Source organism: Semicossyphus pulcher, unplaced genomic scaffold (genome assembly GCF_022749685.1).
Source record: "Semicossyphus pulcher isolate SPU_LCO1_2020_fin unplaced genomic scaffold, fSemPul1.0.p SCAF_16, whole genome shotgun sequence".
Classification (NCBI taxonomy): Eukaryota; Metazoa; Chordata; class Actinopteri; order Labriformes; family Labridae; genus Semicossyphus; species Semicossyphus pulcher.
Window position 1 is genome coordinate 27,801,559 of NW_027211670.1, and position 144,179 is coordinate 27,945,737.

Genomic DNA, 144,179 nt, shown 5'->3' on the forward strand with positions numbered 1-144,179 from the left:
TTTCATCTTCATTTAACTGATTTCATCGTTAACTGATTTCATCGTTAATTGATTTCATCGTTAACTGATTTCATCTTCATTCTTCATTTAACTGATTTCATCGTTAACTGATTTCATCTTCATTTAACTGATTTCATCGTTAACTGATTTCATCGTTAACTGATTTCATCGTTAACTGATTTCATCTTCATTTAACTGATTTCATCGTTAACTGATTTCATCTTCATTCTTCATTTAACTGATTTCATCTTTAACTGATTTCATCGTTAACTGATTTCATCTTCATTTAACTGATTTCATCGTTAATTGATTTCATCGTTAACTGATTTCATCGTTAACTGATTTCATCTTCATTTAACTGATTTCATCGTTAACTGATTTCATCGTTAACTGATTTCATCTTTAACTGATTTCATCTTCATTTAACTGATTTCATCGTTAACTGATTTCATCGTTAACTGATTTCATCTTCATTTAACTGATTTCATTGTTAACTGATTTCATCGTTAACTGATTTCATCGTTAACTGATTTCATCGTTAACTGATTTCATCGTTAACTGATTTCATCTTCATTTAACTGATTTCATTTTCATTCTTCATTTAACTGATTTCATCGTTAACTGATTTCATCTTCATTTAACTGATTTCATCGTTAACTGATTTCATCGTTAACTGATTTCATCGTTAACTGATTTCATCTTTAACTGATTTCATCGTTAACTGATTTCATCTTCATTTAACTGATTTCATCGTTAACTGATTTCATCTTCATTTAATTGATTTCATCGTTAACTGATTTCATCATTAACTGATTTCATCGTTAACTGATTTCATCTTCATTTAACTGATTTCATCGTTAACTGATTTCATCGTTAACTGATTTCATCTTCATTTAACTGATTTCATTTTCATTCTTCATTTAACTGATTTCATCGTTAACTGATTTCATCTTCATTTAATTGATTTCATCGTTAACTGATTTCATCGTTAACTGATTTCATCTTCATTTAACTGATTTCATCGTTAACTGATTTCATCGTTAACTGATTTCATCTTCATTTAACTGATTTCATCGTTAACTGATTTCATCGTTAATTGATTTCATCGTTAACTGATTTCATTTTCATTCTTCATTTAACTGATTTCATCGTTAACTGATTTCATCGTTAACTGATTTCATCTTCATTTAACTGATTTCATCGTTAACTGATTTCATCGTTAACTGATTTCATCTTCATTTAACTGATTTCATCGTTAACTGATTTCATCGTTAACTGATTTCATCTTCATTTAACTGATTTCATCGTTAACTGATTTCATCGTTAACTGATTTCATCTTCATTTAACTGATTTCATCGTTAACTGATTTCATCGTTAACTGATTTCATCGTTAACTGATTTCATCTTCATTTAACTGATTTCATTTTCATTCTTCATTTAACTGATTTCATCGTTAACTGATTTCATCTTCATTTAACTGATTTCATCGTTAACTGATTTCATCGTTAACTGATTTCATCTTCATTTAACTGATTTCATTGTTAACTGATTTCATCGTTAACTGATTTCATCTTCATTTAACTGATTTCATCGTTAACTGATTTCATCGTTAACTGATTTCATCTTCATTTAACTGATTTCATCGTTAACTGATTTCATCGTTAATTGATTTCATCGTTAACTGATTTCATTTTCATTCTTCATTTAACTGATTTCATCGTTAACTGATTTCATCGTTAACTGATTTCATCGTTAATTGATTTCATCGTTAACTGATTTCATCTTCATTTAACTGATTTCATCGTTAATTGATTTCATCGTTAACTGATTTCATCGTTAACTGATTTCATCGTTAACTGATTTCATCTTCATTCTTCATTTAACTGATTTCATCTTTAACTGATTTCATCGTTAACTGATTTCATCTTCATTTAACTGATTTCATCGTTAATTGATTTCATCGTTAACTGATTTCATCGTTAATTGATTTCATCGTTAACTGATTTCATCTTCATTTAACTGATTTCATCGTTAACTGATTTCATCTTCATTCTTCATTTAACTGATTTCATCTTTAACTGATTTCATCGTTAACTGATTTCATCTTCATTTAACTGATTTCATCGTTAATTGATTTCATCGTTAACTGATTTCATCGTTAACTGATTTCATCTTCATTTAACTGATTTCATCGTTAACTGATTTCATCGTTAACTGATTTCATCTTTAACTGATTTCATCTTCATTTAACTGATTTCATCGTTAACTGATTTCATCGTTAACTGATTTCATCTTCATTTAACTGATTTCATCTTCATTTAACTGATTTCATCGTTAACTGATTTCATCGTTAACTGATTTCATCTTCATTTAATTGATTTCATCGTTAACTGATTTCATCGTTAACTGATTTCATCGTTAACTGATTTCATCTTCATTTAACTGATTTCATCGTTAACTGATTTCATCGTTAACTGATTTCATCGTTAACTGATTTCATCTTCATTTAACTGATTTCATCGTTAACTGATTTCATCGTTAACTGATTTCATCTTCATTTAACTGATTTCATCGTTAACTGATTTCATCGTTAATTGATTTCATCGTTAACTGATTTCATTTTCATTCTTCATTTAACTGATTTCATCGTTAACTGATTTCATCGTTAACTGATTTCATCTTCATTTAACTGATTTCATCGTTAACTGATTTCATCGTTAATTGATTTCATCGTTAATTGATTTCATCTTCATTCTTCATTTAACTGATTTCATCGTTAACTGATTTCATCTTCATTTAACTGATTTCATCGTTAACTGATTTCATCGTTAACTGATTTCATCTTCATTTAACTGATTTCATCGTTAACTGATTTCATCTTCATTCTTCATTTAACTGATTTCATCTTTAACTGATTTCATCGTTAACTGATTTCACCTTCATTTAACTGATTTCATCGTTAATTGATTTCATCGTTAACTGATTTCATCGTTAACTGATTTCATCTTCATTTAACTGATTTCATCGTTAACTGATTTCATCGTTAACTGATTTCATCTTTAACTGATTTCATCTTCATTTAACTGATTTCATCGTTAACTGATTTCATCGTTAACTGATTTCATCTTCATTTAATTGATTTCATCGTTAACTGATTTCATCGTTAACTGATTTCATCGTTAACTGATTTCATCTTCATTTAACTGATTTCATCGTTAACTGATTTCATCGTTAACTGATTTCATCGTTAACTGATTTCATCTTCATTTAACTGATTTCATCGTTAACTGATTTCATCGTTAACTGATTTCATCTTCATTTAACTGATTTCATCGTTAACTGATTTCATCGTTAATTGATTTCATCGTTAACTGATTTCATTTTCATTCTTCATTTAACTGATTTCATCGTTAACTGATTTCATCGTTAACTGATTTCATCTTCATTTAACTGATTTCATCGTTAACTGATTTCATCGTTAATTGATTTCATCGTTAACTGATTTCATCTTCATTCTTCATTTAACTGATTTCATCGTTAACTGATTTCATCGTTAACTGATTTCATCTTCATTTAACTGATTTCATCGTTAACTGATTTCATCGTTAACTGATTTCATCGTTAACTGATTTCATCTTCATTTAACTGATTTCATCGTTAACTGATTTCATCGTTAACTGATTTCATCTTCATTTAACTGATTTCATCGTTAACTGATTTCATCGTTAATTGATTTCATCGTTAACTGATTTCATTTTCATTCTTCATTTAACTGATTTCATCGTTAACTGATTTCATCTTCATTTAACTGATTTCATCGTTAACTGATTTCATCGTTAATTGATTTCATCGTTAACTGATTTCATCTTCATTCTTCATTTAACTGATTTCATCGTTAACTGATTTCATCTTCATTTAACTGATTTCATCGTTAACTGATTTCATCGTTAACTGATTTCATCTTCATTCTTCATTTAACTGATTTCATCTTTAACTGATTTCATCGTTAACTGATTTCATCTTCATTTAACTGATTTCATCGTTAATTGATTTCATCGTTAACTGATTTCATCGTTAATTGATTTCATCGTTAACTGATTTCATCTTCATTTAACTGATTTCATCGTTAACTGATTTCATCTTCATTCTTCATTTAACTGATTTCATCTTTAACTGATTTCATCGTTAACTGATTTCATCTTCATTTAACTGATTTCATCGTTAATTGATTTCATCGTTAACTGATTTCATCGTTAATTGATTTCATCGTTAACTGATTTCATCTTCATTTAACTGATTTCATCGTTAACTGATTTCATCTTCATTCTTCATTTAACTGATTTCATCTTTAACTGATTTCATCGTTAACTGATTTCATCTTCATTTAACTGATTTCATCGTTAATTGATTTCATCGTTAACTGATTTCATCGTTAATTGATTTCATCGTTAACTGATTTCATCTTCATTTAACTGATTTCATCGTTAACTGATTTCATCTTCATTCTTCATTTAACTGATTTCATCTTTAACTGATTTCATCGTTAACTGATTTCATCTTCATTTAACTGATTTCATCGTTAATTGATTTCATCGTTAACTGATTTCATCGTTAACTGATTTCATCTTCATTTAACTGATTTCATCGTTAACTGATTTCATCTTTAACTGATTTCATCTTCATTTAACTGATTTCATCGTTAACTGATTTCATCGTTAACTGATTTCATCTTCATTTAACTGATTTCATCTTCATTTAACTGATTTCATCTTCATTTAACTGATTTCATCGTTAACTGATTTCATCGTTAACTGATTTCATCTTCATTTAATTGATTTCATCGTTAACTGATTTCATCGTTAACTGATTTCATCGTTAACTGATTTCATCTTCATTTAACTGATTTCATCGTTAACTGATTTCATCGTTAACTGATTTCATCGTTAACTGATTTCATCTTCATTTAACTGATTTCATCGTTAACTGATTTCATCGTTAACTGATTTCATCTTCATTTAACTGATTTCATCGTTAACTGATTTCATCGTTAATTGATTTCATCGTTAACTGATTTCATTTTCATTCTTCATTTAACTGATTTCATCGTTAACTGATTTCATTGTTAACTGATTTCATCTTCATTTAACTGATTTCATCGTTAACTGATTTCATCGTTAATTGATTTCATCGTTAACTGATTTCATCTTCATTCTTCATTTAACTGATTTCATCGTTAACTGATTTCATCTTCATTTAACTGATTTCATCGTTAACTGATTTCATCGTTAACTGATTTCATCGTTAACTGATTTCATCTTCATTTAACTGATTTCATCGTTAACTGATTTCATCTTCATTCTTCATTTAACTGATTTCATCTTTAACTGATTTCATCGTTAACTGATTTCATCTTCATTTAACTGATTTCATCGTTAATTGATTTCATCGTTAACTGATTTCATCGTTAACTGATTTCATCTTCATTTAACTGATTTCATCGTTAACTGATTTCATCGTTAACTGATTTCATCGTTAACTGATTTCATCTTCATTTAACTGATTTCATCGTTAACTGATTTCATCGTTAACTGATTTCATCTTCATTTAACTGATTTCATCGTTAACTGATTTCATCGTTAACTGATTTCATCTTCATTTAACTGATTTCATCGTTAACTGATTTCATCGTTAACTGATTTCATCGTTAACTGATTTCATCGTTAACTGATTTCATCTTCATTTAACTGATTTCATTGTTAACTGATTTCATCGTTAACTGATTTCATCTTCATTTAACTGATTTCATCGTTAACTGATTTCATCGTTAACTGATTTCATCGTTAACTGATTTCATCTTCATTTAACTGATTTCATTTTCATTCTTCATTTAACTGATTTCATCGTTAACTGATTTCATCTTCATTTAACTGATTTCATCGTTAACTGATTTCATCGTTAACTGATTTCATCGTTAACTGATTTCATCTTTAACTGATTTCATCGTTAACTGATTTCATCTTCATTTAACTGATTTCATCGTTAACTGATTTCATCTTCATTTAATTGATTTCATCGTTAACTGATTTCATCGTTAACTGATTTCATCTTCATTTAACTGATTTCATCGTTAACTGATTTCATCGTTAACTGATTTCATCTTCATTTAACTGATTTCATTTTCATTCTTCATTTAACTGATTTCATCGTTAACTGATTTCATCTTCATTTAATTGATTTCATCGTTAACTGATTTCATCGTTAACTGATTTCATCGTTAACTGATTTCATCTTCATTTAACTGATTTCATCGTTAACTGATTTCATCGTTAACTGAATTCATCGTTAACTGATTTCATCTTCATTTAACTGATTTCATCGTTAACTGATTTCATCGTTAACTGATTTCATCGTTAACTGATTTCATCTTCATTTAACTGATTTCATCGTTAACTGATTTCATCGTTAACTGATTTCATCGTTAACTGATTTCATCGTTAACTGATTTCATCTTCATTTAACTGATTTCATTGTTAACTGATTTCATCGTTAACTGATTTCATCTTCATTTAACTGATTTCATCGTTAACTGATTTCATCGTTAACTGATTTCATCTTCATTTAACTGATTTCATTTTCATTCTTCATTTAACTGATTTCATCGTTAACTGATTTCATCTTCATTTAACTGATTTCATCGTTAACTGATTTCATCGTTAACTGATTTCATCGTTAACTGATTTCATCTTTAACTGATTTCATCGTTAACTGATTTCATCTTCATTTAACTGATTTCATCGTTAACTGATTTCATCTTCATTTAATTGATTTCATCGTTAACTGATTTCATCGTTAACTGATTTCATCGTTAACTGATTTCATCTTCATTTAACTGATTTCATCGTTAACTGATTTCATCGTTAACTGATTTCATCTTCATTTAACTGATTTCATTTTCATTCTTCATTTAACTGATTTCATCGTTAACTGATTTCATCTTCATTTAATTGATTTCATCGTTAACTGATTTCATCGTTAACTGATTTCATCGTTAACTGATTTCATCTTCATTTAACTGATTTCATCGTTAACTGATTTCATCGTTAACTGATTTCATCGTTAACAGATTTCATCTTCATTTAACTGATTTCATCGTTAACTGATTTCATCGTTAACTGATTTCATCTTCATTTAACTGATTTCATCGTTAACTGATTTCATCGTTAATTGATTTCATCGTTAACTGATTTCATTTTCATTCTTCATTTAACTGATTTCATCGTTAACTGATTTCATCGTTAACTGATTTCATCTTCATTTAACTGATTTCATCGTTAACTGATTTCATCGTTAATTGATTTCATCGTTAACTGATTTCATCTTCATTCTTCATTTAACTGATTTCATCGTTAACTGATTTCATCTTCATTTAACTGATTTCATCGTTAACTGATTTCATCTTTAACTGATTTCATCGTTAACTGATTTCATCTTCATTTAACTGATTTCATCGTTAACTGATTTCATCTTCATTCTTCATTTAACTGATTTCATCTTTAACTGATTTCATCGTTAACTGATTTCATCTTCATTTAACTGATTTCATCGTTAATTGATTTCATCGTTAACTGATTTCATCGTTAATTGATTTCATCGTTAACTGATTTCATCTTCATTTAACTGATTTCATCGTTAACTGATTTCATCTTCATTCTTCATTTAACTGATTTCATCTTTAACTGATTTCATCGTTAACTGATTTCATCTTCATTTAACTGATTTCATCGTTAACTGATTTCATCGTTAACTGATTTCATCTTTAACTGATTTCATCTTCATTTAACTGATTTCATCGTTAACTGATTTCATCGTTAACTGATTTCATCGTTAACTGATTTCATCTTCATTTAACTGATTTCATCTTCATTTAACTGATTTCATCGTTAACTGATTTCATCGTTAACTGATTTCATCTTCATTTAATTGATTTCATCGTTAACTGATTTCATCGTTAACTGATTTCATCGTTAACTGATTTCATCTTCATTTAACTGATTTCATCGTTAACTGATTTCATCGTTAACTGATTTCATCTTCATTTAACTGATTTCATCGTTAACTGATTTCATCTTCATTTAACTGATTTCATCGTTAACTGATTTCATCGTTAATTGATTTCATCGTTAACTGATTTCATTTTCATTCTTCATTTAACTGATTTCATCGTTAACTGATTTCATCGTTAACTGATTTCATCTTCATTTAACTGATTTCATCGTTAACTGATTTCATCGTTAATTGATTTCATCGTTAACTGATTTCATCTTCATTCTTCATTTAACTGATTTCATCGTTAACTGATTTCATCTTCATTTAACTGATTTCATCGTTAACTGATTTCATCGTTAACTGATTTCATCGTTAACTGATTTCATCTTCATTTAACTGATTTCATCGTTAACTGATTTCATCTTCATTCTTCATTTAACTGATTTCATCTTTAACTGATTTCATCGTTAACTGATTTCATCTTCATTTAACTGATTTCATCGTTAATTGATTTCATCGTTAACTGATTTCATCGTTAACTGATTTCATCTTCATTTAACTGATTTCATCGTTAACTGATTTCATCGTTAACTGATTTCATCTTTAACTGATTTCATCTTCATTTAACTGATTTCATCGTTAACTGATTTCATCGTTAACTGATTTCATCGTTAACTGATTTCATCTTCATTTAACTGATTTCATTGTTAACTGATTTCATCGTTAACTGATTTCATCTTCATTTAACTGATTTCATCGTTAACTGATTTCATCGTTAACTGATTTCATCGTTAACTGATTTCATCTTCATTTAACTGATTTCATTTTCATTCTTCATTTAACTGATTTCATCGTTAACTGATTTCATCTTCATTTAACTGATTTCATCGTTAACTGATTTCATCGTTAACTGATTTCATCGTTAACTGATTTCATCTTTAACTGATTTCATCGTTAACTGATTTCATCTTCATTTAACTGATTTCATCGTTAACTGATTTCATCTTCATTTAATTGATTTCATCGTTAACTGATTTCATCGTTAACTGATTTCATCGTTAACTGATTTCATCTTCATTTAACTGATTTCATCGTTAACTGATTTCATCGTTAACTGATTTCATCTTCATTTAACTGATTTCATTTTCATTCTTCATTTAACTGATTTCATCGTTAACTGATTTCATCTTCATTTAATTGATTTCATCGTTAACTGATTTCATCGTTAACTGATTTCATCTTCATTTAACTGATTTCATCGTTAACTGATTTCATCGTTAACTGATTTCATCTTCATTTAACTGATTTCATCGTTAACTGATTTCATCGTTAATTGATTTCATCGTTAACTGATTTCATTTTCATTCTTCATTTAACTGATTTCATCGTTAACTGATTTCATCGTTAACTGATTTCATCTTCATTTAACTGATTTCATCGTTAATTGATTTCATCGTTAACTGATTTCATCTTCATTTAACTGATTTCATCGTTAACTGATTTCATCGTTAACTGATTTCATCGTTAACTGATTTCATCTTTAACTGATTTCATCGTTAACTGATTTCATCGTTAACTGATTTCATCTTCATTTAACTGATTTCATTGTTAACTGATTTCATCGTTAACTGATTTCATCTTCATTTAATTGATTTCATCGTTAACTGATTTCATCTTCATTTAATTGATTTCATCGTTAACTGATTTCATCGTTAACTGATTTCATCTTCATTTAACTGATTTCATCGTTAACTGATTTCATCGTTAACTGATTTCATCTTCATTTAACTGATTTCATCGTTAACTGATTTCATCGTTAACTGATTTCATCTTCATTTAACTGATTTCATCGTTAACTGATTTCATCGTTAACTGATTTCATCGTTAACTGATTTCATCTTCATTTAACTGATTTCATTGTTAACTGATTTCATCGTTAACTGATTTCATCTTCATTTAACTGATTTCATCGTTAACTGATTTCATCGTTAACTGATTTCATCGTTAACTGATTTCATCTTCATTTAACTGATTTCATTTTCATTCTTCATTTAACTGATTTCATCGTTAACTGATTTCATCTTCATTTAACTGATTTCATCGTTAACTGATTTCATCGTTAACTGATTTCATCTTTAACTGATTTCATCGTTAACTGATTTCATCTTCATTTAACTGATTTCATCGTTAACTGATTTCATCTTCATTTAATTGATTTCATCGTTAACTGATTTCATCGTTAACTGATTTCATCGTTAATTGATTTCATCGTTAACTGATTTCATCTTCATTTAACTGATTTCATCGTTAATTGATTTCATCGTTAACTGATTTCATCGTTAACTGATTTCATCGTTAACTGATTTCATCTTCATTCTTCATTTAACTGATTTCATCTTTAACTGATTTCATCGTTAACTGATTTCATCTTCATTTAACTGATTTCATCGTTAATTGATTTCATCGTTAACTGATTTCATCGTTAATTGATTTCATCGTTAACTGATTTCATCTTCATTTAACTGATTTCATCGTTAACTGATTTCATCTTCATTCTTCATTTAACTGATTTCATCTTTAACTGATTTCATCGTTAACTGATTTCATCTTCATTTAACTGATTTCATCGTTAATTGATTTCATCGTTAACTGATTTCATCGTTAACTGATTTCATCTTCATTTAACTGATTTCATCGTTAACTGATTTCATCGTTAACTGATTTCATCTTTAACTGATTTCATCTTCATTTAACTGATTTCATCGTTAACTGATTTCATCGTTAACTGATTTCATCGTTAACTGATTTCATCTTCATTTAACTGATTTCATCTTCATTTAACTGATTTCATCGTTAACTGATTTCATCGTTAACTGATTTCATCTTCATTTAATTGATTTCATCGTTAACTGATTTCATCGTTAACTGATTTCATCTTCATTTAACTGATTTCATCGTTAACTGATTTCATCGTTAACTGATTTCATCGTTAACTGATTTCATCTTCATTTAACTGATTTCATCGTTAACTGATTTCATCGTTAACTGATTTCATCTTCATTTAACTGATTTCATCGTTAACTGATTTCATCGTTAATTGATTTCATCGTTAACTGATTTCATTTTCATTCTTCATTTAACTGATTTCATCGTTAACTGATTTCATCGTTAACTGATTTCATCTTCATTTAACTGATTTCATCGTTAACTGATTTCATCGTTAATTGATTTCATCGTTAACTGATTTCATCTTCATTCTTCATTTAACTGATTTCATCGTTAACTGATTTCATCTTCATTTAACTGATTTCATCGTTAACTGATTTCATCGTTAACTGATTTCATCGTTAACTGATTTCATCTTCATTTAACTGATTTCATCGTTAACTGATTTCATCTTCATTCTTCATTTAACTGATTTCATCTTTAACTGATTTCATCGTTAACTGATTTCATCTTCATTTAACTGATTTCATCGTTAATTGATTTCATCGTTAACTGATTTCATCGTTAACTGATTTCATCTTCATTTAACTGATTTCATCGTTAACTGATTTCATCGTTAACTGATTTCATCTTTAACTGATTTCATCTTCATTTAACTGATTTCATCGTTAACTGATTTCATCGTTAACTGATTTCATCGTTAACTGATTTCATCTTCATTTAAATGATTTCATCTTCATTTAACTGATTTCATCGTTAACTGATTTCATCGTTAACTGATTTCATCTTCATTTAATTGATTTCATCGTTAACTGATTTCATCGTTAACTGATTTCATCGTTAACTGATTTCATCTTCATTTAACTGATTTCATCGTTAACTGATTTCATCGTTAACTGATTTCATCGTTAACTGATTTCATCTTCATTTAACTGATTTCATCGTTAACTGATTTCATCGTTAACTGATTTCATCTTCATTTAACTGATTTCATCGTTAACTGATTTCATCGTTAATTGATTTCATCGTTAACTGATTTCATTTTCATTCTTCATTTAACTGATTTCATCGTTAACTGATTTCATCGTTAACTGATTTCATCTTCATTTAACTGATTTCATCGTTAACTGATTTCATCGTTAATTGATTTCATCGTTAACTGATTTCATCTTCATTCTTCATTTAACTGATTTCATCGTTAACTGATTTCATCTTCATTTAACTGATTTCATCGTTAACTGATTTCATCGTTAACTGATTTCATCGTTAACTGATTTCATCTTCATTTAACTGATTTCATCGTTAACTGATTTCATCTTCATTCTTCATTTAACTGATTTCATCGTTAACTGATTTCATCGTTAACTGATTTCATCTTCATTTAACTGATTTCATCGTTAATTGATTTCATCGTTAACTGATTTCATCGTTAACTGATTTCATCTTCATTTAACTGATTTCATCGTTAACTGATTTCATCTTTAACTGATTTCATCTTCATTTAACTGATTTCATCGTTAACTGATTTCATCGTTAACTGATTTCATCGTTAACTGATTTCATCTTCATTTAACTGATTTCATTGTTAACTGATTTCATCGTTAACTGATTTCATCTTCATTTAACTGATTTCATCGTTAACTGATTTCATCGTTAACTGATTTCATCGTTAACTGATTTCATCTTCATTTAACTGATTTCATTTTCATTCTTCATTTAACTGATTTCATCGTTAACTGATTTCATCTTCATTTAACTGATTTCATCGTTAACTGATTTCATCGTTAACTGATTTCATCGTTAACTGATTTCATCTTTAACTGATTTCATCGTTAACTGATTTCATCGTTAACTGATTTCATCTTCATTTAACTGATTTCATTTTCATTCTTCATTTAACTGATTTCATCGTTAACTGATTTCATCTTCATTTAACTGATTTCATCGTTAACTGATTTCATCGTTAACTGATTTCATCGTTAACTGATTTCATCTTCATTTAACTGATTTCATCGTTAACTGATTTCATCGTTAACTGATTTCATCGTTAACTGATTTCATCGTTAACTGATTTCATCTTCATTTAACTGATTTCATTTTCATTCTTCATTTAACTGATTTCATCGTTAACTGATTTCATCTTCATTTAACTGATTTCATCGTTAACTGATTTCATCGTTAACTGATTTCATCGTTAACTGATTTCATCTTCATTTAACTGATTTCATCGTTAACTGATTTCATCTTCATTTAATTGATTTCATCGTTAACTGATTTCATCGTTAACTGATTTCATCGTTAACTGATTTCATCTTCATTTAACTGATTTCATCGTTAACTGATTTCATCGTTAACTGATTTCATCTTCATTTAACTGATTTCATTTTCATTCTTCATTTAACTGATTTCATCGTTAACTGATTTCATCTTCATTTAATTGATTTCATCGTTAACTGATTTCATCGTTAACTGATTTCATCTTCATTTAACTGATTTCATCGTTAACTGATTTCATCTTCATTTAACTGATTTCATTTTCATTCTTCATTTAACTGATTTCATCGTTAACTGATTTCATCTTCATTTAATTGATTTCATCGTTAACTGATTTCATCGTTAACTGATTTCATCTTCATTTAACTGATTTCATTGTTAACTGATTTCATCGTTAACTGATTTCATCTTCATTTAACTGATTTCATCGTTAACTGATTTCATCGTTAACTGATTTCATCGTTAACTGATTTCATCTTCATTTAACTGATTTCATTTTCATTCTTCATTTAACTGATTTCATCGTTAACTGATTTCATCTTCATTTAACTGATTTCATCGTTAACTGATTTCATCGTTAACTGATTTCATCGTTAACTGATTTCATCTTTAACTGATTTCATCGTTAACTGATTTCATCTTCATTTAACTGATTTCATCGTTAACTGATTTCATCTTCATTTAATTGATTTCATCGTTAACTGATTTCATCGTTAACTGATTTCATCGTTAACTGATTTCATCTTCATTTAACTGATTTCATCGTTAACTGATTTCATCGTTAACTGATTTCATCTTCATTTAACTGATTTCATTTTCATTCTTCATTTAACTGATTTCATCGTGAACTGATTTCATCTTCATTTAACTGATTTCATCGTTAACTGATTTCATCGTTAATTGATTTCATCGTTAACTGATTTCATTTTCATTCTTCATTTAACTGATTTCATCGTTAACTGATTTCATCGTTAACTGATTTCATCTTCATTTAACTGATTTCATCGTTAATTGATTTCATCGTTAACTGATTTCATCTTCATTTAACTGATTTCATCGTTAACTGATTTCATCGTTAACTGATTTCATCGTTAACTGATTTCATCTTCATTTAACTGATTTCATTGTTAACTGATTTCATCGTTAACTGATTTCATCTTCATTTAATTGATTTCATCGTTAACTGATTTCATCTTCATTTAATTGATTTCATCGTTAACTGATTTCATCGTTAACTGATTTCATCGTTAACTGATTTCATCTTCATTTAACTGATTTCATCGTTAACTGATTTCATCGTTAACTGATTTCATCTTCATTTAACTGATTTCATCGTTAACTGATTTCATCGTTAACTGATTTCATCGTCATTTAACTGATTTCATCGTTAACTGATTTCATCGTTAACTGATTTCATCGTTAACTGATTTCATCGTTAACTGATTTCATCGTTAACTGATTTCATCTTCATTTAACTGATTTCATTGTTAACTGATTTCATCGTTAACTGATTTCATCTTCATTTAACTGATTTCATCGTTAACTGATTTCATCGTTAACTGATTTCATCGTTAACTGATTTCATCTTCATTTAACTGATTTCATTTTCATTCTTCATTTAACTGATTTCATCGTTAACTGATTTCATCTTCATTTAACTGATTTCATCGTTAACTGATTTCATCGTTAACTGATTTCATCGTTAACTGATTTCATCTTTAACTGATTTCATCGTTAACTGATTTCATCTTCATTTAACTGATTTCATCGTTAACTGATTTCATCTTCATTTAATTGATTTCATCGTTAACTGATTTCATCGTTAACTGATTTCATCGTTAACTGATTTCATCTTCATTTAACTGATTTCATCGTTAACTGATTTCATCGTTAACTGATTTCATCTTCATTTAACTGATTTCATTTTCATTCTTCATTTAACTGATTTCATCGTTAACTGATTTCATCTTCATTTAATTGATTTCATCGTTAACTGATTTCATCGTTAACTGATTTCATCGTTAACTGATTTCATCTTCATTTAACTGATTTCATCGTTAACTGATTTCATCGTTAACTGATTTCATCGTTAACTGATTTCATCTTCATTTAACTGATTTCATCGTTAACTGATTTCATCGTTAACTGATTTCATCTTCATTTAACTGATTTCATCGTTAACTGATTTCATCGTTAATTGATTTCATCGTTAACTGATTTCATTTTCATTCTTCATTTAACTGATTTCATCGTTAACTGATTTCATCGTTAACTGATTTCATCGTTAACTGATTTCATCTTCATTTAACTGATTTCATCGTTAACTGATTTCATCGTTAATTGATTTCATCGTTAACTGATTTCATCTTCATTCTTCATTTAACTGATTTTATCGTTAACTGATTTCATCTTCATTTAACTGATTTCATCGTTAACTGATTTCATCGTTAACTGATTTCATCGTTAACTGATTTCATCTTCATTTAACTGATTTCATCGTTAACTGATTTCATCTTCATTCTTCATTTAACTGATTTCATCTTTAACTGATTTCATCGTTAACTGATTTCATCTTCATTTAACTGATTTCATCGTTAATTGATTTCATCGTTAACTGATTTCATCGTTAATTGATTTCATCGTTAACTGATTTCATCTTCATTTAACTGATTTCATCGTTAACTGATTTCATCTTCATTCTTCATTTAACTGATTTCATCTTTAACTGATTTCATCGTTAACTGATTTCATCTTCATTTAACTGATTTCATCGTTAATTGATTTCATCGTTAACTGATTTCATCGTTAATTGATTTCATCGTTAACTGATTTCATCTTCATTTAACTGATTTCATCGTTAATTGATTTCATCGTTAACTGATTTCATCGTTAATTGATTTCATCGTTAACTGATTTCATCTTCATTTAACTGATTTCATCGTTAACTGATTTCATCTTCATTCTTCATTTAACTGATTTCATCTTTAACTGATTTCATCGTTAACTGATTTCATCTTCATTTAACTGATTTCATCGTTAATTGATTTCATCGTTAACTGATTTCATCGTTAATTGATTTCATCGTTAACTGATTTCATCTTCATTTAACTGATTTCATCGTTAACTGATTTCATCTTCATTCTTCATTTAACTGATTTCATCTTTAACTGATTTCATCGTTAACTGATTTCATCTTCATTTAACTGATTTCATCGTTAATTGATTTCATCGTTAACTGATTTCATCGTTAATTGATTTCATCGTTAACTGATTTCATCTTCATTTAACTGATTTCATCGTTAACTGATTTCATCTTCATTCTTCATTTAACTGATTTCATCTTTAACTGATTTCATCGTTAACTGATTTCATCTTCATTTAACTGATTTCATCGTTAATTGATTTCATCGTTAACTGATTTCATCGTTAACTGATTTCATCTTCATTTAACTGATTTCATCGTTAACTGATTTCATCGTTAACTGATTTCATCTTTAACTGATTTCATCTTCATTTAACTGATTTCATCGTTAACTGATTTCATCGTTAACTGATTTCATCGTTAACTGATTTCATCTTCATTTAACTGATTTCATCTTCATTTAACTGATTTCATCGTTAACTGATTTCATCGTTAACTGATTTCATCTTCATTTAATTGATTTCATCATTAACTGATTTCATCGTTAACTGATTTCATCGTTAACTGATTTCATCTTCATTTAACTGATTTCATCGTTAACTGATTTCATCGTTAACTGATTTCATCTTCATTTAACTGATTTCATCGTTAACTGATTTCATCGTTAACTGATTTCATCTTCATTTAACTGATTTCATCGTTAACTGATTTCATCGTTAATTGATTTCATCGTTAACTGATTTCATCTTCATTCTTCATTTAACTGATTTCATCGTTAACTGATTTCATCTTCATTTAACTGATTTCATCGTTAACTGATCTTTAACTGAATTCATCTTCATTTAACTGATTTCATCGTTAACTGATTTCATCGTTAACTGATTTCATCGTTAACTGATTTCATCTTCATTTAACTGATTTCATCGTTAACTGATTTCATCGTTAACTGATTTCATCTTCATTTAATTGATTTCATCGTTAACTGATTTCATCGTTAACTGATTTCATCGTTAACTGATTTCATCTTCATTTAACTGATTTCATCGTTAACTGATTTCATCGTTAACTGATTTCATCTTCATTTAACTGATTTCATCGTTAACTGATTTCATCGTTAACTGATTTCATCTTCATTTAACTGATTTCATCGTTAACTGATTTCATCGTTAATTGATTTCATCGTTAACTGATTTCATTTTCATTCTTCATTTAACTGATTTCATCGTTAACTGATTTCATCGTTAACTGATTTCATCGTTAACTGATTTCATCGTTAACTGATTTCATCTTCATTTAACTGATTTCATCGTTAACTGATTTCATCGTTAATTGATTTCATCGTTAACTGATTTCATCTTCATTCTTCATTTAACTGATTTCATCGTTAACTGATTTCATCTTCATTTAACTGATTTCATCGTTAACTGATTTCATCGTTAACTGATTTCATCGTTAACTGATTTCATCTTCATTTAATTGATTTCATCATTAACTGATTTCATCGTTAACTGATTTCATCGTTAACTGATTTCATCTTCATTTAACTGATTTCATCGTTAACTGATTTCATCGTTAACTGATTTCATCTTCATTTAACTGATTTCATCGTTAACTGATTTCATCGTTAACTGATTTCATCTTCATTTAACTGATTTCATCGTTAACTGATTTCATCGTTAATTGATTTCATCGTTAACTGATTTCATCTTCATTCTTCATTTAACTGATTTCATCGTTAACTGATTTCATCTTCATTTAACTGATTTCATCGTTAACTGATCTTTAACTGAATTCATCTTCATTTAACTGATTTCATCGTTAACTGATTTCATCGTTAACTGATTTCATCGTTAACTGATTTCATCTTCATTTAACTGATTTCATCGTTAACTGATTTCATCGTTAACTGATTTCATCTTCATTTAATTGATTTCATCGTTAACTGATTTCATCGTTAACTGATTTCATCGTTAACTGATTTCATCTTCATTTAACTGATTTCATCGTTAACTGATTTCATCGTTAACTGATTTCATCTTCATTTAACTGATTTCATCGTTAACTGATTTCATCGTTAACTGATTTCATCTTCATTTAACTGATTTCATCGTTAACTGATTTCATCGTTAATTGATTTCATCGTTAACTGATTTCATTTTCATTCTTCATTTAACTGATTTCATCGTTAACTGATTTCATCGTTAACTGATTTCATCTTCATTTAACTGATTTCATCGTTAACTGATTTCATCGTTAATTGATTTCATCGTTAACTGATTTCATCTTCATTCTTCATTTAACTGATTTCATCGTTAACTGATTTCATCTTCATTTAACTGATTTCATCGTTAACTGATTTCATCGTTAACTGATTTCATCGTTAACTGATTTCATCTTCATTTAACTGATTTCATCGTTAACTGATTTCATCTTCATTCTTCATTTAACTGATTTCATCTTTAACTGATTTCATCGTTAACTGATTTCATCTTCATTTAACTGATTTCATCGTTAATTGATTTCATCGTTAACTGATTTCATCGTTAACTGATTTCATCTTCATTTAACTGATTTCATCGTTAACTGATTTCATCGTTAACTGATTTCATCTTCATTTAACTGATTTCATCTTCATTTAACTGATTTCATCGTTAACTGATTTCATCGTTAACTGATTTCATCGTTAACTGATTTCATTCTTCATTTAACTGATTTCATCTTTAACTGATTTCATCGTTAACTGATTTCATCTTCATTTAACTGATTTCATCGTTAATTGATTTCATCGTTAACTGATTTCATCGTTAATTGATTTCATCGTTAACTGATTTCATCTTCATTTAACTGATTTCATCGTTAACTGATTTCATCTTCATTCTTCATTTAACTGATTTCATCTTTAACTGATTTCATCGTTAACTGATTTCATCTTCATTTAACTGATTTCATCGTTAATTGATTTCATCGTTAACTGATTTCATCGTTAATTGATTTCATCGTTAACTGATTTCATCTTCATTTAACTGATTTCATCGTTAACTGATTTCATCTTCATTCTTCATTTAACTGATTTCATCTTTAACTGATTTCATCGTTAACTGATTTCATCTTCATTTAACTGATTTCATCGTTAATTGATTTCATCGTTAACTGATTTCATCGTTAACTGATTTCATCGTTAACTGATTTCATCTTCATTTAACTGATTTCATCGTTAACTGATTTCATCGTTAACTGATTTCATCTTTAACTGATTTCATCTTCATTTAACTGATTTCATCGTTAACTGATTTCATCGTTAACTGATTTCATCGTTAACTGATTTCATCTTCATTTAACTGATTTCATCTTCATTTAACTGATTTCATCGTTAACTGATTTCATCGTTAACTGATTTCATCTTCATTTAATTGATTTCATCGTTAACTGATTTCATCGTTAACTGATTTCATCGTTAACTGATTTCATCGTTAACTGATTTCATCTTCATTTAACTGATTTCATCGTTAACTGATTTCATCGTTAACTGATTTCATCTTCATTTAACTGGTTTCATCGTTAACTGATTTCATCGTTAATTGATTTCATCGTTAACTGATTTCATTTTCATTCTTCATTTAACTGATTTCATCGTTAACTGATTTCATCGTTAACTGATTTCATCTTCATTTAACTGATTTCATCGTTAACTGATTTCATCGTTAATTGATTTCATCGTTAACTGATTTCATCTTCATTCTTCATTTAACTGATTTCATCTTTAACTGATTTCATCGTTAACTGATTTCATCTTCATTTAACTGATTTCATCGTTAATTGATTTCATCGTTAACTGATTTCATCGTTAACTGATTTCATCTTCATTTAACTGATTTCATCGTTAACTGATTTCATCGTTAACTGATTTCATCGTTAACTGATTTCATCTTCATTTAACTGATTTCATCGTTAACTGATTTCATCGTTAACTGATTTCATCTTCATTTAACTGATTTCCTCGTTAACTGATTTCATCGTTAACTGATTTCATCGTTAACTGATTTCATCTTCATTTAACTGATTTCATTTTCATTCTTCATTTAACTGATTTCATCGTTAACTGATTTCATCTTCATTTAACTGATTTCATCGTTAACTGATTTCATCGTTAACTGATTTCATCGTTAACTGATTTCATCTTTAACTGATTTCATCGTTAACTGATTTCATCTTCATTTAACTGATTTCATCGTTAACTGATTTCATCTTCATTTAATTGATTTCATCGTTAACTGATTTCATCGTTAACTGATTTCATCGTTAACTGATTTCATCTTCATTTAACTGATTTCATCGTTAACTGATTTCATCGTTAACTGATTTCATCTTCATTTAACTGATTTCATTTTCATTCTTCATTTAACTGATTTCATCGTTAACTGATTTCATCTTCATTTAATTGATTTCATCGTTAACTGATTTCATCGTTAACTGATTTCATCGTTAACTGATTTCATCTTCATTTAACTGATTTCATCGTTAACTGATTTCATCTTCATTTAACTGATTTCATCGTTAACTGATTTCATCGTTAATTGATTTCATCGTTAACTGATTTCATTTTCATTCTTCATTTAACTGATTTCATCGTTAACTGATTTCATCGTTAACTGATTTCATCTTCATTTAACTGATTTCATCGTTAACTGATTTCATCGTTAATTGATTTCATCGTTAACTGATTTCATCTTCATTCTTCATTTAACTGATTTCATCGTTAACTGATTTCATCTTCATTTAACTGATTTCATCGTTAACTGATTTCATCGTTAACTGATTTCATCTTCATTTAACTGATTTCATTGTTAACTGATTTCATCGTTAACTGATTTCATCTTCATTTAACTGATTTCATCGTTAACTGATTTCATCGTTAACTGATTTCATCGTTAACTGATTTCATCTTCATTTAACTGATTTCATTTTCATTCTTCATTTAACTGATTTCATCGTTAACTGATTTCATCTTCATTTAACTGATTTCATCGTTAACTGATTTCATCGTTAACTGATTTCATCTTTAACTGATTTCATCGTTAACTGATTTCATCTTCATTTAACTGATTTCATCGTTAACTGATTTCATCTTCATTTAATTGATTTCATCGTTAACTGATTTCATCGTTAACTGATTTCATCGTTAACTGATTTCATCTTCATTTAACTGATTTCATCGTTAACTGATTCCATCGTTAACTGATTTCATCTTCATTTAACTGATTTCATTTTCATTCTTCATTTAACTGATTTCATCGTTAACTGATTTCATCTTCATTTAATTGATTTCATCGTTAACTGATTTCATCGTTAACTGATTTCATCGTTAACTGATTTCATCGTTAACTGATTTCATCGTTAACTGATTTCATCTTCATTTAACTGATTTCATCGTTAACTGATTTCATCGTTAACTGATTTCATCTTCATTTAACTGATTTCATCGTTAACTGATTTCATCGTTAATTGATTTCATCGTTAACTGATTTCATTTTCATTCTTCATTTAACTGATTTCATCGTTAACTGATTTCATCGTTAACTGATTTCATCTTCATTTAACTGATTTCATCGTTAACTGATTTCATCGTTAATTGATTTCATCGTTAACTGATTTCATCTTCATTCTTCATTTAACTGATTTCATCGTTAACTGATTTCATCTTCATTTAACTGATTTCATCGTTAACTGATTTCATCGTTAACTGATTTCATCGTTAACTGATTTCATCTTCATTTAACTGATTTCATCGTTAACTGATTTCATCTTCATTCTTCATTTAACTGATTTCATCTTTAACTGATTTCATCGTTAACTGATTTCATCTTCATTTAACTGATTTCATCGTTAATTGATTTCATCGTTAACTGATTTCATCGTTAACTGATTTCATCGTTAACTGATTTCATCTTCATTTAACTGATTTCATCGTTAATTGATTTCATCGTTAACTGATTTCATCGTTAATTGATTTCATCGTTAACTGATTTCATCTTCATTTAACTGATTTCATCGTTAACTGATTTCATCTTCATTCTTCATTTAACTGATTTCATCTTTAACTGATTTCATCGTTAACTGATTTCATCTTCATTTAACTGATTTCATCGTTAATTGATTTCATCGTTAACTGATTTCATCGTTAATTGATTTCATCGTTAACTGATTTCATCTTCATTTAACTGATTTCATCGTTAACTGATTTCATCTTCATTCTTCATTTAACTGATTTCATCTTTAACTGATTTCATCGTTAACTGATTTCATCTTCATTTAACTGATTTCATCGTTAATTGATTTCATCGTTAACTGATTTCATCGTTAATTGATTTCATCGTTAACTGATTTCATCTTCATTTAACTGATTTCATCGTTAACTGATTTCATCTTCATTCTTCATTTAACTGATTTCATCTTTAACTGATTTCATCGTTAACTGATTTCATCTTCATTTAACTGATTTCATCGTTAATTGATTTCATCGTTAACTGATTTCATCGTTAACTGATTTCATCTTCATTTAACTGATTTCATCGTTAACTGATTTCATCGTTAACTGATTTCATCTTTAACTGATTTCATCTTCATTTAACTGATTTCATCGTTAATTGATTTCATCGTTAACTGATTTCATCGTTAACTGATTTCATCGTTAACTGATTTCATCTTCATTTAACTGATTTCATCGTTAATTGATTTCATCGTTAACTGATTTCATCGTTAATTGATTTCATCGTTAACTGATTTCATCTTCATTTAACTGATTTCATCGTTAACTGATTTCATCTTCATTCTTCATTTAACTGATTTCATCTTTAACTGATTTCATCGTTAACTGATTTCATCTTCATTTAACTGATTTCATCGTTAATTGATTTCATCGTTAACTGATTTCATCGTTAATTGATTTCATCGTTAACTGATTTCATCTTCATTTAACTGATTTCATCGTTAACTGATTTCATCTTCATTCTTCATTTAACTGATTTCATCTTTAACTGATTTCATCGTTAACTGATTTCATCTTCATTTAACTGATTTCATCGTTAATTGATTTCATCGTTAACTGATTTCATCGTTAACTGATTTCATCTTCATTTAACTGATTTCATCGTTAACTGATTTCATCGTTAACTGATTTCATCTTTAACTGATTTCATCTTCATTTAACTGATTTCATCGTTAACTGATTTCATCGTTAACTGATTTCATCGTTAACTGATTTCATCTTCATTTAACTGATTTCATCTTCATTTAACTGATTTCATCGTTAACTGATTTCATCGTTAACTGATTTCATCTTCATTTAATTGATTTCATCGTTAACTGATTTCATCGTTAACTGATTTCATCGTTAACTGATTTCATCTTCATTTAACTGATTTCATCGTTAACTGATTTCATCGTTAACTGATTTCATCGTTAACTGATTTCATCTTCATTTAACTGATTTCATCGTTAACTGATTTCATCGTTAACTGATTTCATCTTCATTTAACTGATTTCATCGTTAACTGATTTCATAGTTAATTGATTTCATCGTTAACTGATTTCATTTTCATTCTTCATTTAACTGATTTCATCGTTAACTGATTTCATCGTTAACTGATTTCATCTTCATTTAACTGATTTCATCGTTAACTGATTTCATCGTTAATTGATTTCATCGTTAACTGATTTCATCTTCATTCTTCATTTAACTGATTTCATCTTTAACTGATTTCATCGTTAACTGATTTCATCTTCATTTAACTGATTTCATCGTTAATTGATTTCATCGTTAACTGATTTCATCGTTAACTGATTTCATCTTCATTTAACTGATTTCATCGTTAACTGATTTCATCTTTAACTGATTTCATCTTCATTTAACTGATTTCATCGTTAACTGATTTCATCGTTAACTGATTTCATCTTCATTTAACTGATTTCATTGTTAACTGATTTCATCGTTAACTGATTTCATCTTCATTTAACTGATTTCCTCGTTAACTGATTTCATCGTTAACTGATTTCATCGTTAACTGATTTCATCTTCATTTAACTGATTTCATTTTCATTCTTCATTTAACTGATTTCATCGTTAACTGATTTCATCTTCATTTAACTGATTTCATCGTTAACTGATTTCATCGTTAACTGATTTCATCGTTAACTGATTTCATCTTTAACTGATTTCATCGTTAACTGATTTCATCTTCATTTAACTGATTTCATCGTTAACTGATTTCATCTTCATTTAATTGATTTCATCGTTAACTGATTTCATCGTTAACTGATTTCATCGTTAACTGATTTCATCTTCATTTAACTGATTTCATCGTTAACTGATTTCATCGTTAACTGATTTCATCTTCATTTAACTGATTTCATTTTCATTCTTCATTTAACTGATTTCATCGTTAACTGATTTCATCTTCATTTAATTGATTTCATCGTTAACTGATTTCATCGTTAACTGATTTCATCGTTAACTGATTTCATCTTCATTTAACTGATTTCATCGTTAACTGATTTCATCGTTAACTGATTTCATCTTCATTTAACTGATTTCATCGTTAACTGATTTCATCGTTAACTGATTTCATCTTCATTTAACTGATTTCATCGTTAACTGATTTCATCGTTAATTGATTTCATCGTTAACTGATTTCATTTTCATTCTTCATTTAACTGATTTCATCGTTAACTGATTTCATCGTTAACTGATTTCATCTTCATTTAACTGATTTCATCGTTAACTGATTTCATCGTTAATTGATTTCATCGTTAACTGATTTCATCTTCATTCTTCATTTAACTGATTTCATCGTTAACTGATTTCATCTTCATTTAACTGATTTCATCGTTAACTGATTTCATCGTTAACTGATTTCATCTTCATTTAACTGATTTCATCGTTAACTGATTTCATCGTTAACTGATTTCATCTTCATTTAACTGATTTCATCGTTAACTGATTTCATCGTTAACTGATTTCATCGTTAACTGATTTCATCTTCATTTAACTGATTTCATTTTCATTCTTCATTTAACTGATTTCATCGTTAACTGATTTCATCTTCATTTAACTGATTTCATCGTTAACTGATTTCATCGTTAACTGATTTCATCGTTAACTGATTTCATCTTTAACTGATTTCATCGTTAACTGATTTCATCTTCATTTAACTGATTTCATCGTTAACTGATTTCATCTTCATTTAATTGATTTCATCGTTAACTGATTTCATCGTTAACTGATTTCATCGTTAACTGATTTCATCTTCATTTAACTGATTTCATCGTTAACTGATTTCATCTTCATTCTTCATTTAACTGATTTCATCTTTAACTGATTTCATCGTTAACTGATTTCATCTTCATTTAACTGATTTCATCGTTAATTGATTTCATCGTTAACTGATTTCATCGTTAACTGATTTCATCGTTAACTGATTTCATCTTCATTCTTCATTTAACTGATTTCATCTTTAACTGATTTCATCGTTAACTGATTTCATCTTCATTTAACTGATTTCATCGTTAATTGATTTCATCGTTAACTGATTTCATCGTTAATTGATTTCATCGTTAACTGATTTCATCTTCATTTAACTGATTTCATCGTTAACTGATTTCATCTTCATTCTTCATTTAACTGATTTCATCTTTAACTGATTTCATCGTTAACTGATTTCATCTTCATTTAACTGATTTCATCGTTAATTGATTTCATCGTTAACTGATTTCATCGTTAACTGATTTCATCTTCATTTAACTGATTTCATCGTTAACTGATTTCATCGTTAACTGATTTCATCGTTAACTGATTTCATCTTCATTTAACTGATTTCATTTTCATTCTTCATTTAACTGATTTCATCGTTAACTGATTTCATCTTCATTTAACTGATTTCATCGTTAACTGATTTCATCGTTAACTGATTTCATCGTTAACTGATTTCATCTTCATTTAACTGATTTCATCGTTAACTGATTTCATCTTCATTTAATTGATTTCATCGTTAACTGATTTCATCGTTAACTGATTTCATCGTTAACTGATTTCATCTTCATTTAACTGATTTCATCGTTAACTGATTTCATCGTTAACTGATTTCATCTTCATTTAACTGATTTCATTTTCATTCTTCATTTAACTGATTTCATCGTTAACTGATTTCATCTTCATTTAATTGATTTCATCGTTAACTGATTTCATCGTTAACTGATTTCATCGTTAACTGATTTCATCTTCATTTAACTGATTTCATCGTTAACTGATTTCATCGTTAACTGATTTCATCGTTAACTGATTTCATCTTCATTTAACTGATTTCATCGTTAACTGATTTCATCGTTAACTGATTTCATCTTCATTTAACTGATTTCATCGTTAACTGATTTCATCGTTAATTGATTTCATCGTTAACTGATTTCATTTTCATTCTTCATTTAACTGATTTCATCGTTAACTGATTTCATCTTCATTTAACTGATTTCATCGTTAACTGATTTCATCGTTAATTGATTTCATCGTTAACTGATTTCATCTTCATTCTTCATTTAACTGATTTCATCGTTAACTGATTTCATCTTCATTTAACTGATTTCATCGTTAACTGATTTCATCGTTAACTGATTTCATCGTTAACTGATTTCATCTTCATTTAACTGATTTCATTGTTAACTGATTTCATCGTTAACTGATTTCATCTTCATTTAACTGATTTCATCGTTAACTGATTTCATCGTTAACTGATTTCATCGTTAACTGATTTCATCTTCATTTAACTGATTTCATTTTCATTCTTCATTTAACTGATTTCATCGTTAACTGATTTCATCTTCATTTAACTGATTTCATCGTTAACTGATTTCATCGTTAACTGATTTCATCGTTAACTGATTTCATCTTTAACTGATTTCATCGTTAACTGATTTCATCTTCATTTAACTGATTTCATCGTTAACTGATTTCATCTTCATTTAATTGATTTCATCGTTAACTGATTTCATCGTTAACTGATTTCATCGTTAACTGATTTCATCGTTAACTGATTTCATCTTCATTTAACTGATTTCATCGTTAACTGATTTCATCTTCATTCTTCATTTAACTGATTTCATCTTTAACTGATTTCATCGTTAACTGATTTCATCTTCATTTAACTGATTTCATCGTTAATTGATTTCATCGTTAACTGATTTCATCGTTAACTGATTTCATCGTTAACTGATTTCATCTTCATTCTTCATTTAACTGATTTCATCTTTAACTGATTTCATCGTTAACTGATTTCATCTTCATTTAACTGATTTCATCGTTAATTGATTTCATCGTTAACTGATTTCATCGTTAATTGATTTCATCGTTAACTGATTTCATCTTCATTTAACTGATTTCATCGTTAACTGATTTCATCTTCATTCTTCATTTAACTGATTTCATCTTTAACTGATTTCATCGTTAACTGATTTCATCTTCATTTAACTGATTTCATCGTTAATTGATTTCATCGTTAACTGATTTCATCGTTAACTGATTTCATCTTCATTTAACTGATTTCATCGTTAACTGATTTCATCGTTAACTGATTTCATCGTTAACTGATTTCATCTTCATTTAACTGATTTCATTTTCATTCTTCATTTAACTGATTTCATCGTTAACTGATTTCATCTTCATTTAACTGATTTCATCGTTAACTGATTTCATCGTTAACTGATTTCATCGTTAACTGATTTCATCTTTAACTGATTTCATCGTTAACTGATTTCATCTTCATTTAACTGATTTCATCGTTAACTGATTTCATCTTCATTTAATTGATTTCATCGTTAACTGATTTCATCGTTAACTGATTTCATCGTTAACTGATTTCATCTTCATTTAACTGATTTCATCGTTAACTGATTTCATCGTTAACTGATTTCATCTTCATTTAACTGATTTCATTTTCATTCTTCATTTAACTGATTTCATCGTTAACTGATTTCATCTTCATTTAATTGATTTCATCGTTAACTGATTTCATCGTTAACTGATTTCATCGTTAACTGATTTCATCTTCATTTAACTGATTTCATCGTTAACTGATTTCATCGTTAACTGATTTCATCGTTAACTGATTTCATCTTCATTTAACTGATTTCATCGTTAACTGATTTCATCGTTAACTGATTTCATCTTCATTTAACTGATTTCATCGTTAACTGATTTCATCGTTAATTGATTTCATCGTTAACTGATTTCATTTTCATTCTTCATTTAACTGATTTCATCGTTAACTGATTTCATCGTTAACTGATTTCATCTTCATTTAACTGATTTCATCGTTAACTGATTTCATCGTTAATTGATTTCATCGTTAACTGATTTCATCTTCATTCTTCATTTAACTGATTTCATCGTTAACTGATTTCATCTTCATTTAACTGATTTCATCGTTAACTGATTTCATCGTTAACTGATTTCATCGTTAACTGATTTCATCTTCATTTAACTGATTTCATTGTTAACTGATTTCATCGTTAACTGATTTCATCGTTAACTGATTTCATCTTCATTTAACTGATTTCATCGTTAACTGATTTCATCGTTAACTGATTTCATCGTTAACTGATTTCATCTTCATTTAACTGATTTCATTTTCATTCTTCATTTAACTGATTTCATCGTTAACTGATTTCATCTTCATTTAACTGATTTCATCGTTAACTGATTTCATCGTTAACTGATTTCATCTTTAACTGATTTCATCGTTAACTGATTTCATCTTCATTTAACTGATTTCATCGTTAACTGATTTCATCTTCATTTAATTGATTTCATCGTTAACTGATTTCATCGTTAACTGATTTCATCGTTAACTGATTTCATCGTTAACTGATTTCATCTTCATTTAACTGATTTCATCGTTAACTGATTTCATCTTCATTCTTCATTTAACTGATTTCATCTTTAACTGATTTCATCGTTAACTGATTTCATCTTCATTTAACTGATTTCATCGTTAATTGATTTCATCGTTAACTGATTTCATCTTCATTCTTCATTTAACTGATTTCATCTTTAACTGATTTCATCGTTAACTGATTTCATCTTCATTTAACTGATTTCATCGTTAATTGATTTCATCGTTAACTGATTTCATCGTTAACTGATTTCATCGTTAACTGATTTCATCGTTAACTGATTTCATCTTCATTTAACTGATTTCATCGTTAATTGATTTCATCGTTAACTGATTTCATCGTTAATTGATTTCATCGTTAACTGATTTCATCGTTAACTGATTTCATCGTTAACTGATTTCATCTTCATTTAATTGATTTCATCGTTAACTGATTTCATCGTTAACTGATTTCATCGTTAACTGATTTCATCTTCATTTAACTGATTTCATCGTTAACTGATTTCATCGTTAACTGATTTCATCGTTAACTGATTTCATCTTCATTTAACTGATTTCATCGTTAACTGATTTCATCGTTAACTGATTTCATCTTCATTTAACTGATTTCATCGTTAACTGATTTCATCGTTAATTGATTTCATCGTTAACTGATTTCATTTTCATTCTTCATTTAACTGATTTCATCGTTAACTGATTTCATCGTTAACTGATTTCATCTTCATTTAACTGATTTCATCGTTAACTGATTTCATCGTTAATTGATTTCATCGTTAACTGATTTCATCTTCATTCTTCATTTAGCTGATTTCATCGTTAACTGATTTCATCTTCATTTAACTGATTTCATCGTTAACTGATTTCATCGTTAACTGATTTCATCGTTAACTGATTTCATCTTCATTTAACTGATTTCATCGTTAACTGATTTCATCTTCATTCTTCATTTAACTGATTTCATCTTTAACTGATTTCATCGTTAACTGATTTCATCTTCATTTAACTGATTTCATCGTTAATTGATTTCATCGTTAACTGATTTCATCGTTAACTGATTTCATCTTTAACTGATTTCATCTTCATTTAACTGATTTCATCGTTAACTGATTTCATCGTTAACTGATTTCATCGTTAACTGATTTCATCGTTAACTGATTTCATCTTCATTTAACTGATTTCATTGTTAACTGATTTCATCGTTAACTGATTTCATCTTCATTTAACTGATTTCATCGTTAACTGATTTCATCGTTAACTGATTTCATCGTTAACTGATTTCATCTTCATTTAACTGATTTCATTTTCATTCTTCATTTAACTGATTTCATCGTTAACTGATTTCATCTTCATTTAACTGATTTCATCGTTAACTGATTTCATCGTTAACTGATTTCATCGTTAACTGATTTCATCTTTAACTGATTTCATCGTTAACTGATTTCATCTTCATTTAACTGATTTCATCGTTAACTGATTTCATCTTCATTTAATTGATTTCATCGTTAACTGATTTCATCGTTAACTGATTTCATCGTTAACTGATTTCATCTTCATTTAACTGATTTCATCGTTAACTGATTTCATCGTTAACTGATTTCATCTTCATTTAACTGATTTCATCGTTAACTGATTTCATCGTTAATTGATTTCATCGTTAACTGATTTCATTTTCATTCTTCATTTAACTGATTTCATCGTTAACTGATTTCATCGTTAACTGATTTCATCTTCATTTAACTGATTTCATCGTTAACTGATTTCATCTTCATTTAACTGATTTCATCGTTAACTGATTTCATCGTTAACTGATTTCATCTTTAACTGATTTCATCGTTAACTGATTTCATCGTTAACTGATTTCATCGTTAACTGATTTCATCTTCATTTAACTGATTTCATTGTTAACTGATTTCATCGTTAACTGATTTCATCTTCATTTAACTGATTTCATCGTTAACTGATTTCATCGTTAACTGATTTCATCGTTAACTGATTTCATCTTCATTTAACTGATTTCATTTTCATTCTTCATTTAACTGATTTCATCGTTAACTGATTTCATCTTCATTTAACTGATTTCATCGTTAACTGATTTCATCGTTAACTGATTTCATCGTTAACTGATTTCATCTTTAACTGATTTCATCGTTAACTGATTTCATCTTCATTTAACTGATTTCATCGTTAACTGATTTCATCTTCATTTAATTGATTTCATCGTTAACTGATTTCATCGTTAACTGATTTCATCGTTAACTGATTTCATCTTCATTTAACTGATTTCATCGTTAACTGATTTCATCGTTAACTGATTTCATCTTCATTTAACTGATTTCATTTTCATTCTTCATTTAACTGATTTCATCGTTAACTGATTTCATCTTCATTTAATTGATTTCATCGTTAACTGATTTCATCGTTAACTGATTTCATCGTTAACTGATTTCATCTTCATTTAACTGATTTCATCGTTAACTGATTTCATCGTTAACTGATTTCATCGTTAACTGATTTCATCTTCATTTAACTGATTTCATCGTTAACTGATTTCATCGTTAACTGATTTCATCTTCATTTAACTGATTTCATCGTTAACTGATTTCATCGTTAATTGATTTCATCGTTAACTGATTTCATTTTCATTCTTCATTTAACTGATTTCATCGTTAACTGATTTCATCGTTAACTGATTTCATCTTCATTTAACTGATTTCATCGTTAATTGATTTCATCGTTAACTGATTTCATCGTTAATTGATTTCATCGTTAACTGATTTCATCGTTAACTGATTTCATCTTCATTTAACTGATTTCATCGTTAACTGATTTCATCGTTAACTGATTTCATCTTTAACTGATTTCATCTTCATTTAACTGATTTCATCGTTAACTGATTTCATCGTTAACTGATTACATCGTTAACTGATTTCATCTTCATTTAACTGATTTCATCTTCATTTAACTGATTTCATCGTTAACTGATTTCATCGTTAACTGATTTCATCTTCATTTAATTGATTTCATCGTTAACTGATTTCATCGTTAACTGATTTCATCGTTAACTGATTTCATCTTCATTTAACTGATTTCATCGTTAACTGATTTCATCGTTAACTGATTTCATCGTTAACTGATTTCATCTTCATTTAACTGATTTCATCGTTAACTGATTTCATCGTTAACTGATTTCATCTTCATTTAACTGATTTCATCGTTAACTGATTTCATCGTTAATTGATTTCATCGTTAACTGATTTCATTTTCATTCTTCATTTAACTGATTTCATCGTTAACTGATTTCATCGTTAACTGATTTCATCTTCATTTAACTGATTTCATCGTTAACTGATTTCATCGTTAATTGATTTCATCGTTAACTGATTTCATCGTTAACTGATTTCATCGTTAACTGATTTCATCTTCATTCTTCATTTAACTGATTTCATCTTTAACTGATTTCATCGTTAACTGATTTCATCTTCATTTAACTGATTTCATCGTTAATTGATTTCATCGTTAACTGATTTCATCGTTAACTGATTTCATCTTCATTTAACTGATTTCATCGTTAACTGATTTCATCTTTAACTGATTTCATCTTCATTTAACTGATTTCATCGTTAACTGATTTCATCGTTAACTGATTTCATCTTCATTTAACTGATTTCATCTTCATTTAACTGATTTCATCGTTAACTGATTTCATCGTTAACTGATTTCATCTTCATTTAATTGATTTCATCGTTAACTGATTTCATCGTTAACTGATTTCATCGTTAACTGATTTCATCTTCATTTAACTGATTTCATCGTTAACTGATTTCATCGTTAACTGATTTCATCGTTAACTGATTTCATCTTCATTTAACTGATTTCATCGTTAACTGATTTCATCGTTAACTGATTTCATCTTCATTTAACTGATTTCATCGTTAACTGATTTCATCGTTAATTGATTTCATCGTTAACTGATTTCATCTTCATTCTTCATTTAACTGATTTCATCGTTAACTGATTTCATCTTCATTTAACTGATTTCATCGTTAACTGATTTCATCGTTAACTGATTTCATCGTTAACTGATTTCATCTTCATTTAACTGATTTCATCGTTAACTGATTTCATCTTCATTCTTCATTTAACTGATTTCATCTTTAACTGATTTCATCGTTAACTGATTTCATCTTCATTTAACTGATTTCATCGTTAATTGATTTCATCGTTAACTGATTTCATCGTTAACTGATTTCATCTTCATTTAACTGATTTCATCGTTAACTGATTTCATCGTTAACTGATTTCATCGTTAACTGATTTCATCTTCATTTAACTGATTTCATTGTTAACTGATTTCATCGTTAACTGATTTCATCTTCATTTAACTGATTTCATCGTTAACTGATTTCATCGTTAACTGATTTCATCGTTAACTGATTTCATCGTTAACTGATTTCATCTTCATTTAACTGATTTCATTTTCATTCTTCATTTAACTGATTTCATCGTTAACTGATTTCATCTTCATTTAACTGATTTCATCGTTAACTGATTTCATCGTTAACTGATTTCATCGTTAACTGATTTCATCTTTAACTGATTTCATCGTTAACTGATTTCATCTTCATTTAACTGATTTCATCGTTAACTGATTTCATCTTCATTTAATTGATTTCATCGTTAACTGATTCCATCGTTAACTGATTTCATCTTCATTTAACTGATTTCATTTTCATTCTTCATTTAACTGATTTCATCGTTAACTGATTTCATCTTCATTTAATTGATTTCATCGTTAACTGATTTCATCGTTAACTGATTTCATCTTCATTTAACTGATTTCATCGTTAACTGATTTCATCGTTAACTGATTTCATCTTCATTTAACTGATTTCATCGTTAACTGATTTCATCGTTAACTGATTTCATCTTCATTTAACTGATTTCATTTTCATTCTTCATTTAACTGATTTCATCGTTAACTGATTTCATCTTCATTTAATTGATTTCATCGTTAACTGATTTCATCGTTAACTGATTTCATCTTCATTTAACTGATTTCATCGTTAACTGATTTCATCGTTAACTGATTTCATCTTCATTTAACTGATTTCATCGTTAACTGATTTCATCGTTAATTGATTTCATCGTTAACTGATTTCATTTTCATTCTTCATTTAACTGATTTCATCGTTAACTGATTTCATCGTTAACTGATTTCATCGTTAACTGATTTCATCGTTAACTGATTTCATCTTCATTTAACTGATTTCATTGTTAACTGATTTCATCGTTAATTGATTTCATCGTTAACTGATTTCATCTTCATTTAACTGATTTCATCGTTAACTGATTTCATCGTTAACTGATTTCATCGTTAACTGATTTCATCGTTAACTGATTTCATCGTTAACTGATTTCATCTTCATTTAACTGATTTCATTGTTAACTGATTTCATCGTTAACTGATTTCATCTTCATTTAATTGATTTCATCGTTAACTGATTTCATCTTCATTTAATTGATTTCATCGTTAACTGATTTCATCGTTAACTGATTTCATCGTTAACTGATTTCATCTTCATTTAACTGATTTCATCGTTAACTGATTTCATCTTCATTTAACTGATTTCATCTTCATTTAACTGATTTCATCGTTAACTGATTTCATCTTCATTTAACTGATTTCATCTTCATTTAACTGATTTCATCGTTAACTGATTTCATCGTTAACTGATTTCATCGTTAACTGATTTCATCTTCATTTAACTGATTTCATTGTTAACTGATTTCATCGTTAACTGATTTCATCTTCATTTAACTGATTTCATCGTTAACTGATTTCATCGTTAACTGATTTCATCGTTAACTGATTTCATCTTCATTTAACTGATTTCATTTTCATTCTTCATTTAACTGATTTCATCGTTAACTGATTTCATCTTCATTTAACTGATTTCATCGTTAACTGATTTCATCGTTAACTGATTTCATCGTTAACTGATTTCATCTTTAACTGATTTCATCGTTAACTGATTTCATCTTCATTTAACTGATTTCATCGTTAACTGATTTCATCTTCATTTAATTGATTTCATCGTTAACTGATTTCATCGTTAACTGATTTCATCGTTAACTGATTTCATCTTCATTTAACTGATTTCATCGTTAACTGATTTCATCGTTAACTGATTTCATCTTCATTTAACTGATTTCATTTTCATTCTTCATTTAACTGATTTCATCGTTAACTGATTTCATCTTCATTTAATTGATTTCATCGTTAACTGATTTCATCGTTAACTGATTTCATCGTTAACTGATTTCATTTTCATTCTTCATTTAACTGATTTCATCGTTAACTGATTTCATCGTTAACTGATTTCATCTTCATTTAACTGATTTCATCGTTAACTGATTTCATCGTTAACTGATTTCATCGTTAACTGATTTCATCTTCATTTAACTGATTTCATCGTTAACTGATTTCATCGTTAACTGATTTCATCGTTAACTGATTTCATCTTCATTTAACTGATTTCATTGTTAACTGATTTCATCGTTAACTGATTTCATCTTCATTTAACTGATTTCATTTTCATTCTTCATTTAACTGATTTCATCGTTAACTGATTTCATCTTCATTTAACTGATTTCATCGTTAACTGATTTCATCGTTAACTGATTTCATCTTCATTTAACTGATTTCATTGTTAACTGATTTCATCGTTAATTGATTTCATCGTTAACTGATTTCATCTTCATTTAACTGATTTCATCGTTAACTGATTTCATCGTTAACTGATTTCATCGTTAACTGATTTCATCTTTAACTGATTTCATCGTTAACTGATTTCATCGTTAACTGATTTCATCTTCATTTAACTGATTTCATTGTTAACTGATTTCATCGTTAACTGATTTCATCTTCATTTAATTGATTTCATCGTTAACTGATTTCATCTTCATTTAATTGATTTCATCGTTAACTGATTTCATCGTTAACTGATTTCATCGTTAACTGATTTCATCTTCATTTAACTGATTTCATCGTTAACTGATTTCATCGTTAACTGATTTCATCGTTAACTGATTTCATCTTCATTTAACTGATTTCATCGTTAACTGATTTCATCGTTAACTGATTTCATCTTCATTTAACTGATTTCATCGTTAACTGATTTCATCGTTAATTGATTTCATCGTTAACTGATTTCATCTTCATTCTTCATTTAACTGATTTCATCGTTAACTGATTTCATCTTCATTTAACTGATTTCATCGTTAACTGATTTCATCGTTAACTGATTTCATCGTTAACTGATTTCATCTTCATTTAACTGATTTCATCGTTAACTGATTTCATCTTCATTCTTCATTTAACTGATTTCATCTTTAACTGATTTCATCGTTAACTGATTTCATCTTCATTTAACTGATTTCATCGTTAATTGATTTCATCGTTAACTGATTTCATCGTTAACTGATTTCATCTTCATTTAACTGATTTCATCGTTAACTGATTTCATCGTTAACTGATTTCATCGTTAACTGATTTCATCTTCATTTAACTGATTTCATTGTTAACTGATTTCATCGTTAACTGATTTCATCTTCATTTAACTGATTTCATCGTTAACTGATTTCATCGTTAACTGATTTCATCGTTAACTGATTTCATCGTTAACTGATTTCATCTTCATTTAACTGATTTCATTTTCATTCTTCATTTAACTGATTTCATCGTTAACTGATTTCATCTTCATTTAACTGATTTCATCGTTAACTGATTTCATCGTTAACTGATTTCATCGTTAACTGATTTCATCTTTAACTGATTTCATCGTTAACTGATTTCATCTTCATTTAACTGATTTCATCGTTAACTGATTTCATCTTCATTTAATTGATTTCATCGTTAACTGATTCCATCGTTAACTGATTTCATCTTCATTTAACTGATTTCATTTTCATTCTTCATTTAACTGATTTCATCGTTAACTGATTTCATCTTCATTTAATTGATTTCATCGTTAACTGATTTCATCGTTAACTGATTTCATCTTCATTTAACTGATTTCATCGTTAACTGATTTCATCGTTAACTGATTTCATCTTCATTTAACTGATTTCATCGTTAACTGATTTCATCGTTAACTGATTTCATCTTCATTTAACTGATTTCATTTTCATTCTTCATTTAACTGATTTCATCGTTAACTGATTTCATCTTCATTTAATTGATTTCATCGTTAACTGATTTCATCGTTAACTGATTTCATCTTCATTTAACTGATTTCATCGTTAACTGATTTCATCGTTAACTGATTTCATCTTCATTTAACTGATTTCATCGTTAACTGATTTCATCGTTAATTGATTTCATCGTTAACTGATTTCATTTTCATTCTTCATTTAACTGATTTCATCGTTAACTGATTTCATCGTTAACTGATTTCATCGTTAACTGATTTCATCGTTAACTGATTTCATCTTCATTTAACTGATTTCATTGTTAACTGATTTCATCGTTAATTGATTTCATCGTTAACTGATTTCATCTTCATTTAACTGATTTCATCGTTAACTGATTTCATCGTTAACTGATTTCATCGTTAACTGATTTCATCTTCATTTAACTGATTTCATTGTTAACTGATTTCATCGTTAACTGATTTCATCTTCATTTAATTGATTTCATCGTTAACTGATTTCATCTTCATTTAATTGATTTCATCGTTAACTGATTTCATCGTTAACTGATTTCATCGTTAACTGATTTCATCTTCATTTAACTGATTTCATTGTTAACTGATTTCATCGTTAACTGATTTCATCTTCATTTAACTGATTTCATCGTTAACTGATTTCATCGTTAACTGATTTCATCGTTAACTGATTTCATCTTCATTTAACTGATTTCATTTTCATTCTTCATTTAACTGATTTCATCGTTAACTGATTTCATCTTCATTTAACTGATTTCATCGTTAACTGATTTCATCGTTAACTGATTTCATCGTTAACTGATTTCATCTTTAACTGATTTCATCGTTAACTGATTTCATCTTCATTTAACTGATTTCATCGTTAACTGATTTCATCTTCATTTAATTGATTTCATCGTTAACTGATTTCATCGTTAACTGATTTCATCGTTAACTGATTTCATCTTCATTTAACTGATTTCATCGTTAACTGATTTCATCGTTAACTGATTTCATCTTCATTTAACTGATTTCATTTTCATTCTTCATTTAACTGATTTCATCGTTAACTGATTTCATCTTCATTTAATTGATTTCATCGTTAACTGATTTCATCGTTAACTGATTTCATCGTTAACTGATTTCATTTTCATTCTTCATTTAACTGATTTCATCGTTAACTGATTTCATCGTTAACTGATTTCATCTTCATTTAACTGATTTCATCGTTAACTGATTTCATCGTTAACTGATTTCATCGTTAACTGATTTCATCTTCATTTAACTGATTTCATCGTTAACTGATTTCATCGTTAACTGATTTCATCGTTAACTGATTTCATCTTCATTTAACTGATTTCATTGTTAACTGATTTCATCGTTAACTGATTTCATCTTCATTTAACTGATTTCATTTTCATTCTTCATTTAACTGATTTCATCGTTAACTGATTTCATCTTCATTTAACTGATTTCATCGTTAACTGATTTCATCGTTAACTGATTTCATCGTTAACTGATTTCATCTTCATTTAACTGATTTCATTGTTAACTGATTTCATCGTTAATTGATTTCATCGTTAACTGATTTCATCTTCATTTAACTGATTTCATCGTTAACTGATTTCATCGTTAACTGATTTCATCGTTAACTGATTTCATCTTTAACTGATTTCATCGTTAACTGATTTCATCGTTAACTGATTTCATCTTCATTTAACTGATTTCATTGTTAACTGATTTCATCGTTAACTGATTTCATCTTCATTTAATTGATTTCATCGTTAACTGATTTCATCTTCATTTAATTGATTTCATCGTTAACTGATTTCATCGTTAACTGATTTCATCGTTAACTGATTTCATCTTCATTTAACTGATTTCATCGTTAACTGATTTCATCGTTAACTGATTTCATCTTCATTTAACTGATTTCATCGTTAACTGATTTCATCGTTAACTGATTTCATCTTCATTTAACTGATTTCATCGTTAACTGATTTCATCGTTAACTGATTTCATCGTTAACTGATTTCATCTTCATTTAACTGATTTCATTGTTAACTGATTTCATCGTTAACTGATTTCATCTTCATTTAACTGATTTCATCGTTAACTGATTTCATCGTTAACTGATTTCATCGTTAACTGATTTCATCTTCATTTAACTGATTTCATTTTCATTCTTCATTTAACTGATTTCATCGTTAACTGATTTCATCTTCATTTAACTGATTTCATCGTTAACTGATTTCATCGTTAACTGATTTCATCTTTAACTGATTTCATCGTTAACTGATTTCATCTTCATTTAACTGATTTCATCGTTAACTGATTTCATCTTCATTTAATTGATTTCATCGTTAACTGATTTCATCGTTAACTGATTTCATCGTTAACTGATTTCATCGTTAACTGATTTCATCTTCATTTAACTGATTTCATTTTCATTCTTCATTTAACTGATTTCATCGTTAACTGATTTCATCTTCATTTAATTGATTTCATCGTTAACTGATTTCATCGTTAACTGATTTCATCGTTAACTGATTTCATCTTCATTTAACTGATTTCATCGTTAACTGATTTCATCGTTAACTGATTTCATCGTTAACTGATTTCATCTTCATTTAACTGATTTCATCGTTAACTGATTTCATCGTTAACTGATTTCATCTTCATTTAACTGATTTCATCGTTAACTGATTTCATCGTTAATTGATTTCATCGTTAACTGATTTCATTTTCATTCTTCATTTAACTGATTTCATCGTTAACTGATTTCATCGTTAACTGATTTCATCTTCATTTAACTGATTTCATCGTTAATTGATTTCATCGTTAACTGATTTCATCGTTAATTGATTTCATCGTTAACTGATTTCATCTTCATTTAACTGATTTCATCGTTAACTGATTTCATCTTCATTCTTCATTTAACTGATTTCATCTTTAACTGATTTCATCGTTAACTGATTTCATCTTCATTTAACTGATTTCATCGTTAATTGATTTCATCGTTAACTGATTTCATCGTTAACTGATTTCATCTTCATTTAACTGATTTCATCGTTAACTGATTTCATCGTTAACTGATTTCATCTTTAACTGATTTCATCTTCATTTAACTGATTTCATCTTCATTTAACTGATTTCATCGTTAACTGATTTCATCGTTAACTGATTTCATCTTCATTTAACTGATTTCATCGTTAACTGATTTCATCGTTAACTGATTTCATCTTTAACTGATTTCATCTTCATTTAACTGATTTCATCTTCATTTAACTGATTTCATCGTTAACTGATTTCATCGTTAATTGATTTCATCGTTAACTGATTTCATCGTTAACTGATTTCATCTTCATTTAACTGATTTCATCGTTAACTGATTTCATCGTTAACTGATTTCATCGTTAACTGATTTCATCTTCATTTAACTGATTTCATCTTCATTTAACTGATTTCATCGTTAACTGATTTCATCGTTAACTGATTTCATCTTCATTTAATTGATTTCATCGTTAACTGATTTCATCGTTAACTGATTTCATCGTTAACTGATTTCATCTTCATTTAACTGATTTCATCGTTAACTGATTTCATCGTTAACTGATTTCATCGTTAACTGATTTCATCGTTAACTGATTTCATCTTCATTTAACTGATTTCATCGTTAACTGATTTCATCGTTAACTGATTTCATCTTCATTTAACTGATTTCATCGTTAACTGATTTCATCGTTAATTGATTTCATCGTTAACTGATTTCATTTTCATTCTTCATTTAACTGATTTCATCGTTAACTGATTTCATCGTTAACTGATTTCATCTTCATTTAACTGATTTCATCGTTAACTGATTTCATCGTTAACTGATTTCATCTTCATTTAACTGATTTCATTTTCATTCTTCATTTAACTGATTTCATCGTTAACTGATTTCATCTTCATTTAATTGATTTCATCGTTAACTGATTTCATCGTTAACTGATTTCATCGTTAACTGATTTCATCTTCATTTAACTGATTTCATCGTTAACTGATTTCATCGTTAACTGATTTCATCGTTAACTGATTTCATCTTCATTTAACTGATTTCATCGTTAACTGATTTCATCGTTAACTGATTTCATCTTCATTTAACTGATTTCATCGTTAACTGATTTCATCGTTAATTGATTTCATCGTTAACTGATTTCATTTTCATTCTTCATTTAACTGATTTCATCGTTAACTGATTTCATCGTTAACTGATTTCATCTTCATTTAACTGATTTCATCGTTAATTGATTTCATCGTTAACTGATTTCATCTTCATTCTTCATTTAACTGATTTCATCGTTAACTGATTTCATCTTCATTTAACTGATTTCATCGTTAACTGATTTCATCGTTAACTGATTTCATCGTTAACTGATTTCATCTTCATTTAACTGATTTCATCGTTAACTGATTTCATCTTCATTCTTCATTTAACTGATTTCATCTTTAACTGATTTCATCGTTAACTGATTTCATCTTCATTTAACTGATTTCATCGTTAATTGATTTCATCGTTAACTGATTTCATCGTTAATTGATTTCATCGTTAACTGATTTCATCTTCATTTAACTGATTTCATCGTTAACTGATTTCATCTTCATTCTTCATTTAACTGATTTCATCTTTAACTGATTTCATCGTTAACTGATTTCATCTTCATTTAACTGATTTCATCGTTAATTGATTTCATCGTTAACTGATTTCATCGTTAATTGATTTCATCGTTAACTGATTTCATCTTCATTTAACTGATTTCATCGTTAACTGATTTCATCTTCATTCTTCATTTAACTGATTTCATCTTTAACTGATTTCATCGTTAACTGATTTCATCTTCATTTAACTGATTTCATCGTTAATTGATTTCATCGTTAACTGATTTCATCGTTAACTGATTTCATCTTCATTTAACTGATTTCATCGTTAACTGATTTCATCGTTAACTGATTTCATCTTTAACTGATTTCATCTTCATTTAACTGATTTCATCGTTAACTGATTTCATCGTTAACTGATTTCATCGTTAACTGATTTCATCTTCATTTAACTGATTTCATCTTCATTTAACTGATTTCATCGTTAACTGATTTCATCGTTAACTGATTTCATCTTCATTTAATTGATTTCATCGTTAACTGATTTCATCGTTAACTGATTTCATCGTTAACTGATTTCATCTTCATTTAACTGATTTCATCGTTAACTGATTTCATCGTTAACTGATTTCATCGTTAACTGATTTCATCGTTAACTGATTTCATCTTCATTTAACTGATTTCATCGTTAACTGATTTCATCGTTAATTGATTTCATCGTTAACTGATTTCATTTTCATTCTTCATTTAACTGATTTCATCGTTAACTGATTTCATCGTTAACTGATTTCATCTTCATTTAACTGATTTCATCGTTAACTGATTTCATCGTTAATTGATTTCATCGTTAACTGATTTCATCTTCATTCTTCATTTAACTGATTTCATCGTTAACTGATTTCATCTTCATTTAACTGATTTCATCGTTAACTGATTTCATCGTTAACTGATTTCATCGTTAACTGATTTCATCTTCATTTAACTGATTTCATCGTTAACTGATTTCATCTTCATTCTTCATTTAACTGATTTCATCTTTAACTGATTTCATCGTTAACTGATTTCATCTTCATTTAACTGATTTCATCGTTAATTGATTTCATCGTTAACTGATTTCATCGTTAACTGATTTCATCTTCATTTAACTGATTTCATCGTTAACTGATTTCATCGTTAACTGATTTCATCTTTAACTGATTTCATCTTCATTTAACTGATTTCATCGTTAACTGATTTCATCGTTAACTGATTTCATCGTTAACTGATTTCATCTTCATTTAACTGATTTCATTGTTAACTGATTTCATCGTTAACTGATTTCATCTTCATTTAACTGATTTCATCGTTAACTGATTTCATCGTTAACTGATTTCATCGTTAACTGATTTCATCTTCATTTAACTGATTTCATTTTCATTCTTCATTTAACTGATTTCATCGTTAACTGATTTCATCTTCATTTAACTGATTTCATCGTTAACTGATTTCATCGTTAACTGATTTCATCGTTAACTGATTTCATCTTTAACTGATTTCATCGTTAACTGATTTCATCTTCATTTAACTGATTTCATCGTTAACTGATTTCATCTTCATTTAATTGATTTCATCGTTAACTGATTTCATCGTTAACTGATTTCATCGTTAACTGATTTCATCTTCATTTAACTGATTTCATCGTTAACTGATTTCATCGTTAACTGATTTCATCTTCATTTAACTGATTTCATTTTCATTCTTCATTTAACTGATTTCATCGTTAACTGATTTCATCTTCATTTAATTGATTTCATCGTTAACTGATTTCATCGTTAACTGATTTCATCTTCATTTAACTGATTTCATCGTTAACTGATTTCATCGTTAACTGATTTCATCTTCATTTAACTGATTTCATCGTTAACTGATTTCATCGTTAATTGATTTCATCGTTAACTGATTTCATTTTCATTCTTCATTTAACTGATTTCATCGTTAACTGATTTCATCGTTAACTGATTTCATCTTCATTTAACTGATTTCATCGTTAACTGATTTCATCTTCATTCTTCATTTAACTGATTTCATCTTTAACTGATTTCATCGTTAACTGATTTCATCTTCATTTAACTGATTTCATCGTTAATTGATTTCATCGTTAACTGATTTCATCGTTAATTGATTTCATCGTTAACTGATTTCATCTTCATTTAACTGATTTCATCGTTAACTGATTTCATCGTTAACTGATTTCATCTTTAACTGATTTCATCGTTAACTGATTTCATCTTCATTTAACTGATTTCATCGTTAACTGATTTCATCTTCATTTAATTGATTTCATCGTTAACTGATTTCATCGTTAACTGATTTCATCGTTAACTGATTTCATCTTCATTTAACTGATTTCATCGTTAACTGATTTCATCGTTAACTGATTTCATCTTCATTTAACTGATTTCATTTTCATTCTTCATTTAACTGATTTCATCGTTAACTGATTTCATCTTCATTTAATTGATTTCATCGTTAACTGATTTCATCGTTAACTGATTTCATCGTTAACTGATTTCATCTTCATTTAACTGATTTCATCGTTAACTGATTTCATCGTTAACTGATTTCATCGTTAACTGATTTCATCTTCATTTAACTGATTTCATCGTTAACTGATTTCATCGTTAACTGATTTCATCTTCATTTAACTGATTTCATCGTTAACTGATTTCATCGTTAATTGATTTCATCGTTAACTGATTTCATTTTCATTCTTCATTTAACTGATTTCATCGTTAACTGATTTCATCGTTAACTGATTTCATCTTCATTTAACTGATTTCATCGTTAACTGATTTCATCGTTAATTGATTTCATCGTTAACTGATTTCATCTTCATTCTTCATTTAACTGATTTCATCGTTAACTGATTTCATCTTCATTTAACTGATTTCATCGTTAACTGATTTCATCCTTAACTGATTTCATCGTTAACTGATTTCATCTTCATTTAACTGATTTCATCGTTAACTGATTTCATCTTCATTCTTCATTTAACTGATTTCATCTTTAACTGATTTCATCGTTAACTGATTTCATCGTTAACTGATTTCATCGTTAACTGATTTCATCTTCATTTAATTGATTTCATCGTTAACTGATTTCATCGTTAACTGATTTCATCGTTAACTGATTTCATCTTCATTTAACTGATTTCATCGTTAACTGATTTCATCGTTAACTGATTTCATCGTTAACTGATTTCATCTTCATTTAACTGATTTCATCGTTAACTGATTTCATCGTTAACTGATTTCATCTTCATTTAACTGATTTCATCGTTAACTGATTTCATCGTTAATTGATTTCATCGTTAACTGATTTCATTTTCATTCTTCATTTAACTGATTTCATCGTTAACTGATTTCATCGTTAACTGATTTCATCTTCATTTAACTGATTTCATCGTTAACTGATTTCATCGTTAATTGATTTCATCGTTAAATGATTTCATCTTCATTCTTCATTTAACTGATTTCATCGTTAACTGATTTCATCTTCATTTAACTGATTTCATCGTTAACTGATTTCATCGTTAACTGATTTCATCGTTAACTGATTTCATCTTCATTTAACTGATTTCATCGTTAACTGATTTCATCTTTAACTGATTTCATCGTTAACTGATTTCATCGTTAACTGATTTCATCTTCATTTAACTGATTTCATTGTTAACTGATTTCATCGTTAATTGATTTCATCGTTAACTGATTTCATCTTCATTTAACTGATTTCATCGTTAACTGATTTCATCGTTAACTGATTTCATCGTTAACTGATTTCATCTTTAACTGATTTCATCGTTAACTGATTTCATCGTTAACTGATTTCATCTTCATTTAACTGATTTCATTGTTAACTGATTTCATCGTTAACTGATTTCATCTTCATTTAATTGATTTCATCGTTAACTGATTTCATCTTCATTTAATTGATTTCATCGTTAACTGATTTCATCGTTAACTGATTTCATCGTTAACTGATTTCATCTTCATTTAACTGATTTCATCGTTAACTGATTTCATCGTTAACTGATTTCATCTTCATTTAACTGATTTCATCGTTAACTGATTTCATCGTTAACTGATTTCATCTTCATTTAACTGATTTCATCGTTAACTGATTTCATCGTTAACTGATTTCATCGTTAACTGATTTCATCGTTAACTGATTTCATCTTCATTTAACTGATTTCATTGTTAACTGATTTCATCGTTAACTGATTTCATCTTCATTTAACTGATTTCATCGTTAACTGATTTCATCGTTAACTGATTTCATCGTTAACTGATTTCATCTTCATTTAACTGATTTCATTTTCATTCTTCATTTAACTGATTTCATCGTTAACTGATTTCATCTTCATTTAACTGATTTCATCGTTAACTGATTTCATCGTTAACTGATTTCATCGTTAACTGATTTCATCTTTAACTGATTTCATCGTTAACTGATTTCATCTTCATTTAACTGATTTCATCGTTAACTGATTTCATCTTCATTTAATTGATTTCATCGTTAACTGATTTCATCTTCATTTAACTGATTTCATCGTTAACTGATTTCATCGTTAACTGATTTCATCTTCATTTAACTGATTTCATTTTCATTCTTCATTTAACTGATTTCATCGTTAACTGATTTCATCTTCATTTAATTGATTTCATCGTTAACTGATTTCATCGTTAACTGATTTCATCGTTAACTGATTTCATCTTCATTTAACTGATTTCATCGTTAACTGATTTCATCGTTAACTGATTTCATCTTCATTTAACTGATTTCATCGTTAACTGATTTCATCGTTAACTGATTTCATCTTCATTTAACTGATTTCATCGTTAACTGATTTCATCGTTAATTGATTTCATCGTTAACTGATTTCATTTTCATTCTTCATTTAACTGATTTCATCGTTAACTGATTTCATCGTTAACTGATTTCATCTTCATTTAACTGATTTCATCGTTAACTGATTTCATCGTTAATTGATTTCATCGTTAACTGATTTCATCTTCATTCTTCATTTAACTGATTTCATCGTTAACTGATTTCATCTTCATTTAACTGATTTCATCGTTAACTGATTTCATCGTTAACTGATTTCATCGTTAACTGATTTCATCTTCATTTAACTGATTTCATCGTTAACTGATTTCATCTTCATTCTTCATTTAACTGATTTCATCTTTAACTGATTTCATCGTTAACTGATTTCATCGTTAACTGATTTCATCTTCATTTAACTGATTTCATCGTTAATTGATTTCATCGTTAACTGATTTCATCGTTAACTGATTTCATCTTCATTTAACTGATTTCATCGTTAACTGATTTCATCGTTAACTGATTTCATCTTTAACTGATTTCATCTTCATTTAACTGATTTCATCGTTAACTGATTTCATCGTTAACTGATTTCATCTTCATTTAACTGATTTCATCTTCATTTAACTGATTTCATCGTTAACTGATTTCATCGTTAACTGATTTCATCTTCATTTAATTGATTTCATCGTTAACTGATTTCATCGTTAACTGATTTCATCGTTAACTGATTTCATCTTCATTTAACTGATTTCATCGTTAACTGATTTCATCGTTAACTGATTTCATCGTTAACTGATTTCATCTTCATTTAACTGATTTCATCGTTAACTGATTTCATCGTTAACTGATTTCATCTTCATTTAACTGATTTCATCGTTAACTGATTTCATCGTTAATTGATTTCATCGTTAACTGATTTCATTTTCATTCTTCATTTAACTGATTTCATCGTTAACTGATTTCATCGTTAACTGATTTCATCTTCATTTAACTGATTTCATCGTTAACTGATTTCATCGTTAATTGATTTCATCGTTAACTGATTTCATCTTCATTCTTCATTTAACTGATTTCATCGTTAACTGATTTCATCTTCATTTAACTGATTTCATCGTTAACTGATTTCATCGTTAACTGATTTCATCGTTAACTGATTTCATCTTCATTTAACTGATTTCATCGTTAACTGATTTCATCTTCATTCTTCATTTAACTGATTTCATCTTTAACTGATTTCATCGTTAACTGATTTCATCTTCATTTAACTGATTTCATCGTTAATTGATTTCATCGTTAACTGATTTCATCGTTAACTGATTTCATCTTCATTTAACTGATTTCATCGTTAACTGATTTCATCGTTAACTGATTTCATCTTTAACTGATTTCATCTTCATTTAACTGATTTCATCGTTAACTGATTTCATCGTTAACTGATTTCATCTTCATTTAACTGATTTCATCTTCATTTAACTGATTTCATTGTTAACTGATTTCATCGTTAACTGATTTCATCTTCATTTAACTGATTTCATCGTTAACTGATTTCATCGTTAACTGATTTCATCTTCATTTAACTGATTTCATTTTCATTCTTCATTTAACTGATTTCATCGTTAACTGATTTCATCTTCATTTAACTGATTTCATCGTTAACTGATTTCATCGTTAACTGATTTCATCGTTAACTGATTTCATCTTTAACTGATTTCATCGTTAACTGATTTCATCTTCATTTAACTGATTTCATCGTTAACTGATTTCATCTTCATTTAATTGATTTCATCGTTAACTGATTTCATCGTTAACTGATTTCATCGTTAACTGATTTCATCTTCATTTAACTGATTTCATCGTTAACTGATTTCATCGTTAACTGATTTCATCGTTAACTGATTTCATCTTTAACTGATTTCATCGTTAACTGATTTCATCTTCATTTAACTGATTTCATCGTTAACTGATTTCATCTTCATTTAATTGATTTCATCGTTAACTGATTTCATCGTTAACTGATTTCATCGTTAACTGATTTCATCTTCATTTAACTGATTTCATCGTTAACTGATTTCATCGTTAACTGATTTCATCTTCATTTAACTGATTTCATCGTTAACTGATTTCATCGTTAATTGATTTCATCGTTAACTGATTTCATTTTCATTCTTCATTTAACTGATTTCATCGTTAACTGATTTCATCGTTAACTGATTTCATCTTCATTTAACTGATTTCATCGTTAACTGATTTCATCGTTAATTGATTTCATCGTTAACTGATTTCATCTTCATTCTTCATTTAACTGATTTCATCTTCATTTAACTGATTTCATCGTTAACTGATTTCATCGTTAACTGATTTCATCGTTAACTGATTTCATCTTCATTTAACTGATTTCATTGTTAACTGATTTCATCGTTAACTGATTTCATCTTCATTTAACTGATTTCATCGTTAACTGATTTCATCGTTAACTGATTTCATCGTTAACTGATTTCATCTTCATTTAACTGATTTCATTTTCATTCTTCATTTAACTGATTTCATCGTTAACTGATTTCATCTTCATTTAACTGATTTCATCGTTAACTGATTTCATCGTTAACTGATTTCATCGTTAACTGATTTCATCTTTAACTGATTTCATCGTTAACTGATTTCATCTTCATTTAACTGATTTCATCGTTAACTGATTTCATCTTCATTTAATTGATTTCATCGTTAACTGATTTCATCGTTAACTGATTTCATCGTTAACTGATTTCATCTTCATTTAACTGATTTCATCGTTAACTGATTTCATCGTTAACTGATTTCATCTTCATTTAACTGATTTCATTTTCATTCTTCATTTAACTGATTTCATCGTTAACTGATTTCATCTTCATTTAATTGATTTCATCGTTAACTGATTTCATCGTTAACTGATTTCATCGTTAACTGATTTCATCTTCATTTAACTGATTTCATCGTTAACTGATTTCATCGTTAACTGATTTCATCGTTAACTGATTTCATCTTCATTTAACTGATTTCATCGTTAACTGATTTCATCGTTAACTGATTTCATCTTCATTTAACTGATTTCATCGTTAACTGATTTCATCGTTAACTGATTTCATCTTCATTTAACTGATTTCATCGTTAACTGATTTCATCGTTAATTGATTTCATCGTTAACTGATTTCATTTTCATTCTTCATTTAACTGATTTCATCGTTAACTGATTTCATCGTTAACTGATTTCATCTTCATTTAACTGATTTCATCGTTAACTGATTTCATCGTTAATTGATTTCATCGTTAACTGATTTCATCTTCATTCTTCATTTAACTGATTTCATCGTTAACTGATTTCATCGTTAACTGATTTCATCGTTAATTGATTTCATCGTTAACTGATTTCATCTTCATTTAACTGATTTCATCGTTAACTGATTTCATCTTCATTCTTCATTTAACTGATTTCATCTTTAACTGATTTCATCGTTAACTGATTTCATCTTCATTTAACTGATTTCATCGTTAACTGATTTCATCGTTAACTGATTTCATCTTCATTTAATTGATTTCATCGTTAACTGATTTCATCGTTAACTGATTTCATCGTTAACTGATTTCATCTTCATTTAACTGATTTCATCGTTAACTGATTTCATCGTTAACTGATTTCATCTTCATTTAACTGATTTCATCGTTAACTGATTTCATCGTTAATTGATTTCATCGTTAACTGATTTCATTTTCATTCTTCATTTAACTGATTTCATCGTTAACTGATTTCATCGTTAACTGATTTCATCTTCATTTAACTGATTTCATCGTTAACTGATTTCATCGTTAATTGATTTCATCGTTAACTGATTTCATCTTCATTCTTCATTTAACTGATTTCATCGTTAACTGATTTCATCTTCATTTAACTGATTTCATCGTTAACTGATTTCATCGTTAACTGATTTCATCGTTAACTGATTTCATCTTCATTTAACTGATTTCATCGTTAACTGATTTCATCTTCATTCTTCATTTAACTGATTTCATCTTTAACTGATTTCATCGTTAACTGATTTCATCTTCATTTAACTGATTTCATCGTTAATTGATTTCATCGTTAACTGATTTCATCGTTAACTGATTTCATCTTCATTTAACTGATTTCATCGTTAACTGATTTCATCGTTAACTGATTTCATCTTTAACTGATTTCATCTTCATTTAACTGATTTCATCGTTAACTGATTTCATCGTTAACTGATTTCATCGTTAACTGATTTCATCTTCATTTAACTGATTTCATTGTTAACTGATTTCATCGTTAACTGATTTCATCTTCATTTAACTGATTTCATCGTTAACTGATTTCATCGTTAACTGATTTCATCGTTAACTGATTTCATCTTCATTTAACTGATTTCATTTTCATTCTTCATTTAACTGATTTCATCGTTAACTGATTTCATCTTCATTTAACTGATTTCATCGTTAACTGATTTCATCGTTAACTGATTTCATCGTTAACTGATTTCATCTTTAACTGATTTCATCGTTAACTGATTTCATCTTCATTTAACTGATTTCATCGTTAACTGATTTCATCTTCATTTAATTGATTTCATCGTTAACTGATTTCATCGTTAACTGATTTCATCGTTAACTGATTTCATCTTCATTTAACTGATTTCATCGTTAACTGATTTCATCGTTAACTGATTTCATCGTTAACTGATTTCATCTTTAACTGATTTCATCGTTAACTGATTTCATCTTCATTTAACTGATTTCATCGTTAACTGATTTCATCTTCATTTAATTGATTTCATCGTTAACTGATTTCATCGTTAACTGATTTCATCGTTAACTGATTTCATCTTCATTTAACTGATTTCATCGTTAACTGATTTCATCGTTAACTGATTTCATCTTCATTTAACTGATTTCATCGTTAACTGATTTCATCGTTAATTGATTTCATCGTTAACTGATTTCATTTTCATTCTTCATTTAACTGATTTCATCGTTAACTGATTTCATCGTTAACTGATTTCATCTTCATTTAACTGATTTCATCGTTAACTGATTTCATCGTTAACTGATTTCATCTTCATTTAACTGATTTCATCGTTAACTGATTTCATCGTTAATTGATTTCATCGTTAACTGATTTCATTTTCATTCTTCATTTAACTGATTTCATCGTTAACTGATTTCATCGTTAACTGATTTCATCTTCATTTAACTGATTTCATCGTTAACTGATTTCATCGTTAATTGATTTCATCGTTAACTGATTTCATCTTCATTCTTCATTTAACTGATTTCATCGTTAACTGATTTCATCTTCATTTAACTGATTTCATCGTTAACTGATTTCATCGTTAACTGATTTCATCGTTAACTGATTTCATCTTCATTTAACTGATTTCATTGTTAACTGATTTCATCGTTAACTGATTTCATCTTCATTTAACTGATTTCATCGTTAACTGATTTCATCGTTAACTGATTTCATCGTTAACTGATTTCATCTTCATTTAACTGATTTCATTTTCATTCTTCATTTAACTGATTTCATCGTTAACTGATTTCATCTTCATTTAACTGATTTCATCGTTAACTGATTTCATCGTTAACTGATTTCATCGTTAACTGATTTCATCTTTAACTGATTTCATCGTTAACTGATTTCATCTTCATTTAATTGATTTCATCGTTAACTGATTTCATCGTTAACTGATTTCATCTTCATTTAACTGATTTCATCGTTAACTGATTTCATCGTTAACTGATTTCATCGTTAACTGATTTCATCTTCATTTAACTGATTTCATTTTCATTCTTCATTTAACTGATTTCATCGTTAACTGATTTCATCTTCATTTAATTGATTTCATCGTTAACTGATTTCATCGTTAACTGATTTCATCGTTAACTGATTTCATCGTTAACTGATTTCATCGTTAACTGATTTCATCGTTAACTGATTTCATCTTCATTTAACTGATTTCATCGTTAACTGATTTCATCGTTAACTGATTTCATCTTCATTTAACTGATTTCATCGTTAACTGATTTCATCGTTAATTGATTTCATCGTTAACTGATTTCATTTTCATTCTTCATTTAACTGATTTCATCGTTAACTGATTTCATCGTTAACTGATTTCATCTTCATTTAACTGATTTCATCGTTAACTGATTTCATCGTTAATTGATTTCATCGTTAACTGATTTCATCTTCATTCTTCATTTAACTGATTTCATCGTTAACTGATTTCATCTTCATTTAACTGATTTCATCGTTAACTGATTTCATCGTTAACTGATTTCATCTTCATTTAACTGATTTCATCGTTAACTGATTTCATCTTCATTCTTCATTTAACTGATTTCATCTTTAACTGATTTCATCGTTAACTGATTTCATCTTCATTTAACTGATTTCATCGTTAATTGATTTCATCGTTAACTGATTTCATCTTCATTTAACTGATTTCATCGTTAACTGATTTCATCTTCATTCTTCATTTAACTGATTTCATCGTTAACTGATTTCATCGTTAACTGATTTCATCGTTAACTGATTTCATCTTCATTTAACTGATTTCATCTTCATTTAACTGATTTCATCGTTAACTGATTTCATCGTTAACTGATTTCATCTTCATTTAATTGATTTCATCGTTAACTGATTTCATCGTTAACTGATTTCATCGTTAACTGATTTCATCTTCATTTAACTGATTTCATCGTTAACTGATTTCATCGTTAACTGATTTCATCGTTAACTGATTTCATCTTCATTTAACTGATTTCATCGTTAACTGATTTCATCGTTAACTGATTTCATCTTCATTTAACTGATTTCATCGTTAACTGATTTCATCGTTAATTGATTTCATCGTTAACTGATTTCATTTTCATTCTTCATTTAACTGATTTCATCGTTAACTGATTTCATCGTTAACTGATTTCATCTTCATTTAACTGATTTCATCATTAACTGATTTCATCGTTAATTGATTTCATCGTTAACTGATTTCATCTTCATTCTTCATTTAACTGATTTCATCGTTAACTGATTTCATCTTCATTTAACTGATTTCATCGTTAACTGATTTCATCGTTAACTGATTTCATCGTTAACTGATTTCATCTTCATTTAACTGATTTCATCGTTAACTGATTTCATCTTCATTCTTCATTTAACTGATTTCATCTTTAACTGATTTCATCGTTAACTGATTTCATCTTCATTTAACTGATTTCATCGTTAATTGATTTCATCGTTAACTGATTTCATCGTTAACTGATTTCATCTTCATTTAACTGATTTCATCGTTAACTGATTTCATCGTTAACTGATTTCATCTTTAACTGATTTCATCTTCATTTAACTGATTTCATCGTTAACTGATTTCATCGTTAACTGATTTCATCTTCATTTAACTGATTTCATCTTCATTTAACTGATTTCATCGTTAACTGATTTCATCGTTAACTGATTTCATCTTCATTTAATTGATTTCATCGTTAACTGATTTCATCGTTAACTGATTTCATCGTTAACTGATTTCATCTTCATTTAACTGATTTCATCGTTAACTGATTTCATCGTTAACTGATTTCATCTTCATTTAATTGATTTCATCGTTAACTGATTTCATCGTTAACTGATTTCATCGTTAACTGATTTCATCTTCATTTAACTGATTTCATCGTTAACTGATTTCATCGTTAACTGATTTCATCGTTAACTGATTTCATCTTCATTTAACTGATTTCATCGTTAACTGATTTCATCGTTAACTGATTTCATCTTCATTTAACTGATTTCATCGTTAACTGATTTCATCGTTAATTGATTTCATCGTTAACTGATTTCATTTTCATTCTTCATTTGACTGATTTCATCGTTAACTGATTTCATCGTTAACTGATTTCATCTTCATTTAACTGATTTCATCGTTAACTGATTTCATCGTTAATTGATTTCATCGTTAACTGATTTCATCTTCATTCTTCATTTAACTGATTTCATCGTTAACTGATTTCATCTTCATTTAACTGATTTCATCGTTAACTGATTTCATCGTTAACTGATTTCATCGTTAACTGATTTCATCTTCATTTAACTGATTTCATCGTTAACTGATTTCATCTTCATTCTTCATTTAACTGATTTCATCTTTAACTGATTTCATCGTTAACTGATTTCATCTTCATTTAACTGATTTCATCGTTAATTGATTTCATCGTTAACTGATTTCATCGTTAACTGATTTCATCTTCATTTAACTGATTTCATCGTTAACTGATTTCATCGTTAACTGATTTCATCTTTAACTGATTTCATCTTCATTTAACTGATTTCATCGTTAACTGATTTCATCGTTAACTGATTTCATCGTTAACTGATTTCATCTTCATTTAACTGATTTCATTGTTAACTGATTTCATCGTTAACTGATTTCATCTTCATTTAACTGATTTCATCGTTAACTGATTTCATCGTTAACTGATTTCATCTTCATTTAACTGATTTCATTTTCATTCTTCATTTAACTGATTTCATCGTTAACTGATTTCATCTTCATTTAACTGATTTCATCGTTAACTGATTTCATCGTTAACTGATTTCATCTTTAACTGATTTCATCGTTAACTGATTTCATCTTCATTTAACTGATTTCATCGTTAACTGATTTCATCTTCATTTAATTGATTTCATCGTTAACTGATTTCATCGTTAACTGATTTCATCGTTAACTGATTTCATCTTCATTTAACTGATTTCATCGTTAACTGATTTCATCGTTAACTGATTTCATCGTTAACTGATTTCATCTTTAACTGATTTCATCGTTAACTGATTTCATCTTCATTTAACTGATTTCATCGTTAACTGATTTCATCTTCATTTAACTGATTTCATTTTCATTCTTCATTTAACTGATTTCATCGTTAACTGATTTCATCTTCATTTAACTGATTTCATCGTTAACTGATTTCATCGTTAACTGATTTCATCGTTAACTGATTTCATCTTCATTTAACTGATTTCATCGTTAACTGATTTCATCGTTAACTGATTTCATCTTTAACTGATTTCATCTTCATTTAACTGATTTCATCGTTAACTGATTTCATCGTTAATTGATTTCATCGTTAACTGATTTCATTTTCATTCTTCATTTAACTGATTTCATCGTTAACTGATTTCATCGTTAACTGATTTCATCTTCATTTAACTGATTTCATCGTTAACTGATTTCATCGTTAATTGATTTCATCGTTAACTGATTTCATCTTCATTCTTCATTTAACTGATTTCATCGTTAACTGATTTCATCTTCATTTAACTGATTTCATCGTTAACTGATTTCATCGTTAACTGATTTCATCGTTAACTGATTTCATCTTCATTTAACTGATTTCATTGTTAACTGATTTCATCTTCATTCTTCATTTAACTGATTTCATCTTTAACTGATTTCATCGTTAACTGATTTCATCTTCATTTAACTGATTTCATCGTTAATTGATTTCATCGTTAACTGATTTCATCGTTAACTGATTTCATCTTCATTTAACTGATTTCATCGTTAACTGATTTCATCGTTAACTGATTTCATCTTTAACTGATTTCATCTTCATTTAACTGATTTCATCGTTAACTGATTTCATCGTTAACTGATTTCATCTTCATTTAACTGATTTCATTGTTAACTGATTTCATCGTTAACTGATTTCATCTTCATTTAACTGATTTCATCGTTAACTGATTTCATCGTTAACTGATTTCATCGTTAACTGATTTCATCTTCATCGTTAACTGATTTCATTTTCATTCTTCATTTAACTGATTTCATCGTTAACTGATTTCATCTTCATTTAACTGATTTCATCGTTAACTGATTTCATCGTTAACTGATTTCATCGTTAACTGATTTCATCTTTAACTGATTTCATCGTTAACTGATTTCATCTTCATTTAACTGATTTCATCGTTAACTGATTTCATCTTCATTTAATTGATTTCATCGTTAACTGATTTCATCGTTAACTGATTTCATCGTTAACTGATTTCATCTTCATTTAACTGATTTCATCGTTAACTGATTTCATCGTTAACTGATTTCATCGTTAACTGATTTCATCTTCATTTAACTGATTTCATCTTCATTTAACTGATTTCATCGTTAACTGATTTCATCTTCATTTAATTGATTTCATCGTTAACTGATTTCATCGTTAACTGATTTCATCGTTAACTGATTTCATCGTTAACTGATTTCATCTTCATTTAATTGATTTCATCGTTAACTGATTTCATCGTTAACTGATTTCATCGTTAACTGATTTCATCTTCATTTAACTGATTTCATCGTTAACTGATTTCATCGTTAACTGATTTCATCGTTAACTGATTTCATCTTCATTTAACTGATTTCATCGTTAACTGATTTCATCGTTAACTGATTTCATCTTCATTTAACTGATTTCATCGTTAACTGATTTCATCGTTAATTGATTTCATCGTTAACTGATTTCATTTTCATTCTTCATTTAACTGATTTCATCGTTAACTGATTTCATCGTTAACTGATTTCATCTTCATTTAACTGATTTCATCGTTAACTGATTTCATCGTTAATTGATTTCATCGTTAACTGATTTCATCTTCATTCTTCATTTAACTGATTTCATCGTTAACTGATTTCATCTTCATTTAACTGATTTCATCGTTAACTGATTTCATCGTTAACTGATTTCATCGTTAACTGATTTCATCTTCATTTAACTGATTTCATCGTTAACTGATTTCATCTTCATTCTTCATTTAACTGATTTCATCTTTAACTGATTTCATCGTTAACTGATTTCATCTTCATTTAACTGATTTCATCGTTAATTGATTTCATCGTTAACTGATTTCATCGTTAACTGATTTCATCTTCATTTAACTGATTTCATCGTTAACTGATTTCATCGTTAACTGATTTCATCTTTAACTGATTTCATCTTCATTTAACTGATTTCATCGTTAACTGATTTCATCGTTAACTGATTTCATCGTTAACTGATTTCATCTTCATTTAACTGATTTCATTGTTAACTGATTTCATCGTTAACTGATTTCATCTTCATTTAACTGATTTCATCGTTAACTGATTTCATCGTTAACTGATTTCATCGTTAACTGATTTCATCTTCATTTAACTGATTTCATTTTCATTCTTCATTTAACTGATTTCATCGTTAACTGATTTCATCTTCATTTAACTGATTTCATCTTCATTTAACTGATTTCATCGTTAACTGATTTCATCGTTAACTGATTTCATCTTTAACTGATTTCATCGTTAACTGATTTCATCTTCATTTAACTGATTTCATCGTTAACTGATTTCATCTTCATTTAATTGATTTCATCGTTAACTGATTTCATCGTTAACTGATTTCATCGTTAACTGATTTCATCTTCATTTAACTGATTTCATCGTTAACTGATTTCATCGTTAACTGATTTCATCGTTAACTGATTTCATCTTTAACTGATTTCATCGTTAACTGATTTCATCTTCATTTAACTGATTTCATCGTTAACTGATTTCATCTTCATTTAATTGATTTCATCGTTAACTGATTTCATCGTTAACTGATTTCATCGTTAACTGATTTCATCTTCATTTAACTGATTTCATCGTTAACTGATTTCATCGTTAACTGATTTCATCTTCATTTAACTGATTTCATCGTTAACTGATTTCATCTTCATTTAATTGATTTCATCGTTAACTGATTTCATCGTTAACTGATTTCATCGTTAACTGATTTCATCTTCATTTAACTGATTTCATCGTTAACTGATTTCATCGTTAACTGATTCCATCGTTAACTGATTTCATCGTTAACTGATTTCATCTTCATTTAACTGATTTCATCGTTAACTGATTTCATCGTTAACTGATTTCATCTTCATTTAACTGATTTCATTGTTAACTGATTTCATCGTTAACTGATTTCATCTTCATTTAACTGATTTCATCGTTAACTGATTTCATCGTTAACTGATTTCATCGTTAACTGATTTCATCTTCATTTAACTGATTTCATTTTCATTCTTCATTTAACTGATTTCATCGTTAACTGATTTCATCTTCATTTAACTGATTTCATCGTTAACTGATTTCATCGTTAACTGATTTCATCGTTAACTGATTTCATCTTTAACTGATTTCATCGTTAACTGATTTCATCTTCATTTAACTGATTTCATCGTTAACTGATTTCATCTTCATTTAATTGATTTCATCGTTAACTGATTTCATCGTTAACTGATTTCATCGTTAACTGATTTCATCTTCATTTAACTGATTTCATCGTTAACTGATTTCATCGTTAACTGATTTCATCTTCATTTAACTGATTTCATTTTCATTCTTCATTTAACTGATTTCATCGTTAACTGATTTCATCTTCATTTAATTGATTTCATCGTTAACTGATTTCATCGTTAACTGATTTCATCGTTAACTGATTTCATCTTCATTTAACTGATTTCATCGTTAACTGATTTCATCGTTAACTGATTTCATCTTCATTTAACTGATTTCATCGTTAACTGATTTCATCGTTAACTGATTTCATCTTCATTTAACTGATTTCATCGTTAACTGATTTCATCGTTAATTGATTTCATCGTTAACTGATTTCATTTTCATTCTTCATTTAACTGATTTCATCGTTAACTGATTTCATCGTTAACTGATTTCATCGTTAACTGATTTCATCTTCATTTAACTGATTTCATCGTTAACTGATTTCATCGTTAATTGATTTCATCGTTAACTGATTTCATCTTCATTCTTCATTTAACTGATTTCATCGTTAACTGATTTCATCTTCATTTAACTGATTTCATCGTTAACTGATTTCATCGTTAACTGATTTCATCTTCATTTAACTGATTTCATCGTTAACTGATTTCATCGTTAATTGATTTCATCGTTAACTGATTTCATCTTCATTCTTCATTTAACTGATTTCATCGTTAACTGATTTCATCTTCATTTAACTGATTTCATCGTTAACTGATTTCATCGTTAACTGATTTCATCGTTAACTGATTTCATCTTCATTTAACTGATTTCATTGTTAACTGATTTCATCTTCATTCTTCATTTAACTGATTTCATCTTTAACTGATTTCATCGTTAACTGATTTCATCTTCATTTAACTGATTTCATCGTTAATTGATTTCATCGTTAACTGATTTCATCGTTAACTGATTTCATCTTCATTTAACTGATTTCATCGTTAACTGATTTCATCGTTAACTGATTTCATCTTTAACTGATTTCATCTTCATTTAACTGATTTCATCGTTAACTGATTTCATCGTTAACTGATTTCATCTTCATTTAACTGATTTCATTGTTAACTGATTTCATCGTTAACTGATTTCATCTTCATTTAACTGATTTCATCGTTAACTGATTTCATCGTTAACTGATTTCATCGTTAACTGATTTCATCTTCATTTAACTGATTTCATTTTCATTCTTCATTTAACTGATTTCATCGTTAACTGATTTCATCTTCATTTAACTGATTTCATCGTTAACTGATTTCATCGTTAACTGATTTCATCGTTAACTGATTTCATCTTTAACTGATTTCATCGTTAACTGATTTCATCTTCATTTAACTGATTTCATCGTTAACTGATTTCATCTTCATTTAATTGATTTCATCGTTAACTGATTTCATCGTTAACTGATTTCATCGTTAACTGATTTCATCTTCATTTAACTGATTTCATCGTTAACTGATTTCATCGTTAACTGATTTCATCGTTAACTGATTTCATCTTCATTTAACTGATTTCATCTTCATTTAACTGATTTCATCGTTAACTGATTTCATCTTCATTTAATTGATTTCATCGTTAACTGATTTCATCGTTAACTGATTTCATCGTTAACTGATTTCATCTTCATTTAACTGATTTCATCGTTAACTGATTTCATCGTTAACTGATTTCATCTTCATTTAATTGATTTCATCGTTAACTGATTTCATCGTTAACTGATTTCATCGTTAACTGATTTCATCTTCATTTAACTGATTTCATCGTTAACTGATTTCATCGTTAACTGATTTCATCGTTAACTGATTTCATCTTCATTTAACTGATTTCATCGTTAACTGATTTCATCGTTAACTGATTTCATCTTCATTTAACTGATTTCATCGTTAACTGATTTCATCGTTAATTGATTTCATCGTTAACTGATTTCATTTTCATTCTTCATTTAACTGATTTCATCGTTAACTGATTTCATCGTTAACTGATTTCATCTTCATTTAACTGATTTCATCGTTAACTGATTTCATCGTTAATTGATTTCATCGTTAACTGATTTCATCTTCATTCTTCATTTAACTGATTTCATCGTTAACTGATTTCATCTTCATTTAACTGATTTCATCGTTAACTGATTTCATCGTTAACTGATTTCATCGTTAACTGATTTCATCTTCATTTAACTGATTTCATCGTTAACTGATTTCATCTTCATTCTTCATTTAACTGATTTCATCTTTAACTGATTTCATCGTTAACTGATTTCATCTTCATTTAACTGATTTCATCGTTAATTGATTTCATCGTTAACTGATTTCATCGTTAACTGATTTCATCTTCATTTAACTGATTTCATCGTTAACTGATTTCATCGTTAACTGATTTCATCTTTAACTGATTTCATCTTCATTTAACTGATTTCATCGTTAACTGATTTCATCGTTAACTGATTTCATCGTTAACTGATTTCATCTTCATTTAACTGATTTCATTGTTAACTGATTTCATCGTTAACTGATTTCATCTTCATTTAACTGATTTCATCGTTAACTGATTTCATCGTTAACTGATTTCATCGTTAACTGATTTCATCTTCATTTAACTGATTTCATTTTCATTCTTCATTTAACTGATTTCATCGTTAACTGATTTCATCTTCATTTAACTGATTTCATCTTCATTTAACTGATTTCATCGTTAACTGATTTCATCGTTAACTGATTTCATCTTTAACTGATTTCATCGTTAACTGATTTCATCTTCATTTAACTGATTTCATCGTTAACTGATTTCATCTTCATTTAATTGATTTCATCGTTAACTGATTTCATCGTTAACTGATTTCATCGTTAACTGATTTCATCTTCATTTAACTGATTTCATCGTTAACTGATTTCATCGTTAACTGATTTCATCGTTAACTGATTTCATCTTTAACTGATTTCATCGTTAACTGATTTCATCTTCATTTAACTGATTTCATCGTTAACTGATTTCATCTTCATTTAATTGATTTCATCGTTAACTGATTTCATCGTTAACTGATTTCATCGTTAACTGATTTCATCTTCATTTAACTGATTTCATCGTTAACTGATTTCATCGTTAACTGATTTCATCTTCATTTAACTGATTTCATCGTTAACTGATTTCATCTTCATTTAATTGATTTCATCGTTAACTGATTTCATCGTTAACTGATTTCATCGTTAACTGATTTCATCTTCATTTAACTGATTTCATCGTTAACTGATTTCATCGTTAACTGATTCCATCGTTAACTGATTTCATCGTTAACTGATTTCATCTTCATTTAACTGATTTCATCGTTAACTGATTTCATCGTTAACTGATTTCATCTTCATTTAACTGATTTCATTGTTAACTGATTTCATCGTTAACTGATTTCATCTTCATTTAACTGATTTCATCGTTAACTGATTTCATCGTTAACTGATTTCATCGTTAACTGATTTCATCTTCATTTAACTGATTTCATTTTCATTCTTCATTTAACTGATTTCATCGTTAACTGATTTCATCTTCATTTAACTGATTTCATCGTTAACTGATTTCATCGTTAACTGATTTCATCTTTAACTGATTTCATCGTTAACTGATTTCATCTTCATTTAACTGATTTCATCGTTAACTGATTTCATCTTCATTTAATTGATTTCATCGTTAACTGATTTCATCGTTAACTGATTTCATCGTTAACTGATTTCATCTTCATTTAACTGATTTCATCGTTAACTGATTTCATCGTTAACTGATTTCATCTTCATTTAACTGATTTCATTTTCATTCTTCATTTAACTGATTTCATCGTTAACTGATTTCATCTTCATTTAATTGATTTCATCGTTAACTGATTTCATCGTTAACTGATTTCATCGTTAACTGATTTCATCTTCATTTAACTGATTTCATCGTTAACTGATTTCATCGTTAACTGATTTCATCTTCATTTAACTGATTTCATCGTTAACTGATTTCATCGTTAACTGATTTCATCTTCATTTAACTGATTTCATCGTTAACTGATTTCATCGTTAATTGATTTCATCGTTAACTGATTTCATTTTCATTCTTCATTTAACTGATTTCATCGTTAACTGATTTCATCGTTAACTGATTTCATCGTTAACTGATTTCATCTTCATTTAACTGATTTCATCGTTAACTGATTTCATCGTTAATTGATTTCATCGTTAACTGATTTCATCTTCATTCTTCATTTAACTGATTTCATCGTTAACTGATTTCATCTTCATTTAACTGATTTCATCGTTAACTGATTTCATCGTTAACTGATTTCATCGTTAACTGATTTCATCTTCATTTAACTGATTTCATCGTTAACTGATTTCATCTTCATTCTTCATTTAACTGATTTCATCGTTAACTGATTTCATCTTTAACTGATTTCATCGTTAACTGATTTCATCGTTAACTGATTTCATCTTCATTTAACTGATTTCATCGTTAACTGATTTCATCGTTAACTGATTTCATCTTTAACTGATTTCATCGTTAACTGATTTCATCTTCATTTAACTGATTTCATCGTTAACTGATTTCATCTTCATTTAACTGATTTCATCGTTAACTGATTTCATCGTTAACTGATTTCATCGTTAACTGATTTCATCTTCATTTAACTGATTCCATCGTTAACTGATTTCATCGTTAACTGATTTCATCGTTAACTGATTTCATCTTCATTTAACTGATTTCATCGTTAACTGATTTCATCGTTAACTGATTTCATCTTTAACTGATTTCATCGTTAACTGATTTCATCTTCATTTAACTGATTTCATCGTTAACTGATTTCATCGTTAACTGATTTCATCGTTAACTGATTTCATCTTCATTTAACTGATTTCATCGTTAACTGATTTCATCGTTAACTGATTCCATCGTTAACTGATTTCATCGTTAACTGATTTCATCTTCATTTAACTGATTTCATCGTTAACTGATTTCATCTTCATTTAACTGATTTCATCGTTAACTGATTTCATCGTTAACTGATTTCATCGTTAACTGATTTCATCTTCATTTAACTGATTTCATTTTCATTCTTCATTTAACTGATTTCATCGTTAACTGATTTCATCTTCATTTAACTGATTTCATCGTTAACTGATTTCATCTTCATTTAATTGATTTCATCGTTAACTGATTTCATCGTTAACTGATTTCATCGTTAACTGATTTCATCTTCATTTAACTGATTTCATCGTTAACTGATTTCATCGTTAACTGATTCCATCGTTAACTGATTTCATCGTTAACTGATTTCATCTTCATTTAACTGATTTCATCGTTAACTGATTTCATCGTTAACTGATTTCATCTTCATTTAACTGATTTCATCGTTAACTGATTTCATCGTTAACTGATTTCATCGTTAACTGATTTCATCTTCATTTAACTGATTTCATCGTTAACTGATTTCATCGTTAACTGATTTCATCGTTAACTGATTTCATCTTCATTTAACTGATTTCATCGTTAACTGATTTCATCGTTAACTGATTTCATCTTCATTTAACTGATTTCATCGTTAACTGATTTCATCGTTAACTGATTCCATCGTTAACTGATTTCATCTTTAACTGATTTCATCGTTAACTGATTTCATCTTCATTTAACTGATTTCATCGTTAACTGATTTCATCTTCATTCAACTGATTTCATCGTTAACTGATTTCGTCTTCATTTAACTGATTTCATCGTTAACTGATTTCATCTTTAACTGATTTCATCGTTAACTGATTTCATCTTCATTTAACGGATTTCATCGTTAACTGATTTCATCGTTAACTGATTTCATCGTTAACTGATTTCATCTTCATTTAACTGATTTCATCGTTAACTGATTTCATCGTTAACTGATTTCATCGTTAACTGATTTCATCTTCATTTAACTGATTTCATCGTTCACTGATTTCATCGTTCACTGATTTCATCTTCATTTAACTGATTTCATCGTTAACTGATTTCATCGTTAACTGATTTCATCGTTAACTGATTTCATCTTCATTTAACTGATTTCATCGTTAACTGATTTCATCTTCATTCAACTGATTTCATCGTTAACTGATTTCGTCTTCATTTAACTGATTTCATCGTTAACTGATTTCATCTTTAACTGATTTCATCGTTAACTGATTTCATCTTCATTTAACTGATTTCATCGTTAACTGATTTCATCGTTAACTGATTTCATCGTTAACTGATTTCATCTTCATTTAACTGATTCCATCGTTAACTGATTTCATCGTTAACTGATTTCATCTTCATTTAACTGATTTCATCGTTAACTTATTTCATCGTTAACTGATTCCATCGTTAACTGATTTCATCTTTAACTGATTTCATCGTTAACTGATTTCATCTTCATTTAACTGATTTCATCGTTAACTGATTTCATCTTCATTTAATTGATTTCATCGTTAACTGATTTCATCCTTAACTGATTTCATCTTCATTTAACTGATTTCATCGTTAACTGATTTCATCGTTAACTGATTTCATCTTCATTTAACTGATTTCATCGTTAACTGATTTCATCGTTAACTGATTTCATCTTCATTTAACTGATTTCATCGTTAACTGATTTCATCTTCATTTAACTGATTTCATCGTTAACTGATTTCATCGTTAACTGATTTCATCTTCATTTAACTGATTTCATCGTTAACTGATTTCATCGTTAACTGATTTCATCTTCATTTAACTGATTTCATCGTTAACTGATTTCATCGTTAACTGATTTCATCTTTAACTGATTTCATCGTTAACTGATTTCATCTTCATTTAACTGATTTCATCGTTAACTGATTTCATCTTCATTTAACTGATTTCATCGTTAACTGATTTCATCGTTAACTGATTTCATCTTCATTTAACTGATTTCATCGTTAACTGATTTCATCGTTAACTGATTTCATCTTTAACTGATTTCATCGTTAACTGATTTCATCTTCATTTAACTGATTTCATCGTTAACTGATTTCATCGTTAACTGATTTCATCTTCATTTAACTGATTTCATCGTTAACTGATTTCATCTTTAACTGATTTCATCGTTAACTGATTTCATCTTCATTTAACTGATTTCATCGTTAACTGATTTCATCGTTAACTGATTTCATCTTAATTTAACTGATTTCATCTTCATTTAACTGATTTCATCGTTAACTGATTTCATCTTCATTTAACTGATTTCATCGTTAACTGATTTCATCGTTAACTGATTTCATCTTCATTTAACTGATTCCATCGTTAACTGATTTCATCGTTAACTGATTTCATCTTCATTTAACTGATTCCATCGTTAACTGATTTCATCGTTAACTGATTTCATCGTTAACTGATTTCATCTTCATTTAACTGATTTCATCTTCATTTAACTGATTTCATCGTTAACTGATTTCATCTTCATTTAACTGATTTCATCGTTAACTGATTTCATCGTTAACTGATTTCATCGTTAACTGATTTCATCGTTAACTGATTCCATCGTTAACTGATTTCATCTTCATTTAACTGATTTCATCGTTAACTGATTTCATCTTCATTTAACTGATTCCATCGTTAACTGATTCCATCGTTAACTGATTTCATCGTTAACTGATTTCATCTTCATTTAACTGATTTCATTTTCATTCTTCATTTAACTGATTTCATCGTTAACTGATTTCATCTTCATTTAACTGATTTCATCGTTAACTGATTTCATCGTTAACTGATTTCATGGTTAACTGATTTCATCTTCATTTAACTGATTTCATCGTTAACTGATTTCATCGTTAACTGATTTCATCTTCATTTAACTGATTTCATCGTTAACTGATTTCATCTTCATTTAACTGATTCCATCGTTAACTGATTTCATCGTTAACTGATTTCATCGTTAACTGATTTCATCTTCATTTAACTGATTTCATCGTTAACTGATCTCATCGTTAACTGATCTCATCGTTAACTGATTCCATCGTTAACTGATTTCACCGTGAACTGATTTCATCTTCATTTAACTGATTCCATCGTTAACTGATTTCATCGTTAACTGATTTCATCGTTAACTGATTTCATCTTTAACTGATTTCATCGTTAACTGATTTCATCTTCATTTAACTGATTTCATTTTCATTCTTCATTTAACTGATTTCATCGTTAACTGATTTCATCGTTAACTGATTTCATCTTCATTTAACTGATTTCATCGTTAACTGATTTCATCGTTAATTGATTTCATCGTTAACTGATTTCATCTTCATTCTTCATTTAACTGATTTCATCGTTAACTGATTTCATCGTTAACTGATTTCATCTTCATTCTTCATTTAACTGATTTCATCTTTAACTGATTTCATCGTTAACTGATTTCATCTTCATTTAACTGATTTCATCGTTAATTGATTTCATCGTTAACTGATTTCATCGTTAACTGATTTCATCTTCATTTAACTGATTTCATCGTTAAATGATTTCATCGTTAACTGATTTCATCTTTAACTGATTTCATCTTCATTTAACTGATTTCATCGTTAACTGATTTCATCGTTAACTGATTTCATCGTTAACTGATTTCATCGTTAACTGATTTCATCTTCATTTAACTGATTCCATCGTTAACTGATTTCATCGTTAACTGATTTCATCTTCATTTAACTGATTTCATCGTTAACTGATTTCATCGTTAACTGATTTCATCTTCATTTAACTGATTTCATCGTTAACTGATTTCATCTTCATTTAACTGATTTCCTCGTTAACTGATTTCATCGTTAACTGATTTCATCTTCATTTAACTGATTCCATCGTTAACTGATTTCATCGTTAACTGATTTCATCGTTAACTGATTTCATCTTTAACTGATTTCATCGTTAACTGATTTCATCTTCATTTAACTGATTTCATCGTTAACTGATTTCATCGTTAACTGATTTCATCTTCATTTAACTGATTTCATTTTCATTCTTCATTTAACTGATTTCATCGTTAACTGATTTCATCTTCATTTAACTGATTTCATTTTCATTCTTCATTTAACTGATTTCATCGTTAACTGATTTCATCTTCATTTAACTGATTTCATCGTTAACTGATTTCATCGTTAACTGATTTCATCTTCATTTAACTGATTTCATCGTTAACTGATTTCATCGTTAACTGATTTCATCGTTAACTGATTTCATCTTCATTTAACTGATTTCATCGTTAACTGATTTCATCGTTAACTGATTTCATCGTTAACTGATTTCATCTTCATTTAACTGATTTCATCGTTAACTGATTTCATCTTTAACTGATTTCATCTTTAACTGATTTCATCGTTAACTGATTTCATCTTCATTTAACTGATTTCATCGTTAACTGATTTCATCGTTAACTGATTTCATCTTTAACTGATTTCATCGTTAACTGATTTCATCTTCATTTAACTGATTTCATCGTTAACTGATTTCATCTTCATTTAACTGATTTCATCGTTAACTGATTTCATCGTTAACTGATTTCATCGTTAACTGATTTCATCTTCATTTAACTGATTCCATCGTTAACTGATTTCATCGTTAACTGATTTCATCGTTAACTGATTTCATCTTCATTTAACTGATTTCATCGTTAACTGATTTCATCGTTAACTGATTTCATCTTTAACTGATTTCATCGTTAACTGATTTCATCTTCATTTAACTGATTTCATCGTTAACTGATTTCATCGTTAACTGATTTCATCGTTAACTGATTTCATCTTCATTTAACTGATTTCATCGTTAACTGATTTCATCGTTAACTGATTCCATCGTTAACTGATTTCATCGTTAACTGATTTCATCTTCATTTAACTGATTTCATCGTTAACTGATTTCATCTTCATTTAACTGATTTCATCGTTAACTGATTTCATCGTTAACTGATTTCATCGTTAACTGATTTCATCTTCATTTAACTGATTTCATTTTCATTCTTCATTTAACTGATTTCATCGTTAACTGATTTCATCTTCATTTAACTGATTTCATCGTTAACTGATTTCATCTTCATTTAACTGATTTCATCGTTAACTGATTTCATCGTTAACTGATTTCATCTTCATTTAACTGATTTCATCGTTAACTGATTTCATCGTTAACTGATTCCATCGTTAACTGATTTCATCGTTAACTGATTTCATCTTCATTTAACTGATTTCATCGTTAACTGATTTCATCGTTAACTGATTTCATCTTCATTTAACTGATTTCATCGTTAACTGATTTCATCTTTAACTGATTTCATCGTTAACTGATTTCATCGTTAACTGATTTCATCTTCATTTAACTGATTTCATCGTTAACTGATTTCATCGTTAACTGATTTCATCTTCATTTAACTGATTTCATCGTTAACTGATTTCATCGTTAACTGATTTCATCTTCATTTAACTGATTTCATCGTTAACTGATTTCATCTTCATTTAACTGATTTCATCGTTAACTGATTTCATCGTTAACTGATTCCATCGTTAACTGATTTCATCTTCATTTAACTGATTTCATCGTTAACTGATTTCATCTTCATTTAACTGATTCCATCGTTAACTGATTCCATCGTTAACTGATTTCATCGTTAACTGATTTCATCTTCATTTAACTGATTTCATTTTCATTCTTCATTTAACTGATTTCATCGTTAACTGATTTCATCTTCATTTAACTGATTTCATCGTTAACTGATTTCATCGTTAACTGATTTCATGGTTAACTGATTTCATCTTCATTTAACTGATTTCATCGTTAACTGATTTCATCGTTAACTGATTTCATCTTTAACTGATTTCATCGTTAACTGATTTCATCTTCATTTAACTGATTTCATCGTTAACTGATTTCATCTTCATTTAACTGATTCCATCGTTAACTGATTTCATCGTTAACTGATTTCATCGTTAACTGATTTCATCTTCATTTAACTGATTTCATCGTTAACTGATCTCATCGTTAACTGATCTCATCGTTAACTGATTCCATCGTTAACTGATTTCACCGTGAACTGATTTCATCTTCATTTAACTGATTCCATCGTTAACTGATTTCATCGTTAACTGATTTCATCGTTAACTGATTTCATCTTTAACTGATTTCATCGTTAACTGATTTCATCTTCATTTAACTGATTTCATTTTCATTCTTCATTTAACTGATTTCATCGTTAACTGATTTCATCGTTAACTGATTTCATCTTCATTTAACTGATTTCATCGTTAACTGATTTCATCGTTAATTGATTTCATCGTTAACTGATTTCATCTTCATTCTTCATTTAACTGATTTCATCGTTAACTGATTTCATCGTTAACTGATTTCATCTTCATTTAACTGATTTCATCGTTAACTGATTTCATCTTCATTCTTCATTTAACTGATTTCATCTTTAACTGATTTCATCGTTAACTGATTTCATCTTCATTTAACTGATTTCATCGTTAATTGATTTCATCGTTAACTGATTTCATCGTTAACTGATTTCATCTTCATTTAACTGATTTCATCGTTAAATGATTTCATCGTTAACTGATTTCATCTTTAACTGATTTCATCTTCATTTAACTGATTTCATCGTTAACTGATTTCATCGTTAACTGATTTCATCGTTAACTGATTTCATCTTCATTTAACTGATTCCATCGTTAACTGATTTCATCGTTAACTGATTTCATCTTCATTTAACTGATTTCATCGTTAACTGATTTCATCGTTAACTGATTTCATCTTCATTTAACTGATTTCATCGTTAACTGATTTCATCTTCATTTAACTGATTTCCTCGTTAACTGATTTCATCGTTAACTGATTTCATCTTCATTTAACTGATTCCATCGTTAACTGATTTCATCGTTAACTGATTTCATCGTTAACTGATTTCATCTTTAACTGATTTCATCGTTAACTGATTTCATCTTCATTTAACTGATTTCATCGTTAACTGATTTCATCGTTAACTGATTTCATCTTCATTTAACTGATTTCATTTTCATTCTTCATTTAACTGATTTCATCGTTAACTGATTTCATCTTCATTTAACTGATTTCATTTTCATTCTTCATTTAACTGATTTCATCGTTAACTGATTTCATCTTCATTTAACTGATTTCATCGTTAACTGATTTCATCGTTAACTGATTTCATCTTCATTTAACTGATTTCATCGTTAACTGATTTCATCGTTAACTGATTTCATCGTTAACTGATTTCATCTTCATTTAACTGATTTCATCGTTAACTGATTTCATCGTTAACTGATTTCATCGTTAACTGATTTCATCTTCATTTAACTGATTTCATCGTTAACTGATTTCATCTTTAACTGATTTCATCGTTAACTGATTTCATCGTTAACTGATTTCATCTTCATTTAACTGATTTCATCGTTAACTGATTTCATCGTTAACTGATTTCATCTTTAACTGATTTCATCGTTAACTGATTTCATCTTCATTTAACTGATTTCATCGTTAACTGATTTCATCTTCATTTAACTGATTTCATCGTTAACTGATTTCATCGTTAACTGATTTCATCGTTAACTGATTTCATCTTCATTTAACTGATTCCATCGTTAACTGATTTCATCGTTAACTGATTTCATCGTTAACTGATTTCATCTTCATTTAACTGATTTCATCGTTAACTGATTTCATCGTTAACTGATTTCATCTTTAACTGATTTCATCGTTAACTGATTTCATCTTCATTTAACTGATTTCATCGTTAACTGATTTCATCGTTAACTGATTTCATCGTTAACTGATTTCATCTTCATTTAACTGATTTCATCGTTAACTGATTTCATCTTCATTTAACTGATTTCATTTTCATTCTTCATTTAACTGATTTCATCGTTAACTGATTTCATCTTCATTTAACTGATTTCATCGTTAACTGATTTCATCTTCATTTAACTGATTTCATCGTTAACTGATTTCATCGTTAACTGATTTCATCTTCATTTAACTGATTTCATCGTTAACTGATTTCATCGTTAACTGATTCCATCGTTAACTGATTTCATCGTTAACTGATTTCATCTTCATTTAACTGATTTCATCGTTAACTGATTTCATCGTTAACTGATTTCATCTTCATTTAACTGATTTCATCGTTAACTGATTTCATCTTTAACTGATTTCATCGTTAACTGATTTCATCGTTAACTGATTTCATCTTCATTTAACTGATTTCATCGTTAACTGATTTCATCGTTAACTGATTTCATCTTCATTTAACTGATTTCATCGTTAACTGATTTCATCGTTAACTGATTTCATCTTCATTTAACTGATTTCATCGTTAACTGATTTCATCTTCATTTAACTGATTTCATCGTTAACTGATTTCATCGTTAACTGATTCCATCGTTAACTGATTTCATCTTCATTTAACTGATTTCATCGTTAACTGATTTCATCTTCATTTAACTGATTCCATCGTTAACTGATTCCATCGTTAACTGATTTCATCGTTAACTGATTTCATCTTCATTTAACTGATTTCATTTTCATTCTTCATTTAACTGATTTCATCGTTAACTGATTTCATCTTCATTTAACTGATTTCATCGTTAACTGATTTCATCGTTAACTGATTTCATGGTTAACTGATTTCATCTTCATTTAACTGATTTCATCGTTAACTGATTTCATCGTTAACTGATTTCATCTTTAACTGATTTCATCGTTAACTGATTTCATCTTCATTTAACTGATTTCATCGTTAACTGATTTCATCTTCATTTAACTGATTCCATCGTTAACTGATTTCATCGTTAACTGATTTCATCGTTAACTGATTTCATCTTCATTTAACTGATTTCATCGTTAACTGATCTCATCGTTAACTGATCTCATCGTTAACTGATTCCATCGTTAACTGATTTCACCGTGAACTGATTTCATCTTCATTTAACTGATTCCATCGTTAACTGATTTCATCGTTAACTGATTTCATCGTTAACTGATTTCATCTTTAACTGATTTCATCGTTAACTGATTTCATCTTCATTTAACTGATTTCATCTTCATTCTTCATTTAACTGATTTCATCGTTAACTGATTTCATCGTTAACTGATTTCATCTTCATTTAACTGATTTCATCGTTAATTGATTTCATCGTTAACTGATTTCATCGTTAACTGATTTCATCTTCATTTAACTGATTTCATCGTTAAATGATTTCATCGTTAACTGATTTCATCTTTAACTGATTTCATCTTCATTTAACTGATTTCATCGTTAACTGATTTCATCGTTAACTGATTTCATCGTTAACTGATTTCATCTTCATTTAACTGATTCCATCGTTAACTGATTTCATCGTTAACTGATTTCATCTTCATTTAACTGATTTCATCGTTAACTGATTTCATCGTTAACTGATTTCATCTTCATTTAACTGATTTCATCGTTAACTGATTTCATCTTCATTTAACTGATTTCCTCGTTAACTGATTTCATCGTTAACTGATTTCATCTTCATTTAACTGATTCCATCGTTAACTGATTTCATCGTTAACTGATTTCATCGTTAACTGATTTCATCTTTAACTGATTTCATCGTTAACTGATTTCATCTTCATTTAACTGATTTCATCGTTAACTGATTTCATCGTTAACTGATTTCATCTTCATTTAACTGATTTCATTTTCATTCTTCATTTAACTGATTTCATCGTTAACTGATTTCATCTTCATTTAACTGATTTCATTTTCATTCTTCATTTAACTGATTTCATCGTTAACTGATTTCATCTTCATTTAACTGATTTCATCGTTAACTGATTTCATCGTTAACTGATTTCATCTTCATTTAACTGATTTCATCGTTAACTGATTTCATCGTTAACTGATTTCATCGTTAACTGATTTCATCTTCATTTAACTGATTTCATCGTTAACTGATTTCATCGTTAACTGATTTCATCGTTAACTGATTTCATCGTTAACTGATTTCATCTTCATTTAACTGATTTCATCGTTAACTGATTTCATCGTTAACTGATTTCATCGTTAACTGATTTCATCGTTAACTGATTTCATCTTCATTTAACTGATTTCATCGTTAACTGATTTCATCTTTAACTGATTTCATCGTTAACTGATTTCATCTTCATTTAACTGATTTCATCGTTAACTGATTTCATCTTCATTTAACTGATTTCATCGTTAACTGATTTCATCGTTAACTGATTTCATCGTTAACTGATTTCATCTTCATTTAACTGATTCCATCGTTAACTGATTTCATCGTTAACTGATTTCATCGTTAACTGATTTCATCTTCATTTAACTGATTTCATCGTTAACTGATTTCATCGTTAACTGATTTCATCTTTAACTGATTTCATCGTTAACTGATTTCATCTTCATTTAACTGATTTCATCGTTAACTGATTTCATCGTTAACTGATTTCATCGTTAACTGATTTCATCTTCATTTAACTGATTTCATCGTTAACTGATTTCATCGTTAACTGATTCCATCGTTAACTGATTTCATCGTTAACTGATTTCATCTTCATTTAACTGATTTCATCGTTAACTGATTTCATCGTTAACTGATTTCATCTTCATTTAACTGATTTCATCGTTAACTGATTTCATCGTTAATTGATTTCATCGTTAACTGATTTCATTTTCATTCTTCATTTAACTGATTTCATCGTTAACTGATTTCATCGTTAACTGATTTCATCTTCATTTAACTGATTTCATCGTTAACTGATTTCATCGTTAACTGATTTCATCTTCATTTAACTGATTTCATCGTTAACTGATTTCATCGTTAACTGATTTCATCGTTAACTGATTTCATCTTCATTTAACTGATTTCATTGTTAACTGATTTCATCGTTAACTGATTTCATCTTCATTTAACTGATTTCATCGTTAACTGATTTCATCGTTAACTGATTTCATCGTTAACTGATTTCATCTTCATTTAACTGATTTCATTTTCATTCTTCATTTAACTGATTTCATCGTTAACTGATTTCATCTTCATTTAACTGATTTCATCGTTAACTGATTTCATCGTTAACTGATTTCATCGTTAACTGATTTCATCTTCATTTAATTGATTTCATCGTTAACTGATTTCATCTTCATTTAACTGATTTCATCGTTAACTGATTTCATCGTTAATTGATTTCATCGTTAACTGATTTCATCTTCATTTAACTGATTTCATCGTTAACTGATTTCATCGTTAACTGATTTCATCGTTAACTGATTTCATCTTCATTTAACTGATTTCATCGTTAACTGATTTCATCGTTAATTGATTTCATCGTTAACTGATTTCATTTTCATTCTTCATTTAACTGATTTCATCGTTAACTGATTTCATCGTTAACTGATTTCATCTTCATTTAACTGATTTCATCGTTAACTGATTTCATCGTTAATTGATTTCATCGTTAACTGATTTCATCTTCATTCTTCATTTAACTGATTTCATCGTTAACTGATTTCATCTTCATTTAACTGATTTCATCGTTAACTGATTTCATCGTTAACTGATTTCATCTTCATTTAACTGATTTCATCGTTAACTGATTTCATCTTCATTCTTCATTTAACTGATTTCATCTTTAACTGATTTCATCGTTAACTGATTTCATCTTCATTTAACTGATTTCATCGTTAATTGATTTCATCGTTAACTGATTTCATCGTTAACTGATTTCATCGTTAACTGATTTCATCTTCATTTAACTGATTTCATCGTTAATTGATTTCATCGTTAACTGATTTCATCGTTAATTGATTTCATCGTTAACTGATTTCATCTTCATTTAACTGATTTCATCGTTAACTGATTTCATCTTTAACTGATTTCATCGTTAACTGATTTCATCTTCATTTAACTGATTTCATCGTTAATTGATTTCATCGTTAACTGATTTCATCGTTAATTGATTTCATCGTTAACTGATTTCATCTTCATTTAACTGATTTCATCGTTAACTGATTTCATCTTCATTCTTCATTTAACTGATTTCATCTTTAACTGATTTCATCGTTAACTGATTTCATCTTCATTTAACTGATTTCATCGTTAATTGATTTCATCGTTAACTGATTTCATCGTTAATTGATTTCATCGTTAACTGATTTCATCTTCATTTAACTGATTTCATCGTTAACTGATTTCATCTTCATTCTTCATTTAACTGATTTCATCTTTAACTGATTTCATCGTTAACTGATTTCATCTTCATTTAACTGATTTCATCGTTAATTGATTTCATCGTTAACTGATTTCATCGTTAACTGATTTCATCTTCATTTAACTGATTTCATCGTTAACTGATTTCATCGTTAACTGATTTCATCTTTAACTGATTTCATCTTCATTTAACTGATTTCATCGTTAACTGATTTCATCGTTAACTGATTTCATCGTTAACTGATTTCATCTTCATTTAATTGATTTCATCGTTAACTGATTTCATCGTTAACTGATTTCATCGTTAACTGATTTCATCTTCATTTAACTGATTTCATCGTTAACTGATTTCATCGTTAACTGATTTCATCGTTAACTGATTTCATCTTCATTTAACTGATTTCATCGTTAACTGATTTCATCGTTAACTGATTTCATCTTCATTTAACTGATTTCATCGTTAACTGATTTCATCGTTAATTGATTTCATCGTTAACTGATTTCATTTTCATTCTTCATTTAACTGATTTCATCGTTAACTGATTTCATCGTTAACTGATTTCATCTTCATTTAACTGATTTCATCGTTAACTGATTTCATCGTTAATTGATTTCATCGTTAACTGATTTCATCTTCATTCTTCATTTAACTGATTTCATCGTTAACTGATTTCATCTTCATTTAACTGATTTCATCGTTAACTGATTTCATCGTTAACTGATTTCATCGTTAACTGATTTCATCTTCATTTAACTGATTTCATCGTTAACTGATTTCATCTTTAACTGATTTCATCGTTAACTGATTTCATCGTTAACTGATTTCATCTTCATTTAACTGATTTCATTGTTAACTGATTTCATCGTTAATTGATTTCATCGTTAACTGATTTCATCTTCATTTAACTGATTTCATCGTTAACTGATTTCATCGTTAACTGATTTCATCGTTAACTGATTTCATCTTTAACTGATTTCATCGTTAACTGATTTCATCGTTAACTGATTTCATCTTCATTTAACTGATTTCATTGTTAACTGATTTCATCGTTAACTGATTTCATCTTCATTTAATTGATTTCATCGTTAACTGATTTCATCTTCATTTAATTGATTTCATCGTTAACTGATTTCATCGTTAACTGATTTCATCGTTAACTGATTTCATCTTCATTTAACTGATTTCATCGTTAACTGATTTCATCGTTAACTGATTTCATCTTCATTTAACTGATTTCATCGTTAACTGATTTCATCGTTAACTGATTTCATCTTCATTTAACTGATTTCATCGTTAACTGATTTCATCGTTAACTGATTTCATCGTTAACTGATTTCATCTTCATTTAACTGATTTCATTGTTAACTGATTTCATCGTTAACTGATTTCATCTTCATTTAACTGATTTCATCGTTAACTGATTTCATCGTTAACTGATTTCATCGTTAACTGATTTCATCTTCATTTAACTGATTTCATTTTCATTCTTCATTTAACTGATTTCATCGTTAACTGATTTCATCTTCATTTAACTGATTTCATCGTTAACTGATTTCATCGTTAACTGATTTCATCGTTAACTGATTTCATCTTTAACTGATTTCATCGTTAACTGATTTCATCTTCATTTAACTGATTTCATCGTTAACTGATTTCATCTTCATTTAATTGATTTCATCGTTAACTGATTTCATCGTTAACTGATTTCATCGTTAACTGATTTCATCTTCATTTAACTGATTTCATCGTTAACTGATTTCATCGTTAACTGATTTCATCTTCATTTAACTGATTTCATTTTCATTCTTCATTTAACTGATTTCATCGTTAACTGATTTCATCTTCATTTAATTGATTTCATCGTTAACTGATTTCATCGTTAACTGATTTCATCGTTAACTGATTTCATCTTCATTTAACTGATTTCATCGTTAACTGATTTCATCGTTAACTGATTTCATCGTTAACTGATTTCATCTTCATTTAACTGATTTCATCGTTAACTGATTTCATCGTTAACTGATTTCATCTTCATTTAACTGATTTCATCGTTAACTGATTTCATCGTTAATTGATTTCATCGTTAACTGATTTCATTTTCATTCTTCATTTAACTGATTTCATCGTTAACTGATTTCATCGTTAACTGATTTCATCTTCATTTAACTGATTTCATCGTTAACTGATTTCATCATTAATTGATTTCATCGTTAACTGATTTCATCTTCATTCTTCATTTAACTGATTTCATCGTTAACTGATTTCATCTTCATTTAACTGATTTCATCGTTAACTGATTTCATCGTTAACTGATTTCATCGTTAACTGATTTCATCTTCATTTAACTGATTTCATCGTTAACTGATTTCATCTTCATTCTTCATTTAACTGATTTCATCTTTAACTGATTTCATCGTTAACTGATTTCATCGTTAACTGATTTCATCTTCATTTAACTGATTTCATCGTTAATTGATTTCATCGTTAACTGATTTCATCGTTAACTGATTTCATCTTCATTTAACTGATTTCATCGTTAACTGATTTCATCGTTAACTGATTTCATCTTTAACTGATTTCATCTTCATTTAACTGATTTCATCGTTAACTGATTTCATCGTTAACTGATTTCATCTTCATTTAACTGATTTCATCGTTAACTGATTTCATCGTTAACTGATTTCATCTTCATTTAATTGATTTCATCGTTAACTGATTTCATCGTTAACTGATTTCATCGTTAACTGATTTCATCTTCATTTAACTGATTTCATCGTTAACTGATTTCATCGTTAACTGATTTCATCGTTAACTGATTTCATCTTCATTTAACTGATTTCATCGTTAACTGATTTCATCGTTAACTGATTTCATCTTCATTTAACTGATTTCATCGTTAACTGATTTCATCGTTAATTGATTTCATCGTTAACTGATTTCATTTTCATTCTTCATTTAACTGATTTCATCGTTAACTGATTTCATCGTTAACTGATTTCATCTTCATTTAACTGATTTCATCGTTAACTGATTTCATCGTTAATTGATTTCATCGTTAACTGATTTCATCTTCATTCTTCATTTAACTGATTTCATCGTTAACTGATTTCATCTTCATTTAACTGATTTCATCGTTAACTGATTTCATCGTTAACTGATTTCATCGTTAACTGATTTCATCTTCATTTAACTGATTTCATCGTTAACTGATTTCATCTTCATTCTTCATTTAACTGATTTCATCTTTAACTGATTTCATCGTTAACTGATTTCATCTTCATTTAACTGATTTCATCGTTAATTGATTTCATCGTTAACTGATTTCATCGTTAACTGATTTCATCTTCATTTAACTGATTTCATCGTTAACTGATTTCATCGTTAACTGATTTCATCTTTAACTGATTTCATCTTCATTTAACTGATTTCATCGTTAACTGATTTCATCGTTAACTGATTTCATCTTCATTTAACTGATTTCATTGTTAACTGATTTCATCGTTAACTGATTTCATCTTCATTTAACTGATTTCATCGTTAACTGATTTCATCGTTAACTGATTTCATCGTTAACTGATTTCATCTTCATTTAACTGATTTCATTTTCATTCTTCATTTAACTGATTTCATCGTTAACTGATTTCATCTTCATTTAACTGATTTCATCGTTAACTGATTTCATCGTTAACTGATTTCATCTTTAACTGATTTCATCGTTAACTGATTTCATCTTCATTTAACTGATTTCATCGTTAACTGATTTCATCTTCATTTAATTGATTTCATCGTTAACTGATTTCATCGTTAACTGATTTCATCGTTAACTGATTTCATCTTCATTTAACTGATTTCATCGTTAACTGATTTCATCGTTAACTGATTTCATCGTTAACTGATTTCATCTTTAACTGATTTCATCGTTAACTGATTTCATCTTCATTTAACTGATTTCATCGTTAACTGATTTCATCTTCATTTAATTGATTTCATCGTTAACTGATTTCATCGTTAACTGATTTCATCGTTAACTGATTTCATCTTCATTTAACTGATTTCATCGTTAACTGATTTCATCGTTAACTGATTTCATCTTCATTTAACTGATTTCATCGTTAACTGATTTCATCGTTAATTGATTTCATCGTTAACTGATTTCATTTTCATTCTTCATTTAACTGATTTCATCGTTAACTGATTTCATCGTTAACTGATTTCATCTTCATTTAACTGATTTCATCGTTAACTGATTTCATCGTTAACTGATTTCATCTTCATTTAACTGATTTCATCGTTAACTGATTTCATCGTTAATTGATTTCATCGTTAACTGATTTCATCGTTAACTGATTTCATCTTCATTTAACTGATTTCATCGTTAACTGATTTCATCTTTAACTGATTTCATCGTTAACTGATTTCATCTTCATTTAACTGATTTCATCGTTAACTGATTTCATCTTCATTTAATTGATTTCATCGTTAACTGATTTCATCGTTAACTGATTTCATCGTTAACTGATTTCATCGTTAACTGATTTCATCTTCATTTAACTGATTTCATCGTTAACTGATTTCATCGTTAATTGATTTCATCGTTAACTGATTTCATTTTCATTCTTCATTTAACTGATTTCATCGTTAACTGATTTCATCGTTAACTGATTTCATCTTCATTTAACTGATTTCATCGTTAACTGATTTCATCGTTAACTGATTTCATCTTCATTTAACTGATTTCATCGTTAACTGATTTCATCGTTAATTGATTTCATCGTTAACTGATTTCATTTTCATTCTTCATTTAACTGATTTCATCGTTAACTGATTTCATCGTTAACTGATTTCATCTTCATTTAACTGATTTCATCGTTAACTGATTTCATCGTTAATTGATTTCATCGTTAACTGATTTCATCTTCATTCTTCATTTAACTGATTTCATCGTTAACTGATTTCATCTTCATTTAACTGATTTCATCGTTAACTGATTTCATCGTTAACTGATTTCATCTTCATTTAACTGATTTCATTGTTAACTGATTTCATCGTTAACTGATTTCATCTTCATTTAACTGATTTCATCGTTAACTGATTTCATCGTTAACTGATTTCATCGTTAACTGATTTCATCTTCATTTAACTGATTTCATTTTCATTCTTCATTTAACTGATTTCATCGTTAACTGATTTCATCTTCATTTAACTGATTTCATCGTTAACTGATTTCATCGTTAACTGATTTCATCGTTAACTGATTTCATCTTTAACTGATTTCATCGTTAACTGATTTCATCTTCATTTAACTGATTTCATCGTTAACTGATTTCATCTTCATTTAATTGATTTCATCGTTAACTGATTTCATCGTTAACTGATTTCATCGTTAACTGATTTCATCTTCATTTAACTGATTTCATCGTTAACTGATTTCATCGTTAACTGATTTCATCTTCATTTAACTGATTTCATTTTCATTCTTCATTTAACTGATTTCATCGTTAACTGATTTCATCTTCATTTAATTGATTTCATCGTTAACTGATTTCATCGTTAACTGATTTCATCTTCATTTAACTGATTTCATCGTTAACTGATTTCATCGTTAACTGATTTCATCGTTAACTGATTTCATCGTTAACTGATTTCATCTTCATTTAACTGATTTCATCGTTAACTGATTTCATCGTTAACTGATTTCATCGTTAACTGATTTCATCTTCATTTAACTGATTTCATCGTTAACTGATTTCATCGTTAACTGATTTCATCTTCATTTAACTGATTTCATCGTTAACTGATTTCATCGTTAATTGATTTCATCGTTAACTGATTTCATTTTCATTCTTCATTTAACTGATTTCATCGTTAACTGATTTCATCGTTAACTGATTTCATCTTCATTTAACTGATTTCATCGTTAACTGATTTCATCGTTAATTGATTTCATCGTTAACTGATTTCATCTTCATTCTTCATTTAACTGATTTCATCGTTAACTGATTTCATCGTTAACTGATTTCATCGTTAATTGATTTCATCGTTAACTGATTTCATCTTCATTTAACTGATTTCATCGTTAACTGATTTCATCTTCATTCTTCATTTAACTGATTTCATCTTTAACTGATTTCATCGTTAACTGATTTCATCTTCATTTAACTGATTTCATCGTTAACTGATTTCATCGTTAACTGATTTCATCTTCATTTAATTGATTTCATCGTTAACTGATTTCATCGTTAACTGATTTCATCGTTAACTGATTTCATCTTCATTTAACTGATTTCATCGTTAACTGATTTCATCGTTAACTGATTTCATCTTCATTTAACTGATTTCATCGTTAACTGATTTCATCGTTAATTGATTTCATCGTTAACTGATTTCATTTTCATTCTTCATTTAACTGATTTCATCGTTAACTGATTTCATCGTTAACTGATTTCATCGTTAACTGATTTCATCTTCATTTAACTGATTTCATCGTTAACTGATTTCATCGTTAATTGATTTCATCGTTAACTGATTTCATCTTCATTCTTCATTTAACTGATTTCATCGTTAACTGATTTCATCTTCATTTAACTGATTTCATCGTTAACTGATTTCATCGTTAACTGATTTCATCGTTAACTGATTTCATCTTCATTTAACTGATTTCATCGTTAACTGATTTCATCTTCATTCTTCATTTAACTGATTTCATCTTTAACTGATTTCATCGTTAACTGATTTCATCTTCATTTAACTGATTTCATCGTTAATTGATTTCATCGTTAACTGATTTCATCGTTAACTGATTTCATCTTCATTTAACTGATTTCATCGTTAACTGATTTCATCGTTAACTGATTTCATCTTTAACTGATTTCATCTTCATTTAACTGATTTCATCGTTAACTGATTTCATCGTTAACTGATTTCATCGTTAACTGATTTCATCTTCATTTAACTGATTTCATTGTTAACTGATTTCATCGTTAACTGATTTCATCTTCATTTAACTGATTTCATCGTTAACTGATTTCATCGTTAACTGATTTCATCGTTAACTGATTTCATCTTCATTTAACTGATTTCATTTTCATTCTTCATTTAACTGATTTCATCGTTAACTGATTTCATCTTCATTTAACTGATTTCATCGTTAACTGATTTCATCGTTAACTGATTTCATCGTTAACTGATTTCATCTTTAACTGATTTCATCGTTAACTGATTTCATCTTCATTTAACTGATTTCATCGTTAACTGATTTCATCTTCATTTAATTGATTTCATCGTTAACTGATTTCATCGTTAACTGATTTCATCGTTAACTGATTTCATCGTTAACTGATTTCATCTTCATTTAACTGATTTCATCGTTAACTGATTTCATCGTTAACTGATTTCATCTTTAACTGATTTCATCGTTAACTGATTTCATCTTCATTTAACTGATTTCATCGTTAACTGATTTCATCTTCATTTAATTGATTTCATCGTTAACTGATTTCATCGTTAACTGATTTCATCGTTAACTGATTTCATCTTCATTTAACTGATTTCATCGTTAACTGATTTCATCGTTAACTGATTTCATCTTCATTTAACTGATTTCATCGTTAACTGATTTCATCGTTAATTGATTTCATCGTTAACTGATTTCATTTTCATTCTTCATTTAACTGATTTCATCGTTAACTGATTTCATCGTTAACTGATTTCATCTTCATTTAACTGATTTCATCGTTAACTGATTTCATCGTTAACTGATTTCATCTTCATTTAACTGATTTCAGCGTTAACTGATTTCATCGTTAATTGATTTCATCGTTAACTGATTTCATTTTCATTCTTCATTTAACTGATTTCATCGTTAACTGATTTCATCGTTAACTGATTTCATCTTCATTTAACTGATTTCATCGTTAACTGATTTCATCGTTAATTGATTTCATCGTTAACTGATTTCATCTTCATTCTTCATTTAACTGATTTCATCGTTAACTGATTTCATCTTCATTTAACTGATTTCATCGTTAACTGATTTCATCGTTAACTGATTTCATCGTTAACTGATTTCATCTTCATTTAACTGATTTCATTGTTAACTGATTTCATCGTTAACTGATTTCATCTTCATTTAACTGATTTCATCGTTAACTGATTTCATCGTTAACTGATTTCATCGTTAACTGATTTCATCTTCATTTAACTGATTTCATTTTCATTCTTCATTTAACTGATTTCATCGTTAACTGATTTCATCTTCATTTAACTGATTTCATCGTTAACTGATTTCATCGTTAACTGATTTCATCGTTAACTGATTTCATCTTTAACTGATTTCATCGTTAACTGATTTCATCTTCATTTAACTGATTTCATCGTTAACTGATTTCATCGTTAACTGATTTCATCGTTAACTGATTTCATCTTCATTTAACTGATTTCATCGTTAACTGATTTCATCGTTAACTGATTTCATCTTCATTTAACTGATTTCATCGTTAACTGATTTCATCGTTAATTGATTTCATCGTTAACTGATTTCATTTTCATTCTTCATTTAACTGATTTCATCGTTAACTGATTTCATCGTTAACTGATTTCATCTTCATTTAACTGATTTCATCGTTAACTGATTTCATCTTCATTTAACTGATTTCATCGTTAACTGATTTCATCGTTAATTGATTTCATCGTTAACTGATTTCATTTTCATTCTTCATTTAACTGATTTCATCGTTAACTGATTTCATCGTTAACTGATTTCATCTTCATTTAACTGATTTCATCGTTAACTGATTTCATCGTTAATTGATTTCATCGTTAACTGATTTCATCTTCATTCTTCATTTAACTGATTTCATCGTTAACTGATTTCATCTTCATTTAACTGATTTCATCGTTAACTGATTTCATCGTTAACTGATTTCATCTTCATTTAACTGATTTCATTGTTAACTGATTTCATCGTTAACTGATTTCATCTTCATTTAACTGATTTCATCGTTAACTGATTTCATCGTTAACTGATTTCATCGTTAACTGATTTCATCTTCATTTAACTGATTTCATTTTCATTCTTCATTTAACTGATTTCATCGTTAACTGATTTCATCTTCATTTAACTGATTTCATCGTTAACTGATTTCATCGTTAACTGATTTCATCGTTAACTGATTTCATCTTTAACTGATTTCATCGTTAACTGATTTCATCTTCATTTAACTGATTTCATCGTTAACTGATTTCATCTTCATTTAATTGATTTCATCGTTAACTGATTTCATCGTTAACTGATTTCATCGTTAACTGATTTCATCTTCATTTAACTGATTTCATCGTTAACTGATTTCATCGTTAACTGATTTCATCTTCATTTAACTGATTTCATTTTCATTCTTCATTTAACTGATTTCATCGTTAACTGATTTCATCTTCATTTAATTGATTTCATCGTTAACTGATTTCATCGTTAACTGATTTCATCTTCATTTAACTGATTTCATCGTTAACTGATTTCATCGTTAACTGATTTCATCGTTAACTGATTTCATCTTCATTTAACTGATTTCATCGTTAACTGATTTCATCGTTAACTGATTTCATCGTTAACTGATTTCATCTTCATTTAACTGATTTCATCGTTAACTGATTTCATCGTTAACTGATTTCATCTTCATTTAACTGATTTCATCGTTAACTGATTTCATCGTTAATTGATTTCATCGTTAACTGATTTCATTTTCATTCTTCATTTAACTGATTTCATCGTTAACTGATTTCATCGTTAACTGATTTCATCTTCATTTAACTGATTTCATCGTTAACTGATTTCATCGTTAATTGATTTCATCGTTAACTGATTTCATCTTCATTCTTCATTTAACTGATTTCATCGTTAACTGATTTCATCGTTAACTGATTTCATCGTTAATTGATTTCATCGTTAACTGATTTCATCTTCATTTAACTGATTTCATCGTTAACTGATTTCATCTTCATTCTTCATTTAACTGATTTCATCTTTAACTGATTTCATCGTTAACTGATTTCATCTTCATTTAACTGATTTCATCGTTAACTGATTTCATCGTTAACTGATTTCATCTTCATTTAATTGATTTCATCGTTAACTGATTTCATCGTTAACTGATTTCATCGTTAACTGATTTCATCTTCATTTAACTGATTTCATCGTTAACTGATTTCATCGTTAACTGATTTCATCTTCATTTAACTGATTTCATCGTTAACTGATTTCATCGTTAATTGATTTCATCGTTAACTGATTTCATTTTCATTCTTCATTTAACTGATTTCATCGTTAACTGATTTCATCGTTAACTGATTTCATCGTTAACTGATTTCATCTTCATTTAACTGATTTCATCGTTAACTGATTTCATCGTTAATTGATTTCATCGTTAACTGATTTCATCTTCATTCTTCATTTAACTGATTTCATCGTTAACTGATTTCATCTTCATTTAACTGATTTCATCGTTAACTGATTTCATCGTTAACTGATTTCATCGTTAACTGATTTCATCTTCATTTAACTGATTTCATCGTTAACTGATTTCATCTTCATTCTTCATTTAACTGATTTCATCTTTAACTGATTTCATCGTTAACTGATTTCATCTTCATTTAACTGATTTCATCGTTAATTGATTTCATCGTTAACTGATTTCATCGTTAACTGATTTCATCTTCATTTAACTGATTTCATCGTTAACTGATTTCATCGTTAACTGATTTCATCTTTAACTGATTTCATCTTCATTTAACTGATTTCATCGTTAACTGATTTCATCGTTAACTGATTTCATCTTCATTTAACTGATTTCATTGTTAACTGATTTCATCGTTAACTGATTTCATCTTCATTTAACTGATTTCATCGTTAACTGATTTCATCGTTAACTGATTTCATCGTTAACTGATTTCATCTTCATTTAACTGATTTCATTTTCATTCTTCATTTAACTGATTTCATCGTTAACTGATTTCATCTTCATTTAACTGATTTCATCGTTAACTGATTTCATCGTTAACTGATTTCATCGTTAACTGATTTCATCTTTAACTGATTTCATCGTTAACTGATTTCATCTTCATTTAACTGATTTCATCGTTAACTGATTTCATCTTCATTTAATTGATTTCATCGTTAACTGATTTCATCGTTAACTGATTTCATCGTTAACTGATTTCATCGTTAACTGATTTCATCTTCATTTAACTGATTTCATCGTTAACTGATTTCATCGTTAACTGATTTCATCTTTAACTGATTTCATCGTTAACTGATTTCATCTTCATTTAACTGATTTCATCGTTAACTGATTTCATCTTCATTTAATTGATTTCATCGTTAACTGATTTCATCGTTAACTGATTTCATCGTTAACTGATTTCATCTTCATTTAACTGATTTCATCGTTAACTGATTTCATCGTTAACTGATTTCATCTTCATTTAACTGATTTCATCGTTAACTGATTTCATCGTTAATTGATTTCATCGTTAACTGATTTCATTTTCATTCTTCATTTAACTGATTTCATCGTTAACTGATTTCATCGTTAACTGATTTCATCTTCATTTAACTGATTTCATCGTTAACTGATTTCATCGTTAACTGATTTCATCTTCATTTAACTGATTTCAGCGTTAACTGATTTCATCGTTAATTGATTTCATCGTTAACTGATTTCATTTTCATTCTTCATTTAACTGATTTCATCGTTAACTGATTTCATCGTTAACTGATTTCATCTTCATTTAACTGATTTCATCGTTAACTGATTTCATCGTTAATTGATTTCATCGTTAACTGATTTCATCTTCATTCTTCATTTAACTGATTTCATCGTTAACTGATTTCATCTTCATTTAACTGATTTCATCGTTAACTGATTTCATCGTTAACTGATTTCATCGTTAACTGATTTCATCTTCATTTAACTGATTTCATTGTTAACTGATTTCATCGTTAACTGATTTCATCTTCATTTAACTGATTTCATCGTTAACTGATTTCATCGTTAACTGATTTCATCGTTAACTGATTTCATCTTCATTTAACTGATTTCATTTTCATTCTTCATTTAACTGATTTCATCGTTAACTGATTTCATCTTCATTTAACTGATTTCATCGTTAACTGATTTCATCGTTAACTGATTTCATCGTTAACTGATTTCATCTTTAACTGATTTCATCGTTAACTGATTTCATCTTCATTTAACTGATTTCATCGTTAACTGATTTCATCTTCATTTAATTGATTTCATCGTTAACTGATTTCATCGTTAACTGATTTCATCGTTAACTGATTTCATCTTCATTTAACTGATTTCATCGTTAACTGATTTCATCGTTAACTGATTTCATCGTTAACTGATTTCATCTTCATTTAACTGATTTCATTTTCATTCTTCATTTAACTGATTTCATCGTTAACTGATTTCATCTTCATTTAATTGATTTCATCGTTAACTGATTTCATCGTTAACTGATTTCATCGTTAACTGATTTCATCTTCATTTAACTGATTTCATCGTTAACTGATTTCATCGTTAACTGATTTCATCTTCATTTAACTGATTTCATCGTTAACTGATTTCATCGTTAACTGATTTCATCTTCATTTAACTGATTTCATCGTTAACTGATTTCATCGTTAATTGATTTCATCGTTAACTGATTTCATTTTCATTCTTCATTTAACTGATTTCATCGTTAACTGATTTCATCGTTAACTGATTTCATCTTCATTTAACTGATTTCATCGTTAACTGATTTCATCGTTAATTGATTTCATCGTTAACTGATTTCATCTTCATTCTTCATTTAACTGATTTCATCGTTAACTGATTTCATCTTCATTTAACTGATTTCATCGTTAACTGATTTCATCGTTAACTGATTTCATCGTTAACTGATTTCATCTTCATTTAACTGATTTCATCGTTAACTGATTTCATCTTCATTCTTCATTTAACTGATTTCATCTTTAACTGATTTCATCGTTAACTGATTTCATCTTCATTTAACTGATTTCATCGTTAATTGATTTCATCGTTAACTGATTTCATCTTCATTTAACTGATTTCATCGTTAACTGATTTCATCTTCATTCTTCATTTAACTGATTTCATCTTTAACTGATTTCATCGTTAACTGATTTCATCGTTAACTGATTTCATCTTCATTTAACTGATTTCATCTTCATTTAACTGATTTCATCGTTAACTGATTTCATCGTTAACTGATTTCATCTTCATTTAATTGATTTCATCGTTAACTGATTTCATCGTTAACTGATTTCATCGTTAACTGATTTCATCTTCATTTAACTGATTTCATCGTTAACTGATTTCATCGTTAACTGATTTCATCGTTAACTGATTTCATCTTCATTTAACTGATTTCATCGTTAACTGATTTCATCGTTAACTGATTTCATCTTCATTTAACTGATTTCATCGTTAACTGATTTCATCGTTAACTGATTTCATCTTCATTTAACTGATTTCATCGTTAACTGATTTCATCGTTAATTGATTTCATCGTTAACTGATTTCATCTTCATTCTTCATTTAACTGATTTCATCGTTAACTGATTTCATCTTCATTTAACTGATTTCATCGTTAACTGATTTCATCGTTAACTGATTTCATCGTTAACTGATTTCATCTTCATTTAACTGATTTCATCGTTAACTGATTTCATCTTCATTCTTCATTTAACTGATTTCATCTTTAACTGATTTCATCGTTAACTGATTTCATCTTCATTTAACTGATTTCATCGTTAATTGATTTCATCGTTAACTGATTTCATCGTTAACTGATTTCATCTTCATTTAACTGATTTCATCGTTAACTGATTTCATCGTTAACTGATTTCATCTTTAACTGATTTCATCTTCATTTAACTGATTTCATCGTTAACTGATTTCATCGTTAACTGATTTCATCTTCATTTAACTGATTTCATTGTTAACTGATTTCATCGTTAACTGATTTCATCTTCATTTAACTGATTTCATCGTTAACTGATTTCATCGTTAACTGATTTCATCGTTAACTGATTTCATCTTCATTTAACTGATTTCATTTTCATTCTTCATTTAACTGATTTCATCGTTAACTGATTTCATCTTCATTTAACTGATTTCATCGTTAACTGATTTCATCGTTAACTGATTTCATCGTTAACTGATTTCATCTTTAACTGATTTCATCGTTAACTGATTTCATCTTCATTTAACTGATTTCATCGTTAACTGATTTCATCTTCATTTAATTGATTTCATCGTTAACTGATTTCATCGTTAACTGATTTCATCGTTAACTGATTTCATCTTCATTTAACTGATTTCATCGTTAACTGATTTCATCGTTAACTGATTTCATCGTTAACTGATTTCATCTTCATTTAACTGATTTCATCTTCATTTAACTGATTTCATCGTTAACTGATTTCATCTTCATTTAATTGATTTCATCGTTAACTGATTTCATCGTTAACTGATTTCATCGTTAACTGATTTCATCTTCATTTAACTGATTTCATCGTTAACTGATTTCATCGTTAACTGATTTCATCTTCATTTAATTGATTTCATCGTTAACTGATTTCATCGTTAACTGATTTCATCGTTAACTGATTTCATCTTCATTTAACTGATTTCATCGTTAACTGATTTCATCGTTAACTGATTTCATCGTTAACTGATTTCATCTTCATTTAACTGATTTCATCGTTAACTGATTTCATCGTTAACTGATTTCATCTTCATTTAACTGATTTCATCGTTAACTGATTTCATCGTTAATTGATTTCATCGTTAACTGATTTCATTTTCATTCTTCATTTAACTGATTTCATCGTTAACTGATTTCATCGTTAACTGATTTCATCTTCATTTAACTGATTTCATCGTTAACTGATTTCATCGTTAATTGATTTCATCGTTAACTGATTTCATCTTCATTCTTCATTTAACTGATTTCATCGTTAACTGATTTCATCTTCATTTAACTGATTTCATCGTTAACTGATTTCATCGTTAACTGATTTCATCGTTAACTGATTTCATCTTCATTTAACTGATTTCATCGTTAACTGATTTCATCTTCATTCTTCATTTAACTGATTTCATCTTTAACTGATTTCATCGTTAACTGATTTCATCTTCATTTAACTGATTTCATCGTTAATTGATTTCATCGTTAACTGATTTCATCGTTAACTGATTTCATCTTCATTTAACTGATTTCATCGTTAACTGATTTCATCGTTAACTGATTTCATCTTCATTTAACTGATTTCATCGTTAACTGATTTCATCGTTAACTGATTTCATCGTTAACTGATTTCATCGTTAACTGATTTCATCTTCATTTAACTGATTTCATTGTTAACTGATTTCATCGTTAACTGATTTCATCTTCATTTAACTGATTTCATCGTTAACTGATTTCATCGTTAACTGATTTCATCGTTAACTGATTTCATCTTCATTTAACTGATTTCATTTTCATTCTTCATTTAACTGATTTCATCGTTAACTGATTTCATCTTCATTTAACTGATTTCATCTTCATTTAACTGATTTCATCGTTAACTGATTTCATCGTTAACTGATTTCATCTTTAACTGATTTCATCGTTAACTGATTTCATCTTCATTTAACTGATTTCATCGTTAACTGATTTCATCTTCATTTAATTGATTTCATCGTTAACTGATTTCATCGTTAACTGATTTCATCGTTAACTGATTTCATATTCATTTAACTGATTTCATCGTTAACTGATTTCATCGTTAACTGATTCCATCGTTAACTGATTTCATCGTTAACTGATTTCATCTTCATTTAACTGATTTCATCGTTAACTGATTTCATCGTTAACTGATTTCATCTTCATTTAACTGATTTCATTGTTAACTGATTTCATCGTTAACTGATTTCATCTTCATTTAACTGATTTCATCGTTAACTGATTTCATCGTTAACTGATTTCATCGTTAACTGATTTCATCTTCATTTAACTGATTTCATTTTCATTCTTCATTTAACTGATTTCATCGTTAACTGATTTCATCTTCATTTAACTGATTTCATCGTTAACTGATTTCATCGTTAACTGATTTCATCGTTAACTGATTTCATCTTTAACTGATTTCATCGTTAACTGATTTCATCTTCATTTAACTGATTTCATCGTTAACTGATTTCATCTTCATTTAATTGATTTCATCGTTAACTGATTTCATCGTTAACTGATTTCATCGTTAACTGATTTCATCTTCATTTAACTGATTTCATTTTCATTCTTCATTTAACTGATTTCATCGTTAACTGATTTCATCTTCATTTAATTGATTTCATCGTTAACTGATTTCATCGTTAACTGATTTCATCGTTAACTGATTTCATCTTCATTTAACTGATTTCATCGTTAACTGATTTCATCGTTAACTGATTTCATCGTTAACTGATTTCATCTTCATTTAACTGATTTCATCGTTAACTGATTTCATCGTTAACTGATTTCATCTTCATTTAACTGATTTCATCGTTAACTGATTTCATCGTTAATTGATTTCATCGTTAACTGATTTCATTTTCATTCTTCATTTAACTGATTTCATCGTTAACTGATTTCATCGTTAACTGATTTCATCTTCATTTAACTGATTTCATCGTTAACTGATTTCATCGTTAATTGATTTCATCGTTAACTGATTTCATCTTCATTCTTCATTTAACTGATTTCATCGTTAACTGATTTCATCTTCATTTAACTGATTTCATCGTTAACTGATTTCATCGTTAACTGATTTCATCTTCATTTAACTGATTTCATCGTTAACTGATTTCATCTTCATTCTTCATTTAACTGATTTCATCGTTAACTGATTTCATCTTTAACTGATTTCATCGTTAACTGATTTCATCGTTAACTGATTTCATCTTCATTTAACTGATTTCATCGTTAACTGATTTCATCGTTAACTGATTTCATCTTTAACTGATTTCATCGTTAACTGATTTCATCTTCATTTAACTGATTTCATCGTTAACTGATTTCATCTTCATTTAACTGATTTCATCGTTAACTGATTTCATCGTTAACTGATTTCATCGTTAACTGATTTCATCTTCATTTAACTGATTCCATCGTTAACTGATTTCATCGTTAACTGATTTCATCGTTAACTGATTTCATCTTCATTTAACTGATTTCATCGTTAACTGATTTCATCGTTAACTGATTTCATCTTTAACTGATTTCATCGTTAACTGATTTCATCTTCATTTAACTGATTTCATCGTTAACTGATTTCATCGTTAACTGATTTCATCGTTAACTGATTTCATCTTCATTTAACTGATTTCATCGTTAACTGATTCCATCGTTAACTGATTTCATCGTTAACTGATTTCATCTTCATTTAACTGATTTCATCGTTAACTGATTTCATCTTCATTTAACTGATTTCATCGTTAACTGATTTCATCGTTAACTGATTTCATCGTTAACTGATTTCATCTTCATTTAACTGATTTCATTTTCATTCTTCATTTAACTGATTTCATCGTTAACTGATTTCATCTTCATTTAACTGATTTCATCGTTAACTGATTTCATCTTCATTTAACTGATTTCATCGTTAACTGATTTCATCTTCATTTAATTGATTTCATCGTTAACTGATTTCATCGTTAACTGATTTCATCGTTAACTGATTTCATCTTCATTTAACTGATTTCATCGTTAACTGATTTCATCGTTAACTGATTCCATCGTTAACTGATTTCATCGTTAACTGATTTCATCTTCATTTAACTGATTTCATCGTTAACTGATTTCATCGTTAACTGATTTCATCTTCATTTAACTGATTTCATCGTTAACTGATTTCATCTTTAACTGATTTCATCGTTAACTGATTTCATCGTTAACTGATTTCATCTTCATTTAACTGATTTCATCGTTAACTGATTTCATCGTTAACTGATTTCATCGTTAACTGATTTCATCTTCATTTAACTGATTTCATCGTTAACTGATTTCATCGTTAACTGATTTCATCTTCATTTAACTGATTTCATCGTTAACTGATTTCATCGTTAACTGATTCCATCGTTAACTGATTTCATCTTTAACTGATTTCATCGTTAACTGATTTCATCTTCATTTAACTGATTTCATCGTTAACTGATTTCATCTTCATTCAACTGATTTCATCGTTAACTGATTTCGTCTTCATTTAACTGATTTCATCGTTAACTGATTTCATCGTTAACTGATTTCATCTTCATTTAACTGATTTCATCGTTAACTGATTTCATCGTTAACTGATTTCATCGTTAACTGATTTCATCTTCATTTAACTGATTTCATCGTTAACTGATTTCATCGTTAACTGATTTCATCGTTAACTGATTTCATCTTCATTTAACTGATTTCATCGTTCACTGATTTCATCGTTAACTGATTTCATCTTCATTTAACTGATTTCATCGTTAACTGATTTCATCTTCATTCAACTGATTTCATCGTTAACTGATTTCGTCTTCATTTAACTGATTTCATCGTTAACTGATTTCATCTTTAACTGATTTCATCGTTAACTGATTTCATCTTCATTTAACTGATTTCATCGTTAACTGATTTCATCGTTAACTGATTTCATCGTTAACTGATTTCATCTTCATTTAACTGATTCCATCGTTAACTGATTTCATCGTTAACTGATTTCATCTTCATTTAACTGATTTCATCGTTAACTTATTTCATCGTTAACTGATTCCATCGTTAACTGATTTCATCTTTAACTGATTTCATCGTTAACTGATTTCATCTTCATTTAACTGATTTCATCGTTAACTGATTTCATCTTCATTTAATTGATTTCATCGTTAACTGATTTCATCCTTAACTGATTTCATCTTCATTTAACTGATTTCATCGTTAACTGATTTCATCGTTAACTGATTTCATCTTCATTTAACTGATTTCATCGTTAACTGATTTCATCGTTAACTGATTTCATCTTCATTTAACTGATTTCATCGTTAACTGATTTCATCGTTAACTGATTTCATCGTTAACTGATTTCATCTTCATTTAACTGATTTCATTGTTAACTGATTTCATCGTTAACTGATTTCATCTTCATTTAACTGATTTCATCGTTAACTGATTTCATCGTTAACTGATTTCATCGTTAACTGATTTCATCTTCATTTAACTGATTTCATTTTCATTCTTCATTTAACTGATTTCATCGTTAACTGATTTCATCTTCATTTAACTGATTTCATCGTTAACTGATTTCATCGTTAACTGATTTCATCGTTAACTGATTTCATCTTTAACTGATTTCATCGTTAACTGATTTCATCTTCATTTAACTGATTTCATCGTTAACTGATTTCATCTTCATTTAATTGATTTCATCGTTAACTGATTTCATCGTTAACTGATTTCATCGTTAACTGATTTCATCTTCATTTAACTGATTTCATCGTTAACTGATTTCATCGTTAACTGATTTCATCGTTAACTGATTTCATCGTTAACTGATTTCATCTTTAACTGATTTCATCGTTAACTGATTTCATCTTCATTTAACTGATTTCATCGTTAACTGATTTCATCGTTAACTGATTTCATCTTCATTTAACTGATTTCATTTTCATTCTTCATTTAACTGATTTCATCGTTAACTGATTTCATCTTCATTTAACTGATTTCATTTTCATTCTTCATTTAACTGATTTCATCGTTAACTGATTTCATCTTCATTTAACTGATTTCATCGTTAACTGATTTCATCGTTAACTGATTTCATCTTCATTTAACTGATTTCATCGTTAACTGATTTCATCGTTAACTGATTTCATCGTTAACTGATTTCATCTTCATTTAACTGATTTCATCGTTAACTGATTTCATCGTTAACTGATTTCATCTTCATTTAACTGATTTCATCGTTAACTGATTTCATCGTTAACTGATTTCATCGTTAACTGATTTCATCGTTAACTGATTTCATCTTCATTTAACTGATTTCATCGTTAACTGATTTCATCGTTAACTGATTTCATCTTTAACTGATTTCATCGTTAACTGATTTCATCTTCATTTAACTGATTTCATCGTTAACTGATTTCATCTTCATTTAACTGATTTCATCGTTAACTGATTTCATCGTTAACTGATTTCATCGTTAACTGATTTCATCTTCATTTAACTGATTCCATCGTTAACTGATTTCATCGTTAACTGATTTCATCGTTAACTGATTTCATCTTCATTTAACTGATTTCATCGTTAACTGATTTCATCGTTAACTGATTTCATCTTTAACTGATTTCATCGTTAACTGATTTCATCTTCATTTAACTGATTTCATCGTTAACTGATTTCATCGTTAACTGATTTCATCGTTAACTGATTTCATCTTCATTTAACTGATTTCATCGTTAACTGATTTCATCGTTAACTGATTCCATCGGTAACTGATTTCATCGTTAACTGATTTCATCTTCATTTAACTGATTTCATCGTTAACTGATTTCATCTTCATTTAACTGATTTCATCGTTAACTGATTTCATCGTTAACTGATTTCATCGTTAACTGATTTCATCTTCATTTAACTGATTTCATTTTCATTCTTCATTTAACTGATTTCATCGTTAACTGATTTCATCTTCATTTAACTGATTTCATCGTTAACTGATTTCATCTTCATTTAACTGATTTCATCGTTAACTGATTTCATCGTTAACTGATTTCATCTTCATTTAACTGATTTCATCGTTAACTGATTTCATCGTTAACTGATTCCATCGTTAACTGATTTCATCGTTAACTGATTCCATCGTTAACTGATTTCATCGTTAACTGATTTCATCTTCATTTAACTGATTTCATCGTTAACTGATTTCATCGTTAACTGATTTCATCTTCATTTAACTGATTTCATCGTTAACTGATTTCATCTTTAACTGATTTCATCGTTAACTGATTTCATCGTTAACTGATTTCATCTTCATTTAACTGATTTCATCGTTAACTGATTTCATCGTTAACTGATTTCATCTTCATTTAACTGATTTCATCGTTAACTGATTTCATCGTTAACTGATTTCATCTTCATTTAACTGATTTCATCGTTAACTGATTTCATCTTCATTTAACTGATTTCATCGTTAACTGATTTCATCGTTAACTGATTCCATCGTTAACTGATTTCATCTTCATTTAACTGATTTCATCGTTAACTGATTTCATCTTCATTTAACTGATTCCATCGTTAACTGATTCCATCGTTAACTGATTTCATCGTTAACTGATTTCATCTTCATTTAACTGATTTCATTTTCATTCTTCATTTAACTGATTTCATCGTTAACTGATTTCATCTTCATTTAACTGATTTCATCGTTAACTGATTTCATCGTTAACTGATTTCATTGTTAACTGATTTCATCTTCATTTAACTGATTTCATCGTTAACTGATTTCATCGTTAACTGATTTCATCTTTAACTGATTTCATCGTTAACTGATTTCATCTTCATTTAACTGATTTCATCGTTAACTGATTTCATCTTCATTTAACTGATTTCATCGTTAACTGATTTCATCTTCATTTAACTGATTTCCTCGTTAACTGATTTCATCGTTAACTGATTTCATCTTCATTTAACTGATTCCATCGTTAACTGATTTCATCGTTAACTGATTTCATCGTTAACTGATTTCATCTTTAACTGATTTCATCGTTAACTGATTTCATCTTCATTTAACTGATTTCATCGTTAACTGATTTCATCGTTAACTGATTTCATCTTCATTTAACTGATTTCATTTTCATTCTTCATTTAACTGATTTCATCGTTAACTGATTTCATCTTCATTTAACTGATTTCATCGTTAACTGATTTCATCGTTAACTGATTTCATCTTCATTTAACTGATTTCATCGTTAACTGATTTCATCGTTAACTGATTTCATCGTTAACTGATTTCATCGTTAACTGATTTCATCTTCATTTAACTGATTTCATCGTTAACTGATTTCATCGTTAACTGATTTCATCGTTAACTGATTTCATCTTCATTTAACTGATTTCATCGTTAACTGATTTCATCTTTAACTGATTTCATCGTTAACTGATTTCATCGTTAACTGATTTCATCTTCATTTAACTGATTTCATCGTTAACTGATTTCATCGTTAACTGATTTCATCTTTAACTGATTTCATCGTTAACTGATTTCATCTTCATTTAACTGATTTCATCGTTAACTGATTTCATCTTCATTTAACTGATTTCATCGTTAACTGATTTCATCGTTAACTGATTTCATCGTTAACTGATTTCATCTTCATTTAACTGATTCCATCGTTAACTGATTTCATCGTTAACTGATTTCATCGTTAACTGATTTCATCTTCATTTAACTGATTTCATCGTTAACTGATTTCATCGTTAACTGATTTCATCTTTAACTGATTTCATCGTTAACTGATTTCATCTTCATTTAACTGATTTCATCGTTAACTGATTTCATCGTTAACTGATTTCATCGTTAACTGATTTCATCTTCATTTAACTGATTTCATCGTTAACTGATTTCATCGTTAACTGATTCCATCGTTAACTGATTTCATCGTTAACTGATTTCATCTTCATTTAACTGATTTCATCGTTAACTGATTTCATCTTCATTTAACTGATTTCATCGTTAACTGATTTCATCGTTAACTGATTTCATCGTTAACTGATTTCATCTTCATTTAACTGATTTCATTTTCATTCTTCATTTAACTGATTTCATCGTTAACTGATTTCATCTTCATTTAACTGATTTCATTTTCATTCTTCATTTAACTGATTTCATCGTTAACTGATTTCATCTTCATTTAACTGATTTCATCGTTAACTGATTTCATCGTTAACTGATTTCATCTTCATTTAACTGATTTCATCGTTAACTGATTTCATCGTTAACTGATTTCATCGTTAACTGATTTCATCGTTAACTGATTTCATCTTCATTTAACTGATTTCATCGTTAACTGATTTCATCGTTAACTGATTTCATCGTTAACTGATTTCATCTTCATTTAACTGATTTCATCGTTAACTGATTTCATCTTTAACTGATTTCATCGTTAACTGATTTCATCGTTAACTGATTTCATCTTCATTTAACTGATTTCATCGTTAACTGATTTCATCGTTAACTGATTTCATCTTTAACTGATTTCATCGTTAACTGATTTCATCTTCATTTAACTGATTTCATCGTTAACTGATTTCATCTTCATTTAACTGATTTCATCGTTAACTGATTTCATCGTTAACTGATTTCATCGTTAACTGATTTCATCTTCATTTAACTGATTCCATCGTTAACTGATTTCATCGTTAACTGATTTCATCGTTAACTGATTTCATCTTCATTTAACTGATTTCATCGTTAACTGATTTCATCGTTAACTGATTTCATCTTTAACTGATTTCATCGTTAACTGATTTCATCTTCATTTAACTGATTTCATCGTTAACTGATTTCATCGTTAACTGATTTCATCGTTAACTGATTTCATCTTCATTTAACTGATTTCATCGTTAACTGATTTCATCGTTAACTGATTCCATCGTTAACTGATTTCATCGTTAACTGATTTCATCTTCATTTAACTGATTTCATCGTTAACTGATTTCATCTTCATTTAACTGATTTCATCGTTAACTGATTTCATCGTTAACTGATTTCATCGTTAACTGATTTCATCTTCATTTAACTGATTTCATTTTCATTCTTCATTTAACTGATTTCATCGTTAACTGATTTCATCTTCATTTAACTGATTTCATCGTTAACTGATTTCATCGTTAACTGATTTCATCGTTAACTGATTTCATCTTCATTTAACTGATTTCATCGTTAACTGATTTCATCGTTAACTGATTCCATCGTTAACTGATTTCATCGTTAACTGATTTCATCTTCATTTAACTGATTTCATCGTTAACTGATTTCATCGTTAACTGATTTCATCTTCATTTAACTGATTTCATCGTTAACTGATTTCATCTTTAACTGATTTCATCGTTAACTGATTTCATCTTCATTTAACTGATTTCATCGTTAACTGATTTCATCGTTAACTGATTTCATCGTTAACTGATTTCATCTTCATTTAACTGATTTCATCGTTAACTGATTTCATCGTTAACTGATTTCATCTTCATTTAACTGATTTCATCGTTAACTGATTTCATCGTTAACTGATTCCATCGTTAACTGATTTCATCTTTAACTGATTTCATCGTTAACTGATTTCATCTTCATTTAACTGATTTCATCGTTAACTGATTTCATCTTCATTCAACTGATTTCATCGTTAACTGATTTCGTCTTCATTTAACTGATTTCATCGTTAACTGATTTCATCTTTAACTGATTTCATCGTTAACTGATTTCATCTTCATTTAACTGATTTCATCGTTAACTGATTTCATCGTTAACTGATTTCATCGTTAACTGATTTCATCTTCATTTAACTGATTTCATCGTTCACTGATTTCATCGTTAACTGATTTCATCTTCATTTAACTGATTTCATCGTTAACTGATTTCATCGTTAACTGATTTCATCGTTAACTGATTTCATCTTCATTTAACTGATTTCATCGTTAACTGATTTCATCTTCATTCAACTGATTTCATCGTTAACTGATTTCGTCTTCATTTAACTGATTTCATCGTTAACTGATTTCATCTTTAACTGATTTCATCGTTAACTGATTTCATCTTCATTTAACTGATTTCATCGTTAACTGATTTCATCGTTAACTGATTTCATCGTTAACTGATTTCATCTTCATTTAACTGATTTCATCGTTAACTTATTTCATCGTTAACTGATTCCATCGTTAACTGATTTCATCTTTAACTGATTTCATCGTTAACTGATTTCATCTTCATTTAACTGATTTCATCGTTAACTGATTTCATCTTCATTTAATTGATTTCATCGTTAACTGATTTCATCCTTAACTGATTTCATCTTCATTTAACTGATTTCATCGTTAACTGATTTCATCGTTAACTGATTTCATCTTCATTTAACTGATTTCATCGTTAACTGATTTCATCGTTAACTGATTTCATCGTTAACTGATTTCATCTTCATTTAACTGATTTCATCGTTAACTGATTTCATCTTCATTTAACTGATTTCATCGTTAACTGATTTCATCGTTAACTGATTTCATCGTTAACTGATTTCATCTTCATTTAACTGATTTCATTGTTAACTGATTTCATCGTTAACTGATTTCATCTTCATTTAACTGATTTCATCGTTAACTGATTTCATCGTTAACTGATTTCATCGTTAACTGATTTCATCTTCATTTAACTGATTTCATTTTCATTCTTCATTTAACTGATTTCATCGTTAACTGATTTCATCTTCATTTAACTGATTTCATCGTTAACTGATTTCATCGTTAACTGATTTCATCGTTAACTGATTTCATCTTTAACTGATTTCATCGTTAACTGATTTCATCTTCATTTAACTGATTTCATCGTTAACTGATTTCATCTTCATTTAATTGATTTCATCGTTAACTGATTTCATCGTTAACTGATTTCATCGTTAACTGATTTCATCTTCATTTAACTGATTTCATCGTTAACTGATTTCATCGTTAACTGATTTCATCGTTAACTGATTTCATCTTTAACTGATTTCATCGTTAACTGATTTCATCTTCATTTAACTGATTTCATCGTTAACTGATTTCATCTTCATTTAATTGATTTCATCGTTAACTGATTTCATCGTTAACTGATTTCATCGTTAACTGATTTCATCTTCATTTAACTGATTTCATCGTTAACTGATTTCATCGTTAACTGATTTCATCTTCATTTAACTGATTTCATCGTTAACTGATTTCATCGTTAATTGATTTCATCGTTAACTGATTTCATCTTCATTTAACTGATTTCATCGTTAACTGATTTCATCGTTAACTGATTTCATCTTTAACTGATTTCATCTTCATTTAACTGATTTCATCGTTAACTGATTTCATCGTTAACTGATTTCATCTTCATTTAATTGATTTCATCGTTAACTGATTTCATCGTTAACTGATTTCATCGTTAACTGATTTCATCTTCATTTAACTGATTTCATCGTTAACTGATTTCATCGTTAACTGATTTCATCGTTAACTGATTTCATCTTCATTTAACTGATTTCATCGTTAACTGATTTCATCGTTAACTGATTTCATCTTCATTTAACTGATTTCATCGTTAACTGATTTCATCGTTAATTGATTTCATCGTTAACTGATTTCATCTTCATTTAACTGATTTCATCGTTAACTGATTTCATCGTTAATTGATTTCATCGTTAACTGATTTCATCTTCATTTAACTGATTTCATTTTCATTCTTCATTTAACTGATTTCATCGTTAACTGATTTCATCGTTAACTGATTTCATCTTCATTTAACTGATTTCATCGTTAACTGATTTCATCGTTAATTGATTTCATCGTTAACTGATTTCATCTTCATTCTTCATTTAACTGATTTCATCGTTAACTGATTTCATCTTCATTTAACTGATTTCATCGTTAACTGATTTCATCGTTAACTGATTTCATCGTTAACTGATTTCATCTTCATTTAACTGATTTCATCGTTAACTGATTTCATCTTCATTCTTCATTTAACTGATTTCATCTTTAACTGATTTCATCGTTAACTGATTTCATCTTCATTTAACTGATTTCATCGTTAATTGATTTCATCGTTAACTGATTTCATCGTTAACTGATTTCATCTTCATTTAACTGATTTCATCGTTAACTGATTTCATCGTTAACTGATTTCATCTTTAACTGATTTCATCTTCATTTAACTGATTTCATCGTTAACTGATTTCATCGTTAACTGATTTCATCTTCATTTAACTGATTTCATTGTTAACTGATTTCATCGTTAACTGATTTCATCTTCATTTAACTGATTTCATCGTTAACTGATTTCATCGTTAACTGATTTCATCGTTAACTGATTTCATCTTCATTTAACTGATTTCATTTTCATTCTTCATTTAACTGATTTCATCGTTAACTGATTTCATCTTCATTTAACTGATTTCATCGTTAACTGATTTCATCGTTAACTGATTTCATCGTTAACTGATTTCATCTTTAACTGATTTCATCGTTAACTGATTTCATCTTCATTTAACTGATTTCATCGTTAACTGATTTCATCTTCATTTAATTGATTTCATCGTTAACTGATTTCATCGTTAACTGATTTCATCGTTAACTGATTTCATCTTCATTTAACTGATTTCATCGTTAACTGATTTCATCGTTAACTGATTTCATCGTTAACTGATTTCATCTTCATTTAACTGATTTCATCTTCATTTAACTGATTTCATCGTTAACTGATTTCATCGTTAACTGATTTCATCTTCATTTAATTGATTTCATCGTTAACTGATTTCATCGTTAACTGATTTCATCTTCATTTAACTGATTTCATCGTTAACTGATTTCATCGTTAACTGATTTCATCTTCATTTAATTGATTTCATCGTTAACTGATTTCATCGTTAACTGATTTCATCGTTAACTGATTTCATCTTCATTTAACTGATTTCATCGTTAACTGATTTCATCGTTAACTGATTTCATCGTTAACTGATTTCATCTTCATTTAACTGATTTCATCGTTAACTGATTTCATCGTTAACTGATTTCATCTTCATTTAACTGATTTCATCGTTAACTGATTTCATCGTTAATTGATTTCATCGTTAACTGATTTCATTTTCATTCTTCATTTAACTGATTTCATCGTTAACTGATTTCATCGTTAACTGATTTCATCTTCATTTAACTGATTTCATCGTTAACTGATTTCATCGTTAACTGATTTCATCGTTAACTGATTTCATCGTTAACTGATTTCATCGTTAACTGATTTCATCTTCATTTAACTGATTTCATCGTTAACTGATTTCATCGTTAACTGATTTCATCGTTAACTGATTTCATCGTTAACTGATTTCATCTTCATTTAACTGATTTCATTGTTAACTGATTTCATCGTTAACTGATTTCATCTTCATTTAACTGATTTCATCGTTAACTGATTTCATCGTTAACTGATTTCATCTTCATTTAACTGATTTCATTTTCATTCTTCATTTAACTGATTTCATCGTTAACTGATTTCATCTTCATTTAACTGATTTCATCGTTAACTGATTTCATCGTTAACTGATTTCATCGTTAACTGATTTCATCTTTAACTGATTTCATCGTTAACTGATTTCATCTTCATTTAACTGATTTCATCGTTAACTGATTTCATCTTCATTTAATTGATTTCATCGTTAACTGATTTCATCGTTAACTGATTTCATCGTTAACTGATTTCATCTTCATTTAACTGATTTCATCGTTAACTGATTTCATCGTTAACTGATTTCATCTTCATTTAACTGATTTCATTTTCATTCTTCATTTAACTGATTTCATCGTTAACTGATTTCATCTTCATTTAATTGATTTCATCGTTAACTGATTTCATCGTTAACTGATTTCATCGTTAACTGATTTCATCTTCATTTAACTGATTTCATCGTTAACTGATTTCATCGTTAACTGATTTCATCTTCATTTAACTGATTTCATCGTTAACTGATTTCATCGTTAATTGATTTCATCGTTAACTGATTTCATTTTCATTCTTCATTTAACTGATTTCATCGTTAACTGATTTCATCGTTAACTGATTTCATCTTCATTTAACTGATTTCATCGTTAACTGATTTCATCGTTAATTGATTTCATCGTTAACTGATTTCATCTTCATTCTTCATTTAACTGATTTCATCGTTAACTGATTTCATCTTCATTTAACTGATTTCATCGTTAACTGATTTCATCGTTAACTGATTTCATCGTTAACTGATTTCATCTTCATTTAACTGATTTCATCGTTAACTGATTTCATCTTCATTCTTCATTTAACTGATTTCATCTTTAACTGATTTCATCGTTAACTGATTTCATCTTCATTTAACTGATTTCATCGTTAATTGATTTCATCGTTAACTGATTTCATCGTTAACTGATTTCATCTTCATTTAACTGATTTCATCGTTAACTGATTTCATCGTTAACTGATTTCATCTTCATTTAACTGATTTCATTGTTAACTGATTTCATCGTTAACTGATTTCATCTTCATTTAACTGATTTCATCGTTAACTGATTTCATCGTTAACTGATTTCATCGTTAACTGATTTCATCTTCATTTAACTGATTTCATTTTCATTCTTCATTTAACTGATTTCATCTTTAACTGATTTCATCTTCATTTAACTGATTTCATCGTTAACTGATTTCATCGTTAACTGATTTCATCGTTAACTGATTTCATCTTCATTTAACTGATTTCATTGTTAACTGATTTCATCGTTAACTGATTTCATCTTCATTTAACTGATTTCATCGTTAACTGATTTCATCTTCATTTAACTGATTTCATCGTTAACTGATTTCATCGTTAACTGATTTCATCGTTAACTGACTTCATCTTTAACTGATTTCATCGTTAACTGATTTCATCTTCATTTAACTGATTTCATCGTTAACTGATTTCATCTTCATTTAATTGATTTCATCGTTAACTGATTTCATCGTTAACTGATTTCATCGTTAACTGATTTCATCTTCATTTAACTGATTTCATCGTTAACTGATTTCATCGTTAACTGATTTCATCTTCATTTAACTGATTTCATTTTCATTCTTCATTTAACTGATTTCATCGTTAACTGATTTCATCTTCATTTAATTGATTTCATCGTTAACTGATTTCATCGTTAACTGATTTCATCGTTAACTGATTTCATCTTCATTTAACTGATTTCATCGTTAACTGATTTCATCGTTAACTGATTTCATCTTCATTTAACTGATTTCATTTTCATTCTTCATTTAACTGATTTCATCGTTAACTGATTTCATCTTCATTTAATTGATTTCATCGTTAACTGATTTCATCGTTAACTGATTTCATCGTTAACTGATTTCATCTTCATTTAACTGATTTCATCGTTAACTGATTTCATCGTTAACTGATTTCATCTTCATTTAACTGATTTCATCGTTAACTGATTTCATCGTTAATTGATTTCATCGTTAACTGATTTCATCTTCATTCTTCATTTAACTGATTTCATCGTTAACTGATTTCATCTTCATTTAACTGATTTCATCGTTAACTGATTTCATCGTTAACTGATTTCATCGTTAACTGATTTCATCGTTAACTGATTTCATCTTCATTTAACTGATTTCATTGTTAACTGATTTCATCGTTAACTGATTTCATCTTCATTTAACTGATTTCATCGTTAACTGATTTCATCGTTAACTGATTTCATCGTTAACTGATTTCATCGTTAACTGATTTCATCTTCATTTAACTGATTTCATTTTCATTCTTCATTTAACTGATTTCATCGTTAACTGATTTCATCTTCATTTAACTGATTTCATCGTTAACTGATTTCATCGTTAACTGATTTCATCGTTAACTGATTTCATCTTTAACTGATTTCATCGTTAACTGATTTCATCTTCATTTAACTGATTTCATCGTTAACTGATTTCATCTTCATTTAATTGATTTCATCGTTAACTGATTTCATCGTTAACTGATTTCATCGTTAACTGATTTCATCTTCATTTAACTGATTTCATCGTTAACTGATTTCATCGTTAACTGATTTCATCTTCATTTAACTGATTTCATTTTCATTCTTCATTTAACTGATTTCATCGTTAACTGATTTCATCTTCATTTAATTGATTTCATCGTTAACTGATTTCATCGTTAACTGATTTCATCGTTAACTGATTTCATCTTCATTTAACTGATTTCATCGTTAACTGATTTCATCGTTAACTGATTTCATCGTTAACTGATTTCATCGTTAACTGATTTCATCTTCATTTAACTGATTTCATCGTTAACTGATTTCATCGTTAATTGATTTCATCGTTAACTGATTTCATTTTCATTCTTCATTTAACTGATTTCATCGTTAACTGATTTCATCGTTAACTGATTTCATCTTCATTTAACTGATTTCATCGTTAACTGATTTCATCGTTAATTGATTTCATCGTTAACTGATTTCATCTTCATTCTTCATTTAACTGATTTCATCGTTAACTGATTTCATCTTCATTTAACTGATTTCATCGTTAACTGATTTCATCGTTAACTGATTTCATCGTTAACTGATTTCATCTTCATTTAACTGATTTCATCGTTAACTGATTTCATCTTCATTCTTCATTTAACTGATTTCATCTTTAACTGATTTCATCGTTAACTGATTTCATCTTCATTTAACTGATTTCATCGTTAATTGATTTCATCGTTAACTGATTTCATCGTTAACTGATTTCATCGTTAACTGATTTCATCTTCATTTAACTGATTTCATTTTCATTCTTCATTTAACTGATTTCATCGTTAACTGATTTCATCTTCATTTAACTGATTTCATCGTTAACTGATTTCATCGTTAACTGATTTCATCGTTAACTGATTTCATCTTTAACTGATTTCATCGTTAACTGATTTCATCTTCATTTAACTGATTTCATCGTTAACTGATTTCATCTTCATTTAATTGATTTCATCGTTAACTGATTTCATCGTTAACTGATTTCATCGTTAACTGATTTCATCTTCATTTAACTGATTTCATCGTTAACTGATTTCATCGTTAACTGATTTCATCTTCATTTAACTGATTTCATTTTCATTCTTCATTTAACTGATTTCATCGTTAACTGATTTCATCTTCATTTAATTGATTTCATCGTTAACTGATTTCATCGTTAACTGATTTCATCGTTAACTGATTTCATCTTCATTTAACTGATTTCATCGTTAACTGATTTCATCGTTAACTGATTTCATCTTCATTTAACTGATTTCATCGTTAACTGATTTCATCGTTAATTGATTTCATCGTTAACTGATTTCATCTTCATTCTTCATTTAACTGATTTCATCGTTAACTGATTTCATCTTCATTTAACTGATTTCATCGTTAACTGATTTCATCGTTAACTGATTTCATCGTTAACTGATTTCATCTTCATTTAACTGATTTCATTGTTAACTGATTTCATCGTTAACTGATTTCATCTTCATTTAACTGATTTCATCGTTAACTGATTTCATCGTTAACTGATTTCATCGTTAACTGATTTCATCTTCATTTAACTGATTTCATTTTCATTCTTCATTTAACTGATTTCATCGTTAACTGATTTCATCTTCATTTAACTGATTTCATCGTTAACTGATTTCATCGTTAACTGATTTCATCGTTAACTGATTTCATCGTTAACTGATTTCATCTTCATTTAACTGATTTCATCGTTAACTGATTTCATCTTCATTTAACTGATTTCATCGTTAACTGATTTCATCGTTAACTGATTTCATCGTTAACTGATTTCATCTTTAACTGATTTCATCGTTAACTGATTTCATCTTCATTTAACTGATTTCATCGTTAACTGATTTCATCTTCATTTAATTGATTTCATCGTTAACTGATTTCATCGTTAACTGATTTCATCGTTAACTGATTTCATCTTCATTTAACTGATTTCATCGTTAACTGATTTCATCGTTAACTGATTTCATCTTCATTTAACTGATTTCATTTTCATTCTTCATTTAACTGATTTCATCGTTAACTGATTTCATCTTCATTTAATTGATTTCATCGTTAACTGATTTCATCGTTAACTGATTTCATCGTTAACTGATTTCATCTTCATTTAACTGATTTCATCGTTAACTGATTTCATCGTTAACTGATTTCATCGTTAACTGATTTCATCTTCATTTAACTGATTTCATCGTTAACTGATTTCATCGTTAACTGATTTCATCTTCATTTAACTGATTTCATCGTTAACTGATTTCATCGTTAATTGATTTCATCGTTAACTGATTTCATTTTCATTCTTCATTTAACTGATTTCATCGTTAACTGATTTCATCTTCATTTAACTGATTTCATCGTTAACTGATTTCATCGTTAATTGATTTCATCGTTAACTGATTTCATCTTCATTCTTCATTTAACTGATTTCATCGTTAACTGATTTCATCTTCATTTAACTGATTTCATCGTTAACTGATTTCATCGTTAACTGATTTCATCGTTAACTGATTTCATCTTCATTTAACTGATTTCATCGTTAACTGATTTCATCTTCATTCTTCATTTAACTGATTTCATCTTTAACTGATTTCATCGTTAACTGATTTCATCTTCATTTAACTGATTTCATCGTTAATTGATTTCATCGTTAACTGATTTCATCGTTAACTGATTTCATCGTTAACTGATTTCATCTTCATTTAACTGATTTCATCGTTAATTGATTTCATCGTTAACTGATTTCATCGTTAATTGATTTCATCGTTAACTGATTTCATCTTCATTTAACTGATTTCATCGTTAACTGATTTCATCTTCATTCTTCATTTAACTGATTTCATCTTTAACTGATTTCATCGTTAACTGATTTCATCTTCATTTAACTGATTTCATCGTTAATTGATTTCATCGTTAACTGATTTCATCGTTAATTGATTTCATCGTTAACTGATTTCATCTTCATTTAACTGATTTCATCGTTAACTGATTTCATCTTCATTATTCATTTAACTGATTTCATCTTTAACTGATTTCATCGTTAACTGATTTCATCTTCATTTAACTGATTTCATCGTTAATTGATTTCATCGTTAACTGATTTCATCGTTAACTGATTTCATCTTCATTTAACTGATTTCATCGTTAACTGATTTCATCTTTAACTGATTTCATCTTCATTTAACTGATTTCATCGTTAACTGATTTCATCGTTAACTGATTTCATCGTTAACTGATTTCATCTTCATTTAACTGATTTCATCTTCATTTAACTGATTTCATCGTTAACTGATTTCATCTTCATTTAATTGATTTCATCGTTAACTGATTTCATCGTTAACTGATTTCATCGTTAACTGATTTCATCTTCATTTAACTGATTTCATCGTTAACTGATTTCATCGTTAACTGATTTCATCGTTAACTGATTTCATCGTTAACTGATTTCATCTTCATTTAACTGATTTCATCGTTAACTGATTTCATCGTTAATTGATTTCATCGTTAACTGATTTCATTTTCATTCTTCATTTAACTGATTTCATCGTTAACTGATTTCATCGTTAACTGATTTCATCTTCATTTAACTGATTTCATCGTTAACTGATTTCATCGTTAATTGATTTCATCGTTAACTGATTTCATCTTCATTCTTCATTTAACTGATTTCATCGTTAACTGATTTCATCTTCATTTAACTGATTTCATCGTTAACTGATTTCATCGTTAACTGATTTCATCGTTAACTGATTTCATCTTCATTTAACTGATTTCATCGTTAACTGATTTCATCTTCATTCTTCATTTAACTGATTTCATCTTTAACTGATTTCATCGTTAACTGATTTCATCTTCATTTAACTGATTTCATCGTTAATTGATTTCATCGTTAACTGATTTCATCGTTAACTGATTTCATCTTCATTTAACTGATTTCATCGTTAACTGATTTCATCGTTAACTGATTTCATCTTTAACTGATTTCATCGTTAACTGATTTCATCTTTAACTGATTTCATCTTCATTTAACTGATTTCATCGTTAACTGATTTCATCGTTAACTGATTTCATCGTTAACTGATTTCATCTTCATTTAACTGATTTCATTGTTAACTGATTTCATCGTTAACTGATTTCATCTTCATTTAACTGATTTCATCGTTAACTGATTTCATCGTTAACTGATTTCATCGTTAACTGATTTCATCTTCATTTAACTGATTTCATTTTCATTCTTCATTTAACTGATTTCATCGTTAACTGATTTCATCTTCATTTAACTGATTTCATCGTTAACTGATTTCATCGTTAACTGATTTCATCTTCATTTAACTGATTTCATCGTTAACTGATTTCATCTTCATTTAATTGATTTCATCGTTAACTGATTTCATCGTTAACTGATTTCATCGTTAACTGATTTCATCGTTAACTGATTCATCTTCATTTAACTGATTTCATCGTTAACTGATTTCATCGTTAACTGATTTCATCTTCATTTAACTGATTTCATTTTCATTCTTCATTTAACTGATTTCATCGTTAACTGATTTCATCTTCATTTAATTGATTTCATCGTTAACTGATTTCATCGTTAACTGATTTCATCGTTAACTGATTTCATCTTCATTTAACTGATTTCATCGTTAACTGATTTCATCGTTAACTGATTTCATCTTCATTTAACTGATTTCATCGTTAACTGATTTCATCGTTAATTGATTTCATCGTTAACTGATTTCATTTTCATTCTTCATTTAACTGATTTCATCGTTAACTGATTTCATCGTTAACTGATTTCATCTTCATTTAACTGATTTCATCGTTAACTGATTTCATCGTTAACTGATTTCATCTTCATTTAACTGATTTCATCGTTAACTGATTTCATCGTTAATTGATTTCATCGTTAACTGATTTCATTTTCATTCTTCATTTAACTGATTTCATCGTTAACTGATTTCATCGTTAACTGATTTCATCTTCATTTAACTGATTTCATCGTTAACTGATTTCATCGTTAATTGATTTCATCGTTAACTGATTTCATCTTCATTCTTCATTTAACTGATTTCATCGTTAACTGATTTCATCTTCATTTAACTGATTTCATCGTTAACTGATTTCATCGTTAACTGATTTCATCGTTAACTGATTTCATCTTCATTTAACTGATTTCATCGTTAACTGATTTCATCTTCATTCTTCATTTAACTGATTTCATCTTTAACTGATTTCATCGTTAACTGATTTCATCTTCATTTAACTGATTTCATCGTTAATTGATTTCATCGTTAACTGATTTCATCGTTAACTGATTTCATCTTCATTTAACTGATTTCATCGTTAACTGATTTCATCGTTAACTGATTTCATCTTTAACTGATTTCATCTTCATTTAACTGATTTCATCGTTAACTGATTTCATCGTTAACTGATTTCATCGTTAACTGATTTCATCTTCATTTAACTGATTTCATTGTTAACTGATTTCATCGTTAACTGATTTCATCTTCATTTAACTGATTTCATCGTTAACTGATTTCATCGTTAACTGATTTCATCTTCATTTAACTGATTTCATTTTCATTCTTCATTTAACTGATTTCATCGTTAACTGATTTCATCTTCATTTAACTGATTTCATCGTTAACTGATTTCATCGTTAACTGATTTCATCGTTAACTGATTTCATCTTCATTTAACTGATTTCATTTTCATTCTTCATTTAACTGATTTCATCGTTAACTGATTTCATCTTCATTTAACTGATTTCATCGTTAACTGATTTCATCGTTAACTGATTTCATCGTTAACTGATTTCATCTTTAACTGATTTCATCGTTAACTGATTTCATCTTCATTTAACTGATTTCATCGTTAACTGATTTCATCTTCATTTAATTGATTTCATCGTTAACTGATTTCATCGTTAACTGATTTCATCGTTAACTGATTTCATCTTCATTTAACTGATTTCATCGTTAACTGATTTCATCGTTAACTGATTTCATCTTCATTTAACTGATTTCATTTTCATTCTTCATTTAACTGATTTCATCGTTAACTGATTTCATCTTCATTTAATTGATTTCATCGTTAACTGATTTCATCGTTAACTGATTTCATCGTTAACTGATTTCATCTTCATTTAACTGATTTCATCGTTAACTGATTTCATCGTTAACTGATTTCATCGTTAACTGATTTCATCTTCATTTAACTGATTTCATCGTTAACTGATTTCATCGTTAACTGATTTCATCTTCATTTAACTGATTTCATCGTTAACTGATTTCATCGTTAATTGATTTCATCGTTAACTGATTTCATTTTCATTCTTCATTTAACTGATTTCATCGTTAACTGATTTCATCGTTAACTGATTTCATCTTCATTTAACTGATTTCATCGTTAACTGATTTCATCGTTAATTGATTTCATCGTTAACTGATTTCATCTTCATTCTTCATTTAACTGATTTCATCGTTAACTGATTTCATCTTCATTTAACTGATTTCATCGTTAACTGATTTCATCGTTAACTGATTTCATCGTTAACTGATTTCATCTTCATTTAACTGATTTCATCGTTAACTGATTTCATCTTCATTCTTCATTTAACTGATTTCATCTTTAACTGATTTCATCGTTAACTGATTTCATCTTCATTTAACTGATTTCATCGTTAATTGATTTCATCGTTAACTGATTTCATCGTTAACTGATTTCATCTTCATTTAACTGATTTCATCGTTAACTGATTTCATCGTTAACTGATTTCATCTTTAACTGATTTCATCTTCATTTAACTGATTTCATCGTTAACTGATTTCATCGTTAACTGATTTCATCTTCATTTAACTGATTTCATCTTCATTTAACTGATTTCATCGTTAACTGATTTCATCGTTAACTGATTTCATCTTCATTTAATTGATTTCATCGTTAACTGATTTCATCGTTAACTGATTTCATCGTTAACTGATTTCATCTTCATTTAACTGATTTCATCGTTAACTGATTTCATCTTCATTTAACTGATTTCATCGTTAACTGATTTCATCGTTAACTGATTTCATCTTCATTTAACTGATTTCATCGTTAACTGATTTCATCGTTAATTGATTTCATCGTTAACTGATTTCATTTTCATTCTTCATTTAACTGATTTCATCGTTAACTGATTTCATCGTTAACTGATTTCATCTTCATTTAACTGATTTCATCGTTAACTGATTTCATCGTTAATTGATTTCATCGTTAACTGATTTCATCTTCATTCTTCATTTAACTGATTTCATCGTTAACTGATTTCATCTTCATTTAACTGATTTCATCGTTAACTGATTTCATCGTTAACTGATTTCATCGTTAACTGATTTCATCTTCATTTAACTGATTTCATCGTTAACTGATTTCATCTTCATTCTTCATTTAACTGATTTCATCTTTAACTGATTTCATCGTTAACTGATTTCATCTTCATTTAACTGATTTCATCTTCATTTAATTGATTTCATCGTTAACTGATTTCATCGTTAACTGATTTCATCTTCATTTAACTGATTTCATCGTTAACTGATTTCATCGTTAACTGATTTCATCTTTAACTGATTTCATCTTCATTTAACTGATTTCATCGTTAACTGATTTCATCGTTAACTGATTTCATCTTCATTTAACTGATTTCATCGTTAACTGATTTCATCGTTAACTGATTTCATCGTTAACTGATTTCATCTTTAACTGATTTCATCGTTAACTGATTTCATCTTCATTTAACTGATTTCATCGTTAACTGATTTCATCTTCATTTAATTGATTTCATCGTTAACTGATTTCATCGTTAACTGATTTCATCGTTAACTGATTTCATCTTCATTTAACTGATTTCATCGTTAACTGATTTCATCGTTAACTGATTTCATCTTCATTTAACTGATTTCATTTTCATTCTTCATTTAACTGATTTCATCGTTAACTGATTTCATCTTCATTTAATTGATTTCATCGTTAACTGATTTCATCGTTAACTGATTTCATCGTTAACTGATTTCATCTTCATTTAACTGATTTCATCGTTAACTGATTTCATCGTTAACTGATTTCATCGTTAACTGATTTCATCTTCATTTAACTGATTTCATCGTTAACTGATTTCATCGTTAACTGATTTCATCTTCATTTAACTGATTTCATCGTTAACTGATTTCATCGTTAATTGATTTCATCGTTAACTGATTTCATTTTCATTCTTCATTTAACTGATTTCATCGTTAACTGATTTCATCGTTAACTGATTTCATCTTCATTTAACTGATTTCATCGTTAACTGATTTCATCGTTAATTGATTTCATCGTTAACTGATTTCATCTTCATTCTTCATTTAACTGATTTCATCGTTAACTGATTTCATCTTCATTTAACTGATTTCATCGTTAACTGATTTCATCGTTAACTGATTTCATCGTTAACTGATTTCATCTTCATTTAACTGATTTCATCGTTAACTGATTTCATCTTCATTCTTCATTTAACTGATTTCATCGTTAACTGATTTCATCGTTAACTGATTTCATCTTCATTTAACTGATTTCATCGTTAATTGATTTCATCGTTAACTGATTTCATCGTTAACTGATTTCATCTTCATTTAACTGATTTCATCGTTAACTGATTTCATCGTTAACTGATTTCATCTTTAACTGATTTCATCTTCATTTAACTGATTTCATCGTTAACTGATTTCATCGTTAACTGATTTCATCGTTAACTGATTTCATCTTCATTTAACTGATTTCATCGTTAACTGATTTCATCGTTAACTGATTTCATCTTCATTTAATTGATTTCATCGTTAACTGATTTCATCGTTAACTGATTTCATCGTTAACTGATTTCATCTTCATTTAACTGATTTCATCGTTAACTGATTTCATCGTTAACTGATTTCATCGTTAACTGATTTCATCTTCATTTAACTGATTTCATCGTTAACTGATTTCATCGTTAACTGATTTCATCTTCATTTAACTGATTTCATCGTTAAATGATTTCATCGTTAATTGATTTCATCGTTAACTGATTTCATTTTCATTCTTCATTTAACTGATTTCATCGTTAACTGATTTCATCGTTAACTGATTTCATCTTCATTTAACTGATTTCATCGTTAACTGATTTCATCGTTAATTGATTTCATCGTTAACTGATTTCATCTTCATTCTTCATTTAACTGATTTCATCGTTAACTGATTTCATCTTCATTTAACTGATTTCATCGTTAACTGATTTCATCGTTAACTGATTTCATCGTTAACTGATTTCATCTTCATTTAACTGATTTCATCGTTAACTGATTTCATCTTCATTCTTCATTTAACTGATTTCATCTTTAACTGATTTCATCGTTAACTGATTTCATCTTCATTTAACTGATTTCATCGTTAATTGATTTCATCGTTAACTGATTTCATCGTTAACTGATTTCATCTTCATTTAACTGATTTCATCGTTAACTGATTTCATCGTTAACTGATTTCATCTTTAACTGATTTCATCTTCATTTAACTGATTTCATCGTTAACTGATTTCATCGTTAACTGATTTCATCGTTAACTGATTTCATCTTCATTTAACTGATTTCATTGTTAACTGATTTCATCGTTAACTGATTTCATCTTCATTTAACTGATTTCATCGTTAACTGATTTCATCGCTAACTGATTTCATCTTCATTTAACTGATTTCATTTTCATTCTTCATTTAACTGATTTCATCGTTAACTGATTTCATCTTCATTTAACTGATTTCATCGTTAACTGATTTCATCGTTAACTGATTTCATCGTTAACTGATTTCATCTTTAACTGATTTCATCGTTAACTGATTTCATCTTCATTTAACTGATTTCATCGTTAACTGATTTCATCTTCATTTAATTGATTTCATCGTTAACTGATTTCATCGTTAACTGATTTCATCGTTAACTGATTTCATCTTCATTTAACTGATTTCATCGTTAACTGATTTCATCGTTAACTGATTTCATCTTCATTTAACTGATTTCATTTTCATTCTTCATTTAACTGATTTCATCGTTAACTGATTTCATCTTCATTTAATTGATTTCATCGTTAACTGATTTCATCGTTAACTGATTTCATCGTTAACTGATTTCATCTTCATTTAACTGATTTCATCGTTAACTGATTTCATCGTTAATTGATTTCATCGTTAACTGATTTCATTTTCATTCTTCATTTAACTGATTTCATCGTTAACTGATTTCATCGTTAACTGATTTCATCTTCATTTAACTGATTTCATCGTTAACTGATTTCATCGTTAATTGATTTCATCGTTAACTGATTTCATCTTCATTCTTCATTTAACTGATTTCATCGTTAACTGATTTCATCTTCATTTAACTGATTTCATCTTCATTTAACTGATTTCATCGTTAACTGATTTCATCGTTAACTGATTTCATCGTTAACTGATTTCATCTTCATTTAACTGATTTCATCTTCATTTAACTGATTTCATCGTTAACTGATTTCATCGTTAACTGATTTCATCTTCATTTAATTGATTTCATCGTTAACTGATTTCATCGTTAACTGATTTCATCGTTAACTGATTTCATCGTTAACTGATTTCATCTTCATTTAACTGATTTCATCGTTAACTGATTTCATCGTTAACTGATTTCATCTTCATTTAACTGATTTCATCGTTAACTGATTTCATCGTTAATTGATTTCATCGTTAACTGATTTCATTTTCATTCTTCATTTAACTGATTTCATCGTTAACTGATTTCATCGTTAACTGATTTCATCTTCATTTAACTGATTTCATCGTTAACTGATTTCATCGTTAATTGATTTCATCGTTAACTGATTTCATCTTCATTCTTCATTTAACTGATTTCATCGTTAACTGATTTCATCTTCATTTAACTGATTTCATCGTTAACTGATTTCATCGTTAACTGATTTCATCGTTAACTGATTTCATCTTCATTTAACTGATTTCATCGTTAACTGATTTCATCGTTAACTGATTTCATCGTTAACTGATTTCATCTTCATTTAACTGATTTCATTGTTAACTGATTTCATCGTTAACTGATTTCATCTTCATTTAACTGATTTCATCGTTAACTGATTTCATCTTCATTTAACTGATTTCATTTTCATTCTTCATTTAACTGATTTCATCGTTAACTGATTTCATCTTCATTTAACTGATTTCATCGTTAACTGATTTCATCGTTAACTGATTTCATCTTTAACTGATTTCATCGTTAACTGATTTCATCTTCATTTAACTGATTTCATCGTTAACTGATTTCATCTTCATTTAATTGATTTCATCGTTAACTGATTTCATCGTTAACTGATTTCATCGTTAACTGATTTCATCTTCATTTAACTGATTTCATCGTTAACTGATTTCATCGTTAACTGATTTCATCTTCATTTAACTGATTTCATCGTTAACTGATTTCATCGTTAACTGATTTCATCTTCATTTAACTGATTTCATCGTTAACTGATTTCATCGTTAACTGATTTCATCGTTAACTGATTTCATCTTCATTTAACTGATTTCATTGTTAACTGATTTCATCGTTAACTGATTTCATCTTCATTTAACTGATTTCATCGTTAACTGATTTCATCGTTAACTGATTTCATCGTTAACTGATTTCATCTTCATTTAACTGATTTCATTTTCATTCTTCATTTAACTGATTTCATCGTTAACTGATTTCATCTTCATTTAACTGATTTCATCGTTAACTGATTTCATCGTTAACTGATTTCATCGTTAACTGATTTCATCTTTAACTGATTTCATCGTTAACTGATTTCATCTTCATTTAACTGATTTCATCGTTAACTGATTTCATCTTCATTTAATTGATTTCATCGTTAACTGATTTCATCGTTAACTGATTTCATCGTTAACTGATTTCATCTTCATTTAACTGATTTCATCGTTAACTGATTTCATCTTCATTTAATTGATTTCATCGTTAACTGATTTCATCGTTAACTGATTTCATCGTTAACTGATTTCATCTTCATTTAACTGATTTCATCGTTAACTGATTTCATCGTTAACTGATTTCATCTTCATTTAACTGATTTCATCGTTAACTGATTTCATCGTTAACTGATTTCATCTTCATTTAACTGATTTCATTTTCATTCTTCATTTAACTGATTTCATCGTTAACTGATTTCATCTTCATTTAATTGATTTCATCGTTAACTGATTTCATCGTTAACTGATTTCATCGTTAACTGATTTCATCTTCATTTAACTGATTTCATCGTTAACTGATTTCATCGTTAACTGATTTCATCTTCATTTAACTGATTTCATCGTTAACTGATTTCATCGTTAATTGATTTCATCGTTAACTGATTTCATTTTCATTCTTCATTTAACTGATTTCATCGTTAACTGATTTCATCGTTAACTGATTTCATCTTCATTTAACTGATTTCATCGTTAACTGATTTCATCGTTAATTGATTTCATCGTTAACTGATTTCATCTTCATTCTTCATTTAACTGATTTCATCGTTAACTGATTTCATCTTCATTTAACTGATTTCATCTTCATTTAACTGATTTCATCGTTAACTGATTTCATCGTTAACTGATTTCATCTTCATTTAACTGATTTCATCGTTAACTGATTTCATCGTTAACTGATTTCATCGTTAACTGATTTCATCTTCATTTAACTGATTTCATCGTTAACTGATTTCATCGTTAACTGATTTCATCGTTAACTGATTTCATCTTTAACTGATTTCATCGTTAACTGATTTCATCTTCATTTAACTGATTTCATCGTTAACTGATTTCATCTTCATTTAATTGATTTCATCGTTAACTGATTTCATCGTTAACTGATTTCATCGTTAACTGATTTCATCTTCATTTAACTGATTTCATCGTTAACTGATTTCATCGTTAACTGATTTCATCTTCATTTAACTGATTTCATTTTCATTCTTCATTTAACTGATTTCATCGTTAACTGATTTCATCTTCATTTAATTGATTTCATCGTTAACTGATTTCATCGTTAACTGATTTCATCTTCATTTAACTGATTTCATCGTTAACTGATTTCATCGTTAACTGATTTCATCGTTAACTGATTTCATCGTTAACTGATTTCATCTTCATTTAACTGATTTCATCGTTAACTGATTTCATCGTTAACTGATTTCATCTTCATTTAACTGATTTCATCGTTAACTGATTTCATCGTTAATTGATTTCATCGTTAACTGATTTCATTTTCATTCTTCATTTAACTGATTTCATCGTTAACTGATTTCATCGTTAACTGATTTCATCTTCATTTAACTGATTTCATCGTTAACTGATTTCATCGTTAATTGATTTCATCGTTAACTGATTTCATCTTCATTCTTCATTTAACTGATTTCATCGTTAACTGATTTCATCTTCATTTAACTGATTTCATCGTTATCTGATTTCATCGTTAACTGATTTCATCTTTAACTGATTTCATCTTCATTTAACTGATTTCATCGTTAACTGATTTCATCTTCATTTAACTGATTTCATCGTTAACTGATTTCATCGTTAACTGATTTCATCTTCATTTAACTGATTTCATTTTCATTCTTCATTTAACTGATTTCATCGTTAACTGATTTCATCTTCATTTAATTGATTTCATCGTTAACTGATTTCATCGTTAACTGATTTCATCTTCATTTAACTGATTTCATCGTTAACTGATTTCATCGTTAACTGATTTCATCTTCATTTAACTGATTTCATCGTTAACTGATTTCATCGTTAATTGATTTCATCGTTAACTGATTTCATTTTCATTCTTCATTTAACTGATTTCATCGTTAACTGATTTCATCGTTAACTGATTTCATCTTCATTTAACTGATTTCATCGTTAACTGATTTCATCGTTAACTGATTTCATCGTTAACTGATTTCATCTTCATTTAACTGATTTCATCGTTAACTGATTTCATCGTTAACTGATTTCATCTTCATTTAACTGATTTCATCGTTAACTGATTTCATCGTTAATTGATTTCATCGTTAACTGATTTCATTTTCATTCTTCATTTAACTGATTTCATCGTTAACTGATTTCATCGTTAACTGATTTCATCTTCATTTAACTGATTTCATCGTTAACTGATTTCATCGTTAATTGATTTCATCGTTAACTGATTTCATCTTCATTCTTCATTTAACTGATTTCATCGTTAACTGATTTCATCTTCATTTAACTGATTTCATCGTTAACTGATTTCATCGTTAACTGATTTCATCGTTAACTGATTTCATCTTCATTTAACTGATTTCATCGTTAACTGATTTCATCTTCATTCTTCATTTAACTGATTTCATCTTTAACTGATTTCATCGTTAACTGATTTCATCTTCATTTAACTGATTTCATCGTTAATTGATTTCATCGTTAACTGATTTCATCGTTAACTGATTTCATCTTCATTTAACTGATTTCATCGTTAACTGATTTCATCGTTAACTGATTTCATCTTTAACTGATTTCATCTTCATTTAACTGATTTCATCGTTAACTGATTTCATCGTTAACTGATTTCATCGTTAACTGATTTCATCTTCATTTAACTGATTTCATTGTTAACTGATTTCATCGTTAACTGATTTCATCTTCATTTAACTGATTTCATCGTTAACTGATTTCATCGTTAACTGATTTCATCTTCATTTAACTGATTTCATTTTCATTCTTCATTTAACTGATTTCATCGTTAACTGATTTCATCTTCATTTAACTGATTTCATCGTTAACTGATTTCATCGTTAACTGATTTCATCTTTAACTGATTTCATCGTTAACTGATTTCATCTTCATTTAACTGATTTCATCGTTAACTGATTTCATCTTCATTTAATTGATTTCATCGTTAACTGATTTCATCGTTAACTGATTTCATCGTTAACTGATTTCATCTTCATTTAACTGATTTCATCGTTAACTGATTTCATCGTTAACTGATTTCATCTTCATTTAACTGATTTCATTTTCATTCTTCATTTAACTGATTTCATCGTTAACTGATTTCATCTTCATTTAATTGATTTCATCGTTAACTGATTTCATCGTTAACTGATTTCATCTTCATTTAACTGATTTCATCGTTAACTGATTTCATCGTTAACTGATTTCATCTTCATTTAACTGATTTCATCGTTAACTGATTTCATCGTTAATTGATTTCATCGTTAACTGATTTCATTTTCATTCTTCATTTAACTGATTTCATCGTTAACTGATTTCATCGTTAACTGATTTCATCTTCATTTAACTGATTTCATCGTTAACTGATTTCATCTTCATTTAACTGATTTCATCGTTAACTGATTTCATCGTTAACTGATTTCATCGTTAACTGATTTCATCTTCATTTAACTGATTTCATCGTTAACTGATTTCATCGTTAACTGATTTCATCGTTAACTGATTTCATCTTCATTTAACTGATTTCATTTTCATTCTTCATTTAACTGATTTCATCGTTAACTGATTTCATCTTCATTTAACTGATTTCATCGTTAACTGATTTCATCGTTAACTGATTTCATCTTCATTTAACTGATTTCATTGTTAACTGATTTCATCGTTAACTGATTTCATCTTCATTTAACTGATTTCATCGTTAACTGATTTCATCGTTAACTGATTTCATCGTTAACTGATTTCATCTTCATTTAACTGATTTCATCGTTAACTGATTTCATCGTTAATTGATTTCATCGTTAACTGATTTCATTTTCATTCTTCATTTAACTGATTTCATCGTTAACTGATTTCATCGTTAACTGATTTCATCTTCATTTAACTGATTTCATCGTTAACTGATTTCATCGTTAATTGATTTCATCGTTAACTGATTTCATCTTCATTTAACTGATTTCATCGTTAATTGATTTCATCGTTAACTGATTTCATCGTTAACTGATTTCATCGTTAACTGATTTCATCTTCATTCTTCATTTAACTGATTTCATCTTTAACTGATTTCATCGTTAACTGATTTCATCTTCATTTAACTGATTTCATCGTTAATTGATTTCATCGTTAACTGATTTCATCGTTAATTGATTTCATCGTTAACTGATTTCATCTTCATTTAACTGATTTCATCGTTAACTGATTTCATCTTCATTCTTCATTTAACTGATTTCATCTTTAACTGATTTCATCGTTAACTGATTTCATCTTCATTTAACTGATTTCATCGTTAATTGATTTCATCGTTAACTGATTTCATCGTTAACTGATTTCATCTTCATTTAACTGATTTCATCGTTAACTGATTTCATCGTTAACTGATTTCATCTTTAACTGATTTCATCTTCATTTAACTGATTTCATCGTTAACTGATTTCATCGTTAACTGATTTCATCGTTAACTGATTTCATCTTCATTTAACTGATTTCATCTTCATTTAACTGATTTCATCGTTAATTGATTTCATCGTTAACTGATTTCATCTTCATTTAACTGATTTCATCGTTAACTGATTTCATCTTCATTTAATTGATTTCATCGTTAACTGATTTCATCGTTAACTGATTTCATCGTTAACTGATTTCATCTTCATTTAACTGATTTCATCGTTAACTGATTTCATCGTTAACTGATTTCATCGTTAACTGATTTCATCTTCATTTAACTGATTTCATCGTTAACTGATTTCATCGTTAACTGATTTCATCGTTAATTGATTTCATCGTTAACTGATTTCATTTTCATTCTTCATTTAACTGATTTCATCGTTAACTGATTTCATCGTTAACTGATTTCATCTTCATTTAACTGATTTCATCGTTAACTGATTTCATCGTTAATTGATTTCATCGTTAACTGATTTCATCTTCATTCTTCATTTAACTGATTTCATCGTTAACTGATTTCATCTTCATTTAACTGATTTCATCGTTAACTGATTTCATCGTTAACTGATTTCATCGTTAACTGATTTCATCTTCATTTAACTGATTTCATCGTTAACTGATTTCATCTTCATTCTTCATTTAACTGATTTCATCTTTAACTGATTTCATCGTTAACTGATTTCATCTTCATTTAACTGATTTCATCGTTAATTGATTTCATCGTTAACTGATTTCATCGTTAACTGATTTCATCTTCATTTAACTGATTTCATCGTTAACTGATTTCATCGTTAACTGATTTCATCTTTAACTGATTTCATCTTCATTTAACTGATTTCATTGTTAACTGATTTCATCGTTAACTGATTTCATCTTCATTTAACTGATTTCATCGTTAACTGATTTCATCGTTAACTGATTTCATCGTTAACTGATTTCATCTTCATTTAACTGATTTCATTTTCATTCTTCATTTAACTGATTTCATCGTTAACTGATTTCATCTTCATTTAACTGATTTCATCGTTAACTGATTTCATCGTTAACTGATTTCATCTTTAACTGATTTCATCGTTAACTGATTTCATCTTCATTTAACTGATTTCATCGTTAACTGATTTCATCTTCATTTAATTGATTTCATCGTTAACTGATTTCATCATTAACTGATTTCATCGTTAACTGATTTCATCTTCATTTAACTGATTTCATCGTTAACTGATTTCATCGTTAACTGATTTCATCTTCATTTAACTGATTTCATTTTCATTCTTCATTTAACTGATTTCATCGTTAACTGATTTCATCTTCATTTAATTGATTTCATCGTTAACTGATTTCATCGTTAACTGATTTCATCTTCATTTAACTGATTTCATCGTTAACTGATTTCATCGTTAACTGATTTCATCTTCATTTAACTGATTTCATCGTTAACTGATTTCATCGTTAATTGATTTCATCGTTAACTGATTTCATTTTCATTCTTCATTTAACTGATTTCATCGTTAACTGATTTCATCGTTAACTGATTTCATCTTCATTTAACTGATTTCATCGTTAACTGATTTCATAGTTAACTGATTTCATCTTCATTTAACTGATTTCATCGTTAACTGATTTCATCGTTAACTGATTTCATCTTCATTTAACTGATTTCATTGTTAACTGATTTCATCGTTAACTGATTTCATCTTCATTTAACTGATTTCATCGTTAACTGATTTCATCGTTAACTGATTTCATCGTTAACTGATTTCATCTTCATTTAACTGATTTCATCGTTAACTGATTTCATCGTTAATTGATTTCATCGTTAACTGATTTCATTTTCATTCTTCATTTAACTGATTTCATCGTTAACTGATTTCATCTTCATTTAACTGATTTCATCGTTAATTGATTTCATCGTTAACTGATTTCATCGTTAACTGATTTCATCGTTAACTGATTTCATCTTCATTCTTCATTTAACTGATTTCATCTTTAACTGATTTCATCGTTAACTGATTTCATCTTCATTTAACTGATTTCATCGTTAATTGATTTCATCGTTAACTGATTTCATCGTTAATTGATTTCATCGTTAACTGATTTCATCTTCATTTAACTGATTTCATCGTTAACTGATTTCATCTTCATTCTTCATTTAACTGATTTCATCTTTAACTGATTTCATCGTTAACTGATTTCATCTTCATTTAACTGATTTCATCGTTAATTGATTTCATCGTTAACTGATTTCATCGTTAACTGATTTCATCTTCATTTAACTGATTTCATCGTTAACTGATTTCATCGTTAACTGATTTCATCTTTAACTGATTTCATCTTCATTTAACTGATTTCATCGTTAACTGATTTCATCGTTAACTGATTTCATCTTCATTTAACTGATTTCATCTTCATTTAACTGATTTCATCGTTAACTGATTTCATCGTTAACTGATTTCATCTTCATTTAATTGATTTCATCGTTAACTGATTTCATCGTTAACTGATTTCATCGTTAACTGATTTCATCTTCATTTAACTGATTTCATCGTTAACTGATTTCATCGTTAACTGATTTCATCGTTAACTGATTTCATCTTCATTTAACTGATTTCATCGTTAACTGATTTCATCGTTAACTGATTTCATCTTCATTTAACTGATTTCATCGTTAACTGATTTCATCGTTAATTGATTTCATCGTTAACTGATTTCATTTTCATTCTTCATTTAACTGATTTCATCGTTAACTGATTTCATCGTTAACTGATTTCATCTTCATTTAACTGATTTCATCGTTAACTGATTTCATCGTTAATTGATTTCATCGTTAACTGATTTCATCTTCATTCTTCATTTAACTGATTTCATCGTTAACTGATTTCATCTTCATTTAACTGATTTCATCGTTAACTGATTTCATCGTTAACTGATTTCATCTTCATTTAACTGATTTCATCGTTAACTGATTTCATCTTCATTCTTCATTTAACTGATTTCATCTTTAACTGATTTCATCGTTAACTGATTTCATCTTCATTTAACTGATTTCATCGTTAATTGATTTCATCGTTAACTGATTTCATCGTTAACTGATTTCATCTTCATTTAACTGATTTCATCGTTAACTGATTTCATCGTTAACTGATTTCATCTTTAACTGATTTCATCTTCATTTAACTGATTTCATCGTTAACTGATTTCATCGTTAACTGATTTCATCTTCATTTAATTGATTTCATCGTTAACTGATTTCATCGTTAACTGATTTCATCGTTAACTGATTTCATCTTCATTTAACTGATTTCATCGTTAACTGATTTCATCGTTAACTGATTTCATCGTTAACTGATTTCATCTTCATTTAACTGATTTCATCGTTAACTGATTTCATCGTTAACTGATTTCATCTTCATTTAACTGATTTCATCGTTAACTGATTTCATCTTCATTTAACTGATTTCATCGTTAACTGATTTCATCGTTAACTGATTTCATCGTTAACTGATTTCATCGTTAACTGATTTCATCTTCATTTAACTGATTTCATCGTTAACTGATTTCATCTTCATTCTTCATTTAACTGATTTCATCTTTAACTGATTTCATCGTTAACTGATTTCATCTTCATTTAACTGATTTCATCGTTAATTGATTTCATCGTTAACTGATTTCATCGTTAACTGATTTCATCTTCATTTAACTGATTTCATCGTTAACTGATTTCATCGTTAACTGATTTCATCGTTAACTGATTTCATCTTCATTTAACTGATTTCATCGTTAACTGATTTCATCGTTAACTGATTTCATCTTCATTTAACTGATTTCATCGTTAACTGATTTCATCGTTAACTGATTTCATCTTCATTTAACTGATTTCATCGTTAACTGATTTCATCGTTAACTGATTTCATCGTTAACTGATTTCATCTTCATTTAACTGATTTCATTGTTAACTGATTTCATCGTTAACTGATTTCATCTTCATTTAACTGATTTCATCGTTAACTGATTTCATCGTTAACTGATTTCATCTTCATTTAATTGATTTCATCGTTAACTGATTTCATCGTTAACTGATTTCATCGTTAACTGATTTCATCTTCATTTAACTGATTTCATCGTTAACTGATTTCATCTTTAACTGATTTCATCGTTAACTGATTTCATCGTTAACTGATTTCATCGTTAACTGATTTCATCTTCATTTAACTGATTTCATCGTTAACTGATTTCATCGTTAATTGATTTCATCGTTAACTGATTTCATCTTCATTCTTCATTTAACTGATTTCATCGTTAACTGATTTCATCTTCATTTAACTGATTTCATCGTTAACTGATTTCATCGTTAACTGATTTCATCGTTAACTGATTTCATCTTCATTTAACTGATTTCATCGTTAACTGATTTCATCTTCATTCTTCATTTAACTGATTTCATCTTTAACTGATTTCATCGTTAACTGATTTCATCTTCATTTAACTGATTTCATCGTTAATTGATTTCATCGTTAACTGATTTCATCGTTAACTGATTTCATCTTCATTTAACTGATTTCATCGTTAACTGATTTCATCGTTAACTGATTTCATCTTTAACTGATTTCATCTTCATTTAACTGATTTCATCGTTAACTGATTTCATCGTTAACTGATTTCATCGTTAACTGATTTCATCTTCATTTAACTGATTTCATTGTTAACTGATTTCATCGTTAACTGATTTCATCTTCATTTAACTGATTTCATCTTCATTTAACTGATTTCATCGTTAACTGATTTCATCGTTAACTGATTTCATCTTTAACTGATTTCATCGTTAACTGATTTCATCTTCATTTAACTGATTTCATCGTTAACTGATTTCATCTTCATTTAATTGATTTCATCGTTAACTGATTTCATCGTTAACTGATTTCATCGTTAACTGATTTCATCTTCATTTAACTGATTTCATCGTTAACTGATTTCATCGTTAACTGATTTCATCTTCATTTAACTGATTTCATTTTCATTCTTCATTTAACTGATTTCATCGTTAACTGATTTCATCTTCATTTAATTGATTTCATCGTTAACTGATTTCATCGTTAACTGATTTCATCTTCATTTAACTGATTTCATCGTTAACTGATTTCATCGTTAACTGATTTCATCTTCATTTAACTGATTTCATCGTTAACTGATTTCATCGTTAATTGATTTCATCGTTAACTGATTTCATTTTCATTCTTCATTTAACTGATTTCATCGTTAACTGATTTCATCGTTAACTGATTTCATCGTTAACTGATTTCATCTTCATTTAACTGATTTCATTTTCATTCTTCATTTAACTGATTTCATCGTTAACTGATTTCATCTTCATTTAACTGATTTCATCGTTAACTGATTTCATCGTTAACTGATTTCATCGTTAACTGATTTCATCTTTAACTGATTTCATCGTTAACTGATTTCATCTTCATTTAACTGATTTCATCGTTAACTGATTTCATCTTCATTTAATTGATTTCATCGTTAACTGATTTCATCGTTAACTGATTTCATCGTTAACTGATTTCATCTTCATTTAACTGATTTCATCGTTAACTGATTTCATCGTTAACTGATTTCATCGTTAACTGATTTCATCTTCATTTAACTGATTTCATCGTTAACTGATTTCATTGTTAACTGATTTCATCTTCATTTAACTGATTTCATCGTTAACTGATTTCATCGTTAACTGATTTCATCGTTAACTGATTTCATCGTTAACTGATTTCATCTTCATTTAACTGATTTCATTGTTAACTGATTTCATCGTTAACTGATTTCATCTTCATTTAACTGATTTCATCGTTAACTGATTTCATCGTTAACTGATTTCATCGTTAACTGATTTCATCTTCATTTAACTGATTTCATTTTCATTCTTCATTTAACTGATTTCATCGTTAACTGATTTCATCTTCATTTAACTGATTTCATCGTTAACTGATTTCATCGTTAACTGATTTCAACTTTAACTGATTTCATCGTTAACTGATTTCATCTTCATTTAACTGATTTCATCGTTAACTGATTTCATCTTCATTTAATTGATTTCATCGTTAACTGATTTCATCGTTAACTGATTTCATCGTTAACTGATTTCATCTTCATTTAACTGATTTCATCGTTAACTGATTTCATTGTTAACTGATTTCATCTTCATTTAACTGATTTCATTTTCATTCTTCATTTAACTGATTTCATCGTTAACTGATTTCATCTTCATTTAATTGATTTCATCGTTAACTGATTTCATCGTTAACTGATTTCATCGTTAACTGATTTCATCTTCATTTAACTGATTTCATCGTTAACTGATTTCATCGTTAACTGAATTCATCGTTAACTGATTTCATCTTCATTTAACTGATTTCATCGTTAACTGATTTCATCGTTAACTGATTTCATCTTCATTTAACTGATTTCATCGTTAACTGATTTCATCGTTAATTGATTTCATCGTTAACTGATTTCATTTTCATTCTTCATTTAACTGATTTCATCGTTAACTGATTTCATCGTTAACTGATTTCATCTTCATTTAACTGATTTCATCGTTAACTGATTTCATCGTTAATTGATTTCATCGTTAACTGATTTCATCTTCATTCTTCATTTAACTGATTTCATCGTTAACTGATTTCATCTTCATTTAACTGATTTCATCGTTAACTGATTTCATCGTTAACTGATTTCATCGTTAACTGATTTCATCGTTAACTGATTTCATCGTTAACTGATTTCATCTTCATTTAACTGATTTCATCGTTAACTGATTTCATCTTCATTCTTCATTTAACTGATTTCATCTTTAACTGATTTCATCGTTAACTGATTTCATCTTCATTTAACTGATTTCATCGTTAATTGATTTCATCGTTAACTGATTTCATCGTTAATTGATTTCATCGTTAACTGATTTCATCTTCATTTAACTGATTTCATCGTTAACTGATTTCATCTTCATTCTTCATTTAACTGATTTCATCTTTAACTGATTTCATCGTTAACTGATTTCATCTTCATTTAACTGATTTCATCGTTAATTGATTTCATCGTTAACTGATTTCATCGTTAATTGATTTCATCGTTAACTGATTTCATCTTCATTTAACTGATTTCATCGTTAACTGATTTCATCTTCATTCTTCATTTAACTGATTTCATCTTTAACTGATTTCATCGTTAACTGATTTCATCTTCATTTAACTGATTTCATCGTTAATTGATTTCATCGTTAACTGATTTCATCGTTAATTGATTTCATCGTTAACTGATTTCATCTTCATTTAACTGATTTCATCGTTAACTGATTTCATCTTCATTCTTCATTTAACTGATTTCATCTTTAACTGATTTCATCGTTAACTGATTTCATCTTCATTTAACTGATTTCATCGTTAATTGATTTCATCGTTAACTGATTTCATCGTTAACTGATTTCATCTTCATTTAACTGATTTCATCGTTAACTGATTTCATCGTTAACTGATTTCATCGTTAACTGATTTCATCTTCATTTAACTGATTTCATCGTTAACTGATTTCATCGTTAACTGATTTCATCTTCATTTAACTGATTTCATCGTTAACTGATTTCATCGTTAACTGATTTCATCTTCATTTAACTGATTTCATCGTTAACTGATTTCATCGTTAACTGATTTCATCTTCATTTAACTGATTTCATTGTTAACTGATTTCATCGTTAACTGATTTCATCTTCATTTAACTGATTTCATCGTTAACTGATTTCATCGTTAACTGATTTCATCTTCATTTAACTGATTTCATTTTCATTCTTCTTTTAACTGATTTCATCGTTAACTGATTTCATCTTCATTTAACTGATTTCATCGTTAACTGATTTCATCGTTAACTGATTTCATCTTTAACTGATTTCATCTTTAACTGATTTCATCGTTAACTGATTTCATCTTCATTTAACTGATTTCATCGTTAACTGATTTCATCTTCATTTAATTGATTTCATCGTTAACTGATTTCATCGTTAACTGATTTCATCGTTAACTGATTTCATCGTTAACTGATTTCATCTTCATTTAACTGATTTCATCGTTAACTGATTTCATCGTTAACTGATTTCATCTTCATTTAACTGATTTCATTTTCATTCTTCATTTAACTGATTTCATCGTTAACTGATTTCATCTTCATTTAATTGATTTCATCGTTAACTGATTTCATCGTTAACTGATTTCATCGTTAACTGATTTCATCTTCATTTAACTGATTTCATCGTTAACTGATTTCATCGTTAACTGATTTCATCGTTAACTGATTTCATCTTCATTTAACTGATTTCATCGTTAACTGATTTCATCGTTAACTGATTTCATCTTCATTTAACTGATTTCATCGTTAACTGATTTCATCGTTAATTGATTTCATCGTTAACTGATTTCATCTTCATTCTTCATTTAACTGATTTCATCGTTAACTGATTTCATCTTCATTTAACTGATTTCATCGTTAACTGATTTCATCGTTAACTGATTTCATCGTTAACTGATTTCATCTTCATTTAACTGATTTCATCGTTAACTGATTTCATCTTCATTCTTCATTTAACTGATTTCATCTTTAACTGATTTCATCGTTAACTGATTTCATCTTCATTTAACTGATTTCATCGTTAATTGATTTCATCGTTAACTGATTTCATCGTTAACTGATTTCATCTTCATTTAACTGATTTCATCGTTAACTGATTTCATCGTTAACTGATTTCATCTTTAACTGATTTCATCTTCATTTAACTGATTTCATCGTTAACTGATTTCATCGTTAACTGATTTCATCGTTAACTGATTTCATCTTCATTTAACTGATTTCATTGTTAACTGATTTCATCGTTAACTGATTTCATCTTCATTTAACTGATTTCATCGTTAACTGATTTCATCGTTAACTGATTTCATCTTCATTTAACTGATTTCATTTTCATTCTTCATTTAACTGATTTCATCGTTAACTGATTTCATCTTCATTTAACTGATTTCATCGTTAACTGATTTCATCGTTAACTGATTTCATCTTTAACTGATTTCATCGTTAACTGATTTCATCTTCATTTAACTGATTTCATCGTTAACTGATTTCATCTTCATTTAATTGATTTCATCGTTAACTGATTTCATCGTTAACTGATTTCATCGTTAACTGATTTCATCTTCATTTAACTGATTTCATCGTTAACTGATTTCATCGTTAACTGATTTCATCTTCATTTAACTGATTTCATTTTCATTCTTCATTTAACTGATTTCATCGTTAACTGATTTCATCTTCATTTAATTGATTTCATCGTTAACTGATTTCATCGTTAACTGATTTCATCTTCATTTAACTGATTTCATCGTTAACTGATTTCATCGTTAACTGATTTCATCTTCATTTAACTGATTTCATCGTTAACTGATTTCATCGTTAACTGATTTCATCTTCATTTAACTGATTTCATTGTTAACTGATTTCATCGTTAACTGATTTCATCTTCATTTAACTGATTTCATCGTTAACTGATTTCATCGTTAACTGATTTCATCTTCATTTAACTGATTTCATTTTCATTCTTCTTTTAACTGATTTCATCGTTAACTGATTTCATCTTCATTTAACTGATTTCATCGTTAACTGATTTCATCGTTAACTGATTTCATCGTTAACTGATTTCATCTTTAACTGATTTCATCGTTAACTGATTTCATCTTCATTTAACTGATTTCATCGTTAACTGATTTCATCTTCATTTAATTGATTTCATCGTTAACTGATTTCATCGTTAACTGATTTCATCGTTAACTGATTTCATCTTCATTTAACTGATTTCATCGTTAACTGATTTCATCGTTAACTGATTTCATCTTCATTTAACTGATTTCATTTTCATTCTTCATTTAACTGATTTCATCGTTAACTGATTTCATCTTCATTTAATTGATTTCATCGTTAACTGATTTCATCGTTAACTGATTTCATCGTTAACTGATTTCATCTTCATTTAACTGATTTCATCGTTAACTGATTTCATCGTTAACTGATTTCATCGTTAACTGATTTCATCTTCATTTAACTGATTTCATCGTTAACTGATTTCATCGTTAACTGATTTCATCTTCATTTAACTGATTTCATCGTTAACTGATTTCATCGTTAATTGATTTCATCGTTAACTGATTTCATCTTCATTCTTCATTTAACTGATTTCATCGTTAACTGATTTCATCTTCATTTAACTGATTTCATCGTTAACTGATTTCATCGTTAACTGATTTCATCGTTAACTGATTTCATCTTCATTTAACTGATTTCATCGTTAACTGATTTCATCTTCATTCTTCATTTAACTGATTTCATCTTTAACTGATTTCATCGTTAACTGATTTCATCTTCATTTAACTGATTTCATCGTTAATTGATTTCATCGTTAACTGATTTCATCGTTAACTGATTTCATCTTCATTTAACTGATTTCATCGTTAACTGATTTCATCGTTAACTGATTTCATCTTTAACTGATTTCATCTTCATTTAACTGATTTCATCGTTAACTGATTTCATCGTTAACTGATTTCATCGTTAACTGATTTCATCTTCATTTAACTGATTTCATTGTTAACTGATTTCATCGTTAACTGATTTCATCTTCATTTAACTGATTTCATCGTTAACTGATTTCATCGTTAACTGATTTCATCTTCATTTAACTGATTTCATTTTCATTCTTCATTTAACTGATTTCATCGTTAACTGATTTCATCTTCATTTAACTGATTTCATCGTTAACTGATTTCATCGTTAACTGATTTCATCTTTAACTGATTTCATCGTTAACTGATTTCATCTTCATTTAACTGATTTCATCGTTAACTGATTTCATCTTCATTTAATTGATTTCATCGTTAACTGATTTCATCGTTAACTGATTTCATCGTTAACTGATTTCATCTTCATTTAACTGATTTCATCGTTAACTGATTTCATCGTTAACTGATTTCATCTTCATTTAACTGATTTCATTTTCATTCTTCATTTAACTGATTTCATCGTTAACTGATTTCATCTTCATTTAATTGATTTCATCGTTAACTGATTTCATCGTTAACTGATTTCATCTTCATTTAACTGATTTCATCGTTAACTGATTTCATCGTTAACTGATTTCATCTTCATTTAACTGATTTCATCGTTAACTGATTTCATCGTTAATTGATTTCATCGTTAACTGATTTCATTTTCATTCTTCATTTAACTGATTTCATCGTTAACTGATTTCATCGTTAACTGATTTCATCTTCATTTAACTGATTTCATCGTTAACTGATTTCATCTTCATTTAACTGATTTCATCGTTAACTGATTTCATCGTTAACTGATTTCATCTTCATTTAACTGATTTCATCGTTAACTGATTTCATCGTTAACTGATTTCATCGTTAACTGATTTCATCTTCATTTAACTGATTTCATTTTCATTCTTCATTTAACTGATTTCATCGTTAACTGATTTCATCTTCATTTAACTGATTTCATCGTTAACTGATTTCATCGTTAACTGATTTCATCTTCATTTAACTGATTTCATTGTTAACTGATTTCATCGTTAACTGATTTCATCTTCATTTAACTGATTTCATCGTTAACTGATTTCATCGTTAACTGATTTCATCGTTAACTGATTTCATCTTCATTTAACTGATTTCATCGTTAACTGATTTCATCGTTAATTGATTTCATCGTTAACTGATTTCATTTTCATTCTTCATTTAACTGATTTCATCGTTAACTGATTTCATCGTTAACTGATTTCATCTTCATTTAACTGATTTCATCGTTAACTGATTTCATCGTTAATTGATTTCATCGTTAACTGATTTCATCTTCATTTAACTGATTTCATCGTTAATTGATTTCATCGTTAACTGATTTCATCGTTAACTGATTTCATCGTTAACTGATTTCATCTTCATTCTTCATTTAACTGATTTCATCTTTAACTGATTTCATCGTTAACTGATTTCATCTTCATTTAACTGATTTCATCGTTAATTGATTTCATCGTTAACTGATTTCATCGTTAATTGATTTCATCGTTAACTGATTTCATCTTCATTTAACTGATTTCATCGTTAACTGATTTCATCTTCATTCTTCATTTAACTGATTTCATCTTTAACTGATTTCATCGTTAACTGATTTCATCTTCATTTAACTGATTTCATCGTTAATTGATTTCATCGTTAACTGATTTCATCGTTAACTGATTTCATCGTTAACTGATTTCATCGTTAACTGATTTCATCTTTAACTGATTTCATCTTCATTTAACTGATTTCATCGTTAACTGATTTCATCGTTAACTGATTTCATCGTTAACTGATTTCATCTTCATTTAACTGATTTCATCTTCATTTAACTGATTTCATCGTTAATTGATTTCATCGTTAACTGATTTCATCTTCATTTAACTGATTTCATCGTTAACTGATTTCATCTTCATTTAATTGATTTCATCGTTAACTGATTTCATCGTTAACTGATTTCATCGTTAACTGATTTCATCGTTAACTGATTTCATCTTCATTTAACTGATTTCATCGTTAACTGATTTCATCGTTAACTGATTTCATCGTTAACTGATTTCATCTTCATTTAACTGATTTCATCGTTAACTGATTTCATCGTTAACTGATTTCATCGTTAATTGATTTCATCGTTAACTGATTTCATTTTCATTCTTCATTTAACTGATTTCATCGTTAACTGATTTCATCGTTAACTGATTTCATCTTCATTTAACTGATTTCATCGTTAACTGATTTCATCGTTAATTGATTTCATCGTTAACTGATTTCATCTTCATTCTTCATTTAACTGATTTCATCGTTAACTGATTTCATCTTCATTTAACTGATTTCATCGTTAACTGATTTCATCGTTAACTGATTTCATCGTTAACTGATTTCATCTTCATTTAACTGATTTCATCGTTAACTGATTTCATCTTCATTCTTCATTTAACTGATTTCATCTTTAACTGATTTCATCGTTAACTGATTTCATCTTCATTTAACTGATTTCATCGTTAATTGATTTCATCGTTAACTGATTTCATCGTTAACTGATTTCATCTTCATTTAACTGATTTCATCGTTAACTGATTTCATCGTTAACTGATTTCATCTTTAACTGATTTCATCTTCATTTAACTGATTTCATCGTTAACTGATTTCATCGTTAACTGATTTCATCTTCATTTAACTGATTTCATTGTTAACTGATTTCATCGTTAACTGATTTCATCTTCATTTAACTGATTTCATCGTTAACTGATTTCATCGTTAACTGATTTCATCGTTAACTGATTTCATCTTCATTTAACTGATTTCATTTTCATTCTTCATTTAACTGATTTCATCGTTAACTGATTTCATCTTCATTTAACTGATTTCATCGTTAACTGATTTCATCGTTAACTGATTTCATCGTTAACTGATTTCATCTTTAACTGATTTCATCGTTAACTGATTTCATCTTCATTTAACTGATTTCATCGTTAACTGATTTCATCTTCATTTAATTGATTTCATCGTTAACTGATTTCATCATTAACTGATTTCATCGTTAACTGATTTCATCTTCATTTAACTGATTTCATCGTTAACTGATTTCATCGTTAACTGATTTCATCTTCATTTAACTGATTTCATTTTCATTCTTCATTTAACTGATTTCATCGTTAACTGATTTCATCTTCATTTAATTGATTTCATCGTTAACTGATTTCATCGTTAACTGATTTCATCTTCATTTAACTGATTTCATCGTTAACTGATTTCATCGTTAACTGATTTCATCTTCATTTAACTGATTTCATCGTTAACTGATTTCATCGTTAATTGATTTCATCGTTAACTGATTTCATTTTCATTCTTCATTTAACTGATTTCATCGTTAACTGATTTCATCGTTAACTGATTTCATCTTCATTTAACTGATTTCATCGTTAACTGATTTCATCTTCATTTAACTGATTTCATCGTTAACTGATTTCATCGTTAACTGATTTCATCGTTAACTGATTTCATCTTCATTTAACTGATTTCATTGTTAACTGATTTCATCGTTAACTGATTTCATCTTCATTTAACTGATTTCATCGTTAACTGATTTCATCGTTAACTGATTTCATCGTTAACTGATTTCATCTTCATTTAACTGATTTCATCGTTAACTGATTTCATCGTTAATTGATTTCATCGTTAACTGATTTCATTTTCATTCTTCATTTAACTGATTTCATCGTTAACTGATTTCATCGTTAACTGATTTCATCGTTAACTGATTTCATCGTTAACTGATTTCATCTTCATTTAACTGATTTCATCGTTAATTGATTTCATCGTTAACTGATTTCATCGTTAACTGATTTCATCGTTAACTGATTTCATCTTCATTCTTCATTTAACTGATTTCATCTTTAACTGATTTCATCGTTAACTGATTTCATCTTCATTTAACTGATTTCATCGTTAATTGATTTCATCGTTAACTGATTTCATCGTTAATTGATTTCATCGTTAACTGATTTCATCTTCATTTAACTGATTTCATCGTTAACTGATTTCATCTTCATTCTTCATTTAACTGATTTCATCTTTAACTGATTTCATCGTTAACTGATTTCATCTTCATTTAACTGATTTCATCGTTAATTGATTTCATCGTTAACTGATTTCATCGTTAACTGATTTCATCTTCATTTAACTGATTTCATCGTTAACTGATTTCATCGTTAACTGATTTCATCTTTAACTGATTTCATCTTCATTTAACTGATTTCATCGTTAACTGATTTCATCGTTAACTGATTTCATCTTCATTTAACTGATTTCATCTTCATTTAACTGATTTCATCGTTAACTGATTTCATCGTTAACTGATTTCATCTTCATTTAATTGATTTCATCGTTAACTGATTTCATCGTTAACTGATTTCATCGTTAACTGATTTCATCTTCATTTAACTGATTTCATCGTTAACTGATTTCATCGTTAACTGATTTCATCGTTAACTGATTTCATCTTCATTTAACTGATTTCATCGTTAACTGATTTCATCGTTAACTGATTTCATCTTCATTTAACTGATTTCATCGTTAACTGATTTCATCGTTAATTGATTTCATCGTTAACTGATTTCATTTTCATTCTTCATTTAACTGATTTCATCGTTAACTGATTTCATCGTTAACTGATTTCATCTTCATTTAACTGATTTCATCGTTAACTGATTTCATCGTTAATTGATTTCATCGTTAACTGATTTCATCTTCATTCTTCATTTAACTGATTTCATCGTTAACTGATTTCATCTTCATTTAACTGATTTCATCGTTAACTGATTTCATCGTTAACTGATTTCATCTTCATTTAACTGATTTCATCGTTAACTGATTTCATCTTCATTCTTCATTTAACTGATTTCATCTTTAACTGATTTCATCGTTAACTGATTTCATCTTCATTTAACTGATTTCATCGTTAATTGATTTCATCGTTAACTGATTTCATCGTTAACTGATTTCATCTTCATTTAACTGATTTCATCGTTAACTGATTTCATCGTTAACTGATTTCATCTTTAACTGATTTCATCTTCATTTAACTGATTTCATCGTTAACTGATTTCATCGTTAACTGATTTCATCTTCATTTAATTGATTTCATCGTTAACTGATTTCATCGTTAACTGATTTCATCGTTAACTGATTTCATCTTCATTTAACTGATTTCATCGTTAACTGATTTCATCGTTAACTGATTTCATCGTTAACTGATTTCATCTTCATTTAACTGATTTCATCGTTAACTGATTTCATCGTTAACTGATTTCATCTTCATTTAACTGATTTCATCGTTAACTGATTTCATCTTCATTTAACTGATTTCATCGTTAACTGATTTCATCGTTAACTGATTTCATCGTTAACTGATTTCATCGTTAACTGATTTCATCTTCATTTAACTGATTTCATCGTTAACTGATTTCATCTTCATTCTTCATTTAACTGATTTCATCTTTAACTGATTTCATCGTTAACTGATTTCATCTTCATTTAACTGATTTCATCGTTAATTGATTTCATCGTTAACTGATTTCATCTTCATTTAACTGATTTCATCGTTAACTGATTTCATCGTTAACTGATTTCATCGTTAACTGATTTCATCTTCATTTAACTGATTTCATCGTTAACTGATTTCATCGTTAACTGATTTCATCTTCATTTAACTGATTTCATCGTTAACTGATTTCATCGTTAACTGATTTCATCTTCATTTAACTGATTTCATCGTTAACTGATTTCATCGTTAACTGATTTCATCGTTAACTGATTTCATCGTTAACTGATTTCATCTTCATTTAACTGATTTCATTGTTAACTGATTTCATCGTTAACTGATTTCATCTTCATTTAACTGATTTCATCGTTAACTGATTTCATCGTTAACTGATTTCATCTTCATTTAATTGATTTCATCGTTAACTGATTTCATCGTTAACTGATTTCATCGTTAACTGATTTCATCTTCATTTAACTGATTTCATCGTTAACTGATTTCATCTTTAACTGATTTCATCGTTAACTGATTTCATCGTTAACTGATTTCATCGTTAACTGATTTCATCTTCATTTAACTGATTTCATCGTTAACTGATTTCATCGTTAATTGATTTCATCGTTAACTGATTTCATCTTCATTCTTCATTTAACTGATTTCATCGTTAACTGATTTCATCTTCATTTAACTGATTTCATCGTTAACTGATTTCATCGTTAACTGATTTCATCGTTAACTGATTTCATCTTCATTTAACTGATTTCATCGTTAACTGATTTCATCTTCATTCTTCATTTAACTGATTTCATCTTTAACTGATTTCATCGTTAACTGATTTCATCTTCATTTAACTGATTTCATCGTTAATTGATTTCATCGTTAACTGATTTCATCGTTAACTGATTTCATCTTCATTTAACTGATTTCATCGTTAACTGATTTCATCGTTAACTGATTTCATCTTTAACTGATTTCATCTTCATTTAACTGATTTCATCGTTAACTGATTTCATCGTTAACTGATTTCATCGTTAACTGATTTCATCTTCATTTAACTGATTTCATTGTTAACTGATTTCATCGTTAACTGATTTCATCTTCATTTAACTGATTTCATCGTTAACTGATTTCATCGTTAACTGATTTCATCGTTAACTGATTTCATCTTTAACTGATTTCATCGTTAACTGATTTCATCTTCATTTAACTGATTTCATCGTTAACTGATTTCATCTTCATTTAATTGATTTCATCGTTAACTGATTTCATCGTTAACTGATTTCATCGTTAACTGATTTCATCTTCATTTAACTGATTTCATCGTTAACTGATTTCATCGTTAACTGATTTCATCTTCATTTAACTGATTTCATTTTCATTCTTCATTTAACTGATTTCATCGTTAACTGATTTCATCTTCATTTAATTGATTTCATCGTTAACTGATTTCATCGTTAACTGATTTCATCTTCATTTAACTGATTTCATCGTTAACTGATTTCATCGTTAACTGATTTCATCTTCATTTAACTGATTTCATCGTTAACTGATTTCATCGTTAATTGATTTCATCGTTAACTGATTTCATTTTCATTCTTCATTTAACTGATTTCATCGTTAACTGATTTCATCGTTAACTGATTTCATCGTTAACTGATTTCATCTTCATTTAACTGATTTCATTTTCATTCTTCATTTAACTGATTTCATCGTTAACTGATTTCATCTTCATTTAACTGATTTCATCGTTAACTGATTTCATCGTTAACTGATTTCATCGTTAACTGATTTCATCTTTAACTGATTTCATCGTTAACTGATTTCATCTTCATTTAACTGATTTCATCGTTAACTGATTTCATCTTCATTTAATTGATTTCATCGTTAACTGATTTCATCGTTAACTGATTTCATCGTTAACTGATTTCATCTTCATTTAACTGATTTCATCGTTAACTGATTTCATCGTTAACTGATTTCATCTTCATTTAACTGATTTCATCGTTAACTGATTTCATCGTTAACTGATTTCATCTTCATTTAACTGATTTCATCGTTAACTGATTTCATCGTTAACTGATTTCATCGTTAACTGATTTCATCTTCATTTAACTGATTTCATTGTTAACTGATTTCATCGTTAACTGATTTCATCTTCATTTAACTGATTTCATCGTTAACTGATTTCATCGTTAACTGATTTCATCGTTAACTGATTTCATCTTCATTTAACTGATTTCATTTTCATTCTTCATTTAACTGATTTCATCGTTAACTGATTTCATCTTCATTTAACTGATTTCATCGTTAACTGATTTCATCGTTAACTGATTTCATCGTTAACTGATTTCAACTTTAACTGATTTCATCGTTAACTGATTTCATCTTCATTTAACTGATTTCATCGTTAACTGATTTCATCTTCATTTAATTGATTTCATCGTTAACTGATTTCATCGTTAACTGATTTCATCGTTAACTGATTTCATCTTCATTTAACTGATTTCATCGTTAACTGATTTCATTGTTAACTGATTTCATCTTCATTTAACTGATTTCATTTTCATTCTTCATTTAACTGATTTCATCGTTAACTGATTTCATCTTCATTTAATTGATTTCATCGTTAACTGATTTCATCGTTAACTGATTTCATCGTTAACTGATTTCATCTTCATTTAACTGATTTCATCGTTAACTGATTTCATCGTTAACTGAATTCATCGTTAACTGATTTCATCTTCATTTAACTGATTTCATCGTTAACTGATTTCATCGTTAACTGATTTCATCTTCATTTAACTGATTTCATCGTTAACTGATTTCATCGTTAATTGATTTCATCGTTAACTGATTTCATTTTCATTCTTCATTTAACTGATTTCATCGTTAACTGATTTCATCGTTAACTGATTTCATCTTCATTTAACTGATTTCATCGTTAACTGATTTCATCGTTAATTGATTTCATCGTTAACTGATTTCATCTTCATTCTTCATTTAACTGATTTCATCGTTAACTGATTTCATCTTCATTTAACTGATTTCATCGTTAACTGATTTCATCGTTAACTGATTTCATCGTTAACTGATTTCATCTTCATTTAACTGATTTCATCGTTAACTGATTTCATCTTCATTCTTCATTTAACTGATTTCATCTTTAACTGATTTCATCGTTAACTGATTTCATCTTCATTTAACTGATTTCATCGTTAATTGATTTCATCGTTAACTGATTTCATCGTTAATTGATTTCATCGTTAACTGATTTCATCTTCATTTAACTGATTTCATCGTTAACTGATTTCATCTTCATTCTTCATTTAACTGATTTCATCTTTAACTGATTTCATCGTTAACTGATTTCATCTTCATTTAACTGATTTCATCGTTAATTGATTTCATCGTTAACTGATTTCATCGTTAATTGATTTCATCGTTAACTGATTTCATCTTCATTTAACTGATTTCATCGTTAACTGAATTCATCGTTAACTGATTTCATCTTCATTTAACTGATTTCATCGTTAACTGATTTCATCGTTAACTGATTTCATCTTCATTTAACTGATTTCATCGTTAACTGATTTCATCGTTAATTGATTTCATCGTTAACTGATTTCATTTTCATTCTTCATTTAACTGATTTCATCGTTAACTGATTTCATCGTTAACTGATTTCATCTTCATTTAACTGATTTCATCGTTAACTGATTTCATCGTTAATTGATTTCATCGTTAACTGATTTCATCTTCATTCTTCATTTAACTGATTTCATCGTTAACTGATTTCATCTTCATTTAACTGATTTCATCGTTAACTGATTTCATCGTTAACTGATTTCATCGTTAACTGATTTCATCTTCATTTAACTGATTTCATCGTTAACTGATTTCATCTTCATTCTTCATTTAACTGATTTCATCTTTAACTGATTTCATCGTTAACTGATTTCATCTTCATTTAACTG